Source organism: Salvia splendens, chromosome 15, assembly GCF_004379255.2.
Source record: "Salvia splendens isolate huo1 chromosome 15, SspV2, whole genome shotgun sequence".
NCBI classification, from domain to species: Eukaryota; Viridiplantae; Streptophyta; class Magnoliopsida; order Lamiales; family Lamiaceae; genus Salvia; species Salvia splendens.
The window spans coordinates 1,818,344-1,961,595 of NC_056046.1; the positions used below are offsets into that span (position 1 = coordinate 1,818,344).

A 143,252-nucleotide genomic window follows, 5' to 3' on the forward strand; every position below is an offset into this window, starting at 1 on the left:
GCTAGATCCCTATAATATCTAACTAAATAATAATAATATAGGTTCGTATCAACTCCCCCACGGTTAAAATCCACCTTGTCCTCAAGGTGGGAACCACGAAGCAAAAAGGAGAGTTGAAAGCAGAAGCTTCGGCGAGGCAACTCCTCCTGGATCAAACACACACCGAACAGATGAGTCTTCACTTCCATAAAAAATCAACAAAGGAGACCCAACTTTGTCGGAAAAATTCCTTGCCAAATCGAAAAGCTTGTCCACGCCTCCCAGAATGCCCAAGCATGGCATGTCATTACTCGGAGGGATCAACCTTGCATCTTTGTCGAGCGATGTTGATCGATGATTCATACTTGGAACATCACCGACATTCAAATCCACATTGACACAAGCAATTACGGGCAATTCGGTGTAAGCACCATCTCCTTTCTTGCCCCAACAATTTCCAACAACATTTTGGGATGACACTTGAACAACATTGAGTGAGGCGATTATCTTCTCCAATTCACCAATAGAACCATCCTCCTCTTTATCTTCTAGCAATGCCTCCTCATTTTCACCAATCTTCTCATCAGATACCCCAACGAGCACTTGCGGTGGCTCATTGTCGTTCTTGACAATCCCTTTGTTCCTGAGGAACTCTCCAGGGGACTCGTTGTTTGGAACATCAAGAGGAGCGTTGGTAATGTCATTGGGAACATCATCACCGAATACTATCGTGGGAGTATTATCAGTTTTCTCTTCGGCTAAATTCTCATCTTGAATGTTCTCCTCAAACTCATCCCCATCATCCGCATAACAGAGAATGCGTTGTTTACACACATGTCTCATCACCCATTTCTCGGGACAGTGCCAGCAGAGACCCAACCTGGACCGTTCTGACTTCTCCGCCTGGGAGACCCGTATTAGAGGCAGGCGAGGCTGCTCCGGAGTTTGACTGGTCACACGTGCGGGCTGACTGTACAGGTCTCGCGTTGGCTTTTCGGTGGAGTAGCGGGGCTGGTGGGAGGCGGGCTGGACTTGCGCTCTCACCTCCTCCCGAGGGCGAGGTCGGTCCCAGCACGTCTCCGAGCGTCGGGGCCGGTCAACGGTCGGGTAGCCGCGGTCCTGCTGTTGCGCCGGTGGGTCCCAACAGGTAGGTCGGCGCTTGGGCGGTGATGGCGAGTACATATCTAGCTCGTAGGATGAAGAATGTTGATATGCAGTGGTCCGACGGGTCCATGGTGGGTCCCAGCAAGTGGGCTGTCGGGTGTGGCAAGGGTGAAACGGCTGCACGAGTTGAGGGAAATTGTATTTACGATGGCAATAGCTGGCGTAGTCTTATGACATGTCGACGGACTGAATCGTGGTTGTGGTAGAAATGGTGGTGATTTATTTGGGGATATGGATGAACGCAGACGGAGGATGCTGAGCTCTGGATGAAAGCACCAGTTGTTAAGGACCTAAATCCCTAACGTTCGGTAGAACGGAGAACAAGATAAATTCGGCGTCCGTGAGGGTCGGCGGAGGAAGAATCTGGGTGGCTGTGCGCGGGTTCCAACCCGTCGGGCAGCGACTGCAGATCAGATATACGGCCCGGCTGTGCGCGGTGAGATTCCGTCGGGCAGCAGGTGGCGTAGGGATTAAGGATTCAACGTAATATGCAAGGGACTTGGTCAAAATAATATATTCATTGAATGATTAAAAAAGATAATAGTCTATCCTATTTATAATACTACCGACTTAATGAACAAGAAAACAAAGATATAGAAAGAGATATGCTAGATCCCTATAATATCTAAACTAAATAATAATAATATAGGTTCGTATCAGCTCACCACATGTACGACTCAGAATCTGCAAATATTACTAATACATATTGTATAAAAAAAAGAAAGAGGAGAGGGGACCAACTCAAAAAAAAAAACAGACTCCTATCACAAAAGTTAAATAACTTTAAAATAAATAAATATCAATAATCTGAATCAATCTAAATAATTTCAAAATTAATTGTTTATGTATTTTACTGATAATATTGTAAACTAAAAGTTATTTTTAGTTCAAATCAAATAGTTTAGGATTCACTCTAACAACTGACCTATTTATTACACTCTATCCGTCTCACTCTAAGTAAAACATTTCTTATTCGGCACGAGATTTTATATCATATTTTTAATCATGTAACATAATATTCTGGTCGTTATCTTGTCGTGTCAAACTAATTTGTGTAGTAGCTTACTAATAGTTTTCGACATAACATAGTAATCCGCGCGAACACTTTACACAAGAAATAAATGAATTCAGACCCGATCTGCGCAATTTATCATCCCTAATTGAACCTGATCCGTGCAATTTATCATCCCTAATTGAACGTTCGATACGTATAGAGTTAAAGTGTTATCAGACCACTAAAAAGTAAAAACAAGTGGTAAACTTTTGTAAATATTGTGTATAAATAATTGCAAATACAAAGGGTTATATCCTAAAATAAAAACATTATTCTTAATTAGTAGAGGAATAATAATAATAATAATAATAATAATAATAATAATAATAATAATAATACTCCCTACGGATCACTATTTTCTAGGCGGCTTAATTTAGGTTAAATATCTTCTTTAAATTAGATGTGGGATTGCTTTATAATTTTTAATTAAAAACATACTATTAAATTACTTCTAAACAATAATATATGTATGATAGCAGTAAAAAAGAAAAAAAATGGGGGTACAACCGTATCCCTAGTTCTACATTCCGTCCGCTAGTGGTAGAATGTGAGGTCCACCACCAAAAATAGTAAAAGTAAAAAGGGACAAATTTTTAGGGACGAATGAGAAATGAAATAAGTGATAAATTTTTAGGAACGGAAGAAGTAATATTTATATTGTTATTTTATATCCCCAAAAAGTTAATCCTTTTATGTTTTCGGTAAGTTTTTATGTCCAGTCAGAAAAGAGAGTATTTTCAACAATGTTTCAGACTTTCAGGTACATCTTTTATGAACCAGTAAACAAAAGTAAAATAGAATAATCGGTTACATACTGTATTTTTCAAAAAATAGTTAATACACAATCTTATTAGTTTGTGTGGAAACTGAAAGATTATAATTTATTTGGGAATTGGGATGATAAGGAAGTAGTATTAATTAATAATTATAAATAGTAAGGAGATTTTGCTTCCTCTTTTTTATTTTATTAGTGGGGAGCAGAGTCATCAACCTTATTTAGGTAACGACAGAATTTAATATATAAATATATGTTGGGATCTTATCTTTTCATTTGTCCTTATTAGGTAGATTAGGTGTCTTGAATTGGATTGATGAGTTGATTAGGTAGAAGTTCTAATAATTCAAAGAAAACAATTAAATATCTTTGGGATTAAAAAATACCACGTGATTTTGCAAAACACAATGTACGAAAATAAATGAATGTAGTATTTGGTTGCAGCATCATAAATTTGTATATAAATAGAGATGATCATTTGAAGAAAGAAACATCTAAAGTTGAAAGATTGAAGAATACACCACAATTGTTTCTTCTTTTTAGTTTTGGTGATATTCTCTCCTCGTCTTTTATTTTCATTTATTTTATTTAGTATCCATTTTGTTATTGTTTATTTTATCTTGCTTGTTAACTTCTTCATATTTGCTTTAATGCTGGTTTACTCTCTATATCAGCTGTATACATACATATATGGCTGGCTTGACATAGAAATATTACTAATATAGTAATTAATTTTTATACTTTAAAAAATGAAAACAAGGCTAATTTTTATAGGCATGCAAAAATGGTAAAAATCACTATTTCATTGTATTTCATTGTACATTGATGTTAAGTCTAATAAAATTGTTGCGTTAATTTCCTAGTTAGAGAAACATGGCAACTACTGCGCTTCCCAAGTTTGTTGTGCTGAACGTCCCAAAAGCTGCTACAAACACTTATGTATACCGCAAGGACGATGGCTCCGTCGTTGCTGGAGACGACGACATGTTCAGCCCGCTCGTCAAGATTGAAATCGAGCTAGCAGAAGTCGACAGCAAACACGTTCACCTCCGATTTTCTTACAGCAACAAATATTGGCAAAAAAGCACAGACGATAACTCCATTGTCGCCGTGTCAAACAAACCTGACGAGGACATAACGAAGCCGTCATGCACGCTCTTCGAGTCAAGCCTACAATCTGGTGTGCTCTACTTCACCCACGCCCAGACCGGGTGGCGCGTGATGATGAACAACTCCACTAGCGCTTTCTATGTTGACCAAAACAGTGTTGGTGCGCCTCTAGGGTTTGTGGATTGGGACACATTGGTCAAACTGCCTGAGCGCGTCGCTTTCAAAGGAAACAACGGGAAATACCTCAAAGCGTATTACGATGACCACAACTACCTCCAGTTTGCATCTGACGATCCGAACGACGACTTATCGAGCCACCAGGTGTCGCTGATGAGCGACGGCCACGTCCGGATAAAGTCCGATCATTGGGGCTTGTTCTGGCGGCGGAGCCCTAATTGGATTTGGGCGGATTCCGAAGACATCACGGCCAACAACAAAGACACTCTCTTCTGGCCAATCAAAATCGAAGGAAATACGATCGCCCTCAGAAACGCTGGCAACAACAACTTCTGCAAGCGCCTCACCCTCGACGGGATGGACAATTGCCTTAATGCGGCGGTGTCCAGCTTGACGAACGAGACAAGATTGCAAGTGCAGGAGCTAGTGATGGAGAGGAAGATCTACAACGTGAGGTATCGGATGGAGGACGCCAGGATATTCGGGGAGACGCCATACCTGGCCGGCACCACCACCGCCACCAACTACGAAGACGAGGAAGGCTCAGTCTCCGTTGAGATCACGTATATAAATGAGACATCTTATTCTTTCAGCCGCAGCGTGTCTATAACTGTGGGGGTCACTAGCTCAATCACGGCAGGTGTCCCCGGCATTGGGGAGGAAAGCATTGAGATCATGAGTCAGATCAGTACAACGCTCGAGTGGAACAACACAACAACTAATTCTGTAGAGATCAAGGCAACGGGGTCGGTTCCTGTGCCGGCGAGGAGTGTAGCTGTGGTTCATTATGTGGGGACGAAGGGCACGTGCGATGTTCCCTTCTCCTACACTCAGCAGGATAGGAGTTCGACTGATGGCAAAATCACAGAGACTGATCAGATTGATGGTGTTTACACCGGCGTCAATGCTTACAACTTCAGCTTCATCGTTGAAAAATCTGAGCCTCTATCTAAGTAAGACTAGACACCTGTGTGTTTGTTGTCTTCATCTTGGTTTTGATTTCTTTATTCTACCTGTGCTAGTTTATTGTTGTGTGTGAAACTAGGAGAGGGTCCAAGTTGGTTTTATGTGTGTCATAGTGGATTTAGGTAGGGGGGACAACGACGACCTTCTTCACTTTCTTCACTGTGTCTGATCCCTTGTGTTCCGTTTCCCGGATCAGCCACTGATGTGTGTGATCAAGTGTGATGATAATAAGTGATGTATTGATTGCGTGGGGCCAATAGGTCGAGTACGGGCTATGAGCCTTTCAATAAAGAAATCTTTTATTTGTGTGTTTTCATAGAATCTTCACACTGATTGAGAAAATATCACTGCCAGAAATGGAATTCAAGGCTGTGAGTTAAGGTAAGGGGACGATGAGGATATATATATACTCTATCAAAAGGCCAAATCAGCAATCACTAATAAGCACAATAACCACGATGAACTATGTTTATGCTCTATGTTTTCAGTGTGATTAAGAGTCCATTCTCTTCATTAGCAGCTGCTCTAAATGATCATAATGCTCAGCAAAATAAATAAGAAACATGCATTTTTCAGTCATATTCGGACCATATCCACATTTGAACAAGCTATAACACATCTCTAATGGCTTACCAGATCAAAAATCTCAGACGCAGCTGTTGTAGTGAGCTCTCTGGACATGTAGTAGAATCAGACTTAGTTTAACTCCAACAGACAAACACATTCAATGTGAGGAGTGTGTGGAAACATGTCCACTGATTGAATGCTTTTCAGTTTATAGCATCTTTCTATATTCTTCTCCGGCTGCATCAACAGTTAATGTGATTTAGAATTTATGGATGAGCTCTCCAATCGTGACCTCACAAACTCTTCATACAAAAATAATGGTACTGCTACTTACCACGCCATGGCAGAGGTAATCAAGGTCACGAGCACATGTGGCAGGATTGCACGATACATAGACAATCCGGTCTGCCTTTAAGTTGAGCAAAAATTTGATCAGCTTCATGTGCATGCCGGGTCGGTTAGGATCTGCATCATTGGAAATACATGAGTTATCAGAATGGTGCTATATCAAAGACGTTAGTTATTGATCCTATAGACTCAAAGAAAATGCAAGATCCAGTAAACAGTAACTAGCACTAGTTTGGTCAAGGATAACAGGAGTTATTGAATTGAGCAAAGATAATAACCTGTGATGACAAGATCAGGTTTTGGAAAATATTCACCAAAATTCTCCCCATTTTTGTTAAGATCCCCTTGAACAAATGTGGCGTTACTTATTCCATTCAGATCAGCATTACGACATGCATCTTTTATGGCTTGATCAACTATCTCAAACCCATAAACATGTTTTGCCCTGTGAAGAGATACAACAATCAAGGACAAACAGCATTAGCTATATATATAAACTCTCATCCAAATAATGAAGCAGGCTGAAAAAGATTACTTTTTGGCTAGTGTTAGACCAATGGTTCCTGTCCCACAGAAGAGATCTAAAACAATTTCCCATCCATCTCCTTTCAGAAAAGAGCAGTCCTCTATCAATTTATACAGAATCTCAGCCTGCAAGGTACAACTATTCACAGATTGCAACAATTTTTAACATGAATAGGAAATAATCTTTAAGAAAATCAATCTAGTCTGGAGATTGTTAAATCAATGGCATGCAACAGATAGAAGCACAAAACAAATAAAAAAAACCAATGAAGTTGTTCTGATCATTCTGTTGCATACCTGGTGCGTATTTGTCTGGAAGAAAGAGTTGGCAGAAATCTGAAAGTTTAAACCTCTAAGGCTCTCTGAAATTGTTGGTTTGCCAAAGAGTGTATACTCCTGCTCTCACATGGATTTGTTTCCCACAGAAGTATTTACATTATTAATGATGCTTACCTACAAAATGAAGTTTACACCATACTAACATCAAAACTTATGTCTGTCAAATGATAATCGATAGGCCTACACTGTTTCAAAGTGATACTACATACAAAATCAATTTGGGCGTAATCCTCCTTTATCAAATTACTGGAAACTTCACAAGGACTATAACCCGTGTGTGGCAAAGAAATTAACTTAATGAAAAAAGTAGTAGACAGGGAGCTTGAAAAAAGAAATCTTTCTCACACATTTAGTCATGCTATGATAATTTGATATGTTTGTGCTCAAAAGAAAATATTTTCCAGAGTACAAGTGTATAAAACAAATCAAAAGTGAACTATCATCATTTTGACGAGCATTAGATCCTCTGCAGCTCACTGAAAATTTGAGCAAAACATATATTTAACCACTCACCACATCAGGGAAGGGGGAAATTTTATCTACAAGGGGCTTCAGCAGTTCTGGTTGGTACGAGGAAGTCACAAAATTAACCATAAGTTCAGGCTGACAAGTTTCGACATTCCTGCATCAGTGTAGTCAGATGGTTATTCAAATGCCAATGGCCATTTCTAGATAGATGGAAACTGAACAAAAAGATCCTAGTGGTATCTGATACCAGTATATACCCAGGAATCCAACATCTTATTTTTTAAAGTTAGATCCAAAGTTAGGATCCATTGGCCTTCCGTTTATTTTAAGGAGAGAAGGTTATTGAAATTGTTCAGAATTCTATGTAAAAGAGAAGTGCAAGCTCCATATTTATGGGGTTCAACTAAATAAAAAACGTTAGCAAATAATTACTTAGCAACTCCATTACCAGCCAGTTCTGAGCATAAAATGCTTCAGAAATCCACGATGGGAGTGCCCATCATAAGGAGAAAGACCGAATTCTGGGTTTCTCCAAATCTCTTGAATAAATGCAAGGACCTATATATCAGAAATAATTTTTAAAGAGAATAATAGATCTTCCATTTTCTACCACATCCCATATTTTGACACCAACAAAAGAAGTTCTTAAACAGGGAAAACCAAGAAAATGTTAAGAAGACAGCAGACGTTCTCATTCTTGTTACATGGCTAAACAAAAAATCATTAGTAACCTAAGTTTGTCCCAGAAAAGTATGTGATGATAGATTATATTCCTATGCTTGTCGACAGAGGAATATGATACCATTAAATAACCCACTTAGCATGTCTATATCTAATCATTGGGTCAGCAGACATGCACACCTTGTCTCAGATTCATAGAAACATGTGAATAAATCCAGCAACATTCACACGATGCCAAAAAATGATAGGTTTTATTAATGTGAAATGGTAAGCTATGAAACATGAACCAACCTTGTTTGCTGGATCACTTTGCAACAAGCAGCAATCCCAAAGCATATTTGTCAGGCTATTCAACTTCTAGTGGTAACATCTCTGCCGGCACCCACCTTTTGGTCCCAAAGGAGAATTCCATCTACATAGCCACATAAATGTTCAGACTGGTAAATTTCTCTCATTTCTCCCTATTTCAGCCCCCATTAGTTTTGTAGATCTCATTCCTGTAGATTAGTATTGCATGATTATCTAACATGACTAATTCATGTTCTGATTGCATTACATGGAAAACATACATAGCAACTAACAAGTACTCTTTCGATGAACCTCCTTCCTAACAATGGAAAATATAAGGTGCATAAAAGTATACCAGGAGTATCTGTTCACACTGACCTTGTTCCGATAGTGGAACTGGATATCACAAGGAACAATAGGCTTCATGATGTCATCAACATCAAGGTCTTTATTCGAAAACTTTCCAACATGCACAACCAGTTCGCGCACCTGCTGCTCCTTCGCCCTAACCTGAGCTTCATATAACAAGTTCTGTGTTTTACAACCTCCACAATGTGATGCATACTCACATGGCGCTTCTACCATATCCCAATGCGGCCTATTTGTCTCCAATTTCTTCACCTGCCAGTTCAATAATCAACTCAAAATTCAGCCATTCCATCTTCTAATAATCCAGCAGATGTAAATTAGCAATCATAAATATAAGCAACTCAACCTAAATCCACAGTAATTGGGTTTATCAATAAAATTATTAAAATTAGTCACATAAGCAACACACCTCGGCGTAATTGTCCTTCTTCCGCGTCCCGCGTCCGATGAATTTCTCCCCAGGCAGCACGCGGTCGCACATGACGACGAAACCGGTTCCGTCGACCATGCACAAGCCATTGCCTTTGTAAGCTAAGCTCTCACACACGAGCTCCAGAATCTGGCCTTGCTTCGGGTAATACGCCGCCGTATCCTTCTCCGCGCTTCTGCTCATTGGAGGTTCAGGCGTTTCGGCCGTGGAATTGAGTTCTTCAGCGTGGTCGACTCGTGAAGATGCCGCGATTCCCGATATCGGCCGAGCTGTTCGACGGAGGTGCCGCAGCCACGGGCGAGGATGGAGCAGGTGAACGCCGCCGGAGGGAACCGCCGCCGCCATGGTTAAGATAAATTCAGTGGTCGACGGGGAAGTGAAACCGGCGGCAAATAACTGAACGACATGAATGATTATTATAGCGGGCCGACCGTGATTGGGCCTACAATTAACTGGATGCCCAATATATTCATGGGCCTTAGCCTTGCTAGTGGGTAGGCCTACGGGACACGGGCTAACCCGAATTTGTACAAAATTAGATCGAAATCTGCTCTAGAAAGACGGACCCCACTCCATCCGCACATCGACATTTACTTTCTTCCCTTTTTTAAGTAAAGTTATGTATTTACCAAAAATAGACTATTTATAATTAATACGGATTTCAATATATAATTGGTAAAGTAAAAAATAATGTATAAAAAAGGTAATTTAAATTATGTACTAGATAGTGTGATCCATAAATGATAAAATAAAAAAGAATAAAAAAAGATTACCATAAATAGATGCAGACTATTTCTATAGAACGGATAAAAAAAATATGGCATATTTTATAGGATGGATATTTCTAGTGTTTTAAAAATCGGACCGGACCGGCCGATCGAATCGGTCCGGCCGCGAACAGGAAAGTGTTTCATCTTGGTTGGGATAAACTGAAAAGGAAATTGCATTATCTTAATTGGGACGGAGGGAGTAGAATATATAAGGGCGAATGTTTATAAATTATCATTGTATAAAATAACTGCCACAAATAGTATATATGGGATTATATCCTAAAACAGAAACATCACTCATAATAGATGAGAACAAGAGAGTGAAGAAATTTGAATCTTTGAAAGTGAATTTGTTTTGAATGTCCTTGATTTGGTTGAGTTGTGGGAATGGCCTGAATTTGTTTTGAATGATTCAATATTTATTAAGTCAATGTCTAATATTATTGCTCGCCATAGATATGGCCTAAAAAAATTTAGATATAATCTTATCCTTTGAGCTAAAAAATGTTCATTTGATAAAACCAAAGAGCCAATTCAAAAGTCAAATGATTGACTTAGCACATGGCCCATGTCGTAGATTTTATATAAAATAAATAGTAATTAAATTATCTTATTTTATTTAGGACATAGGAGTATAAATTTTTATTTAGATGCTCTACCCCGTCAAATTGTGTTTTAAAACAGACTCCAATCACAGAAGTTAAATAACTTTAAAATAAATAAATATCAATAATCTGAATCAATCTTAATAATTTCAAAATTAATAGTTTATGTATTTTACTGATAATATTGTAAACTAAAAGTTATTTTTAGTTCAATCAAATAGTTTAGGATTCTCTCTAATAACTGACCTATTTATTACACTCCCTTCGTCTCACTCTAAGTAAAATATTTCTTATTCGTCACGAGATTTTATATCATATTTTTAATCATGTAACATAATATTCTGATCTTTATCGTGTCGTGTCAAATTAATTTGTGTAGTAGCTTACTAACATTAACGGTAGGGCTAACGGTTTTCGACATAACATGATAATCCGCGCGAACACTTTACACAAGAAATTAATGAATTTAGACCCGATAACAACTCAATGATTTCGGGTTGGTTAGGGTTAACCTTATTGAGTATAACTACTCAATCCGCACAATTTGTCATCCCTAATTGAACGTTCGATAAGTATAGAGTTAAAGTGTTATCAAACCACTAAAAAGTACAAACAAGTGGTAAACTTTTGTAAATATTGTGTATAAATAATTGCAAATACAAAGGGTTATATCCTAAAATAAAAACATTATTCTTAATTAGTAGCGGAATAATAATAATAATAATACTTCTGTCCCACTCAAAATTAATATCCACCTTTCCTTATTAGTTTGTCTCACTGTTAAGGACGTTTCCCTTAACAAGCACCGGCGGCGAGTTTCGCTCGGCGGTGGAGATAAATTTCCGGCGGCCAATAGGCTCGGCGGACGATTGCAGAGTTTCTGTGCGCGGGAGTCGCTCCCGTCGGGCAGATAACTCGGCGATTGATAGAATACTCCGGCGTCCAATTAGGATCGGCGGAGGGAATCCAAAATTAGGATTGGAAAACACACGTTATATTTGGGAGAGAAAATATTTCATTAATTGATTGAATGAATAAAAAAGATAACAGTCTATCCTATTTATAATGCTACTGACTTAATGAACAAGAAAACAAAGATATAGAAAAAGATATGCTAAATCCCTATAATATCTAAACTAATAGAGGTTCGTATCAACTCCCCCACGGTTAAAATCCACCTTGTCCTCAAGGTGGGAACCACGAAGCAAAAAGGAGAGTTGAAAGCAGAAGCTTCGGCGAGGCAACTCCTCCTGGATCAAACACACACCGAACAGTTGAACGTCTCCCTTCTTCACTTCCATAAAAAATCAACAAAGGAGACCCAACTTTGGCGGAAAAATTCCTTGCCAAATCGAAAAGCTTGTCCACGCCTCCCAGAATGCCCAAGCATGGCATGTCATTACTCGGAGGGATCAACCTTGCATCTTTGTCGAGCGATGTTGATCGATGATTCATACTTGGAACATCACCGACATTCAAATCCACATTGACACAAGCAATTACGGGCAATTCGGTGTAAGCACCATCTCCTTTCTTGCCCAAACAATTTCCAATAACATTTTGGGATGACACTTGAACAACATTGAGTGAGGAGATTATCTTCTCCACTTCACCAATAGAACCATCCTCCTCTTTATCTTCTAGCAATGTCTCCTCCTTTTCACCAATCTTCTCATCATATACCCCAATGAGCACTTGCGGTGGCTCATTGTCGTTCTTGATAATCCATTTGTTTTTGACGAACTCTCCAAGGGACTCGTTGTTTGGAACATCAAGAGGAGCGCCATCATTGTGAACATCGGTAATGTCATTGGGAACATCATCACCGAATACTATCGTGGGAGTATTATCAGTTTTCTCTTCGGCTAAATTCTCATCTTGAATGTTCTCCTCAAACTCCTCCCCATCATCCGCATAACAGAGAATGCGTTGTTTACACACATGTCCCATCACCCATTTCTCGGGACAGTGCCAGCAGAGACCCAACCTGGACCTTTCTGACTTCTCCGCCTGGGAGACCCGTATTAGAGGCAGGCGTGGCTGCTCCGGAGTTTGACTGGTCACACGTGCGGTCTGACTGTACAGGTCTTGCATTGGCTTTTCGGTGGAGTAGCGGGGCTGGTGGGAGGCGGGCTGGACTCGCGCTCTCACCTCCTCCCGAGGGCGAGGTCGGTCCCAGCACGTCTCCGAGCGTCGGGGCCGGTCAACGGTCCGGTAGCCGCGGTCCTGCTGTTGCGCCGGTGGGTCCCAACAGGTAGGTCGGCGCTTGGGCGGTGATGGCGAGTACATATCTAGCTCGTAGGATGAAGAATGTTGATATGCAGTGGTCCGACGGATCCATGGTGGGTCCCAGCAAGTGGGCTGTCGGGTGTGGCAAGGGTGAAACGGCTGCACGAGTTGAGGGAAATTGTATTTACGATGGCAATAGCTGGCGTAGTCGTATGACATGTCGACGGACTGAATCGTGGTTGTGGTAGAAATGGTGGTGATTTATTTGGGGATATGGATGAACGCAGACGGAGGATGCTGAGCTCTGGATGAAAGCACCAGTTGTTAAGGACGTTTCCCTTAACAAGCACCGGCGGCGAGTTTCGCTCGGCGGTGGAGATAAATTTCCGGTGGCCAACAGGCTCGGCGGACGATGGCGGAGTTTCTGTGCGCGGGAGTCGCTCCCGTCGGGCAGATAACTCGGCGATTGATAGAATACTCCGGCGTCCAATTAGGATCGGCGGAGGGAATTCAAAATTAGGATTGGAAAACACACGTTATCTTTGGGAGAGAAAATATTTCATTAATTGATTGAATGAATAAAAAAGATAACAGTCTATCCTATTTATAATGCTACTGACTTAATGAACAAGAAAACAAAGATATAGAAAAAGATATGCTAAATCCCTATAATATCTAAACTAATAGAGGTTCGTATCACTCACTCAAAATGTTCACTTTCTATATTTATTTCGTAATAAATCTCTCTCTCCTTTTTTCTTTCTATTTTTGCCACCTAACAACTCATCCTAAAATCCCGTGCCACTCAAGAATGTGAACGTCTTGATTGGGACGGAGGGAGTAACAGTTCCTCCGTCCACGATAAATAGTCTTATTTGTGAATAACACGAGTTTTAATGATATTGGTAAAGTAAGAGAGATCGGGAGAAAAAGTGAGTAAAGTATGAGAGTGTGGAGAAAAAGTAAAAGAAAGAAAGAAAGAGAAAAAGTAGAAAAGAATTGAGAGCACATTTTTTTTTTAAATGAAATTATTTTTCGTGGACAGTAATAAATTGGTTGAGTTGTGGGAATTCCGTGAATTTGTTTTCAATGATTCAGTGTTTATTAAGTAAATGTCTTATATAATTGCTCGCTATAAACATGGCTTTTAAAAAAGTTAGATGGAATATTAACCTTTAAGATATATGCCAACTAATTTAAAGTTTATTTTATGGGACATAAAACCTACAAAGCAAACACGTTATATATACTAAAATAATGTTGGTGGGGCATTATATGAAACATAAAACCTACAAAGCAAACACGTTATATATACTAAAATAATGTTGGTGGGGCATTATATGAATTTGTTTTGAATGATTCAGTGTTTATTATTTGAATGTCTTATATAATTGCTCGCTATAAACATGGCTTTTAAAAAATTTAGATGGAATATTATCCTTTAAGATAGATGCCAACTAATTTAAAGTTTATTTTATGACACATAAAACCTACAAAGCAAACACGTTATATATACTAAAATAATGTTGGTGGGGTATGAAATATATACATATAGTACTACTATTCTTGTATAGTTAATAGTGTTTAATGGGTAAATTTTACTATAATTTATAATGAGGACAGTCAATGAAGATAATTACACAGTATATTTTTGACGGACGAAAGTAGTAAATTTTTTCAAATATAGATATCAAAAGGTGTAAATCTTAAAGTTCAGGGACCAGGAGTATTTATCATTTATGTACTCCCTCTAGTCCTCGTGAGAAGTCCCATTTTGCTATTATCATCCGATCCCCCTTATAAGTGCTTTAATTTTTAGCAATGGACTTCACGGTTCCATTAACTCACTTCATTTTATTTTATTATAAAATTAATATATGAAAGTAGCTAGCTAGTACTCATATTAATTCCAAGGTCTTTTTCTACCACTTTCATTTAGAAAGTAGTAAAACAATTTTTTAAAACTTAGCGTTGTTCTGATGGGTACCAGAGGGAGTGGTTCTTTCAATTTTAAAAATTATACTCCGAGACAAAATCTTATCCGATCATATTAAATTATACTAAATGCACGTATGTAATCTTCAATCCGTTGAGTAATGTCTACGTACTATACCCTAGCCCCTAAGCTTATTAAACCCTTAGGGGAAACAAGAAACGTGTGTCAAACATCATAACATGGTACATCTTATTCGTATGCATTGCAGTTCACATATTGTGCATTATATAGTTAATAACATCCATTACTCGTGACAATTTGGTGAATTATTCGTATCGTTTTATAATTTGTTATTAATGCGTACGTACTATACCCTAGCCCCTAAGCTTATTAAACCCTTAGGGGAAACAAGAAACGTGTGTCAAACATCATAACACAGCACATCTTGTTCGTATGCATTGCAGTTCACAAATTGTGCATTATATAGTCAATTATATCCATTACTCGTTACCATGTGAAGATTACATACGTGTCTACGTACTATACCCTAGCCCCTAAGCTTATTAAACCCTTAGGGGAAACAAGAAACGTGTGTCAAACATCATAACATGGTACATCTTATTCGTATGCATTGCAGTTCACATATTGTGCATTATATAGTCAATTATATGCATTACTCGTGACCATGTGGTGCATTATTCGCAGATACCAAAATGTGGCAGTTACTTTTTCGTCAAATGTCAATAATAACCCTGTAATGCATACAACCACCTTCTATAATGCAACACGGAACCAGTTTTATAGAATCAATCTGATCCGTTGATGCCTTAGATCTAACGCGTAATATTAAGAAGGAAAAAGGATCTAAGATGTGAAAAGAAGAATAACGCTCCCCAATATGTTTAGGGAAAAGTTGGTGATTTTTAAGAGCAGCTTGGTGGTAAATTTGGGGGAAAATTTGGTTGAAGGTGCAGGTGAACATGTCATTCACGTCGTTTTCACAGTACGTGCTGCTGAAGCCTGAGTTATCTACAAGCAGCTTTTTCGCGTTCAAGGATGTGGTGGGTAGAGTGAGTGGTTCAGTGGCGCTTGAGTCGGAGATTGGTGCGTTCAACCTGATGGCAAAGATGGAGCTTGATCCTTCTAAGACAAATAGCAAATACTTCCACATACGATTTAGTCACAACAACAAATACTGGTGTCGTAACAACGCAGGGGATGGGTTTATCGTTGCTGTGTCGACAACGGCAGAAGAGGACATAACAAAAGAGTCATGCACCCTGTTCGAGGCCAGCAGTAGTAGCGGTGAAGGGGTGTTCAATCTGGTTCACGTCCCCTCTGGATTCTTCGTGGAGGTCGGAAGCGAACCTGATGGCCGTGCAGTGGTGGTGAAGGGAGCCACCGCTGCTAATAGGCTGACCTTTGTGAATTGGCAAACGATCCCTCGAATTCATGTCGGATGACCCAAACAGTGACAGCTCAGGTTATGAGATCCAGCCATTGCCCTCCGGGCATATCCGCATAAAGTCGGATTATTATAAAAAGTTCTGGAAGCGAGGCAATGACAGTCATCAGACCGTATACGCCGTCTCCAGCGACCAGGACACCGCCAACAAAGACACTCTCTTCTGGCCCATCAAAATGGATGAGAAGACAATCGCGCTGCGCTGCGAGGCCAACAACAAGTACTGCAGTCGCAACAGGTACACTACCTGAAACAAAAAACCAATTGGTGACTTATATATATATATATATGTTTTGATCTATGCAAAACTATATTTAAATACAGAAACACAGAACAAAATCATATGCAGGACATTTTTAGTTTATTTTTAGGTCATTCTAACAAATCATGACCTAAAATGATCTTAACATGACATCAAATTCGAATTTTATAGTATGAACTAAAACTGCTTAATAATGACTCTTCGTGCTTTTGGTTAATTATTGACCATTAGATCACTTAATCCTAAGGCCAAGATTTGGGGCTGTATTTCTTGATTTAGATGCATTCTTGTTTGGATCATCTCCCTATATATTTATATTTTTATTTTAATAGTTCAGCTCATAGTTTGAAGTTTGTACAATATTTAGAGTTTGCATTTTGATTACATCCCTATATATATATATATATTGGGTCCTGTTAGGTTGAGATTTTTTAGCTTAATTGAGAATTGAGATGCATTTTCAGCCACTCATTTTGAAATGTCAACTGCAAGTAGATTATGTCAACTAAGGGGTATTATCGTCATTTCATTTCAATAGCCAAAATATCAAATGTCAACAACTCGTATTAAAATGTCAACAACTAAAAAAAATGTAATTTTTTTTTATTTTTTTAATTTTTTTTTTAAAATTTTTTAAATTTTTTAAAATTTTTTTAATTATTTTTAATTTTCGCGCGATGTCAACTAGTGAGACATTATGTCAACTACGATGTGTAGCCTGCACATCAAATGTCAATAGCCCTGCACATCAAATGTCAATAGCCTGCACATCAAATGTCAACAGCTTATAGTTGACATTATATATGTGTAGTTGACATGAATTGTATATGTAGTTGACATTATATATGTGTAGTTGACATGAATTGTATATGTAGTTGACATTATATGTGTGTAGTTGACATGAATTGTATATGTAGTTGACAAAAAAAAATAAAAAAAAAATGAAAAAATAAAAAAATAAAAAAAAATAAAAAAAATAAAAAATCGGAAAAAAAATTAATTTTTTTAAAAAAAATAAAAAAATATTTATTAAATAAAATGTATGATGAAATTACAAATCTGCCCTTTCATAATTAATTAATGTAAAAATATTTTCCATGTGGCAAATTCTAGACCACTCATTTAATAAAAATGAGTGGCTTATAATGCATCTCAATTCTCAATTAGGCTAAAAAATCTCAATTGATCACAACCCTATATATATTTATATTTTAACAGGTTCTACTACGACTACCTGCACGCGGCCGCAGACACTATAGTCAACGAGGCGAGGTTCGAGGTGAAGGAACGGGTGTCGTCAAGAAAAATCTACGACGTCAAGTATCAGCTGGATGAGGCAAGGATATACAACAAGGAGCCATTCATAGCCGGGTCAGCCATGCTTACGAACAAATCGAATGACAAGGCAACCTTGACGAGCGCCATAACGTACGAAGAACAATCGACGTCTACTTTTACGAGTACTTGGAGTTTGACGGGAGGAGTGAAGGTCTCCTTCGAAGGTAACCTCTGCGAAGCTGTCAAAGGAAAAGTTGAAGTATCTGTGGAAGTGAAGAAGGAGTGGTCGTGGTCGGAAGAGACAGAGACGAAAAAATCGAGTACGGTTAATGCTTCAGCTGATGTGCCTGCTAACACCTCCATCAAAATTAGCTACATTGGAACTAAGGGAAGCTACAGTGTGCCCTTCTCTTACTCGCAGGAAGACGTTGATTCCGCCACCGGTGAACACACTGTAACACAACACTATGATGGTATTTACTACGGCTCCAATTATTACAACATGGACTTTGAGGTCGCCAAACCCATACCTCTCTAGCTTGGCATGCGTGGCGTCCAAACAATTTCCATATTCCGATTTCCAGTTTGTGTGCTTTCCCTTTCTTATCATCTCCAATAATTTCCAATTTCCAATTTGTGTGCTTTGCCTTTCTTATCATCTCCAAGATACATGTATCTGATGATGATACAGAGATATGAATATAATTATGGTGGAAACGTCAACCTTTTGGTTTTTCATCTTCTATTCAAATTATTTTGTTCACAGTCAGTCACCTATATTAGGAGTCCAAATTATAGAACCATTTCATAGGCATCTAATGGAATACGAGCTAATTGGAACATTAACAGTAACAAATTTCAACGACTTGAAATTTGTAGAGAGAAAGTAAAGTAACTAAGAGAATAATGTAGATACGACTCTCTTCTATATTATTCTCTCTCTCACCTTACTTTCTCTCCACTTTAACTATATATTATCATCTTCACAGAACAACGGCCAAAAAGAAATCAATCACTTGAGCTGGGACGGAGGAAGTACTGCACTGCTAACTAGTATGTGACATGCCTAAATCTCAAGAATTTGATATGATTCGTTTTCATTCTTGGAATAAGTTGACTATAGATCAAAGAATATTTTTATTTGATCAATATGGTTGGTATAAGTATTGGATAATTAGCAAATTGTATCACTGATTTTGGGAAGATAATATTATTGTTGATGATTTTCAAGCGGTATTTATTTTGACCACCGACATTGTACCATTAATTATGAACAAGAAAAAACTAATGCTTGTTGATGGTAGCAAACTGTCAAATCCAAGATAGCAGTTTTAATTTATAATGTAAGCCAGATAATTGAATTTAAAACAGAAAACAATATATAGACCTTTTAATAGAGATTAGGGATTTAAAATCGTTGGTTTTCATTTTAAATAATGAGTTGACAAATAAGCAGAGCTGAAATTGCCATGGCAGCCCATTTTGGTGAGCTGTATTGATAGGGTGCATGTAGGAAACCCATATGAAGATTTCTCAATGCCTGCCTATCTAGCCACTTTGTGTGTGAGAACAAGAGATGTGTGTGTATGAGTGAGAGACTGGCCATGCCTAACTTTGTGTGCTTGCAATGACTAATCCAGGAAACGAAACTCCTGTGTAATTGAACACAGTGAAGAAGAACAGGAGTGAAAACCAATCTTGATATGTGTGTGAGAGAGAGTCCACCTTTGTGTGCATGTGTATATGCAATGACAGATCCAGTAAACAAAACTTGTGGGATCGAATATAATAAAAAAGATCATTGCTAACATAATAAGGTAGGTGTAGAACGACAACTAGCACTGGTAAGAATGGCGGATGAAAAACATAAGTGGACTCCAACTTGTGACATCTTCAAATTAAAGATGAATTTAATGAAATTTTCTGTTTCTCGTTGATCGATCATGGGTCGATAGTGGGATCGATCAACCCCTTACATTGTATCACCCAACGTGGGTGGTGATATAATGATGATAAATTAAACAAATGAAGGAGAAAAAATAGTATGAGCAAGTTGGAAGTTTTATTATCTAGTGTCTTATCAATAATAGCAAAACACATTTTGTATTGCCTGCCAAAATCCTCTGAAAATTTCTGTTGGGATTTACGCACACAAGGCTTTCACACACTCAATAAGATCACACACACACTCACTGTTGTATGAGATCACACAATGCAGAAAACACACACACTCACACTTTGAGTATTGAAGATGATAATCTTGGAGAGAAAACTGGAAAACTCTTTATTGATTAAACTCTACTCTAAACTACATACACGGTGAGCTATTTAAAGCTCCATAATCACGTAGCAACTGCTACTAACTAACTACAAGAAGAATCAAGAAAGCAAGAAGAATAACCGCTACATCTCAGCTAACTAACTGCTGCTCCAACGGCTAGTTCGGCTAGGTTGCTTCTACCTTCTCGGTTCAAGACCGAACTCCTTCTTCGGCTCAATACCGAACTCCTTCTCGGCTTACAACCGAACTCTTCCTTCTCGGCTCATTCCAGCTCAACGCCGAGCTTCCTTACCGAGCTTCCATACCGAGCTTCCATACCGAGCTTCTTTACCGCTGAGCTTACCGACTTCTGCCTTCTTCTTCTTCTCGGCTAGTTCCAGGCTAGTTCCAGCTCGGTAAGCCGAGCTTACCGAACTCCTTTCTAGCCGAGCTTCTTCCAACTGAAATGAGCACTCCATTATTACAATTCTCCACCTGAGGGCTCATCTCAGTTCTTGCACAAACATTGATCCATTTCTTGCAATGATCAAACTTGTCTCTACCTAGAGACTTTGTTAGCATGTCAGCCGGATTGTGCAAGGTGTTAATCTTAATCACCTTCACTCTCCCCTTTTCATCTGTATTCAGCTTGGATTTGTCCACCAAAATCCATGTTTTGTTCTTGAGTAAAGACTCTATTTCCTCATTCATGGCTTCAATCCATCTTTCTCTATCTTTACTCTGCATAGCTTCTTTATATGTGAGTGGATCTGCACCATCAATACCTTCAGCTGCACACAGAGCATAATACACAACATCAGAGAACTTTGTTGGTGGCCTTGTTTCTCTTCTAACTCTGTCCCTTGCAAGCTGATAGTCCCTGATAGAGTCTGATATAGACTCACCAGCCTGGTTGCCCTGAGTTGGAGCCTCTTCTTTATCTGAATCAGACTCACTCCCCGAGTCAATGACTCCACCTGCTCCTAGGCCAACCCCCACAGGCTCCACCTTGAAGAAATCACCCTCATCTTCATTGGAGTCCGGCTTATCTTTTAGGAATGGCATCTGATCCTCCAAGAACACCACATCCCTACTCACCAAGACCTTCTGCTTACCGGGCTCAATACACCAGAGCCTATACCCCTTAACACCTCTCTGATACCCCAGCAAGATACATTTCAGAGCCCTAGCTTCAAGCTTACTTTGCCTAGCATGAGCATAGGCTGCACACCCAAACACCTTGTATTTTGAGTAGTCACTGTGAGCTCCATACCACATGTAATCAGGAGTTTCAGATTTCAGGGCAGTAGATGGGCATTTATTGATGAGATAGGCTGCTGTATACACAGCCTCACCCCAGAATCTGCTGCTCAAACCAGACTCAAGAAGTAGGCACCTCACCCTCTCTAGGATTGTCCTATTCATCCTCTCCACAACACCATTTTGCTGAGGATTACCAGGAACAGTCCGGTGCCTCTTCATACCCTTCTCTTTACAAAACAGATCAAACTCAGCAGACAAGAACTCTAGGCCATTGTCTGTCCTTAAGCATTTAACACTTCTACCCTTCTCTAGCTCAACCTCCTTACACCATATCTTGAACTTTGTGAGTGTTTCAGATTTTTCTTTAAGAATATATACCCACAACTTCCTTGTATAGTCATCAATGATAGCTAGATAATACTTTCCTCCACCAATTGAACACACCGGTGAAGGCCCCCAAAGATCACTATGTATGTAGTCTAAAGGGGCTGTAGAAGAGTGAATACCTGTAGGATAGGGTGCCTTCTTAGCCTTTCCAAGTATACATTGCTCACAGGGGTCCATCTTGTTGAAATCTCCAGAGATCAGACCCTTCTTGATGAGTTCTTTCAAGCTTCCTTCGGCTGGGTGGCCCAATCTCTTGTGCCATAGCATTATGGAATCATCTGACACTGCATTGCTTTCTCCATCAACAGCCCTAGCCTTCAGATAATAGAGAATATGCTCTCTGTCAGCCTCCATCATCACTGCATCTCCAGATTTCACAAACAATTTTCCTTGACTCATCAATATGGTGAACCCTTTCTGTTCCAGCATTCCCAATGAGATGAGGTTCCTCTTTACTTCTGGAATATACCTCACCCCAGTTAGGATCTTTATAGAGCCATCTTGTAGGCTTAGCTTTACCTTCCCTATTCCTTTGATCTGACAAATGTGGTTATTACCAAGAACAACCGTACCCGATGCTTCTTGAAGATCATGAAACCAGCTTCTATTGGGGCACATATGGAAGCTGCACCCCGAATCCATAATCCACCTATGACTGACCCCACTATCATTGATATTCATGAGTTGAGCCGGGGGATCAGCGCTCTCCACACAATCAGATTGATTGTGTCCCTCTGAGGCCATCTTTCTCTTCCATGCATGACAATCTTTCTTCAAATGTCCAGGTTTCTTGCACCAATAGCAAGCTCTGGTTTCCTTCTGAGCATCTGAACTTGAGGGTTTAGGGCCCTCAAACTTCTTCTTGAAGTTCTGCTTCTTGAACTTCTTCACATTCAAGGCCTCTGCAGCTTGAACATTGGAGCTTGCAGAGCCTCTGTTGGCTGTCTTCTGGAGTTCTTTGGCCATCAAGGCTGAATAGACTTCTGCATAGGTGATAGGTTTATCTCTTCCATAGATAATTGCATCACTTAGCTGGTCATACGAGCTAGGTAAGGCATTCAATGTGAGAATGGCCTTATCCTCATCTGAGATCTTGACATCAACAGATCCCAGGTCATCAATGATCTTGTTGAACTCCTCTAGCTGCTCAATGATGGACCTATCTCCAGAAAAACTATAGGCATACAGCCTCCTCTTGAGATACAGCCGGTTAGCCAAGGATTTGGCCAAGTAAACTTCATCTAACTTGTCCAAGATCTCCACCGCAGTCTTGGCTTCTTGAACTTCCCTCAAGACCTTATCTCCAAGGCACAGAATCACTGCAGAATGTGCCTTGAGCTGCATCTCCTCCATCTTTGCCTGAGCTTTTTCATCAAGCACTGGAGCCTTTCCTTTCTCATCTGGTTTTGCAAGAACTGCCGCCAAGCCTTGTTGAATTAAAACCGCCTTCATCTTCATCTTCCACAGGCCATAATCATTCTTGCCTGTGAACTTCTCTGCATCAAGCCTTGCTGCCATCTCTGAAACCGTTTGATCCTCTGCAAATCAGCTTCAATATCCCTTTCCCACAGACGGCGCCACTTGTTGGGATTTACGCACACAAGGCTTTCACACACTCAATAAGATCACACACACACTCACTGTTGTATGAGATCACACAATGCAGAAAACACACACACTCACACTTTGAGTATTGAAGATGATAATCTTGGAGAGAAAACTGGAAAACTCTTTATTGATTAAACTCTACTCTAAACTACATACACGGTGAGCTATTTAAAGCTCCATAATCACGTAGCAACTGCTACTAACTAACTACAAGAAGAATCAAGAAAGCAAGAAGAATAACCGCTACATCTCAGCTAACTAACTGCTGCTCCAACGGCTAGTTCGGCTAGGTTGCTTCTACCTTCTCGGTTCAAGACCGAACTCCTTCTTCGGCTCAATACCGAACTCCTTCTCGGCTTACAACCGAACTCTTCCTTCTCGGCTCATTCCAGCTCAACGCCGAGCTTCCTTACCGAGCTTCCATACCGAGCTTCTATACCGAGCTTCTTTACCGCTGAGCTTACCGACTTCTGCCTTCTTCTTCTTCTCGGCTAGTTCCAGGCTAGTTCCAGCTCGGTAAGCCGAGCTTACCGAACTCCTTTCTAGCCGAGCTTCTTCCAACTGAAATGAGTACTCCATTATTACAATTTCGAATCATTCCCACTACTCACCTCCTTCCTTCTACTATGTTCTATCTAAAAGGTCGATCATTTTCCATTTCCATATGATAAAAAAATATTACTAATTGCATCGTTAAACGGTCAAAAAATAGAACGGATGAATTCCAAGGACAGAAATCGTGAAAGGTAAAAACTTTATCACTGTTGTACTGCAGAAATAGCTATGATTAAACTATGATTAGTGGAAATCTTTGAAGTTTAAATTTAATCTTGTAAATTACAACCTTTACAGAGCGCATGCTAAAACAGAAGCAGCCAAAAGGAGGATTAATATTAGAGCTTTCCCCACTTCATATAAATATTTCATTATAAAATTTCAACCTATGGAGTACTACTTCTTTACTCTCTGAAATCTCATGCTCTTCACAAAGCCTTATCTTTTGAAAAACCATTTGCATCTTCTGTCAACTGTCAAAAATAAAATAATACTCCCTCCGTCCCCCAAAATTCGTCACCATTTGACCCGGTACGGGTTTTAATAAATGTAATAGAAAGTGAGTTGAAAAAGTTGGTGGCATGTGGGTCCTACTTTTATATATTAGTTTTATAATAAAATGTGAGTGTGAATGAGTTAGTGGAATGTAGGGTCCACTACAAAAAATGGTAAAAGAAAAAGTGAAAGGTGACACATTTTTAGGGATGGACGAATCTTCAAAAAAGTGGATGGATCAGGGACGGACGAATCTTCAACATGATTAATAGTGACAAAGAAGAATCAAATGGATAATATTGATTGGGGCAATGAGCTTCAACAAAGCTTGATAATGTCAAGCACAAGTAACCCTCTCTGCTTCAACAACAACAACAACAACAATCCAGCTACTGGCGACGACGGTTGGGGTTTCGCCTCGTTCGAGTCCCTCGACCGCCTTCTGTCTGCATCAACCAGCCTCACCGACGCCACCGCCACATCAGCCGAGCAAGACGACGGGATCTCCCTCTGGAATTCCGCGAAATTGACTAAAACATCTCCTTCAATTTCGCGAAATTCCGAAGAAATCTCTGAAGATCACCGCGGATCTTCAGCTAACGACAACAAGAGGAAGAGAGAGGCGCCGATTCCTGGATTAGTCATTACAAGCACACAAAGTTAGGCATGACCAGTCTCTCACTCATACACACACATCTCTTGTTCTCACACACAACGTGCCTAGATAGGCAGGCATTGAGAAATCTTCAGATGGGTTTCCTACATGCACCCTATCAATACAGCTCACCAAAATGGGCTGCCATTGCAACTTCAGCTCTGCTTATTTGTCAACTCATTATTTAAAATGAATACCAACAATTTTAAATCCCTGATCCTTATTAAAAGGTCTATATATTGTTTTCTGTTTTAAATTCAATTATCTGGCTTACATTATAAATTAAAACTGCTATCTTGGATTTGACAGTTTGCTCCCATCAACTAGCATTAGTTTTTTCTTATTCATAATTAATGGTACAATGTCGGTGGTCAAAATAAATACCGCTTGAAAATCTTAAGTGATTGATTTCTTTTTGGCTGTTGTTATGCAAAGATGATAATATATAGTTAAAGTGGAGAGAAAGTAAGGTAAGAGAGAGAATAGTATAGAAGAGAGTTGTATCTACATTATTAGTAATAACTAATAAGGAGTAGTTTATGAATTTATAGTTTATAATGTTTTTAGTCTTTAGATACGAAAAATAATAGTACTAGATAAGTGTTGAGTTGTTGCCGTCGCTTAGAATCCGGTTGTTCCTCTAGAACCGGAGCGGAATCGGCCCGAATAAAGGAAGACTATTCCGACTCCACTCCGGGTTCATAATCGGTATGTTTTGCCGGTTTAAGCTAACAATCACCAAAACGGTCGATTCCATGGCTAGCTCAACAAGAAACCATCCAATTATACTTGTCGGAACAATTGTTGAAGAGGTAATTGTCGGATTAGATTGTGAGTTTAATCCCACATTAATAGCAACATATTTTTCAACTAAACTCACAAATGAAGTTGTCCAAATTTGGATGCATGTATTGAGAATTTTGTCACATTCAATGTCGTCGGCTACCACCGTCCAAAATCCGGTTGTGGGACTAATGTCTCATCCCTAACGAAACGTCCCTCTCCCAACATTTTTCTAGAATTACCACCCCCACTACTAATCCCAAGAACTCCAACCTGGATGGCTATGATCTCGATTCAGCGTTCATACACAAGCTTATACATTTTTTTAAATCCGAGTCAAGTCAAAGTGGAACATATATTCGGGGGAGTGTTTTATTCTACAATAGTTTTGAGTTAACTAAAATATACTAGTAGTAATTAATTATTGTGGATAATGTAATAAAATTAAATTTGTGTTATTAGCATGTAATCTTGAATGTAGATTGATGGTCACATCCTGGATGGGGGTGTGGGTTGGTTGTTGGGGACCAAATTTCGAATTTATGAAACACTGGACAATTGAAATTTATTTAGTGCATATCATGCCATATTTAGATATACTAGTATATAATTCATTATGTGAATGAGACACATTCCCTATCTACGGACTTCTTTATCTTATTGTATTTATTGCTGTTTTATTTTTATTTTTTTTAATAGAATAATTTAATCAAGTGCATGTCTTGATTTTGTGTCGACCGTCGAGTAATATAATTTGGAAATAAACAATCACCCAACATTTATTATACGAATGGATGGGGGCCATAAAATCAAAATGATAAATTTGGAGAGGACCCTTTCTTTCATGATAGAAATTCGAATTTACTAGCAACGTCATGGTCGTCACTATGGAATCATCTCATAGTTCCAATTTTTCTTGTTAAATTGGTAACTAATGAATAACATATAGTATATTATATTTATAACAAAATAACAATGAAAATTATATGAATCAATATAAAATAATATTATCCAAAAAGACATTCCCATTTCCCATAAACAAATCCACTTAAAAATAAATTTTGCATACATCACAGTCTAATTTATAATTAAAAATAAATTTTGCATACATCACAGTCTAAATATACAATATAAATATTTATTTTTTGAGATCATTAGTTGAACTACTCATCGAGCTCCAATATTATATTGGCGCAATTTGTATTTCTAACTCTTGTCTCCCACTCAGAAAAAAATAAAGTAGGATTATAATGTTTAATCAAACGCATAAAATGCCACTAAAACTCATTGTGATTATTAATAAGACATTTAAGTTAAAAAATTAAATAAAATGTCTTATTCATAATTAATAAACCAAAACATTTTATTTCTTTGTAGAACATGCACCCATGCCCCTCCGCGTTGATTTTATCAACCACTTAAATATTTTGAATTAAATAAAAAGTCGTCGAGCTGTCCAAAGATTCATACATACAATATTACGATAATAGAAAAAACTTTTTCATAAAAATTATTTAAAATGTACTATAAAATAATTTTCAGTGTCCTTGAAATGCATATTTCATGCTTTTCTTTTTAGTTTGTTCCACAAAGTATATCACATTTTTTTATAAAATTTTATTTCTCTTATATTAATATAAGTGTCATCATCCAAGTGTGTCATGTATAGAGAGAGTGAAGTAGTATTAATGGATTATATGGTCCACATCATTAGGAGTAGTATTTAATTGTCTGAAACTTTTCATATTTTGAAACTAGCCTAATTTTGATGAATGGTCCAAAATGGTAAAACTGATCTATTTTTTTGATCGACAGATGTATAAAATCGAGTAAATTTAGGAAATGTCATCACAATCATAAAATTAATTGACTTTCATACTAGATCAATTTAATGTCGGCCAATTGGTCTTTATGTACATTATTTAGATCTTAGTTATTATTTGAAAAAAACATTATTAAATAAATAAAATTACATGAAAAATAAACTCTCTAAATAAATAAGGAGAATTAGAAATGCGTTACAATTTCATAAATTTGGGCAGATCTGGATCTAATTTTGGACGAATTCGGGTTAGCCCGTGTAGCGTGTACCGTAGACCTACCCACTAGCAAGGCATATGCCCATTCATACATCGGGCCGGAAAGTTAAATGGAGGCCCAATCATGGTTGGCCCACTATATTAATCATTCATATCGTTCAGTTATTTGCAGCAGGTGCGTCAACTGGTTGTACACGTTGGAAAGTTTTCGAACAAAGACCTTGAAGAAAAAGTTACTACCTCTTCCCACTTGATTGTCACATTTATTGTGAGCACATGTTTTAAAAAATGTAAAGAAAAGTGGATTGAATAAGTTAGTAAATTATGAGTCTCACTTATATATATATTAGTTTTATAATAAAATGTGAATAGAATTGAGAGGTGGAATGTGAGATCTATTTACCATTTTATGGTAAAAGTAAAATGTGATTCTTACTGTGGGACGGAGGTATGATTGTTTAATGGCTTAATTTGTTCATGAATCACTTAATTGAATTTTAAGGTATGGAAATTAACAGTTTCTCTTTCCTAACTAAAAACATGGAGTACTGAAAGATTAAAAATTACAAGGAAATTTGTGATGGCAATAAAGGAAAGACAAGACTGAATTTATATGAAAAAGCTAATCTTATGCGGTTCGATAATATGACTCGGGAAAGAACCGATGAAGAAAACCCGAGAAGGATAGATGGGAGGTGTTGTAGGTCAGGTTGAGGGTGGTGGATCAAGAGGTTTAGTAGAGTCGATGACAAAGTCAAAGTTGTAACAACTGACGCCGGTGTAAATACCATCTTCATAACCAGTTTCAGAGAATGTGCCGTCAGTGGAGCTCTGCTCCGACTGAGTGTAGGAGTAAGGTATATCGCACTTCCCCATCGAAGCCACGTAGTGAACCGTAGCGATAGTCCTCGGATCCACTTCTACTGAACCCGTAGCAGTAACCGTTGTAGTAATAGTCTTGGCGGTGTCCCACTCGAGCGTCTCTGTCGCTTCAAAGCTAACTTCGATAGATTCGTCGACGATAAAAGGAATGCCGGCCTTGATGGTGGCTTTGACCCCCGCCGTCAAAGATGTGCTGCGGCTGAAGGTATAACTCTTGCTGTCTTGGTACGTTAACTGCACGCCAATTCCACCCTTTAGATTTGAGTGGTTGGTTGCTGTGGTGGAGCCGGCCAAGTAAGGAATGACGTCATAGATCCTCGCGTCCTCCATCCGATACTTGACCTGGGAAATAGTCCTGTTCGTCACGAGCTCCTCTACTGTCATCCTTGCTTCGTTCACGATGGTGTCAACCGCCGCGTTCAGGCACCGATTCTTGCCCTTGTAGTCGTGGCTTTTGCAGAACCTGTTGTTGGCATTGCAGCGAAGTGCGATGGTGTCCCCGTCGACTCTCACAGGCCAGAACAGAGTGTTGGATTCGCTTCCAGGGTCCTGGTTTGACGCATATATCCAGTCATACCCGTACTGCCAATACCTAATCATGATGATGACGCACCTCAATTGATACTACTGTAACTGAATTGTAAATGATTAACTAAAAAAAACTCGCCGTTTTTTTATATACATGTTGAAATAATCAGATTTAATCCGGAGAGAGCCGTTGGGCTGGAGGAAGACCCGGTGGCCGGCAACCACGCTGTTGCGATCCTCGGCAGCGAACTGCAAGTAATGATGGTGTTCCGCCCAGATGCCCTTGAGGTAGCTCTGGTTGAAGCCTTTGAAAGCGACGTGGCTAGGAAGTTTAACCAGCGTGCTCCAATTCACAAATTCTAGAAGGCCCTCATCGTCCTGGGCATTTGGTGCCACGTGGAGAGGGATGGGGTCTGGACTGCCAGCAGCGTCTGCGTCTCCGACCACCCGGTGCCCGGTCTGGACGTGGCGGAGGAAGAAGACCTTCTTGGAGATGTGTTTATCAGTGGATATTTGCTCAAACAAAGTAGAGGAAGGGTCGGTGAGGTGTTCCACCGGCTTGATGGATTCAGCCACAATCAAGTTGTTGTCTGGATTTCTCTGCCAGTATCTGTTGGAGCTGCTGAAGCGAAGGTGAACATAACGCTCGTTGATTGAGGATGGTTCCACTTCGATCTTCGCTCGCTCGCTGAACTTGCTCTGTGTTCCCATAACTACCGACTTGCTCACTTCATCGCGCACTGCACACCGCCCGCCGCTGAAGTGAGTAAATGTGATCACGATGAACCTTGTTAGCTTCTCCGACATCTTACTCCAACCTAATGTAGTACAGTATCACATTTCACAGACAGATTAAATCCACTATTATTCTAGTAATAAACTCATAAACTAAAGGACAGGATTCATGTTTACCGCGCGCTTTCTTCTTTCCACCTTACTTATGTTGTGATGAATCATGATCTCCTTCCCTCTATTCTATTTATAGATACATTTAAGTGTACGTGTGGTTAATATTCTACTGTAATTGTATCACAAACAAATCAACTTACCACCAGGGTATAATTATTTTTTACCTATAGTCTATAGAGGGACAATCCAAAACAAATACGTTCGCCACATGTTTTAAAAAATATACAGAAAAAGTAGGTGGAACAAATAACATAATATGAGACACATTTTTATATAAAATTTATACTAATAAAATATGTGTGAAATGAAGTAGTGGAATGTGAGATATATTTATCATGTCTAGTAAAAGTGAACCAAACTCCTAATCGGCCGACGTTCTAAAGTGGCAAATCAAGACTACTAATAATGGACGGATTTAATACTCTCCCGTCCTATAAAAATATGTACACTTTCTATTTTCGTCCGTCCCACAAAAATATATGCATTCCATTTTTGAAAAGTTATATCAATTTAATAATATAGGTCTCACTATCTATTAATACTACTTTAACTACCAATCATCTCTCTTCATTTATCATATCATTCTCAATCTCTCTTACTTTATCAATTTTGTTTTAATTCTCGTACCATACCTATTGCCCATATTTTTATGAGATAGAGGAAGTATGATTTAACTACAACAGAAGAGTCAAAGTATAAATGTCACTCAATGCTATCCAAGCCATTTAAGACATTTCTTTTGGACGTGAAATTTAAGTGAAGAGACTAAAGTAGAAAAAAAGTAGAAAAATGAAAGAGAAAATAAAAATATATATAAGTGGAATACAATTAGTATGAGCAAGTTGGAAGTTTTATTATCTAGTGTCTTATCAATAATAGCAAAACACATTTTGTATTGCCTGCCAAAATCCTCTGAAAATTTCTGTTGGGATTTACGCACACAAGGCTTTCACACACTCAATAAGATCACACACACACTCACTGTTGTATGAGATCACACAATGCAGAAAACACACACACTCACACTTTGAGTATTGAAGATGATAATCTTGGAGAGAAAACTGGAAAACTCTTTATTGATTAAACTCTACTCTAAACTACATACACGGTGAGCTATTTAAAGCTCCATAATCACGTAGCAACTGCTACTAACTAACTACAAGAAGAATCAAGAAAGCAAGAAGAATAACCGCTACATCTCAGCTAACTAACTGCTGCTCCAACGGCTAGTTCGGCTAGGTTGCTTCTACCTTCTCGGTTCAAGACCGAACTCCTTCTTCGGCTCAATACCGAACTCCTTCTCGGCTTACAACCGAACTCTTCCTTCTCGGCTCATTCCAGCTCAACGCCGAGCTTCCTTACCGAGCTTCCATACCGAGCTTCCATACCGAGCTTCTTTACCGCTGAGCTTACCGACTTCTGCCTTCTTCTTCTTCTCGGCTAGTTCCAGGCTAGTTCCAGCTCGGTAAGCCGAGCTTACCGAACTCCTTTCTAGCCGAGCTTCTTCCAACTGAAATGAGCACTCCATTATTACAATTTCGAATCATTCCCACTACTCACCTCCTTCCTTCTACTATGTTCTATCTAAAAGGTCGATCATTTTCCATTTCCATATGATAAAAAAAATATTACTAATTGCATCGTTAAACGGTCAAAAAATAGAACGGATGAATTCCAAGGACAGAAATCGTGAAAGGTAAAAACTTTATCACTGTTGTACTGCAGAAATAGCTATGATTAAACTATGATTAGTGGAAATCTTTGAAGTTTAAATTTAATCTTGTAAATTACAACCTTTACAGAGCGCATGCTAAAACAGAAGCAGCCAAAAGGAGGATTAATATTAGAGCTTTCCCCACTTCATATAAATATTTCATTATAAAATTTCAACCTTTGGAGTACTACTTCTTTACTCTCTGAAATCTCATGCTTTTCACAGAGCTTTATCTTTTGAAAAACCATTTGCAATTGCATCAATAATATAAACTATTAATCCAAGTACTGCTCATTTTCCAGTGTTGTACTATAGGAGTATTAAAATATACATGAATCCTCCTGTATAGTACTAGTATTATTCTTTCTATATAATCTTGTATTCCAAATCAGCACAATTCATAACTAATTCTTGACTCTGCTCCTCTTTAAGGTATGCATCTAAGAATTTATCTTTTTCCTTTTTTGTTTCTTTATTTTACATCATATACTTGTCCAAATTTTGTTACCTCAAAATTTTTTTTTTAATGCTTTATAGTGACAGAAAAGAATCAAATGGATAATATTGATTGGGGCAATGAGCTTCAACAAAGCTTGATAATGTCAAGCACAAATAACCCTCTCTGCTTCAACAACAACAACAATCCAGCTACTGGCGACGGTTGGGATTTCGCCTCGTTCGAGTCCCTCGACCGCCTTCTGTCCGCAACTCCGCATCAACCAGCCTCACCGACGCCACCGCCACATCAGCCGAGCAAGACGGCGGGATCTCCTCCGGAATTTCGCGAAATTGACGAAAACATCCCAATTTGGCGAAATTCCGAAGAAATCACTGAAGATCACCGCGGATCTTCAGCTAACGACAACAAGAGGAAGAGAGAGGCGCCGGTCGAATCAACGAATCTCGATTTCCGGTCGAAATTTTCCGATCACGGCGGCGGTTTCCGGCAAAAACCCAAAAAGGCGAGATTAGAAAATCCGGTTTCGTCATCGTCGAACATCAGTTTCCAGTCATCGGCCGACGAGGCGGACGCGGAGGCGATCGCGCAGATGAAGGAGCTAATCTACCGCGCGGCGGCGCTCAGGCCGGTGAGCTTCGGCGAGGAGGCGGCGGAGAGGCCGAGGAGGAGGAACGTGCGGGTTTCGAGCGATCCGCAGACGGTGGCGGCGAGGCAGAGGAGAGAGAGGATCAGCGAGAGAATCAGGGTTTTGCAGAAGCTGGTCCCCGGCGGCGGGAAAATGGACACGGCGTCGATGCTGGATGAAGCGGCGAATTATCTCAAATTCCTCAGATCGCAGGTCAGAGCTCTCGAAGCGTTGGGGAAGAAGAGTTTGATTGATCCGACGCTCTATAATTTTCCCGCGAATTTTGCATTTTCGCCGTTGCTAAGCTACCAGTTTGCCATACAGCAGCAGCCCCGGTTCTCGCTGTTTTAGCGTTTTAACGAAAATGTCTCATCCTATGGTTAATTGTAAAAAGTTTTAAATTTTGAATTAAAAATGTGCTGACAAAAAAATTCGAACGAGTAAAAAGGGCAAAATTTCATCTAGAATTTTTTCGCAGGACATTTTATTTCCGAAATGAAACCGTATGGTAGTACTTTTTTGTGGAGTAATTAATTGCCCTTATTTTCTGTCTTTGGTTTGACATGTACCGAACCCGCATTTGGTGGAATTCGACTAATCATATTCGATCGAATTTACAGATTAATGCTAATCATATTCGATCTTTTCTGTCTTTGGTTTGACATGTACCGAACCCGCATTTGGTGGAATTCGACTAATCATATTCGATCGAATTCACAGATTAATGCTAATCATATTCGATCGAATTTACGGATTAAGGTCAAAAGTTTTTTAGCAGATGGCGGGATTTGAACCCGTGACCTCAAGGTCGCCGCCCAACTGTCCTACAACTCCATGGTTATAATTAGGGCTGGCAAATTGTGCGGATTGGGTCGTTATCGGGTCAACCTGATAACGACCCAACCCAATAAGGCCTAACCCGAACTCGACCTGTTAAGGAAACTGTAAATCCGAACACGAACCCGACCTGCTACCTTCAAATCCGAACACGACCCACACCCGACACGAACCCGTTATCGACACGATATAATATGGGTTGACACGACACGATAACGACCCGAACCCGATATTAAACGATTAAAACATGATATTACACGATTAAACCTTATTTTTCAACCTAATTTACACGATTAAAATTTGTTTTATACTATTTAAACCTAACTTACAAGAAATTAAAAATTAAATCAATATACATATTTTTTAAATAATAATAAAAATAATATTATTATTTCTTAATGGGTTATCTGTATCCGACCCGCACCCAACCCGAAATTATCGAATTCTTAATGGGTCAACCTGATAAGGACACGGACCCAATAAGACTTGACCCAAACCCAATAATTTCGTCCAGATTCGTATCGGATTATCGTGTCTTGTCAAAAATTGCCAGCCCTAGTTATAATTACCTTATTGGTTGAGATATTTTCGATAAAATGCTAAAATGATTGAGTCCAAATGAAATACTCCTATTGGCCTTTCTTTTTTTATTGGTTCCCTAATTTAAGTTTCTTGAGCTAGGTATGAGTGTAGTTGACATGATAAAATAGGATTATTGTCCCTTTTATGACTTGGTAATTATACTCTATCATCATTAGATAATGATGTTTTATGATTGCGAAATTGTGCTTTAACATGCTAAAAGGTTGAAGGATCATAATTATGAAGCCATCATTAACATTGCCTTTTTTCATTGCTTTAAGTTGTTACTTGTATAAATCATCTTTTAATGATGAGTATAATCATGACACCCACAATGCAAGACCACTATAAGTGGCACTCCAAATATAAAATCAACAAGGGAAAGTGGACTTCAGATCACCTTTTCCATCTATAATGATTTTTTACAAGTGTTATATATAAATATAATGTTTAACTTTGATCGTTGTTGGAGCTTATTTTTACATTATATAAACTGAATAGTAACTTATTTTTCCAAATATTTTAAAAATTTATAAGCTCCTAAACAACTTATATTGATGACGTTTTGTACTTATACTCCTACTACTTAAGTGCCACTTTATCTTGGGAGAGATCTAGTTTGTTTGTATTAAAATATTTAAGGTATTAATTAATTTAAGTAATTAACCACAGTGGCAAACATTCTCTTAATGTAGAGTAGTGCGTGTCTCCTTGATTCAATCCAAAGCGTGACCCTTGAAACTCACCATTCTCAGAACAAAAACATTAATGCTACGCACATGTTTTATGCTTCTTTTTTGGCAATTTTTGAAGTGGTTTTTTTGAACTCATCATCCCAACTTGCACGTGCATACACCTTCTGTTACTCACTGTTCAATTTTTTTGTGGCCACTAGATTATTCACCATGGATTAAACAAATTTAATTTGTCTGAGAAATATGTATGTGAGTTTGTTTGGTTTCAGGGGAAAATGTGCTCTTTTGATTTAGGGAAGACAATTATTAATTTGCCATGTACATTTGTTACAAATGGCGCATGCAAAAGAAACAATAACAGAAGCAAAAACGACACTAAGGTTTAACGCAGTAAATTCCAAATTATACAAATACCACAATTTAGTAGTAATTTATTAAATTACTTCTTATTTAGTTATGAATTACATAAAATCTCTCTGAAAGGCACATCTCTAAAGCCACCTTAACTAGGACTTGATCAGACTTTTATTGGGCCCATTCTTCAGAACTTTCTTTAAAAGCCCAATACATGAATCATCTATTACTTACCAAAATAGAAATTCTAATTACTATTACTCAATGCAACTCTGTAATGGATTATGGTGTCTTTGCACTCATACAACACAAAGAAATACAAGATGCAAACGAATATGATCAAATGCCACATAATTTTCATATAGGTTCATACTGATTTAGAGGGAACAAAACTCCTCGATACACACAATGATGTTGCAAGATCCTAGTTTCGCAATTCGAGCAAGATTCATACAACAGCAAGTCCATATTCATACATACAAATTGCCATATTCATATATATTCACATAATACAACACAAACAGCAATGAGTTAGGAGGTAGCACCTTCTAAGATGAACTGCTAGATGAAATGATGAAGAAGAGGGCATTGATGAAGATGGGCTAGCAGTTTATGGTGAATGAAATAGTATCCAAAATGCAGTCTTTTTCACAAAATTTCTGCAATCGTCGATTTCCATCATGTATGCTTGAAGTTTATTTACATTTCTAACTTGCATGGTACAAACAAAAAATTGGTGTATTCTTAAAGAGGGAAGCAGCTTTGCATATAGAGTTTCCCCTTGAAAGATCGGCCGGTTAGTCTTTGGTCGAACGTATTAATCCTGCCGTAGAATAGGTGACAAGATATAGTCAATCTGGTAACATACAATAACAATCAACAGAGACATGTTAAGACAGAAGCTCAGACATCTCAAAAACTGCTAATTTAAGAGAGCACATGATGAACTTAGAAATCTTGAAACAATAGTACTAAAACAACTTCAAGAAGACTTGAAAACAACAGTTTTGATGAAACATATACATTCAGAAAAATGATTTCTTGGCCTAAATGAAGGGTATAACTTGACACAAAAATCTGTTTATGTTCTATTCTAGCACAAAACATGTGAGTTAAAACAACCATCAAGAACACAACAATAAAAACAAAAAAACAAAGTGTATTCCCAATAAAACTTTACCTAACAAACCTCACAAGATTTACACCACTTTGCCTTTACACCCCCTTACCTCTTTTAAGCCTATTTTCCTCCCTCACTCAATCTTCCACGCATACAGAAAGAAGCACGTCTCCGCGGCCTTTGAGTAGCTCCTCGCAGAGGAGTACTTGCTAGGGCCGCTGCAGTCACTCCCATCGCACTGAGTGTCGTCATCACCCTCACTGTCCCCCTCGCCCCCGGCCTTAAAGATGAAGAGGCCGTGTCCCGTCCCAGGCGAGCAGAACAGCCATGCGTGCACGTCCCAGAAGACCTGCACAGGCTGATTATTCACTACCACAGTCTGGTTGCCCCTGAATTTCCACTGCAAGTTCCTAATGTGTATCAACACAATCCCATTTATACTAATCCACATCTCTGGATCCTTATCCCCCGCCGTCGAGCTCTCCACCACCACGTCGTGCTCCCTTCCCTGATCGAACCTCACCCTAGTGGAGAACGACTTCTTGCCAAACACATGCTCCTCTTTGTAATACATCAGAGCCTCGAGCATTGCAGCTCGAGCTTTCGTTATCTTATACGCCTTCTTCTCCATGTCACCGAGCAACAGCACAACCTCCTCATCGAAAACCAATGCCACGTAGAAGTCTTTACTCGGCTCGGGGCCAGAGAATGTGGCTGATCGGAAATCCCAGTAGAGCTCGAGCTGATTCCCATCAACCATGAAAGTTTTGTTGCCTTTTCTCGACCAAAAATGCCAAGGTTTAAGCTCGAGCTTGCACGAGCAAACTTGATCACGCTCAACGCTTTCCACAGAGATCCACAACGAGTTCAACATGATGTTCCTGCTCCACACCACAGTCGCATTGCGCCAGTAGCCGGCAATGTGCGTCTGATACACGCAGCTCACCGTGCACTGCGTGATTTTCTGATCACTTGATCTCGCCGGAGATTGATTCGCAGAGGATATCGAATAGATGCTAGACATATTTTATTCTCTTTTTCTTCGTGTGATGAATAAGATTAAGAGATTCTTTCTCTCTGGGGCAATTCTTCAAACAGGTGGCGAATATTTTTGGATTAGGGGAAACTGATTTGGGGTGGATTGGATGGAAGCGTATTGGTTGGTCTGTTGGAATCCACAGAGTTGAATTCCAACAGGTTGATACCTATTAGGAAATTTTCATGGAAATTTCACCTGGGGATTATCTTAACTATATTTCCTCTTCTGTTCTCTCTCTCTTTTTTTCTTTTCTGGAGAAAGGAAAAAAACAAGAGGAAATATGTGGAAGAAAAACAGTTTTGTGAGAGAAGAGTCTCTTCAAAAGGAAGGGACCTAAATCCAAAGACTTCCTCGCCTCTACGTTGTTTCTAATTGATTATTATTATATAATTAAATAAAAAATTTAATTGAAATGTTATGATATTAATTGGATTTGGAAAATTCAAAATGATACTAATAGAGGATTTTTATTAAAGAAAAATCAACCAAAAATATGTGACTTCTCGCCCCTAAAATTTGAGCTTCTGCTCTGCAGGATACACACAACCATGGCGACGACGCCGATGATTCCACCGCCGGCAGATGGAATCATGGCTGCGCCGCCGCCGCCGGGAACAGACATGACTAGCATTTGCTTTCGCGATCAGCTATGGCTCAACACATATCCGCTCGACCGAAACCTAGTTTTCGATTACTTCGCCCTCTCCCCCTTCTACGACTATTCGTGCAATAATGAGCAGCTTCGGATCCGCGCAATTCACCCCCTCGACATCTCTCACCTCTCGTAAGTTTCAATTTCTATTCAGTATCAGATAGTTCGGTTGCTATTGTTTAAAATTGAAAATTTGAAACAGTGTTTTGGTAAGCATTAATTCAATCCAGGTTAGAAGAGATGGCTATGATTATAGTACATTTTTTGGTATAAGGTGTTTATTGTGTAATTGTTAAGGCCTTGGTTCCTCAACGACGATCGGCGGCAGTGAGCTCGGCGATCACGGTGAACTTCCGGCGTCCTAAACAGGATCGGCGGAGATTCTAGCTTTTCGCTGTGCGCGGAATTCCTCCGTCGGGCAGTGATGAACTAGGGTTTTAAGAGAACTTCGAATTTGTGGGCAAAATAATGAGAATTTTATTGATAATTAAATTAATGAACATAGCCCTATTTATAGACTAAGGACTCTAGGGTTGGTTCGACTCCTAATCCTAACGCATCTCGGGAAAGAACCAACAAAGAAAACCCGAAATAAATAATTAACAAAAATAAACTAATAACCAAAAATAAGAAATAAATAGAAGGAAATAAATACTCCTACTCTACTTTGGAACGTAATCTCCGAACAGGTCGGGCGGCCGTCGGTTTCGTCTCGCCTTGGTCGTTGCGATTGATGGCTGCTCGACCCTCTCCTTAATCGGCGGTGTCTCCTCCGTTTCTTCGGCCTCGCTTGCGGCGGCTTCGACCGGCTGATGCGGTCCTTGTACGGGGATCGTATCAACTCCCCCCTCCATAGCAACCTCCTTGTCCTCAAGGAGCACATTCGGAAATTTGTGCCGTACTACTTCAAGTGGTTCCCACGTTGGTGAATCGGTCCCATCGGACCAACGAACCAAAACATGCTCCAAGGGTCGATCATTATGCCACAATACGCGCCTGTCCAATACCCGGACCGGATAAACCACCGGCCTGTCGCCAAAAAACTCCGAAGGCAGCTCCATTGTCGGGCCGGACTCGCCACCTTCTATGAACTCGCGAAGGAGGCTGACATGAAAGACGTTGTGAATCCTACTCCCTTCTGGCAAGCGCAACCGATACGCGACTGGTCCAATACGCTCCAATACCTCGAACGGTCCATAGTAGCGACGTGCTATCTTAGCGGACTGCGGACGAGCCACCGAGTGCTGCCGATACGGCTGTAGCTTCAAGAGGACCAAGTCGCCTACCTTAAACTCCAAATGACGTCGATGTTTGTTAGCGGCCTCGCGCATACGTTGTTGTGCGCGCTCCAAATTCTGTCGTAATTCCACCAATAACTCCCCCCGTTGGCGTATTAATTCAGCAGCGTCCGGCGGCGTTGACCGGGACGGCGCCGCAAAGATTAAGCTCGGCGGGTCCCTGCCGTAGAGGGCCTTATATGGAGACATGCCCAAGCCTGCATGATGGAAACAATTTAAAGCCAGCTCCGCCCATGGGAGAAAATTCGACCATTTGGACGGGCGATCGGCAGTGAAAGCCCGCAGATACTGTTCCAATCCTCTGTTACGGACCTCCGTCTGGCCGTCCGACTGCGGGTGGTACGCTGTTGAAAAATTCAATTTCGTGCCACTAAGTCGCATCAAATCCTTCCAACACTGGTTTAAGAATACCGAGTCCCTATCAGAGACCAACGTCTTCGGAAAACCATGATGGCGAACAACCGAATTAATAAACACATGGGCCACCTTCAGCGCATCGAATTTCGTTGGTAATGGTGCAAAATGCGCGTACTTAGACAACCGGTCCACGGCCACCATGATTACAGTGTAGCCCCGGGATTGAGGCAAACCCGTAATAAAGTCCATGGAAACGTCCTCCCATACCTGTGTCGGAATCGGTAGTGGCTGTAACAACCCCGCAGGCTTCTGTGTCGAATACTTCGTTGTCTGGCACACAATGCAAGTTTCCACGAACCGTTTTACCTCGTGTTTCATTTTGGGCCAGTAAAAATCCGCAGCCACGCGACGCAGCGTGCGCTCGAACCCGGGGTGGCCCGCCGACTGCGAGCTATGATACTCGGTCAATATAGGCGTCCGGGCCGATGATCGAGAGCCCACGAATATACGACGGTTGTAGTAGACCAGGCCGTTCATCAAAGTCAAGTGTGGCGGGGCGCGCCCTTCTTTTATGTCGGCCGTGATTTCCCTCAATTCCGGGGATGAACTGGTCTCCCGTCGGAGCAATTCCAGTAGCTGCGGGATAGGGTGCGATGCTGCCGCGAGCAGCGCGCCACACTGTTCCGCGTCCGGGCCATCATCGGCGTCTGATCTCGCGGAATCCTGTGGGTCGGACTGATCCGTCTCCTCGCGGCGTGACAATGCGTCAGCTGCTCGGTTCGTGCTCCCCTTCTTATACTCGATAATGAACTTATAGCCCATGAGTTTTCGCACATAAAGCTGCTGATCTGGCGTCTGTACTATCTGCTGGAGCAGTTCCTTTAGACTCTTCTGATCGCTCCTAATAATGAACTCTCTCCCAAGTAGGTATTGACGCCATTTCTGAACTGCCTCTACTATGGCGTACAACTCCTTATGATATGTAGAAGCAATGCGGCGGCGAGGACCCAATTTTCTACTGAAAAAGGCAATGGGATGATTATCTTGGAGTAAAACCGCGCCAACACCCGTATCAGAGGCGTCCGTCTCTACGCAGAAAGTCTTTTCGAAATCGGGCAAACGAAGCACAGGTGCAGATGTCATGGCGGCCTTTAAATCCAAGAAACTAGAATCTGCCTCCGGAGTCCACACAAAAGCATCCTTCTTTAATAAATCTGTCAAAGGAGACGCGATCACGGCGTACCCCGCTATGAAGCGACGGTAGTACCCGGTCAGGCCCAAAAACCCGCGTAATTGCTTCACGTTCTTCGGCGTAGGCCAAGCCGTCATAGCACTGATCTTACTAGGGTCGGCTTTAAGTGATCCGTCGCCAATCAAGTGACCCAAATACTCGACGGTGGAGCTACAGAAAGAACACTTTGATAACTTGACAAAGAAGCTGTGATCTTGCAAAACCTTCAACACGGCGGACAAGTGTTCACCATGGACCTCCAACGAGGGGCTGTAAACTAGTATATCGTCAAAAAACACAATGACGAACTTTCTTAACATGGGCTGAAAAATTGAATTCATTGCCGCCTGGAAAGTAGAAGGTGCATTCGTCAACCCAAAAGGCATCACTAAGAATTCGAAGTGGCCGTCGTGGGTTCGAAAAGCGGTCTTAAAAACGTCCTCCTCATGCATTCTGATCTGATGGTAACCCGATCTCAAATCCAGTTTAGTGAACACACGAGCCTTACCCAGTTCGTCGAATAGCTCATCCGCTGTGGGGATAGGAAAATGGTCTGGCACCGTAGCGTTGTTCAGCGCACGATAGTCGATGCAGAAACGGAAGGTGCCGTCTTTCTTGCGAATAAGGAGTACTGGCGACGAGAACGGACTGTTGCTTCTCTGAATAATCCCCTGGTCAAGCATGTCTTTAACCTGTCTTTCTATTTCGTTTTTCTGGAAGTACGGGTATCTGTAAGGACGTACGTTCACCGGCCGTGTCCCCGGCAGCAAGTGCACATGATGATCAAAGGGTCGAAATGGCGGCATCCCCACTGGAGTGCCGAAAACGCCCCGAAACCCTTCCAACACTGATAACACCCCCGGCGGCAGACCTGCGGGAAACTCGTCGCTGCCTTCTGGTACCGATTCAGGTAGATCGGGCTGTAGCAGCATTATCTCGAAGCATTCCACATCGTTACCCGACGATGAAAGCGAGGACAAAAATTGGGGACTAGCGCGGCGAGGAGGCGGCAACATCCCTTTCAACACAACCGTCTTATCCCCGTGTTTGAATTCCAGTGTCTTACCCGCGAAATCAGCCGCCACCTTTCCTAGGGATTCGAGCCAATCCATCCCTAGGATAACGTCTGGCCCGTGCACCGGCAAGATGTGCAGATCTACGAAGAAGGTGGAACCCTGCATTTCCAGCGCCGTCTGTCTAGACACATGAGAACATAGAAGCGCCTCACCATTACCCACAATTACCCGGAAAGGTCGAATCGGGGATAGGGGAAGGTGCAAGTGTTTTGCGATATCCGGGTGGAGGAAATCGCGATCGCTCCCTGTATCAATCAACACACTCACATCGCGACCCTGAATCGCCCCTACTACGCGCAATGGTCGAGACCGACGACCTTCATGTAAGGCATGTATAAACGCCACCTCCCTCGGCTCCAATTCCTCCACCGTCTCTCTCTCGGAGGACTCCACTTCCAACACATCCTCTTCGTCTGCATAGCATAGGAGGCGTTGCTTGCAAACGTGTCCCGCCACCCATTTTTCGGGGCAGTGCCAACACAAACCCAGACGTGAACGTTCTGCCCGTTCAGCTTGTGACACCCGAATCATTGGATGGCGTGCCTGCTCTTTCGGGCGTTGTTGCTGTCCTGGGGCGGGATTCGTCCCGGCCATAATTCCCGACGGTGGCTGCGACCCCACCGGACCTGCTGAGGCTCGATTATCGCGGCCAGTCCACTGTCAGCGCTGGAAGGTGGGCGTGGATTGCGGATTTACGCGTTCCGAGTGCGTATCCGCAATCTCTAAGGATAGCGCCATAGCTGCTGCCAATGAAGTCGGACGGTGCAACGTCAGACGTTCTTGCATCTCTGGTTTTAGGCCTGCCACAAACAGGGTAAAGAGTTTCGCCTCCGGGACCCCCTGGACCCTATTCAAGTACCTCTCGAAAGTGTCATGGTACTCGAGAACCGTGCCTGTCTGAGTTAGCTTAGCAATCAAACCGAAATAATCCTTGAAGCTCTGCCTGTCGAAACGGTGTCGAACATCCTCCAGAAATTCTGGCCATGTAACAAACTCATTATTCGCGCAATAGTTAAACACCCATTCAGACGCCGGCGGATCGAACAACATGACCGCATAGTGAAGGCGTTGTGCATCAGGCATCATAACGTGATTGAAGTAATACTGGACCCTGGCAATCCAATTCGTAGCCTCGCTTCCATCAAACCGGGGGGGTTTCATCGAGACCTGGTGTCGGTCAAACCCCGTGGTGGTTGGGAAATAACGTTGGGGGGGGTCCCAACACGTGCGACCATACCGATTCGCTGGCTGGTCCCATTCGGAGCCACCGTGGTTCCTTTCGGCGCGACGGTCCCGCTCTTCCGGCGCTACATCGCGGACCCTGTAGCTAGGGTTTCTAGCACGAAAACCTTGTTCTCCCGATTTCCCTCGTCTGAAATCGGCATACTCTTCCTCGTTGGGATCGTTGAACCCTAGGGCTGGTTCGGTTCCACGAGACCCTACCGGATTCAATCTTTCTAAGCGACGATCTGTCGCATCCTTCCATTGACCAAATTTTTCCATCTTGTCTAGTATACGATCAAGTTTCTCGTTCACGGGGTCATCACGATGGGATTCCCCGGTTGGGCGACCCTCCAAGTCGTCCTCGTCGACATCCTGGCGTTGGAAGACCTCGTTACGTCTGATATTAAAATTTGGCCGACGGGAAGCATCATTATGGGATGTATCTGGGCGGTTGGCGCCCCAAGCAGATTTACCGTAATTGTTGAAACGACTCATGAGATCACGGATGAAAGCACCAGATGTTAAGGCCTTGGTTCCTCAACGACGATCGGCGGCAGTGAGCTCGGCGATCACGGTGAACTTCCGGCGTCCTAAACAGGATCGGCGGAGATTCTAGCTTTTCGCTGTGCGCGGAATTCCTCCGTCGGGCAGCGATGAACTAGGGTTTTAAGAGAACTTCGAATTTGTGGGCAAAATAATGAGAATTTTATTGATAATTGAATTAATGAACATAGCCCTATTTATAGACTAAGGACCCTAGGGTTAGTTCGACTCCTAATCCTAACGCATCTCGGGAAAGAACCAACAAAGAAAACCCGAAATAAATAATTAACAAAAATAAACTAATAACCAAAAATAAGAAATAAATAGAAGGAAATAAATACTCCTACTCTACTTTGGAACGTAATCTCCGAACAGGTCGGGCGGCCGTCGGTTTCGTCTCGCCTTGGTCGTTGCGATTGATGGCTGCTCGACCCTCTCCTTAATCGGCGGTGTCTCCTCCGTTTCTTCGGCCTCGCTTGCGGCGGCTTCGACCGGCTGATGCGGTCCTTGTACGGGGATCGTATCAGTAATGTCCTTTGATCTGCTTGAAATTGAGCTTAATTTAAAAATATTTGGAGTTTGTGAGATGAAGTTTGCGAAGATTGAGGTGAAGTTTGATGTAACGAATTTAGTAATTTTCTGCATCAAGGAAGATGACAGGAACAGAGTTTATGTTGAGTGAAGTGTTGGAGCCTCATTTATTTGTTTTTAAAAAACAAAAGAGGGATGGACCTGAGAAAGTGACGCCTATGCTGACTTACTACGTCTTGGATGGATCGGTATACCAGGCGCCTCAGCTCTGCAACGTGTTCTCTTCTCGAGTTGTTAGTATTCCTCTACCTCTTATGATTTTCCATGCTTTAAATAGTGATATGTATGTATGTCGTTCTTTCAGAATCAGAATGTTTATCCCGTTGTTGAATGATTTGGTAGTGGCCTTTGTTGCAAGCGCCGTATCATATCTTAGTCTTGTTACTCCTTTTCATTTTGATTCTTTTGGATGCAATGATTTATCTTTTTCAGTCTCTGAATTATGTCTTTCTATCGTGGGATTTCATGTTTTTAGGTAATAGGAAGAGAGTGGATGTCCAATTATATTGATCCTAACCCCTCTAGAACGATTCAGTGTCCATGTTCGTTGCTCCACCATGCTATTGATTTTCGGATCAGATGTAGCTCTGTGCATAAACTTGAGATGATATGTAATAGCTTGTGTATGTTAGGCTTTAGGTATTGCTTGTCTAATGCAGAGGTATTTTCTGCCAGGGACGTGCGCTGTACCATGTATCGAAGGCATTCAATACTGCAGCATCGAAGTTAGAGAAAATTGGATACGGTATCTACTGATTTCAGTGCTTATAACAGAGAATTCTGTAATAACAGTATCTTCAAACCAATCCATTTTGTTCTTCCTTGCATGATGCGAAAAAAGCACCCTAAGCATAACACGTCCTCCATTTCCTCCACCAGAGATGATTGAAAGGCAGGAGAACTGATAGTTGGTAGAGAAAAGAGAGGACATTTACTAATAATATAGTAACCTGTAGATCCTTCATATTTGAAAGCTCATGCTTCCATAAATTGAGGAAGCTCGTGAATGGAGTTGTGCGTTTCAGAGTGTTGCATTCATTTGTCTTTTCTCTGAAACAGTTGATGATACTCCGTTCGTCTTAATAAAGATGTCTGCTTTTCATTTTTAGTTTGTCTACTTTCTATTTGGAAATAAATTTGCTTCTCCTCTATTTATTAAAATATTCAATTACATTTTTATCTCAATATTAGTATTATACAATTTCACGTAAAATATGTGTAATTCAAGAAAGTGGTCAATTTAAAAATGAGAATTGAGGGAGTAATTATTTTATATAATAAAATTGGATTTTCTTTTAGTAGTTTTAAATTTAATTGTCGTACTGTTTAATTTATTTTCATACCATATAATAGGCTATCCTTGTAGCAGTGAGCTTTACTACCATTTTCAATCATTTATATCTAACTCAAATTTATTTTTGAGTATATGTCACAAGGAAAAAATAATTTTACTCCAATCATTTATATCAAATTCAAAATTTATATTATTTTGAGTTTTTGTCTCATAAAATTTTTGCAGTAACATCATATTGATGTTGTTTAAAAAAAATATCAAAAATAGATTTGAAAAAAATATCAAAAATAGATTTGAATTTAATATATAAATTGAGAAGATTTTTACATTAAGATTTATTTTTGGGATATGGTTGGAGAGTTATCACAATTTTTCACTCACGTGAATTTAGTTTGGAGTGATTGCATTGTGATGAATTATGAATATACTAACACTTGTATAACACTGGAGATCACACATTTCGTTAAATTCCACGTGGCAGCTCAACTAAAGAGTTTGTGGTGCATAACTGTTTTGAGCGATGACGTGGCAATACCAACCATAGTTGCTAGACGGTGACCGACAAAGTAAAACTATATTTTTATTGGGTATAAATATTAAGAAAGTGTTATTAAGTGAATTAAATAAATACTCCAGATAATAAAAATGAAAGTGGATTAGAATAATAGAGAAAATAAAAAATGTTTTTTCCAAAAAAAAATGATTTAAATTACTTACTTTGAAACGTACCAAGTGTGAGAAGTGTTTATTGAATAAAGAAAGCGAGTGAAAATTGAACACCTTAAAATTATCAAATGCATTGGGTGCTACAAAAAATATCTCATTTCATATCTCTTTCTCCAAAATTGAAAATAATACTCCGTATTAGTATTCTTTTCAGCACTAAAAGTAGACACTAAAAATGGATTATCAAGTTAATGATTGCCATTTATTAGTTTTATTGCTCCTATTATACACTGTAACGGTCCAGAAATAAAGATAGAAGTTAGGTATTTATGCCCCTCTTCCGAAGTAAAAATATCTAGTAATGGTACGTGTACCTTAACAATATAAAATTGCTAATTAAATTGCCAAATGGTACATTATACTACCTACCTTTGCATATACGGTAATTTACTAATCCTAAAATCTAAACTCTAAATAAAATAACAAAGCTTACATAATGATGTTTGATGACAATGTAACATCAATATATATACAAATATAAAATTAATTACAATCTAGCATTCAATCTCGCGACATACTCAATGATTATATAATTTTTTTTGTTATTGTTTAAATTCTGAATTCTTAATGATCTGCTATTATATATGTTCCTTATTTTTTAATTTGAGTGTTTTATATCCCACAATTTTTTAAAGATGGTCAAATCTACATATACGTAAATAGGATTCGGATTTCCGTCAATAAATGGCCTTATCTTTAGGGTGTCCACAATAGGGGAGCCCCGACGGCCATCGACTCTGCGGCGGCGGCGGCGCGGGTCCCTATAGAGGAGGACACATGGGCCGCGGCGATCGGGGGTGGACAGCCCTCATCCAACTTCTCGGCGTGGACGGGGCACCGGCGGCAAGAAAACCTTTTTTTCTTTTTTTTTTCTTTTTTCAGTTTTTTTATGATAAAATATTATGATTTGTGATAATATAATGTGATTTATGATAAAAAATAATGTGATTTATGTCAATAATTGAAAAAATAATGTGATTTGTGACTGTGGTTTGTCCACTATTTGGATGAACAAATTTTTGTGGTTGCAGATAAAAAAAAGTGGCTCGTCAACCAGAAGGTCCAAAGACTTATTTCTACACTGATTTTTAGGTGGAAATTATTATATACGAGAATGAGACAAAAGTGATTATTACGGAGTACAATATAGGGAAAAATCCGAAACAAAATTTCCAACTCGTGAATGTTCACCGTCCAAATTATGACATGAGTTTGAACCACATAAGTCTTTAATTTGTCCGATTAATTATTTAATTGGACAAATTGCTGGAAAGACTAAATTTTTGTCTGATCCGTTCCACGACTTAAATAGGTTGAAAAAGAAATTACTGTATACCTTATAGAGAAAAGATAATTTTTATTTATAATTACAACTTCTACATTTCGACAAAAGTGACCCTACTATAAATAAAATGGTCATAATTCACACATATACACAAGTACATAAATGTTTAGCCAAATTTTGTCTTGTGCGAGATCGTCTCATGGTAAGATTGAAACTACAAATATAATTAAATATATATTCTTAACATATAGGCAGGCTATATTCCACATCTTGATCAATTTTGCATAATTTATTTCCAAACTTAGAATTCCTTCACATTTTTTCTTGACCATCTCTATTGATTTGCGTCATAAATCAGATCGATTGACTTGGGTCCAATCATACAAGTAACACTTCATTCTCTTTAATTAAGAGACTTTAACATTCATTAAAAAATACTAATGCGACAGGACTTATGTTTTATTATCATCACTTTATAAGGTACATTATTATATTTGGTAGTAAAGAGTGACGAAACTAGAATTCTACACGGATGAAACAAACATTAAAAATTAGATGGGATATGATCGAAGCCAAATATTTTAGGTCACAAAACCATGAATAACCCGATTCTCATATCTACAAGAAAGAACAAGAGTTGCATTATGAATTATGATTATAAGATTGCCATATAATTAACAAATTAAAAAGATCAAGATAAAATTGATACAGTCATTAATTTAAGATTGAGATAACATTGATAAATTTTGACAGTTGTAATAGGATTCCTAATCACTAAAAAAGGAGAATACATGTAGCTGATAATCCTAATTAGGTCAAAATAGGAGGCCTGGTTTAATTATCCTCATATGTCTGTGTAATAATTTTTTGAATAGTTTTTTTTTTGAGACAATAAAATTTTGAATAGTTAAGTTAGGAATTTTGTATGAACTCGCTACGGATCAGGTAAAAATAGTATTTATATTTATAAATATATAAATTCAATAAAATACTAATAAATATCACTATATATGAATTTCAATAAGTATATAATTTTCCTTTATATATTTTGTGTTGTAAATTTAACGTTAGAGGATAAGCTTATCCAACATACCTATTTTGATTACTTCGAAATTTTATGCCAGCGGCAATTTTGTATTTAAAAAAAGATCAACGCAATTAGTATATAGAGATTGAAATAATCTCACATGCAATATTTCTTTGGAGGGTCTCACACGCATTTTGATCAAAATTATGATAATCAACTAATTTTACTATGTACCACTACTAAGTATTTCGTTAAAGATAAAAATTTAATTAACAATCTGGCAAAAATTTATTACCATTAGTCCACAAACATTTGACACATACGCACATTTTCAAAAATAGTTATTGCCTGTGATTTACAGAGGATATTTTTATTCCCCCAAATTAATCGATTTACATTCTTTTTAAAATATCCTAATTCATATCAATTAGTAGTATTTTATACTCCATTTCAGTAAAAATTAACATTTTAAATCCCCTTTCTTTATTCTATTTTCATATATATACACACTAAATACCACTTTCTTAAATCTCATAACTAAAAAAGAGATATCACAATTAATTTGAGACCAAGAATATAAAATAAAATACGAAATAATTTTCTAGAAATAAAAATAATCTAATACTACCACATAACAAAATTATGATATACAGTAGTACTTTTTACATTAATAAAATGAAATTACTAATGACAAAAGACTCAATTAACACTTATATCCATCCCATTAGTTCACCACAAAAATAAGTAAGAATTTAAATATGAAAAACCGTAAAAAATACTAAAAATATGCTAATTACAGGTTTTATCCGAAATTTTGAAACGTCTAACTCCTGGCTGGCATCCACGTCACTGGGGCCCACCCTATCAGAAGGAATTCCGACGCGAGTCTGACTCAGCGTGGGTCCCACGCGCCTGTCATTAATATCTTCACGACAGCTGGTGGTTTTGAGTCATGAATATCTACTCTCTCCTTTTCTCCTAACCATCCACAATAACCAATAACCGCCCAGCGACCGCCCAGCCGAGCGCCGGCGCTGGGCGGTTCGCTGGGCGGTCTATTGCAGCCGCCCAGCCGCTGACTGGAGAGAGAAACCGCGCAGCGCTGGGCTGTGGCGTGGCGCTGGGCGGTCGGCTGGGCGGTCCTTTCGGCGCTATTGCAGCTCCCGGATCGCCCAGCGCACCGCCCAGCGCGAAAATTAATTTTTTTTTTTCCGAAACACTATATATACGCGCTTTGCTCGTCATTTTCATTCGCACCATTTTCATACGGAGACGAGGAGTGAATTGTCACTCTTTTTATTAATGTATTTTTTTTTTAAATTAATGTACTTTTTTTAAATTATTGTACTTTTTTAAATTTTAATAGTATTATTAAACTTTTCACGTATATGTCTCGTAAATTAAATTTCGTATATTGTGTGATTGTTAATTATGTCATTTTATATAATTGTTATTAGTGATATGGCTATTGATGTGGCTGAGCTATTTATGATGTGGCTAGGCTATGGCTGGGCTATTTATGATGTGGCAGGAGGATTTTTAGTGCTGATGATGTGGCAGTGGCTGGGCTATGGCTGGGCTATTGCTGGGCTATTCCTATTGTGGATGGCCTAAGTAAAAAAAACACGATATTACTCGCATTATTAATTATTAATATTAAATAAATATTAGTATAATGAAGGATAAAGTATATAAGAGTTGGAGAATTTCAGTGAAGGACTCCATTCCTCCGAATTCTCAGGGAAGGACTTTCCGGCAATTATAAATACTGCTCTTTTTCTTCCTCAAAAATGCCACCAACAATTTCTTTTTACTTTTCTTTCCTTCTTCTTCTTCTTCTTCGATTCTTCATATTTTCTGTGATTTCAGATGACTATCCTCATTCCTCACCACCCTCACTTTGGTAATTTTTCTTATTTTTTTTCCAGATTATTGATTTTTTACTTCAGATCTGCTATTTTCCCCTTTAGATGTAGTCTTCACCCTTTTTCTTTAGTTTATATGTTTATTTAGTTCTTAATTTAAAGAATTTATTATAGATTTAATTTAATCTCAGTCCAATAAATTTTATTCTTGTGTATTTAATTTTTTGTGGCTGGAAAACAGGGTTTGAAGTGGAGGAAAAGGGGCATAGTGAAAATGATTTGATTTACAATGAAGGATTTGTGATGCCACATGCCAATTCCTTTGGCCATAATTTTAGGTGTTTTTTCTCTCCCATAATTCGTTTAATTTTAGTTGGATGAACTCAATTAACACTGCTTGATTAAGTGTTTATTAATCATCATTAAATTCTGGGTAATTTGTAATTATTGATTCATGACATGATAGCACCACCGACAAAATTCTGGACCTCAATTTTATGTTTGGATTTTGGACATATGACAAATTCGAACTATTATAACTGGACCAGGAATAATCATGAGCCTTTCTCAGGACTAAATTCAATCAATTTACACACACATATTTATATACTACTACTTAATTAATTGTTTATTTGTAATAATAATAATAATAATCTGTGTAGGATTTTAATTCACTCAATTTTATTTGCATAATTTAATGAATTAATTATTGTGTGTTTTATTTGAAACAGGGATTATGATGCTGAAAGTGAGAGGCAGGAAGGAGTGGAGAATTTCTATAGAACCAATCACATTAACCAGACTTATGACTTTGTAATTTCTCACTCACATTAATTTAAATTTTTTAACAGGAGAATTAATATTGTTATTAATTTTATTTAATATTTGGGTACAGGTGAAGAGAATGAGAGAAGAATATGGGAAATTGGACAAGGTGGAAATGAGCATATGGGAATGTTGTGAACTCCTAAACAATGTTGTTGATGAGAGTGATCCTGATTTGGATGAGCCTCAAATTGAGCACTTGTTGCAAACTGCTGAAGCCATCCGAAAAGACTATCCCGATCAAGACTGGCTACACTTGACCGGCCTAATTCACGGTATAAATTATTTCATCCGGATATTTAGTCACATGTATTGTCAATCTAATCTAACACAACTCGCCTCGTGTAGATCTTGGAAAAGTTCTTCTTCACCCTAGCTTCGGGGAGCTACCTCAATGGGCGGTCGTGGGAGATACATTCCCCGTTGGATGTGCTTTCGACGAATCCATTGTTCATCACAAGGTCTTTAGCTAAAATTTGAACTATTTAGGCCTTGAAACATTATAGAGATTTTGAATCTTAATTACTTTTGTTGTTTAATTTTGTGTAGCATTTTAAGGAAAATCCAGATTACAATAACCCTACATACAACACCAAGTTCGGAGCATACGAGGAGGGTTGTGGGCTCGACAAAGTACTTATGTCATGGGGGCACGACGACTACATGTATTTGGTACACGCCATACTTATGTTACAGTTTCGTGTTACATCTTTTTATATCATATGTTTATCGGCATTAATTCGACATATAATTTTTTTCCTTTTTATTCAAAGGTGGCTAAGGAAAACAAATCAAGTCTGCCATCTGCCGGCCTTTTCATAATCCGATACCATTCATTCTACGGTACATATATAAATAATTTAAACAAAATATTCATCGAATCTCAGTGGTGGGGCCCACGATCTGATTCTTGTGTTGCCTCAGCTTTGCACAGATCCGGGGCCTACAAGCACTTGATGAATGAGGAAGATGAAGAAAATCTCAAGTGGCTTCAAATATTCAAGTAAAGAATTGCCTAAATTAGTGATCAAGAATTCATTTTTCCCCCAATTTTGGCTTACCTGTTTTGGTGGTTTGTGATTTTGTTGAATTGCAGCAAGTATGATTTGTACAGCAAGAGTAAGGTGAGGATCAATGTGGAGGAAGTGAAGCCTTACTACCTCTCTCTCATTGAAAAGGTGAATTTTTGTGGCCATGCATTTGGATTTTATTTAATTTTGGTTGTATGTGACTTAACTTATTTTGTTTTGTATTGTTTCTAATCATGTGATGCTCTCTCTCTATCATACAGTATTTCCCAGCAAAATTGAGGTGGTGAAGTGAAGAAGTGTTGGAATCTTGTGAGAAGAGAGTGATGGGATTAGATTGTAGAGTTTTTAAGGGGTATTAATGAATTTTTTTTAATAAATGTATTGTGTTGGTTTCAATCACAGAGTAATATGTTGGTCTGTTGTTTGAGTTAAACTAAAAAAATAGTGATTTTGGATGCCAATAATTTAAAGATATGCTATAAAAAGAGCCGTTTCAAATTGATCATAGTAGTTTCTTTTGTCTTACTATATAATTTGAAATTGAAAATCAGTAAGGAAATAAGAGGCCCAATATTAAATCCAATGTAATCAGTAAAAACCCATAGCCCAATTAAGCCCACCCAAATTTTCACCCACGTTGTCTTAGCATTATTTAATTCATTTATATACTTTAGTTAATTTTATTTTAATACTATATTAAATTTTTTATTAATATTATTAAATTTATACAGATTACATAAAAATAAGTTTTAAATTATTATTTAATTAATTAATTTAAAATATAGAAAAAATATAAATTGTCTTTTATTTTTGAGTTATTTTTAAAATTAATTGCATCGATAATAACTTTGAGTTATTATAGTAATCTACACATGTTGATAATGCAAATTAGGATTAATGAATTCTAATTGAATTTAACTAGAACATGATGAACAATCCATCGTACGTGATGCATACAAATATATTGCATCGTGATAAATGGGTCAATTCCACACCCTAGTGGAGTGAAGACTGAAGACTACGTTTTAATTGGAGTCAATTTAATACACTTGAGATTAAAGAAATAGTAGCTCTTGAAATGAAAATCCATCAAATTAATTATTAAGATCATACCAATGGAGTTTTCATGAAATTTAAAAATGAAATATTAAATCATGAAGTTTCAATTTTTCTCAACTATCCCATTAATAAGTATTTTTTTTGCTTTTCTTCTCCCGTCTTTTACTAATTAAATAAATTTTTGCATCATCAAAGAAGTTGTTTTGTACATGGATGAGACAATTGTAAGAAGGTTGAAATTTCTTCAATTGAGCAGAATTTGATTAAACCTTGCTCTTAATAACTATACATCTAGGAGTATTAAAATCATTGCAATGTCTATATTCTAATTTACTAAAATTCAAAGCTTCTACAGTAATTAATTCTTGGATTTAATTTTATTTTTAGAAAAAAAAATGTGCATCGACTTAAGTCTACTTAATTTGTTCAAAGAAGTTGTTCTTGTCTACAGTCTACACATACCTATTTTTCAACAAAAAAGTTCTTCCTAGTTAAGTGTTTAACACGTCGTCAACGTTAATTAATTCATGAGACTTTGGAAATTAGGACCGAAATATCATCAGCAAATTCGTAGAAACCATGAAAATAATAAAGTAAATCACATTCATAGCATTTACACACCACTATATAATAAGTAGGCTCATTTTCAGCAAAAACTCGTCACTAAAAAATAGACTTACATATTCGAAATCAAAGCATATAGCAGCATGAAGAAGAGTAATTTGATCATGGCATCATTTCTCATCATCTTCTTCATCATCCTCGCCACGGCTGTTGTGCCATCCGAGGCGGCTCGAGCCACTAACAAGACAAGTAACATTCTTACCAAAATCATATCAAAATTTGTCTATACTTTTGTTTCATCACACTAAAATTTTCTGCGTGGTACTGATGTGTGCAGGGTTTCAGTTTAGGGACGGGACGTGTGGGCCTTGTTCGTGTTGCAAGGCCGACACGCCGCCTTGCTGCATCTGTGCCTGCCCATATCTGCCGTGATGCGACTAACGGAAGCGCCACTACCAAAAAATTGACATGTATTTACTGTTTGATGTATGTTGGTATATACAGTTGAAATGAATAAAGTATATATCAAATCATAGAAAACTTTACTAAATTGGAAGTAGTTTCTTATGAAGTTCACTCAAAATTTAATGTTAATGTTAATACTCTTAATTTATGCTTGTATCAAATGAGTTACTCAATTATGAAAAAGAGAAACGATTGAACTACTTTGGAACGACTCAAAAAGAAATGCAAGTCAACTACAAATTAGCAACCAGTTGGAAACCAAATTGAATGGATAGTTAAGATATGATTTTGCAACACAAATGAAGGAAAAAGGTTTAGTCATTCCACTTTATTACTTGAGTCACTATGACCATTCCTCCTCAAATGTCTACCTGTCATGGAAGATTTGAAGTTTATTTAATTTTCCTCAATCAAAATGCAACGTAGTGGTAAAATCTTCTACCAAACTCGGATATCTGGCTCAATCCTGATACAACAACATACTACATTTGTATGTGCCTAAACACAAGTTTTTAAATACATAATCCAACATGAACAAGCGATCAACAATGCATGCCAATGCCCACGTCCTTATTGATAAACCAAATCCTTGAGTTTAAATGGGAGAGATATCTTGTGACGATATCTTCGGATTTGGTGGGATGCGGTTCTCGGGCTGTTGACGTCTCTTGCTTGGCTGGGCTCTGCTCGACATCCGGGCTGCTGTTGGGACTCTGCGGCCAAGGGCGTGCAATGATCCACCTCGATCACTTCAAGCGTTGGTATTTCTCCAACACCACAAGGGATACCCTCGAGCTTCGAGCAATGCCTTATGATTAGGCATTGCTCGAGGCTCGGGAAATACACACCCTCAGCCATCCAACACCTGAGATCAAGCCTCTCCATGAGCAAGAATTTCAGCATAGGGAAGTCCCCTTCCACAGCCTCCCACTCCTCACCCACAACACTCGAATACTCCAATTTGAGCACCTCAAGATTCACCAAAGAACCTATCATTCCCCTCATTTCTTCCCAAGAAATCCCACACCCCCCAAGAGTCAGCTTCTTGATCCTTAGGGGCACACCGAACCTAGCACCCTCGACACACGCTCCATTCGCGAAGATGGCACGAAGAACAGATTCAACGTCTCGAGTTTATCCAGATGGATGAGGTTACCAAGCTCATATAACGTTCCAAGGTAGATGTCACACTTGGGAGATGGCACGAGATTTTAAGAGATGTTATTTTGTGTGTTAAGTGATGAGAGAAAATATAATTTTATAATTGATGTGAGAGAGAACTTTTTCTAAAAAAAGAAATGTGATATCTTTTGTAGGACAAACTAAAAAGGAAAGTGTGACATCTACCTTGGGACGGAGAGAGTATTATTTTATCTAGAAAACCGAATACCACCTAGTAGTATTGGTGGCCGTGTAAGAATATTTATATTCTTATATGACCTATGTGTCTATCGGTTTAATTATAAGGATCAAGTTCATATTAAATGTTATAGATTCTAATATAATAGATGATACCTTGATGGATCGGTTTCGATTAAAGAATTAGAATCGGGTGTATTGATAACCCTCCGCTCTTACCTCTGAAATAAGTATATTATGATATTATATATCATAATTATATATAAGTATATATGAATGGTTCATTAATATATATATATATATATATATATGTATGAAAGATCTTATTATATGTATATATATAATAAAGTAATGATTGTACATATATACTATATGTGTGACGTGAATTCAAATTATATGGTGCAAATAAAGTTGGTTAAGTGGCAGTTAATTAGGATTATGGAAGTGGTTAATTTCTTTAGTAACTTCCATAATTGAAAAGGTGTGTCTATTCATTTGTTTAGCAAATTAAAGAGACACGTCCTTTTGAGGAATGCCGTGGTGATGTCTATATACACACACGATTTTCAATATTTCATGATATATGAAAAACACATGCATGATGGTAAAATACATGCACTAAAGTTTGTTTTGCATACATATAGAAAAGGAATACACGAATACGCAAAAATAGTTGTATTGCGTATTCACATATATATTTTCGGTCTTGATTCTTTATCCATCAAAAGAATCATTAAAGGCTTGAGGTCAAAGAGGGGATAACATCAATTAGAGATTTCAGTCGAAAGACAGAATAAACATCAAATGGTGGATTCAACCTCTACATCAAATGAAGAAATTATGGATGGAGGTTGGTGATTTTATCTCCACTTTATAGTATAAATGTTATGGTTGAATTAATTCAAATCTAGAATTAGATTTCATTATCGAAATCATTAAAGCATAGAAATATGGCTTACAGTTGGTATCAGAGCCAATCTAGATTTGGTTAATTCACCATTTATGTGATTTCAAAATCGAAATTTGAATGGCCTTGGATTTTTCGATTTTGGTTAATATGCTTCCGCTTGTGTGTTGGGTAATTGTTTTATGAAATGTTAAAAACAATATAAGGATATTCTACCCATTAAAGATTTTAATATTTAAATAATATATAACTTGTTTATCACCAAAGTGGTCTTGTTATATTGCATTTATTTATTAAAAATGATAAATGATGATTAATTGATCATGATTATAGGGATGCTATAAATGACATAAGAGTTTGATTGATCAATTATTTTATTATCTATATGCTAGGAGATCACCCAAAGGTGGATCATTGTATATAGTTAATAAATACGAAGTGGATTAATCATTTATTCATGTGTCATTTAGTATGTACACCCAAAGGCAACATGCTTATTTGATATATGTTTAGTTTGATTAATTGTTAAAGTATATATTTAGCATCGCTGAAAGTACATGTGCTTAAGTATTACCCAAAGGTTACTTGAATGCATGTTATTTAAAGTTTTATTACTGTTTATGAATCTGTGTTAAAGATCTCAAGCACGTATAGATAAGCATGTATAAATGTTGCAGCTTTATAAAATATGTATGCATATGCTAACTCTGTCATTAAATTAATGGGCAAAATTATGGAGAATGGTCTGAATAGATCCGGCTAACGCTGGGTGTAAAGATATTGGACCATGTCATACTAACGGAAGAGTAATCCTCAACCATTATAGATATCACTCTGTAAATAAAAATCTCAATGTGAGACTTGAGAGTGATCAAACAGGTTGACCCTTATGAGAATGATGATGGCAGAAAATTTAAAGTCATCTTTGCCCATGACAGAAATGCAAGGGAATTCATTAAGAAAATTAAAGAGTATTTTCAATCGGGTTTGGCTGATAAGTCAATTGTAGGAAGCATAATGCATGAGCTGACTACAAAGAAGTTTGACTGGTCTCAGCAAATTACGATCATGTGACAAACATGTTTTGCTTGGCAGTAAAGTTAAAGACCTTGAGAATGGAGGTTCTTGAGCAAATCTCAGCCCAAATTTATCATGAACTCCCTACATGTTGAATTTAGCCAGTTCCAGGTGAATTATTACACCATTAAAGATAAATGGGACGTTTAAAGAATCAAAGGCTATGTTAGTTTAAAAGGAAGGGAGATTAAAGAAGATAAATTATAAAATTACGAATCTCATAGTTCTTGGAGGTGTTGGCACCAGTAAAGAAAACCAAGTAAGAAAGAAAGGAAAAAAAAAAAAAAAGAGGAAGGATTAACCTTTTCTGAAGGGTACGGAAAAGTAAATCCATAAGGAAAAGAAGTATTTCATTTGCAAGTAAATAGAACACTTCTTGAAAGTTTTTTTCGGAAAAGGAAGGCTTGTTCGATAAGAAAATTAAACATAACGGTTTTGTTTACTTTGATTTATATCATATCGAAAAGCCTAGTGATACTTGGTGGTTAAGTTTTGGTGCTATATTTCATATGTCTCATATTAAACATCGATTCAGTTCAATCCAATTTATAAAAGGAGTTGAACAATATTTGTTCATGGAAAACATGGCGAAAGCATTGAATAGAGGCATTGAGACTTACAGATTGATCTTAGACATCGAATGTCATTTAGATCTTAAAGATTATCTCTATGAGCCTGAATATGCTATAACTCTTGTTTTCGTAAGTAGATTGGATAACTTAAGTTTTAATAACAAGATTGGATATGGTGTATCTACATCGTACCGAAATGATTACTATGATGGTAATGGTACATTATTTGATTCACTTAATAGATACAATCTTGATGCAAAGTTTTCTGAATCCTTATTTAATATGCGTTAAATGTTTTTTCGTCAAGTAAAAGTTTGGCGTTCTTGTGGCTAAAGATTAGGTTCTATTTCCAAATAAAGGATTATGAGGTTGGTACAGTATGAAAGTTTTCCTCAAAATTGGAATTTAGCATCCTAAGATATGTGTATAGATTGCATTAAAGGGAAGCAAACTAAACACATTATAAGGAAATCAGCCACGTGAAGCACTCAGCTTATTATGTTAATACATACTATAAATGTGGTTTTTTGATACTCCTTCTTGGGTTGGTAAGAAATACTTCTATCATCTTTATTGACGATTACTCATATTATAGAATAAATGTCTACTGCATGAAAGATCCAAGTCAGTGAATATCCTAAAGGTATTCGTTGACAAGATGGATGACAGTTAGATGGAAAAGTTAAAGTTGTGAGATCGGATAAAGTTGTAGAGTTTATGTATTTGTAAAGTTACTCGAAGTAGAGGCATTTGTGCATGATATACAATGCCTAATACTCTAAAACGGAAAGGTGGAATCGTACTTTAAGAAAAATGGTTAGATTTATGTTAAGTTGTTGTATTTTACCCTGTTTATTGTGGATTTATGCTTTAAAGACTACTTATATGCTTAATCATGTTCCTAGTAAGACAGTTCCTAAAACTAATTTTGAACTGTGGATGGAAAGGGAACTTAGCTTAAGACATATTCGTATTTGAGGTTGTCGAGCATAAGTAATGTTATATATGATCCACATGAAAAGATTCTTGGTTCAAGGATTGTCAGCAAATTATTTATTGGCTATCCAGAAAATCGAAGGGGTACACATTTATTATTCTAACCATAGTACGAGAATGCGGGAAATGCTAGGTTCATTGAAAATGTTGAAAACTAGTGGGAGTGGTGAAACCAGAAAGGTGGATATTCAAAAGTCCATAACAAGTTTCATCCACAAGTTATTGCGCCTAAGGTTGTTGTTTTTATTGTATCACAGTCAATAGCCACAATAGAACAACATGATGATGTGTAAAACCCACTAACCAAAAATGAAGTAAATGAACTTGTCACGATTCAAGAAGAGAATAGTGATCCACAATAAATATTGAGGCGATTAGTAAGGAAAATATATCGTTTCAAATGATTATGGTTTACACTATTAAAAGTGAATGTGACATAAGGCGTGGTAAATATTCACTCATTCTAACAAGCCATGAAAAGTGACAATTCTTAAAGAATTAATTTGGCTAGGTAAGCTCATCATGATCTCGAGCTTAATCAAAATGGATGAGAAAATCACCTTTATGAATGGAGGAAATTATAGAGAAAATAGATACGAACCAACCTGAAGGATTCTTGATCACTTGAAAAGGAAAATTAGTGTGTAAGCTGAGTAAGTCAATATACGGACTAAAAATAAGCTTCCTGCAAATGGTATTTGAAAGTTTAATTATACCATTGCGTCATATGATTTGTAGAGACCATTATTGATCGATGTATCTATGTAAAAATCAGTGGGAGCAAGTTTATAAGTAAGTCTTTTATGTTGATAATATTTTGCTTGTTGCAAGTGACATGGGTATGTTACATGATCTTAACAAATAATATCTCTCTATAAGGATTGCTCCAATTCAGAAGGGAGACAAGTTCGGTAATATGAAATGTCTTAAAAGTGAATTGGAGCATAAGGATTTTGAAATGAAGATATGAGTGAGACATCTTATGTGATCGAAATAGAAATATTTTAAGTTAGATCGCAAGGATTGTTGAATTTGTCTCATAAATGATATATCAATAAAATTTGGAGAGATATAGAATGAAAAATTGCTCTATAAAGAAAACTCAAATTCAGAAAGGAGACAATGTCTTAAAATAGAATTGGAGCGTAAAGAAATGGAAAGAATTCCATATGCATCAGTGGTTGGGAGTTTGAACTATGTTCAAACATGTAGGCGACCGAATATTACATTATTGTTGGTATGTTGGGTCGATATCAAAGTAATCCCGAAAGGATCACTGGAAAGCTGCAATGAAAGTCCTCAGGTACTTGCAAGGCACCAAAGAGAACATGCTTATGAAAAGGGGATCCGATGACATAAAAGTCATTGGATATTCAGATTCAGACTGTGCCGAATGCGTCAATGGTAGAAAATTGATGTTTGGCTATTTGTTCCTTTAAGTCGTGGGAGCAATATTATGGAAAAGTGGAAAATAGTTTGTCATTGCTATTTCCACTATGAAAGTTGAATTTTGACATGCTTTGAGGTCAAGGTTCGTGAAAAGTTATTGCGAAATTTAATCTTGGGACTTGGGATTGTTAACATTATAGCCAAGCTGCTGAGAATGTATGGGATAATTTCGCAAATATCTTCTTCACAAAGGAAGATAAGTACATGAAAGGTGATTAACATATAAAGTTGAAGTACTTGTCTGTAAAGGAAGAAGTACAGAAACATAAAGTGTCTGTTGAGCATATAAGGACAAATATAATTAGAGCGGATCCGTTAAATAAAGGATTATCACCCAAATGTTTATTGGCCATGAAAAACATATGGGTATTATAGAGAAAGCCTTGCTACGTGAATTATATTGTGCTCATAAGGTGTAAGACACTTGGAATTCAATTAAAGTTGTGTTTCTGTTTATTAAATATGTTATCATTATAGTATGTATACATTATGGTTTTGGATAACATATGATACATTGAGAATAAAGGATCATCTCAATGAAAGGACAATATAAAGTTAGAATTAGTTTGTGATACATGGAAGGGATCATGTCGCTTAATGATGTGTGACCGCCATGATTCGACTGATTCTAATTTTATCACGGTATTTAAAGTATATGTTGAACTTGATATAAAAGTGCGCATTATGGTTATTAAACTGTCAAGACGACACAAAGGTCAAGTGGGAGAATGTAAGAATATTTATATTCTTATATGACCTATGTGTCTATCGGTTTAATTATAAGGATCAAGTTCATATTAAATGTTATAGATTCTAATATAATAGATGATACCTTGATGGATCGGTTTCGATTAAAGAATTAGAATCGGGTGTATTGATAACCCTCCGCTCTTACCTCTGAAATAAGTATATTATGATATTATATATCATAATTATATATAAGTATATATGAATGGTTCATTAATATATATATATATATATGTACGAAAGATCTTATTATATGTATATATATAATAAAGTAATGATTGTACATATATACTATATGTGTGACGTGAATTCAAATTATATGGTGCAAATAAAGTTGGTTAAGTGGCAGTTAATTAGGATTATGGAAGTGGTTAATTCCTTTAGTAACTTCCATAATTGAAAAGGTGTGTCTATTCATTTGTTTAGCAAATTAAAGAGACACGTCCTTTTGAGGAATGCCGTGGTGATGTCTATATATACACACACGATTTTCAATATTTCATTATATATGAAAAACACATGCATGATGGTAAAATACATGCACTAAAGTTTGTTTTGCATACATATAGAAAAGGAATACACGAATACGCAAAAATAGTTGTATTGCGTATTCACATATATATTTTCGGTCTTGATTCTTTATCCATCAAAAGAATCATTAAAGGCTTGAGGTCAAAGAGGGGATAACATCAATTAGAGATTTCAGTCGAAAGACAGAATAAACATCAAATGGTGGATTCAACCTCTACATCAAATGAAGAAAGCATGGATGGAGGTTGGTGATTTTATCTCCACTTTATAGTATAAATGTTATGGTTGAATTAATTCAAATCTAGAATTAGATTTCATTATCGAAATCATTAAAGCATAGAAATATGGCTTACAGGCCGCACTACTAATGTAGTACAATATGAAATTGTTTCACAATCTGGCCATTATACTGTTATTAGTACGGTTTATCATTTAGGCAAATTGTCCAAAAAGTATCAGTTTGACTAAATTATAGCCAATCCCGTAACTTTTAAAATGGTCAATTATATCATAATTTTATTATTATTTTTAATTGTGTCCCATATATGGCGAAAAATTACAACATGATACGTTTCAGTAGCCAAATATTTTTTGCATACATCCTTAAAATTCTAGCCAATCTCATAACGTGGTGCTTATGTGTGTAAAAATTAAAAACATGTTGTAAAAATTAAAAACATAACTGCCTGGGGGTACTTTTTTTTGAGTGAATAGTTCTGAAGAATCTACCTCCAATAGTAATTTTTCTTCTTATAATAAAAGATACAAATTTTCTCTAGAATAGCGATCACGTAGGATAGATTACGAAATTCAATTATGGCTGCTAAGATTAATATTTGATGGTGGTTGGGTTAGTCACTGATTAGGAGAATATTATTAAGTCGTGCACTTATCTCTTGCAATAACAATTAGTAAGTCCTAACTTCGACCACTAGCTGCATGTAGTAGGTGCGATCGAAAGCTTAGTCTCATTAACAAAATAGTAAAAACTAAGAAATTGCAATTAAAGACCAAGACTCTTGATGTTTGGATTTTTTTCGTTTTCCCAGAGTTACGTACGTTAATGAAAATATAAATAGAAATTAAAATTTGTAGTGGTTGGGTCTAGAGTGAGACTATACCTTAAATTATTAATCCATAATGGCATATAAAGGGTAAATTTGTCCGTTTATTTGGCGGGATTTGACGTTTAAACAACGAAAAATAATAGTAAAAATAGACTCAAACGGTAGTAGTTCCATTCAAAGATATTATAATCTTCTAGAGCTCCTAAATAGTCAGTGCTTTTCCTAAATAAATAGCCAGTGCATTTCCTCATAAATTATCGATATGTTGAATAAAGCAGGGACCAGTAGAGGGAAGGCGAGCCGAATGGTGGCTGGGACTAAAACGGGGTCCAAAACAGGATACTCGAACCGGGTGAGGACTGTGACTGAATCGGTGATCCGTACAAGGCCTTCGAGGTGGATAGCCCGCGGATATAGGTAATGTAATTGATTGACATGCATTAATTTTCTATTTATTCTTGTTATACTACTTCTTTTTAATTATTGCTACCGTTAAAATCTCTTAAATCGTGTCCTATATTGACTTGGTGGTGATCATATCTTATCTATATAAGTATAGTCAAAGTGTTGGTGCATGCAGAATCTCATACCGCAGAACCTCGATCACTGTGGAGAAATCGAGGAGTGGTTTGTGTAGGATTTTGACGGAAGTTCGCAGCTATTGCTACTCCGCCTTCAACAGAGCCGGCTATCGTTCCTCGGTCCGCCCTCGACGGGGCTAAAAACAATACGAATTCGAAGAACAACAAAGACAACTAATCTTGTTGGCTATTTTCGGAATATGATCCTTCTATGTGCTTTCGATGAATCCCTGTTAATTAATCGAGAGGAGTTTGTATGTACTATGAGTGAATCAATCTATTTTCCAATTTCGTAGCATTACTTAAATTGCAAGTTGTTGGTGTTCATTTGAATTGAGAGGAAACTCGATATCATTGCATTATTTGAAAATTTTGTAAAAAGAAGGATAAGAGAATAGATTAGATGAAATTGAAAGTATTTATTACTATTTTATAAATAATAGAAGTGATCAATTTTTCTTCCTTGAAGTCCAGTTAAATTAATCCACGTTGAAATATTTAATTAATCAACGCAAGCTAGAAAGATATCCAAAACTCCACATTCAAGTTTCAACTAATATTCAACTAATTAAACGTAACTGCTTATTTTCGTGGACATCATTGGAAAATTTATTACTAATTACAATTATTATAGCAATAATTTCTTCAACTATGCATATAAATACACCCTTCTAGCCTCCCAAAGAAGCAGGCATATATTACAGTTTTTAATTATACAGTAATTTTAAACTAATTTTCTATGGCACATAATATTTTGAAGTCATTCGTGGTGATTATCTTCCTCTCCGTCGTCGTTTTATCTCCCATCTTGCCAACTAGTGATGCAGCTCGATTTACAGCTGGTAAATATCTCAATTCGACAATTTTTTGTTTCTTTACAGCAAATAATCGATTTTGTCTAATTATCACATTAGCATTTTACTAAAAAAATGTCTTAACCTTAATTAATTACATGAATCGCAAAACGTTTCAATTTTTGATTGAAAATTATCTGAAAAAAAAATTCCACGGAACATTTTAAGTTAAATAGATATTTTTTTTGCAATTATCTTAAAGTCGTGACACTTTTGCTCAGCTACTGACAAAATCGAACATTTACTCATCCAAATTTCAACACTGAACTAGATAACTAAACTGCATGTTCTCGTGGACATCTTGAGAATTTTTTGTTGAAATGTGAATGACGTGACAAAATCAATTATTTATCTTTATTTATATGCATAGTGATATTTATTTATTAGTATTTTTATACTATTTAATTTGCATAACACAGAGTTGCTTTCGATGCCCATCGTATGCCCACTTTGTTTATGTTATCCTCTTAATTAAAAATAAAATACAAGCTTGATATCGATAAATATTCACAATACAAATGACTTAATACACATGTTACTCGTCCGTTATCCGCTGCCGACTAATTATGTATTGCGAGGACGACGATGATCTTTTTCACTATGTCTAATTCCACAAGTTTTGTTTCTTAGATCCATAAAAAATGTTTTATAAGCTGTACTTATTTATTTTATAGCAAAAAAAACAATAGTATCTTAGAAAATGCTAAACTCAAATTTAGCAGCAATACTCAATTTCGTTAATTTGACTCATATTTGATCTACCTAAACAATTATTACAACACAAATTAACCAATATTTTCGCACAAATTGCAACTCAATTCATAAAATGCTTTCGAGAGAATTAGTCTTTTTTTCAACACTTCACAATATATCTATAAATTATGCCAAGTTGAATTGCAGTAATCCAACTAACCAATTAATTCCAAGCACCAAAAATTCAACGCGTAGTTTGACTTCCTCACAATCGGACAACACCGCATGTTCTTTTTGACTTTTATTGATCAACCAAACATTATTTTCTCAATAGATTCCTAAACCCTCTATCAAAGTCAAATCACTTGTGATTTAGTTTTTCATCTAATTTTGTCATGGCAATAAGCAACCCTCTGAAATCCGTGAAGGTGGCACTTCTCCTCTTCGTCTTTGTCTTCATCTTAACACCGATTTTCCCAGCCGCCGACGCAGCTCGATTTACTGGTACAAATTTGATCATCTTCTCTCCAAAGCCTAGAAATAGAAATGAAAAACATCGAATTGATTATTTTTTTCTTAATTTTATTTTATTTATGTATATTAATATTGCAGAGGTGCTTGCGAAGATTCCTAGGTGTCCGGCTTGTTTATGCTGTGAGCCTCCACCGCCGGGAATGTGCTGCCGTTGTTGTGCTTCTTCTTCACCCTCTGGGGTTAAGACTAACAATGGCTTTCCATGATAAGCTCTAAAGTAGTGGGGGATTTTCGATTTTGGACGTGATAAATAATTACAACAATTTGGAGCTTCGAAATCTGAGCATCAGCATCTAAAGATTACGAAAAATCTTCTTGTTTATGTATGTTATGTTCTGCTTCTTCTTTCAATCTTCGCGGTTAAGACTAATAATGTATTATCTCCTAAACTTCTTTTTAATGAGTTTATTTGATTAGTCTGGTACGCGTGTTTATGATTTTTACTAAATTTCAGTTATCAATCAAAATGGATACATATTCCATAAATGCATTGGTGGTGGTTTTTGGTTGAGACGTGGTGTTCGATTTCGTAGACAAGATAATAATGATATGCATACATAAATCAAGTTGTGTCGTTTTTAAGATTAAATAGTTAGATTATTTCTAAGATTAAATTAGTATTGGATTTTATATTATTGTGTTTAAGATTAAATATAGTAGTATTAAATTTATATCGTTTGATTAGTTAGGTAGTTAGATTATTTCTAAGATTAAATTAGTATTGGAATTTATATTAGTAATGTTTAGTTGGTTAGATTATTACATATAATGGGGAGAAAATATCAATCATTGGTTAATTAAATACAGACAAAAATTAAATCGCACTAAACTGAGAGGTGCCCACCTTTAGTTAATTACAAACGACAGAGTACTTAAATCCACCGACGAAAGTTAGGCATAATTCCATAACTAATTTAATTAGCTAATGCCTTAATGGTGATAGCGCCATTTGTTTGAAGCTCTTTACTTACACTAAAAAGTAAAAATATCTCTAATTATACATTAAATCTCAATTTTTTAAAAGTTTTTCAATTTTACTGCAAACCCAAACTCATTTTTCCATTTTTTATATGAAACAATACCTTTAATGATCTAAGGTATTAAAAAATGTACATAAATAGTACTTCTTTTGTCCCAACTAAGTTGAGTCAAAACTTTTAGACACGAAGATCAAGAAATTATGTTGAGGATTAAAAGAGAGGAATAAGTAAGAAAGATAAAGAGAGAGCCAAGTAAGTGATGGAATAAAGTAAGAGTGATTGGTGTAAGTTAAAGGAATACGACTCAACTTAGTTGGGGCGGAGGGAGTACTATTTTTAGGGTTAATGATCAAATATATATTACTATTGATTTTATCATAAATTTTGAAATTTCTCAATTTTATTTGTTTAATAGTTACATCAATTTAAATTACCTTAGTTTTTCAATTTACGCATTATATCTCACTCTTTTTAACTCGTAAATTTAATCAATTCATTTTTAGATAATCAATTCCAAACATTAAAACTAAAAATAAAATATTTGGAGTGATATTTTGCAGTATATACTTATAACTTAATTTTGAAAAAAGAATGATACTAATACCGAAACACCCGTGTCACAATTTTGTTAAAATTGAATTCCAATAATAAAAAATTGATGCAAGTTTAAAAGATTTAATCAGAATTGACAAGTTAAAAATAATGAAATACTAGTATGAATTAGAGATGTCAATGATAAATTTGCACTAGACATAGTCATGATAGATTGAACAAGTAATCCATTATTTTTTGTATCTGAAAAATATCTTGCATTCATCTGGATGGGCAAAAACCGGAAACAAACAACACATATAGAGAGAGAAAACTTTATCCGAATCTATTCAATTACTATTTCCTTTTCTTCTTCGACCTATTGAATGTAAGAAAATTTAATGTATCGTTGACATTTTTTTGCATTGATTATGTCACCATCTGAATTTTTCTGCTCCTATTTTTTATCAAGTTTGGTGATAAAAACAAGGTGACCGATTACAATTAAGAATAAATTGAATCAAACGAATGATTAGAGAACGGTGGTAATGCGTCCAAAAATAAATTAATGAACGTAACGGTGTTGTCACATTTTGTAAAACATAAAAAATAAATACACGTAAATAAATATAGCGTTAGAGATTTATTTGTACTATATGACTAAATTATATTCTAATATCATGGAATATATCGATCTTGTAATATATCAATGAATATTTAGTGTTAGAAATTTATTATATATTAAATAATAAATTTTTGTGGTACTTAATTATTGCCACCAAAAGTGGTTAGACAAGGCCATAATATGAAAAAGATTGATTTAAATACATAGATAATTAAATAAGGGAATGACAAGTCACAAGTGCCATTTGATTAAGACTTCCTCTGTTTTGATAACACGCATATTAATTTATTTCTTTTTTTAAGGATGTAAAAAATGTTTATCTGAAATGTAGTAATTATTAAGTTTGATAATTTAATAACCTTTATTTCTTGCGTCAACGATTTTTAGTGATAATGGATACAACAATTTATTTCATAGGATTTTGCACATTATATTTGGAAGCCGATATTATAAACAAGTTGAGTAATTATGTTCGATTTCCAATTATTTTTATTTCCATTTTAAATATACTATATAAATTTGAGGAAAATTGAAAACATAAGGGTTGGAAGATCAATTAAATTTGACATTTAGAATTGTTGTTGACACCACGATGCGGCACCTCTTCGACCCAACCTTTTTAAGATTAGAATTCATTTATGTTTTTTATCTATCATATATCGTCAGGGATGACCGTCTCAACCTTCTTACATTAGCTACCTTTTCACTTTGTCCAACCCAACAAATTTTATTCCATGAATATGTCATTTTGTATTGTTAACTACATCTTAATATTCAATAGGTAGTTACTAAATATAGCTTGTACTTGGTGTGAAGTCCTTATACAAAAACTCTAATTGCCTACTCAGAACTCAATTAACTAATACCTCCTAGGTCAAATCAAATAAGAACCTATCCCATTAACATATCTTCTAATTTATAGCCCACACTCATCTCAATAGTTCTTTTCACTAATAAATTACCTGCAAATAAGATTAAGTCAATAGAATTAAAATCCCTAATTAACTCAACCCTCTTCTACAATTATTCCAAATCACACAAACACTTACAAGGCTAAACTACAATCATTTATACAAAAACTACTGTCGTTTTTTTAACTAAGTGTCCTATTTAATTTTTTTCTTGTTCCCAAGTAGGTGTTTTATTTCAAATGGAGAGCATAACTATGGCATTCTTCTCATCTTATCATTATTTAATATTATTAAAATTTGATACTTAGCTAGCTATATATGTGTATTTATTATGATAATTTCTAAGATTACAAAAAAAATTCTTAATATGCATAATTTGGCAATTTGGGGAAATTAATAAAAATGGATGGAGTAGTTCATCTCCCCACCTTTAGTACACATGGACTAATTAGGTTTTTAAAGTAGTGAACCAAATCACATTACTATTTAAAGGCACGTGATTATCATTTTAAATAAGTACTGTATCTGTATGTCTTTTAAAATTTAAATTTAAAAATTTAAAAACCATACATAGGTAATATTAGTAACTTAGTTGTATCATTGTACATAAGTACAAGCACCTACTACCAAAACAAATCATAACAATTTTTTGTTTCAATATCTTGAGTACTGATAGATACAACCTCACCCAAAACAAACTATGCCCGGCCCATGGACCACCACATTACAAATGCAATGCTCTAACCTCTGCGAACCTCGGTAAACGAGCTTTTATCGAACCGAGGCCCGAACAACAATTCATCCATATCTCTAACTCCATCACATGACCACATCACCACATTGATATTTGGCAATACTAGACTTTTGCACCATGTCTTGCATCACATGCCAAATTTTCACCCATCAAACAAATTCATCAACCCATAACTCAATACACTTGTTTGGCAGAAAATAAATTACAAGAAGAGTAAAGACAGACACACAGTTGTCCAAAAAACCCAATCACATGCAAAACATTATTACAACACATAACTAATGCATTTTCTGTCCCAACCACTTCTCTGCTAAGATATTTCAGCTTGATAACTATCACCAAAAAAAATAAAGAAACTCAATTTATTTAATTTTGTCTAATTAAGATACATCCCTACTCACAAGGTGGAAGAAATGGTGATATATTTATTGCGTTGCATCATCGCCTTCAATGCTGCAGAACTACCTTTTGAGCCACTCATTAATGGCGATCACAGCTCAAGCACATATAAATTCCATCTTCTTCGATGCTAATGAAAGACTACATTTGAAAGAAGAGGGAAAAAATGGAAGCTTTTTTAGCTTACACATTAGTTGTAGCTGCATTGTGCAGCTATGCAAACTCTCAGTTAGTTCCGGCTATCGTGACGTTTGGAGATTCCACGGTTGATGTCGGAAACAACGACTACCTTCAAACCGTGTTTAAGGCCAACCACCCTCCCTACGGCCAGGATTTCTCCAACCAGGAACCTACTGGAAGATTCTGCAACGGAAAATTGGCTACTGATATTACTGGTATAACGAATACTACCCGAATATTGAATCTATCCGTTATGTTACGGTTCCAAAATATAACGAATACTACCCGAATATTGAATCTATCCGTTATGTTAAGGTTCCAAAAATTTTTGGAACCGTAACAAGCAGCGGTTAACCATCGATTTTAGCCAAAAACTAGGGATTGAGGAAAAATGTGGAAAACTGTGAAAATTACGAAAAAAGAAAGAAAAAAAACCGGCGATTTTGAACCGGAACCTCTGTCATATCATTTTTTTCTGGGTCAGTTATGGCTCCAATTCTTTTAAAACTCGAACCGGCGGTTCTTGAACTGACGACATCTCTAATCGTGTCTACTTACTTGCTCACAGCCGACATCTCTAATCGTGTCTACTTACTTGCTCACAGCTGAGACTTTGGGATTCACGACCTACGCGCCGGCGTATCTCAGCCCTCAGGCGTCGGGGAAGAATCTTCTCGTCGGAGCCAACTTCGCCTCTGCTGGCTCCGGATACGACGACAGCACGGCTGCACTAAGCGTAAAAATCGAATCTTTACTTGCTAAAAGCATTCCTGCTTGCTAATACGGGTAAATATTCGACTCTGTCCTATCGTTGCAGCACGTGATTCCGTTGTCGCAGCAGCTGCAGTATTTCAAGGAGTACCAAACCAAGCTAGCAAGCGTAGCCGGGAGTGAAAACGCGTCATCGATCATCAAAGAGACGCTATACCTCATCGGCGCTGGCAACAGCGACTTCCTGCAAAACTACTACATCAACCCTTTCCTCAACAAACACTACACCGTCGATGAGTACTCGTCCTACCTCATCAGCATCTTCTCCAACTTCGTCAAGGTGAATTCATCGTTTCAGTGATTCACCGTGTTCAATAGCTTCAATGGATAGAGTTTCACATTTACGCGATGTTCTGGGACAGAGCTTGTACGGACTTGGAGCAAGAAGAATCGGAGCTACTTCACTCGCACCAACAGGCTGCCTTCCTCTGGCAAGAACCATATTCGGGCAGCATGAACGCGGATGTGTCTCGAGCTTCAACACCGATGCTCAGCAGTTCAACAAGAAGATCAATGCAGCTGCTTCTCAGCTCCAGAATCAGCTCCCCGGGTTGAAGATCGTCATCTTTGATATCTTCAAGCCCATCTACGACCTTGTCGCCAATCCGAAGAAATATGGTATATTTCTCACATAACTACTGTGGGGTTTACAGACCAAATGAGTTCTCTTCTTCTGTGTTTTTTGTTTAGGCTTCGTGGAGGCGACCAAAGGCTGTTGTGGGACGGGGACTGTGGAGACGACGTTTGTTCTGTGCAATCAGAAGTCGGGGACATGCAGCAATGCGACCGAGTATGTGTTTTGGGACAGTGTTCATCCCTCTCAAGCTGCAAACCAAGTTCTTGCCGATAGTCTCATCATCTCCGGAATCTCTCTCATTGGTTGATAGTACCATACTGTCTGTCTTCTTACAATAGTACAAGATTTTACAGCTTCATTGCAAAGTCTGTAAGCTACTCAATCATCAAATATTGTACTGAAACTGGACACGTATATCGAAAATCGAAGACTATGTTAATAGCTCTGTTTTACTCTGTTTTGTTCTGTTTCAAACCTTAGCAGTTTGCATCACAGTAAAGAAGCATCAGATCATGTATCACTAAAGCAATTTGATGTTCTAAGATATCAACAGGTATACATTGTAAAGCATCAAACCTTTTTTGGCACAGCGTCTCAGTGTGCATTTGTGGCCATCGTGGTCGAGACCTTCAGGCTGGCAGATCCCGGTTTCTGAATGATACGGACAAGGCAGTTAATAGCCATAGATTATTGAATATCAGCAAAATTCCTCGGAGACGAAATGGATACGAGCATCAGGAAAATAATTCCAAGTTCTTGCAAGATGGAACCATGAACATAAATTAGGGAAATTCACATATACCACAAATGCATCTTCAATACCTATATATTGATTTTCAAACACATTTCACATTTTACAAACTATTAGTGAATCACTCAACTACAAGTAAGACCTTAACCTTTCTCTCCAATGTAATATATGAGGTTGGAATAAAAAGAAGAAAAAAAAAGTGATTAAAAGGAACCAAAAGTGACTGATCTTCGTCGAGGTCTAGGACGAGAATCCTTCAATGCCTTGGCATATTTCACCAGTTCAGTTTTTGCAGCACTTTGAGCTTCCTGACCAGGCTGAGAGGCAGAAGACGGGGAGTCATCGTATCCAGCTATTGTGTCGAAGCTTCTGAATATACTCAGAGAACTATCTTCACTCATTCTTCGAGAGCTTTCTGCTGTGGCACTCTTCTGACCTTGCGAATAGGATCTCTGCAGGTCGAAAGATTGTCTGGACGAAGCACCGGATGAGGTTGTTGCTGTCTTAGTGAAACCATCACCGTCTGTTCTACTCAGAGCGTCGTCCACAGATGCAGCTCTCTGCCTAAGTGAGGCCGGTGTTGTCTGAACACGATGGTCGTTGTCTTTTCCTCGGAGCAGCTTCAACAGCTTGGTGAAGACTCTCTTTTTGTTCCGGTGACTTGCTTTGCTGTCGTGCAAGTTGTCGATGGGGAGATCATCGGGGTCACCAGAGTCTGTGAGATACGAGTTCTGGGATATGGACCAGTCATCGTGATAAAATTCCTCAATGTCCGGATCCTTGCATCCAGTGCCTTCCCTATTTGCATATGCAAGGATGAGTTTCTTCGCCTTTTCTTCCGACTTGGGGCTTAGCGTCTTGCTGAGATCCCTAGCTATGGTTTCATCCGGGCCGGGCTGATAATTTCTCAGCTCATAGCGGAGACAGGCATTGATCCATCGGAGGTAGACGAGCTCCTCAACATCTGTGCACCGGTCAGCTTGGAGCTGGTCGATTTCCTTCCTGAAATCTTCGTTTCGTCGTCTTAGAATCTGACTCTCTTCTTTAAGTGCTTGAACCTGGTTGAAAGATGAAACATCCCAAGAAATCCATTTAGAAATTTCATAATCTAGTGATAAAATGATAATAAATCAAATCAGAATACTGTAAACAAAAATTTACCTCTTTATCATCTAAAGTAGATTTAGCAAGTATTTGTAGGCTCTCTATTTTCTGAGCCAACTCCAAATTTTCGAGCTTCAAGCTCTGATTATACCTCTTCGTCTCCTCTAACTCCTCTTCCAAACGATGGTTCCTTTCCCGCGACTGTGTTTCCGAATCTTCTTCAACGGCCTTCGAGTCCTCGTCCTGCAGCTTCATTACTCTTTCTTGAAGCCTCAAGATCTGCTCCTTGTTCTGTTCAGCTTCGAACCTAAGCTTCTTCCTCAGCAGTGTTATCTTGGCTTGCGCAGATTCAAGCTCTGCAACGACCTTTTCATAATCAGCCACTTTAGCCTGCAATTTCTTGTTATCCGACTGCAAGGACTCGAACTTAATGTTATAGAGCTTAGCCTCCATGTTGTGCACTCTAAGCCGGTTTTGAAGCTCCAAGACTGCACTTTCCTGTTCTTTAAGGCCATAGTACTCGAGCAGCTGATTCTCGAGGATCTTCTCCCTTTCTTCGAGAATTTGAACCTTACTCCTTAGGCTAACGAGCTCTCTCTCATCTTCCTCAATTAGTTCGACGTTGGGTTCTAAAGACAGTCCACTCTTCCTCCGGGAAGCATCATCCGTTTCCATGTCATATTCTTTTACGAGCTGATCCAGCTCGTGGAAGAGAAACCCATCTCTGTCTCCAACGCTCCTACCCTCGCTGGAGGAGAGGTCACTCATAGAATTCCGAGAAGAGACTCTTGGGATTTTTAACTTCTAAAAGGAAAATTTGTACTTAAATTAGAAAGCAGTTACTCCATATCCCAATCAACTATACAAGGGAATGACATGATATTGCAATTAATTACTCCACACAATATTACATAACACATCAAAGAAGTTGGACACTTCATTACCACAACCAAAGAGCCAAATCAAAACATACAAATATAGCTAATACAGCAATTACAACAAGCAATTAGAAAACGAGATTCAACTCACATCAATGAGAATACTAGCTGACTAATTCACACATCACAAAATTACAATCCAAACCATATTGAAACTAATAAATACACAATTAATTGCAACAACATAAAAAGATTGAGCATACCTTCAAAGGAGGGTGATCAGCCCCAACATCTGAATCAGCCTTACCTATATATGACATATATAAATCAAACAAAATTCAGTCCTCCCCTACAAAATAAATTCAAGAATTATTAACTGAACACAAGAAAGATTTATAACCTGGAGAAGGGGGTGAAGACTTTGGTTTTGGTTTAGGAAGCATAATTCTTTTGCTTCTGAGAAAAGTAAAGACAAACCCACCAAGGGAAAAGGCCAAAGCAACACCAAATTTGAAAAGCACAGGGCTTATGGGACCATCCCTTTTACCTTTCACAGCCATTTTCAGACAACAAAAATTCAAACTTAGTATGTTTCAGACACACACAAGAACAGACAACAAATACACAAAGAAGATCACGCCCAGCATAACCTAAACCCCTCTTCTTCTTCATCTTCCATCTGAAACATTAAAAAACAAAACTTTATCAAAAACCCATTTGAAAAAAAGCAGAGAATCTCAACCCAAAAACACCCTTCTTCTTCAATTAAAGAATTCCCTAAAAAGATGCGAAAAAGGAGAACTTACTGATTGACCAAGAAATCTGCTTCTGCATCGGATGCTTGAGCAGTTTTTGAATGGAATTGAGCTGCGCTATTTTGAAATGAATTTGCTTTTTCAGTTTTCTGAAATGGGATTATTCGTTTGGTGATTTGGCGTTCATTTAATTGCAGCTGCAGCAATAAAGTTGAAGAAACAGTTGCGTGGGAGCAAGCTTAAATTTTAAATATTCTGCTTTAGGTGTCTTTTATAATTATTATTTTTATTTGTGCAGACTTTCTGTTTTATTTAAGAAGACATTGCCATCAAATATTTGTCTTATGTCGCATTTAAGCAACAAATCATAAAGTTTCAAAAATGTCCCACGCAACTTGAAAAATTGAAACTTGATGGGAAGAGGAAATTATCAGTTAATTTAATTAAACGTTTTGAATCAATAACTAATTAATTGTGTTGATAATCTTTTATGGAGTATTATAATTAATTGCCTACAAAATTATTAAACATTTTGAATCAATAACTGATTAATCGTGGTGATAATCTTTTAGTATATATTATAATTAATTGCCTATCAATTTATGAAAATAGTTATTTCTGATCCACATTTCAAAATTCAAATAAACAATAACGTCGTTTCAAATATTTATAATTGTCTCATCTTATCCGATTTTGAAAAATCAAGGTGAGTTCATACAGGGACGGATCCATATGAGCATCACAAGGGGCAATTGCCCCAGCTGAAAAAAATTATTTATACTATTTTGATTAGTAATTTTTAAATTTTTTGAAATATCCTCTATGTATGCCCCTTCTATAATTCTTAAAATATCTTTATATGTATTTTTGCCTCATCTATATAGAATTCCTGACTTCGTCCCTGAGTTCATAGATGGAAGAAAAAGTGTGCATGAGGCAATGCGAAGTAGCAACATGGACGGGGAGAAGTGTAGGTTAGAAAGAGATGATTTTATGATTTTATGTGTGAGATTTGGTCAAGTAATACAGAGATTAATGTCCGAAACTAAATATCTTAGGTTTGGATTCTCCGTGATATGACATTTAAATTTAAATTTATTGGGCCATAAAAAAGAGAGAAGATTTTTTGTTCTTTTTCTTTTTGTTTCTTAGGTTTAAAACGATGTTGTTTAATTATCCATATCGTCATATTAATGCATATATGTGTAATTATTAGTAATATCACCAAATTTTTAAACGTGTATACTGACTCAACCTTGCATTTGCCTAAAAAATATTGTTAGATAACCTTCGTGATTTGTCACTAAAATCACTCTCTGAGATCTCATTATTCTAGCCTTTCTAGCCATAATAGATCTCATTCTTCTAGCCTTTTTAGCCATTTCCATAATTCAATGATTATTCATAGCAATTACCTTACCGACATATAAAATTCGACGCAATGCAAGAAAAGTTAACCAACTTATTATTAGTATATAACTAATACTAGTTTAATAAGTGGAGTATTAGTTTATAACTAATATTTTTTGTAATAAATACTTATTAATTAGTTGTGGCAGGATCCGATCAATAAATATGCATAAGAAATAGAGAAGTATAAGTGGCCACGTGCATTAAGCAAAACCAACAAGATTACACCAATTTTAACCATAAAAATACAATGGTCCAATCTCAATTAATTGCACCATAGTAATGGAGGGTGAGGTTAGTTCACATGTTTGACAACCTAAAATCTTATTTCCAGAAGCTGCCATGAAATTCAAAACAATTTGAATAGGGGAGAATACAGAAAAATTGGGTAGAATCTATGTTAAATATCATTTGAAAAATACTTTTAAGTGACTTATCTCAGAGCAAGATCATTTATACAACAAAATTTGATAAATTTGAAAATTATACAAAAAAATTTTAAAAAAAGTTTGGTCGGGATAGAGACCCAAAAAGTACTTTTGTAGTAGTACATTTGTTTTCGTATAACCCTAAAATTATAAGTATTTAAGATTAATAAGGCCCAAATCTTATTTTGGCAGAATTCTTGGTAAGCCCACTCAATTTTTTTAATGGGTGCAGTTTTTTAACATGTTATATTCAAATTGGAAAGCCCATTCTAAACTCAAAATTTTTTGTAGTCATTTGTTGGTTGATATATAAAATAGAGTTAATAATGTCTTATGGGGTATTTCAAATTTTTAATACTCCATAATTTTAAAAACATTTCCATATTTGGATTTTTCTATAAATTTCAACTTTCAGCGTTTTTATAAAAATTGATTATGTCCTCGATATTTAGCATATTTTAGAAAACATCTCCATCTTAGAGCATCCGGGGCGCCCTATTGCGCGCCACGTCAGCAGTTTTATCCTCCTACCCTCCCACCTGCAATGGGGCGCCCTAAGACGCTCCCTATGCATTTTATTTCATTTGAATATTTAAATAACAAAAAATTGGGAAAAAACTTCATTTCATATATAATTTGAATAGTTAACTACTCGACTCCGATGAGCTAGAACTAGTGGTGTCATCGTCGTGGTTCATTTTGGTATGTGAGATAGGTAGAAATGTGAGAGAGGAGCGAAACGAGAGAGGCGAGATGTTCGTATGAACAAGTGAATGAGAAACGAGGTTTAATTAGGAAAAAAACAAAAAAAAAACATGTGGCATCGTCCGCGACCATCGTCCGCCGATCCCGCAATGGGGCGTCCGATGACGCGGACGATGGCCTATCGTCCGCGCCCATCGTCCGTCGAGCCCACAATGGCGCGGACGATGCATCGGGCATGGGCGTAGGACGCAGACGATGACGGGCACCCACAATGGGGCGGACGATGGCTCCGCGGACGATGGCACGCATCGGGCGTGCCATCGTGCGTCCCACTGTGGATGCTCTTAATGTATTTGAGAAAGTTTTCTCGATTTCAAAGCCAAAAAAAATGAAAATTAGGTGTACAAAATATTAATCTCTTGTTTTTTGCTATTATTATACATGCATAAATAAAACTCCTATATAACAAGATATTTTCTGGAATAGGCTGAAAGTTATAAACATTTGATGGAAAGACTAAAGTTTTTTTATTAATTTTCTACTAGTAATTGGGTATAAAACTGTTGAAGTTTCGAATTTTCGCGGGCAATAATTAATCTAAGAAAAAACCCCTTTATAAACCCTAATCCCTAAATTGAACTCCACTGACTGCTGAAATTTCCTCTTTAATTTTCGAAATGATTACACTCCGATCGCTCCATCTCCACCGAACCCTCCGATTTATCTCAATCCGAAACCCTAATCCCATCATCACCTGCTGCATATCCCCAAATTACCCTCAATCCCCAAAAAAATACCACTCCACTCCCCAACGTCACTTTTCCTCCACCACCGCCGCCGCCGATGAGCCCACCACCTACGGCTGGTCCGCCCTTCACAGTCCGCCTCCACCTCCCGCCGGCTCAACTCCTCAGCAAACCCCCGCCGTTCAGACTGTCTACGATCCCGCCACCGGCAGCCTCGTCACCAAACGAGAGCGATTCGGCGCTAAGGAGCCCGAATCCGGTGGCGCGAAGGCTGAAATTAAACCGATTGCGGAAGTCGGAAGCAGAGTCTACGGGGATGTGACTGGAAGCAGTAGTGTTAGGAGCAGCGGCATTAAGAAGAAGAAGAGCCGGAGTGTTCATGTGTGCTCGAGCTGCGGGTACTCGGATGGGCAGTGGTGGGGCACGTGCAAGCAGTGCGGGGAAGTCGGCACGATGAAGCGGTTCACCACCGGGAGTGCGGGCCAGAAGGTCACCGGTGTGCGGGTGTCGGATAATGCCGTAAGGTCATGGGTTCCAAGGGAGGCCGCGCCTGTGAAGCTGACTGATGTTTATGACCGGGTTGATAATTCGAATTGGCGAATTCCTCTGTGAGTTACAATGAGATGAATAGTTGTTGTGTATAATTGTTCAATTGTAGCAAATGTACATTGTTTATTTAGTCCGTAGTGTTTTTTTTTAGTTGTGTGCTTTTTTCTTCTAAGCAGGCATGGTGAATTTGGGGATGAAGTAGAGAGGGTGCTTGGTGGTGGTTTAGTCCCAGGTTTTCGATTCTCTGTTCACTCACGTTTTTATTCACAGTGAATTACGAAGCGATATTTTCATTAATGTAGTAGCTCTTCTAGCCAACCCTTAGTTGAAAAAGTTAACAACTTCAATCCAGCGAATTGTTACCAAATTGGTTAAACTTGGATAAAACAAGACTGACTGATTTGATCAGTAAAAGATGTGATCTTGTATTATATAATGTTGACTTGTAAAAATTAGATATTTAGCATGGAAAAAGTTGGGTGTTTGTATACCACTCGGGTCATCATCTCAATTTTGGATGATTTTTCACATGCTGTGTATTTTCTTTACTTGTGATTTAGTAGCATTTTTGCATGTTGTGGTTTTTACTTTTTTTTTCATACAGGTTCTCTAGTATTAGTAGGTGGAGATCCTGGTGTCGGTAAAAGCACATTATTGTTACAGGTATAAATGGTGTTTGTTGGTGGTGTTCCTTGTTCCCTCTGATAACACAACACCACTTTTAAGGAATCTTGTTAGCTAATAATACTGAAATAGAATTTTGATCTCATTTTATTTTTACAATGAAGGTTGCTGCGTTGATAGCAGAACAGATTGGACGAGTTATATATGTATCTGGGGAAGAGGTGTGCCTTCAGATTGTTTCCTTCATGGGCCTTGAATTTTGCTTTGTTACAGAGATTTGGGATATGCTCGCTAGACAATTTCGGGATGTGAAACAGTGATTATTAACACTAACTCCTTTTGGTTGCAGAGTGTTGAGCAAATTGGGAACAGAGCTGACCGTCTTTCTATTGAGACTGAAGCACTTTTTTTGCACTCAAGTACTGATGTCGAAGTAAATCTATTTTTCTTGCTTCATTGACCCATGCTTGTAATAACTATGACTGGTGATGTTGCATATTATTTTGTGTTAAGTTGTTCAAATAACCAATAATAATACCCGCAGTATTATCATATCATTATATACTTCAAATATCATTAGTTCATTATGCCTTATTGTCCATTTTGTGCTGCATTCTTCAACAGGATATTCTAGAACAGGCTCAGCGTCTTTCTCCAAAGGCTTTAGTTATTGATTCTATTCAGACAGTCTACTTAAATGGAGTGACAGGAAGTTCTGGAGGCGATGTGCAGGTCCACATACTTATTAATGGATTGGCATCTTGCTCGCTAATCAGCAGAACTTAATGTTCACATACTATTATTTTGTAATATTGAGTTTGACATATGACAGGTTAAAGAGTGCACTGCAGCCTTACAAAGGTTTGCTAAGAAGACAAACATCCCCGTGCTTTTGGTAGATTCAATGCTATAATACTTTTTGAACCTTACTGCTTAAACATTTTAATTTTGTTATGATAGACACTTCTAGGGATTGTAATGTTGTTATTTTTTATTCTTAATGTAGATTGGTCATGTGACCAAAACCGGAGATATAGCTGGACCTCGTGTGCTGGAGCACATCGTGGATGTAGTTTTATATTTGGAAGTTGGTACCTTGACAACTCTTCCTTATCCTCTTAGTAGTCTAATTAAATTTGGTTGGTCTATAGTGTATTGTGTATTAAAACAGTTCTTTGGAGGACAAATGTATTGAAATATTCATTATATAATCATACTGCTAATGGATGTTTCCAGGGGGAGAAGTGTTCATCACATCGGCTACTTCGATCAGTGAAGAATCGGTTTGGCTCCACCGAAGAGGTATTCCATGATATATGTCACAAATCATCGTTTGACAAATACTAGTGACTATCTAACAGTTTTTAACAACATAATGGTGATTTTATTTCAGCTTGGAGTTTTCAAAATGTCACAGTCAGGCCTTCAAGGAATTATGAATCCCAGCGAGATGTTTTTAGCTGATCCGCACTCTGATTCAGACTACCTAGCTGGGCTGGCTGTAGCGGTAATTATGGATGGGTCTCGAGCATTTCTCATTGAAGTTCAGGCAATGTTTCTTTTCAATCTTATACGTTGCACAGTTAATCTGGATTTCTATCTAGATTTGATAGGTTTATGTATAACTGACTGAACTGGACTGTGAAAATATACAAAACTTGCCAATACAGACTATTCATACTCCTTAAATGTGGTTATATTCCTATAGGCACTTTGTGTAGCCGGCAGCTCTTCAGTTGTGCGGCATGTCAATGGTGTTCAAGGTAGCAGGGCTGACATGATTATTTCCGTGAGTGTTGCGGTCTATTAAGCTTTCTGAATTGAACTCTACCTTGTGCTCGATCTGTTTCAAGAAATTGACTTAAATTTCTAAGTGGACAGTAGAATTTCTTTAGAGTAGCATGTGAATGGTCTCAACATGTACTCTTTGTGCAGGTTATTATCAAGCAAGCTGGACTTAAGCTACAAGAGAATGTAATGATCTTTACACTAATTCCAGCTTTAAATTGTGATTGTTCGTATTTCTGCACCCGAAGTAGTTTTTCTTTAGTCTTTACCCCTTCTGATAAATTGAATTGGTGTTTAATATTTGCTCACACGTCAGTCTCAAATAACTGTTTCTAACATCCTTTTTTCTTGGTAGGGCATCTTTCTTAACGTCGTCAGTGGAGTTAGCCTGACGGAGACCGCTGGTGATCTAGCAATAGCAGCCGCAATTTGCAGCAGGCATGGTTTTTAGTAACAATCTGACTTTAGTTGTTCTCTGATGAACTAGTTTGGTTTCATCTTCTTGTATTTTGATGTTTAATCACTACCGTTATCTTTCTTCAGCTTCTTAGAATCCCCCATACCACGCGGCATAGCATTCATTGCAGAAGTTGGTCTCGGCGGTGAACTTCGTATGGTATGTCAAATTTATTCGTCTCGTTTCAAAATATGGCCATTTCATTGTCGGTTGAATTATTCATTTGTTAGTAATAGATGCCCTTCATCGTTTCGTCCAATTTGTTAGTTTTAAGTATGCTAAATGTGGTGACATTGTGCGGTGACAACCATAGGTAGCGCAATTGGAGAAACGAGTAAGCACGGTGGCGAAGCTGGGATATACGAAGTGTATCGTCCCGAAGCTTGCAGCAAATTCGCTGTCGGAGATGCAGGGAGGGCAGGAGGCGATGGAGATTGTGGGATGTAATAATCTGAAGGAGATGATTAACTCTGTTTTCACTAGTAACTGATGAAGGAAATTATCTTGGTCTGTAAATTTTGTGTGAATATATATTACAGACATTCACCGTGTATTTTCTAGAATTTTTTTATTTTGGATGATTGATAACAATTGAAGGCATGCCTGGTTGTATCGTCAACTCATTTTTGAATGATAGTGATGAAGTGTAAATGAGAGTAATAAACTTTAAAAGAAGTTAATTAATTTAAACATATAAATCAGGAGCGTATCATTTTCAAACTTCGAAAGAAGCAAACAGAATACTTAAATTAAAATAACTACTACAACCTTTAATGACGCTGACGCATACCAAATCTTTTCAAATAAAAAAGAAATACTCTCTCATATTTTATCATTTCTGTTCCATAATAAGACTCATATTTTATTTTTTTACTATAAATGATATTCAGGTCCCATATTTCACTAATTCATTCCATTCACATTTTATTATAAAACCGATTATAAAACCGATATATGTAAGTAGGATTCACATTCCACTAACTTATTTAACTTATTTCTTTTTACATTTTTTAAAATTCATATCATAACTAAATTGGACTTTTATTGTAGAAGGGAGGGATTAGGGTTTAGGGATTACGGTTAATGAAATTACTAAGTTCCACATGAATTTCTGTTAATGAAATTATTGTAGAATGGAGGGATTACTGTTACTGAAATTACTAAGTTCCACATGAATTTCGTGGTAGTCTGCAACATCATATCATCAGTATATAATTTTTTATTTCACTGAGTTTATAAGGATATGATTTTATATTTTTGCTCATTATGTCATTTTGCAAGAACCAAAAGATACAGGGCACCACTTACAACTATCACGTGTGAAAGGTTCCTTTCATTACCGGCATCAATAATGCATACTACTAATACATTTGGGATTAAATGTTACGCTTCAACTCGACAGAGCTAGATTTAAAATTTATAGAAAATAAAAGAAATTAATGGAATGTAGATCCCCCTAGTGCTATTTTTCTTATTACTACCTCTTTCCTCCGCCACAAACAAATTCTCATCAGGTGTGTTTTCAGACAAACCCCATCCTTGTTCCGATATAATTGGACATCCGTTGTGAATGCTCTCATGCAATTAACTCGAGAGTTGGGACTTCTTGAGGTTCAATTTGCAATTCTAAATTAAATACTCTCTTCGTCTCATTCAAGATGATCACCTTTCCTTTTTTGTTTGTCCTAATTAAGATGATCATTTTCCAATTTTAGAAATAACTTCATCTCTCCTCTATTCTCATTAAAATATTCAACTACTTTTTTTCTCTCTACTTTATTCCATCTAACAACACTTCCTAAAATCTCGTGTCACTCAAGAATATGGTCATCTTGAGTGGGACAGAGAGAGTAACTAAATCCCGTGTCACTCAAGAATATGATCATCTTGAGTGGGACAGAGAGAGTAACTATTACTAATTGACAAATGGAGAAATTATTGAAATAACTATAAAAGTTAAACTAAAAGGTTGTAGATTTAATTTAAAAAAAATAAAGGTTGCTTACTGTAGCAAAAATGGTGGACCAAGTTCCTTCGTAAGTGGACACACACAAATATTATGAATCAATATTTATATAAATAAATAATAGTATCAAATCAAACTTCAACACTATAAAAATGTACTACTACTAATTACTAAAACAAGCATCATTCACTCAATTTGAAACACAAACTCAAAAAAGAAAATGGAACTCATCATAGGGTTTGTATACATTGCAATTGCATTAACCTTACTATCAACATCTAATGCAGCCGAGCCAGCCCAAATCCGGCTGCTCCGGCCGCGCTTCGGCAGCGGAGGGCGCCGCGTGGAGGGCTTGGACTGCCTGAGCTGGCGGCTGGCGGTGGAGACAAACAACCTCCGGAGCTGGAAGGTGGTGCCTCAGTCGTGCGAGGACTACGTCGGCAACTACATGCTCGGCCGCCAGTACCGCCGCGACATCGAGGTCGTGGCGGAAGCCGCCGTTGAATACGCAAAGAGCATCCAAGTCGCCGGCGACGGCAAAGATCTTTGGGTGTTTGATATTGATGAAACATCCCTTTCTAATCTTCCTTACTATGCTCGATCCGACGTCCAATTTGGGTAACTTTTTTATTTCAGATTTTATATAATTTCATTTCTTGAAAAATCAAGACGTTGTTGAAGCAAAAGATCATGATAAGATTTTTAGATCTCAACAAAAGGGAGGTTTTAAATATTTCATGTGAAAATAATGATATGATATTACTTGTTATAGTACACCTCGTCCTCCATTCATAACTCCGTTTTGACTCGGAGTAGGATTTATGAAATTGTTTGACTTTGTAAAAAAAAATGGAAAAATGAATTAGTAGAATGTGTACTCCAAATTATTGTTTGTTGTTCACCCAAATAATTTGTATAGACGGTGTAAAAAAGGGATAATTGATATTCTCTCCGATCCATAGTAGTGAGGGCGTTTTTTAGCACGAATTTAAGAAAAATTGTGGTTAAGTAAATGAAGAATAAAGGAAAATGGGATATGACTCCACTGCTACGGAACATAAGAAAATAGCAAAATAATTCTACTGCTATGGAAATGGAACGGGGAGAGTAGTATTTAATTTTTTGTTGGCTGGTTAATCCCGTAATTTTTGAGAATATAAAGTTATACTAGCTTTTAATGTTTCGCAATTATTCCACGATGGTAAAAATTTAAAAGTGATGTGTTAAAATCAAATATGATGTGGCAACAAAATCACGTTGTTTAGAATAAATTGACATCGTTAATTATCTTCAGTTTTAGTTCAAAATGATGTGGTTTTATTGCTACATCAGTATTTGATTTAGCACTAACCATTCTTAATTTATTTGGATGAAGGGCAATAGAATACAACGAAACAGGGTTTAATCAGTGGGTGGCGGAAGGTACAGCACCGGCGATTCCGGCGATCCTCCGGCTCTACAAGACGGTGCTATCTCTAGGGTTTAAGACTGCCTTCATTTCAGGAACACTTGATGCATACACAGACATAAAGATACTCAATTTAAACCAAGCTGGTTATTACAACTGGGAAAAGCTCATTCTCAAGTAAGACATGATTACATAACATAATTATTATTTGGTTATGTTATTTAATTATGATTATTCTTTAATTAAGAGTGGTATTAATACAGGGGAGAAAATGACCATGGATCATCTGTGGATTACAAATCCCAGAGAAGAACAGAGTTGGTGAATGAAGGTTATAGAATTGTGGGAAATATTGGGGATCAATGGAGTGATTTGATTGGTACTAATGTTGGAAATAGGACATTCAAAGTGCCTGATCCAATGTATTACATAGGATGACCATGTAATGAATATACCATCTTTACTTGATTTTGTCAAATAAATGTAACCAATTTGGAGTTTAATCATCATTTTGAAATAAATTGAACTTTCCATTATGGTTAACTGGAGCCTCATGTTGAGTTGATTGGCCTCATAAGATGGAATCAGCCTGTGATAGATCCCAATGGTTCTGGTTTTGAGCCAAATTAACTTAGCAACTCTGGTTTCGGTTCATAAACTGGTGGTTTTTTCGTGTTTTTTTTTCTTTCAAGTTTTCATGATTTTTGACTAAATCGTTGATTCACGCGCGGTTTGAATATTTTGCAACCAGAATCAGACCACCTAGTTTACTGTTCCGGTTATAATTAGGTCGAAAAATGGTGGTCAAGACATCCAAACTGGCGGCCAAAGATATAGCTTTAATGCTAGCTGTTACTAAAGATTTTGTTACTATATTATACTAAGCAATACTGTTGCTTAGTATAATTTGGGTCTCGTATTTTTATGGGCTTTGATTTCAACTAACTAAAATTATTATTAACGGGCCTACTAGCTTGTTTTCAAAAGATTATGGGCTGATTAAGATATGCTTCATTTGATATTGAGATTTTATAATTTTAATAAAATTTAATTTGAATCTCTATTATAGCTAGTTTAATTTAAATAGTACTACTAAATGTTTGTGAAATACTCCTCCGTTCCACAGTAGTAGAGTCATTTGATTTTGAGCACTCATTTTGAAAAAATAATTATAAATAGTTAAAGTGGAGAAAAAGTAAAGTAAGAAAGACAATACTATAGATAAGACTCTCCTCTATATTATTCTCTCTCTTACTTTACTCTTTTTCCAATTTAACTATTTATTACTCCCTCCGTCCCGCACTACTCGCACTTATTTCCTTTTTGGGCGTCCCAAGTTACTTGCACTCTTTCCATTTTTAGTAAAAATTTTCACCTACAGCCGTAATTTTTGACTTTCCTATACACTCATTCCTTAATCTCCGTGCCGAAAAGAAAAGGGGCGAGTAGCCCGGGACGGAGGGAGTATCATTTTTTGAAAATGGGTGAAGAAAATGAAATGATCCTACTACTATGGAACGGAGGGAGTAATACTTTATACTTTTGGGACACATGTAGTAACACTGTAGTCATTTAACATAAGTGACAATTTTGGTGCAACGATTAGTTTTAAATAACACTCCACTATTATTCTAAAAAAACAATCACTTTTATTCATTAAAATTGTCAATTTTATTCATTATTCAGTTACATTTAGCGGGTGGTGGCTCGGATTAGGATCCGCGATTATAGTAAGGGCGGAACGCATAAAAACTTTTGTCTTGAATTGATTTTTAACTAGATAGATAGGGTCAAAAGCTTTACTATTCTATTGTTATGGGTTAGGTATATAGAGGATAATAGGTAATGAATCTAATTGACATTTTGAAAATTTTGTACATGATGAATAGGGAAAATAAATGCTTAACAACTTAATGGATATGCTATGGGCACTGGTATGGGTATTGGGTACATTACATATATGTAGTTAACCACAATATTTGAATATCCATATGGCCACCTTACCCCATGCCTTACTTGCAAATATGAAAATATAACTGTATATAATGGAGAATTAAAAATATTGTTATTAAATTAAAAAATAAATCTATATATAAATTAAAGTATACATATGTTTGGACCAATTATTTTAATAACATTCTTTTCATCTTTTGTTTCTCTAGATCTATAGTTTTAATTGTAACAACTTATGCATTAATATTTCGTTGTTAGTTAAAGTAGGAATAAAGAATTGGGAAATCTTCATTAATTTGCCACCTATATTTAGTAGTAACTCAATGCATGTCAACTTTCTTATTTTGAAGTTTACTAATCTTTAATTAGTAGGAAGATATATATATTAATTAATGCGAAAAAGGAAAAGGAAATGCAAATTTTAATTAGGCACGGCTAGCTAGAACTCTTATTACAGGGTTAGTTACGGTACTTCAACTATTAATGAGTTTTCTTATGCCTCGTAGCCTCACTAGCTAGATTTTACTTTTGATTATATTTTATTATTTGTTATATGCATATTTTACAGGCATAATGATAGTATAAAAGACAAATTCTTATATTTCCCGCAATTTTAAAAATTAGTTAGAAAAACTATGAATCTTAACATCTGTGACACTTATCTATCAAATCAATAGTATATTCGATCATTGCAATAATATTAATAAATATTCTTTCGATAATCACTAAAATACCCCCAGCCTATACCTGAGGGACTATATAAAGCACCTCCCAATATGGAAAGTTTCAAAATCAAACATGAAGTCCATTAAAATCATAGCCTTTCTTTTGCTCATAGTTGCTGGCACAGCTTCGGCCCAAAATAGGAACAACACCAAATGCCCATTTCAATTCTTGTACCACTTTGGCGACGCAATATCCGATACCGGAAACTCCGTTAGGGTTCTCCCTCTCCTCCCACCCACACGTAGCCCTTACGGAGTCACTTTTCCCGGAAGCCCCACCGGGCGTTGGTCCAACGGACGTGTCGATGTTGACTACGTGGGTACGTTGAAGTGTTTAATTTCCAACATGCTCCCTCTGCCACTAATACTATCAATAGTTCTATACTAAATTACACAAGTTTTAATATAATTTGTAAAATATGAAAGAAAAAGTGATTTGAATATTGTTGTTTCGCAGCTGATGCTGTTGGTCTGCCCAACATTGTACCATACTTGTCGATGTATGATTCTAGAAGCTACGATGGAGTCATATTTTCAGTAGCAGGAAGCACGGCTCTTAATACATCGTTTTTTGAATCAGGGGGCATTTCTACTCCACCATATGATATTCCTCTTGACACTCAATTAAATTGGTTTAGATCATATCTCCAATCAAATTGCGCTAATCAAACAGGTTAATTTTCTCATATTTATAGTACTACTATGTTTCATATTAGTTATGGTGTTTTTAACATTTAATTAACAAGATTTTATTTTGTTATAATCATTGTGATTGGTTACATCCGCTTTCATTAATATACACTAAGTCGTGACATAGTATTATTTTTAACATATCAATCTCCTTTCTACCACATGACTCAACAGAATTGGAAAACACAACCAAACTTGTGTTATTCAATTTTTTCTCTTCTATACAGCCTTCAAATTTATCCAAATTTCACTTAATTCGTTATGCAAACGTCCTATCAATGATCTGAATCACCTAAAAAATATATTCTTGAATATACTCTTAGAAAACATAGCTCCTAAGTCCTACCAATCTTTTTTCTTCTCTGTCCACCCCTCCCCACAACTTCCTCCACTCACAACATATTTTTTAATCATTCGAACAATATCTTTAAGGTGACTGTGACATCCTTTCTCCACTCACAATACACGGTGTATTTAGGGTTTGTTATACTATAATGTTTTTTTGTATAAATTCATATCGAAAACATATATGATATCTCCTAATAAGTTAACATATGTGACATATGTAGAGTGTGCAAAGAGGCAACCCTCAAATTCAGCTGTATTATTTGAATTCTCCGAACTAAACGACATCGGCTACGCGTTGGTCCAAGGCAAATCCATCCAAGAAGTAACAAACTACGTCCCACTTTTAGTTGAGGCCCAAATCAACGCTGCAAGAGTAATTAATCTACACTTCTTATTAACTCCCAATTTAATTACATTTAAAATTCTTAATACTATCATTTTAATGATAATTTAGTATGCAGGAGGTGATCAAATTGGGTGCGACGCGGGTAGTATACACCACAGCCGCCCCTCTAGGCTGCTATCCCTACATTCTAACGGCGTTAACTACCAATGACACGTCAGCCTACGACGGACTAGGATGTTTGAGGGCGGTGAACAGCATCGCCGTCAAGTTCAACGCTAATCTCACGGCATCTTTCCTCGCTCTGAAAGTAGAATTTCCAAGTGTCAATATTTTGCCTGCCGATTACTACGCAACTCTGAGAGTGCCAATCAATTTCAAAACCCCAATTCTAGGTAAGTCCTAGTATGTGTTTTGAATTGATCATAGTTCGAATTTCGGATTTTCAGCATTTTCCAAAAAAAAAAGATATCTAACTCGAGTTTTTAGTTTAAAAACCCTAACTTTGAATTAAGTTCAATTTACAACCAAAATTAATCACAGCATCTGACAACAGAATGATGAATCACCTCGCTAGCTATATCCTTAGCATCCAAATGACCAATTATTGACTAGGTGATTCATCATTTTGTTATTTGACATTGTATAAGTCGCATTTCACTTTTACTGTAGATGATATGTAAATAGTAAATAGACTCATATTGCACTAATTTCTTCAGTTCACATTTCTTAAAACTCGTGCTGAAAATAGCAAGACTCCTATTACTAGACGAAGGGAGTACATGGCAACTCCAGTAGTCCAATATCTAATTATCTACTACTATATATACTAACATTTCGAATTCGCGTTACGTGTGTATTGATGATGTGAAACAGGTTCAAGGCTTAGAAACCCCGCGTTGAGATCTTGTTGCGGAGTCGGGGGAAGTTATAACTATGATAACAACAGGTTGTGTGGGAGCCCTAATGTGACCGCTTGCTCAAACCCTAATAACTCCATATATTGGGATGGTTTGCACTTTACACAACAAGTGTATCGTAGTGTAATAGGCATACAAGTTTTACCGGCGCTGTTGCTGCTCGGATGCAGACCAATATAACTATATAAATGTATGCTTCAAAATTACTGCAGATTGTAGAAAAATTGTAATACTATAATAAGGTGTTATAATACCAATTAAAGAAATAAATTACCATTTTCATATTTTGACCCCTTTTAAGTTTTAACTAACTCTTCATTCTGAGTTGTTGTGTGATTTAAGTTAGGCACAACGTTGATTTTAAGCGTAATAATCTTAAGTAAAGAACTGGAATTAAGAAGACTCAGTGGTATATGCAAAAGTAATTAGGCCTTCAGGCATTTTATCAAGCAGTTGGAGTGCGTTAGCTAAACTTTTGAAAACTAAATTTTTTTAATATAGAAGATAATAGGTAGTGAGTCTAATTGACACTGGAATGATTATAAATGATGGATAGTGAAATTACATAGTTTACTTTATTCATTTTGCAATTCGAGAGTAGACGAATCCTATATGCAGTAACTCGGTGTTAACAATCGACTGGCATTCCTAATTAGGAATAGCATTAATTTTTAATTTTAATTATGTATAACTTTGATTGTGAAGTTTACTACTCTTAAATTAATTAGCAATATGATAAAACGTAATCACATTATTAAACCATTAAATTAATCCCATCGATCGGTTCTGTCCAACTTTTTTGTTGAGATAGTTTAGTTACGTTGAAGGATGTATGCATACACACATATATATTTTTTATGACATATATAAGTTAGAAAATACTTTTATGTCTTAATAAAGATGATTTACTTCTCTTTTTAATATTTCAATAAAAATGATTTGTTTCTAAAAGTAAAGTTACTATATTCAATTAATTTACTTACTTCTACAGAATAGCAGTACTAGAACTACATAAGATTTCATATTGTCTAAATAAGTCATTTTACATAGAAAATATATTACTCTATTTGTTTATAATTATTCCAGCTTAGTTAATCAATTATAGTCACTATCATCTTATTTATCCTGCTTCAACTAACTATTTTTCCTCACTCCATTTTTATGTACTACTATATATAATGCCTATATAAACCTCCTCTCCCAATATAAAAGTTTCCAAATCAAATATGATGTCCTACAAAATCATAGTAGTATTTCTTCTGTTCATGGTTGCTGGTACAGCTTCAGCCAAAAATAGTAAATGCCCATTTCATATATTGTACCGCTTTGGCGACGGAATATCCGATAACGGGAATTCCGTTAGGGTTCCGCCATTTGGGCCTATTCTCCCACCCACACGTGACCCTTACGGCGTCACTTTCCCCGGCTATCCTACTGGCCGTTGGTCTGACGGCCGTCTCGAGATCGACTACGTGGGTATGATGAAATGTTTCTAAAATCTAACATAATTGATCACATTTTGTAAATAATAGCTAACTATACGAATTTTAATATAAAATTGATAAAACTTTGCAGCTAAAGCTGTTGGCCTGCCCAACATTGTACCATACTTGTCGATTGATGCTTCTAGAAGCTACGATGGAGTCGTATTTTCAGTAGCAGGAAGCACATCTCTTAATGCTTCATTTCTTGAATCAAGAGGAATTGGTGTCCCACCTTTTCATATTCCTCTTGACACTCAATTGACTTGGTTTAGAACATTTCTCCAATTAAATTGCACTAGTCAAACAGGTTAAATCTCTCAGATTTATATATTTTTCATATTGTTTTTTCTAATTATCCACAATTATTAATTAAAGTGTTCTAACATTTAATTTACAATATTTTATTATGTTACAATCATTATTGTTGGTTATCAAAGTTTGAAAAGTATTGATACATCCACAAAAATTACTCAACTACTCCTATCATTTATATACACTTTCTAATTAATATTATTTTTATTTCCGTTCGTCCCTAATCAGAGTGTGCAAAGAGGCATCCCTCGAAGTCTTCTATAATTATCGAATTCGCTGAGCTAAACGACATCGGCTATGCATTAGTCCAAGGTGAATCCATCCAAGAAGTAACAAACTACATCCCACTCATAGTCGAGGCCCAAATCAACGCTGCAAGAGTAATTAATCAACACTTCTTGATTCCCAATTTAATTACAATTAACATCTTAATTAATATCATTTTAATTATTATTTTATATGCAGGAGGTGATCAAATTGGGTGCGACGCGGGTAGTATACACCACAGCTGCCCCTCTAGGCTGCTATCCCTACATTCTAACGGCGTTAACTACCAATGACACGTCAGCCTACGACGGACTAGGATGTTTGAAGGCTGTTAATAACGTCGCCGTTAAGTTTAACAAGAATCTCCTTTTATCTTTACTTGCTCTACAAGCGGAATTCCCCAATGTTCAAATATTACCGACGGATTACTACGAAACTGTGATAGCACAAATCAAACTCAAAATGCCACTAGGTAAGTCCAGTACTTTCCTGAAAAAAAAAATGACTTAACTACAGTAGAATTAAAGGAAATATAAATTCAATTGCCCGATCAATATTAACTATAGTGTCGTTTTGAATTCGTGTTACGTGTGGTTTGATGATGTAAAATTAACAGGTGCGGGGCGTAGAAATCCTGCGTTGAGGGCTTGTTGCGGAGTTAGGGGAAGAAGATATAAGTTTGATATCAAGAGGTTGTGTGGAAGCCCTAATGTGACTTCTTGCCCAAACCCTAAAAACTCCATTTATTGGGATGGTTTTCACTTTACACAACAAGTGTATCGTAATGTTGTAGCCATACAAATTGTGCCGGCGCTGTTGCTGCTCGGATGCACACTAATATAACTATATAAATGTATGCTTTAAAATTACTGCAGATTGTAGAAAAATTGTAATACTATAATAAGGTGTTATTATGCCAATTAAAGAAATAACTCTCTTAACTAACTCTTCATTGTGAGTTGTTTTAGGGTGAAGTATGTGTGATTTAAATACTCCCTCCGTCTCCAAAGAGTATGAACAATGAGTTCAGCACGAGTTTTAGTAAATAGGGGAGAGAGAGAGAGAGAGGTAGGTAGTGGAAATAATGTTAGTATAATGGTATAAGTTGTTAATGGTAATTGTATAAGTTGTAAATAAAATGATGTGTAGGGGCAATGTGTTGTTTGAATTTTTCAAAATTAGAAAGTTCACACTCTTTGGGGATGTACGAAAAAAAAATTAGTTAATACTCTTTGGGGACGGAGGGAGAAGTAATTTTATATATATATATATATAGATGTATTCATTTCCTTTTTAAGGTCAACCAACCAAATTATATCAAAAAGTTAGGTCAACGTTGATTTTTAAGGTTAATAATCTTAAGTAGTGGTATAAAGAACTGGAAATAGAAGTTGACTCAGTGGTATATGCAAGTAATTAGGCACGGCTATATATAGATATAACAATTAAAATACATATCGTTACATTTAGAAAAAAATCGCAAACTTTATATCATGTAAGTTAATTTAGTCCAAGTGATTCATAACTAATAAGATTATTGCAGTACAAATGTTCTCACATGTCTATATGTTTTAATACCATTGAAATGCTAAGAAGGATACACGTCATAAGCTTTAATAGTTCTATTAGTAAGAGTTAGGTATATAGAAGATAATAGGTAATGAGTCAAATTAACATTGAAAAAATTAGAAATGATGGATAGTGAAATTACATATTATTTCATTTGCAATTCGAGAGTAGACGAATTCTATATGCAGTAACTCGATGTTAACTAGCGATTGGCATTCCTAATAAGATAATACACGTTCAGCACATAATTTTATGAGTTGTTGATTAATATATTTAATTGAAGAGAGAAAATGTAAAAATGTGGATGTAGGTATTATATGGAGAGAAAAAGAGAGTTGAATATTTTAGTTGGAGAGAGAAAAATTAGTTGAGTATAATAATTGGAGAGAGCAAGAGTTTCCAAATATAAAAGTGTATCATTTTATTTAGGACAAAATAAAAGGAAAGTGTGTTGAGTATAATAATTGGGATGGATGGAATATAACTTTGATTTTGAAGTTTATTAGTCTCTAATTAATAAGAGAAAACGTAATCACATTATTAACCATTAAAATTATTTCGTCGGTTCTGTCGAACTTTATTATTGAGATAGTTTAGTTACGTTGAAGTATGTATGCACAGAAATACGTAATTAAGTTTATTTATTTTGTGAAAAAAATATATTTTAGACTTTTATAAGTAAAAAATAATTTTTTCTAAGTCTTAATAAAGATGAATTACTTCTCTTTTTTATTTAGGTAAATAAAAATGATTTGTTTCTAAAAATAAAAATACTATATTCAATTTAGTTACTACTACAAAATAGTAGTACTCCCACTTGCTACTATTGTCTAAAAAAATGGCATTTTCATAGAAAATATAGTATATTACTCTAGGCTACTGATAAAATGCAAACTCTATATATTATACAAACTTCAAACTTTTCAACAAAGTGTCAACACAACATCAACACAATGTCAACACAGTGTAAAATTTCAAGATTTTGATGTCAACTCAATATCAACACAATGTCAACCGTTGACACTATGTTGATATTCTCTGTTGTTATTTTATCATCTGTTGACATTTTTTTACGATCCAGATCATAGTTTGGAGTTTGTACAATATTTAGAGTTTGGATTTTATCACGTCATTTTTACTCTATTTGTTAATTACTTATATAAGTAATTATTTAAAATGACTCTATTTGTTAATTACTTATATAAGTAATTATTTATTAATTAACTATTCTTCCTCTCATTCCATTTTTACCAACTTTACATCGAAATATGTATCACATATCATCAAAATTATAAGTAATGGAAGTGGACAATATATAGGAATATAACATCTAACTAGCGTAGTATTCTTCATAATTACTTTTGGTATCCCAAAAATACCCCCAAATCCATAGCATAATGCCTACAAAATAGGATATGCCCATTTGAAATCATGTACCGCTTTGGCGACGGAATATCCGATATAGGAAACGCCGTTAGGGTTCCACCGGTCGGGCCTCTTTTCCCACCCACACGTGACCCTTACGGCGTCACTTTCCCAGGCTTTCCTACTGGCCGTTGGTCTGATGGCCACCTCGAGGTCGACTACGTGGGTATGATGAAATGTTTAATTTCCTAGAGTAATTGATCACATTTTGCAATTAATAGTTAATAACACGAATTTTAATGTAAAATTTATAAAATTTACAGGTGAAGCTGTTGGCCTGCCCAACATCGTACCATACTTGTCAATCAATGCTTCTAGAAGCTACGACGGAGTCATATTTGCAGTAGCGAGAAGCACGTCTCTTAATGCCTCATTTTTTTCAATCAAGGGGAATTGTTGTCCCACCTTATAATACTCCTCTTGACACTCAATTAACTTGGTTTAGAACATTTCTTCAATCACATTGCACTAGTCAAACAGGTAATTAAATCTCTCAGACTTATATACTGTTTCATAGTATCAAAATTAATCAATTTTCATTTAGGGATTGTTGTTTTTAATATTTTTATAAAAATTTATATTGAATTTAATCGGATATAATGTGTTGGTATCTCCTAATCAGAGTGTGCAAAGAGGCAGATCTCAAACGCTTCTATAGTAATCGAATTCGGCGAATTAAACGACGTCGGCTACGCATTAGTCCAAGACAAATCCATCCAAGAAGAAACAAACTACGTCCCTCTCATAGTCGAGGCCCAAATCAACGCTGCAAGAGTAATTAATTAACACTCTCTAATTCCCAATTTAGTTATAATTGTATCATTTTAATTACTATAATTTAATATGCAGGAGGTGCTCAAAATGGGTGCGACGCTAGTACGATACACCTCAGCCGCCCCTCTAGGCTGCTATCCGTACATTCTAACGGCTTAACCACTGACGACACGTCAGCCTACGACGGTCAAGGGTGTTTGAAGGCTGTCAATAACGTCGCCGTTAAGTTTAACAAGAAACTCCTTTTTATCATTGTAGCAAAAAAGACGATTTCGTCGCTTTGGCGGCCCCACCCTCCGGCCCGACAAGAAACTCCTTTTTATCATTACTTGCTCTAAAAGCGGAATTCCCCAATGTCAGAATATTCCCGACGGATTACTATGTAACTATGACAGCACAAATCAAACTCAAAACCCCACTAGGCAAGTCCAGTACTTTCTTAAATCTCGTGCCTCGGAAAAAATGAATGCAAAGAATTATAAATTCAATTTCATCAACTACTTCATAACATGCGTACCATCACCATGCATGATATGAAATCCATAATTATTGTCCCTCTCTCCTCGTGTTTCTGTTTTCTAGCAAGTAGCAACTCTCCTTAAATTTAAATAATTATTAGTAACTTTTAAAAACAATTATAAATTTACAAATGATCAACTCAACGCAATTAACTAATAGTTGAAAACATCTACCGAATTATAATTTTCTTACTTGAAGAAAAAAAAAATCACGCATAGTTAGATTCTTGATGTCAAATTTTCGACCTTGATCTCTCTATTATATATATATAAAAAATGTGACGTTCCTACCGCATTTACTTTTATCAATGACACTGATATTTAACTTACCCTACAGATTTACTGACTGTAAAGTAATAGTAGTAAAATCAAATGCTATTGTGGAGATAAGTCTCTTCATATTTTCATAATCATATAGGATTTCATCATCCATCAAGATTTAATGTTTCATTTTACGGCATAACCCTATAGCTAATTTGCTTTATTTAAAAAAAATTAAAAAAAGCGAACTTCGGAAGAAAATTTGATTTAATTTGAATTTCTTGTTTAAAGCACTTCAATTAGTGTCATTCTTTCATATTGTTTGATTGACTAATTTGGTAATTCTTTACAAGATAGAGAGCAATTGAAAAAGGGCTCAATTATTTAAACCCCCTTCCTCAATCATATGATCATATATCCATAAAAATCCCAACATCTCTCAACTCTCCAAATTCCAAAATGAGACTCTCTCTCCTTGTTTTCCTTGCAACCCTACTCTCAACTTCCCATGCAGCCTTCAACGCCGACAACCCCATCCGGCAGCTACGCCGCCCCTCCTCCGGCCTCACCGAGTTCGGTGACTTCAACTACAAAATCAATTGCCCGAGTTTCCGAGTTGGGGTAGAGGCCAACAACCTCCGCGACTGGGACACTATCCCTAGCTATTGCAAGAACTACATCAAAACCTACCTCACGAAGAACCAGTGGAGCCTCGACGTTGAGGCCCTCGCTAACGAGGCCTTTGAGTACGCCGCGACCTTCGAACAGGATGCCTACCTCAATTACTGTTGGGTGTTTGATGTCGAAGAAACCCTCCTTAGCAACCTCAACTACCTTGCTAGCTCCGATATCCTTGATTAATTGTCCACTTTTGCCATTTGTGTCCGTCCTCATTAATTTTCCACTTTCGCTTTTACCATAAATGGTAAGTAGGCCACATGTTCCACTAACTTATTTCACTCACATTTTATTATAAAACTAATAAATAAAAGTGGACCTATATTCCACTAACTTTTTAACCTACTTTCCTTTACATTTCTTAAAACTCGTATCGGAGTCAAAGTGGACAATTATTAATGGGGGACCGGGGAGTATATAATATTACTTCAAGGTTTAAATCGAAATATTTTAGTTAGTGCTCAATCTTGAAATCGATATGTTATGGGAGACTTAGATATGTTCACTCGCAAATTTCTTTGTCAAAAAAAACTCCACGTCAACGGCTCATGAATGTATTTACGTAGTTGGGCTTTTAGATGTTTTCCCAAGATAGGATATTATGCCCAAAACACAGTCACTCACTAAAGCAATGGGCCCACTCTTTCTCCTGATATAATCATGGGCTACTGATAAAGGCCCAATTATTGATTGACTTATGTTCGTTCAGTTCACATTGTTTTTTATACACAAACGTCAAACTCAAATTATATTGAATTAGTATAAAATATTTCATCTGTCTCAACCTAAATCAAACGTTTTTCCTTTTTGGTATGTTCCAACCTAGGTGAGATGTTTTCTCTTTTGAGAATAATTAACTCACTCATCTCTCATACTTTATCCTCTTATATCTATTTTTTTTTCTCTCAAGTACTTTATTCTCTTTTTTACTCTATTATCTTTCTTACTTTATTCTCTCTCTTGTTTTACTATTAATAATTTAATTTACTAAACACCAATACCTAAATTCATGTCCCAAAATAGAAACGTCTCAGTTAGGTCGGGAGGAAGTGAGTACTAAGTAGGAGTATATGATTAGTCCCACCATGTGTTAGGTTGGGCTTTTAGGTGTCGCCAAGATAAAATATTTGGCCCAAACTACAGCCCATATTTCTTATCGAAGGCAGAAGGGTGTTTTGGGTATTTAACTATACAAAAAACGCACAAAGCCCTAATCTCATAATCCAATACGCCGATTTCTGCAGTATAAAACCCACGCATTTCAGCTTCAGATCTCAACTTCATCTCTTCCAACTTTCTGCTATTTTCTGCTTTCAATTACTAATTGTTTTCTTCTTATTATTACTGGATTGTGGATGAATTAAAAATTCTGAAAATGTAACCTAAAGCAGAGATAGTGTGTATCGACGTTGTGCGAATTTAATTCAAAGTGCACTTTGATCGAAAGTGTTCTCTGCAAAATTGGAATCACAAGGGAAAGATGGGCAGTTGTGATTCATACTTTTCAATTGATTTTTCAACAATCATCTTCCCTACACTCTCTTCAAATTTCATATTTCTATTTTTCTTCCATTTTTGTTGATTCATCCATAATTTTTAGGTCTTTATTAACTAAGAAATTTATTACTACTTATTGGTCGATTTTGCTGTGCTCATTTTTAATGGTATCAATTAAATCATTAGAAATGATTTTATCGGAAGAATTTTGCAGCATTATATCCTTTATAAATTGAGGCCCAACATTGTATAAAAATTCTTAAATAAATTTTGCATATATATAGAAATTTGGAGTTCCATACAAGCAAGTAACAGCCTTAATTTTTTGAAGCACAAGTTCTTGCTTGTTATATTTATGTTTCCCCTAAAATTGGCATTGCAAAATCTTGTTTTATACTACGTGTTTAATATTTAAATTTATTCAACTGATTTGTGTGGTTGCTTGCTATTTAAAAGTTAGGTCACTGATAATGATAAGTATGTTTCAATTTTATAAAATGTGTGGCCCTTTCAATTTGATGACTCGTATGGAATTGGAGATAGATTTTGACACATATATTGATTATAATCTTATCAAGAATCTCTCATTTGATTATGTTGTCTCTCCTTTTCTTTTTTGGCATATGGAAATTTGGATTCCTCACCAAATAAATTGTCCAATTAAAGAAATAAGACTAATCTGCCACTATATTATCCATAACTTCTGTGTTTGGTTGATGAATTGATTCTTTTACTTTTTGATTATTTTTTATGAAAAATATGATGAGATTTCAATTTAAAAAAAACTCAATGAATAGGAGATGTGAATACATTGAATACTCGACCTGCAATATAAAGTCTCATTTTATTATAGAGAGATAAAGATTCATAGCTAAGTTGTTATTTAGCTTTTTCTATTAGTAAATAAGTTTTATATTCAAACAAAATTATATATTGCTATAAAATTAATAAGATCAGAGTTAATCTCACAAAATAGACAGTGTATTGGAGAAAAATTACTCCATAAAACATTCAATGGTTTCCTATTTATTTTCAAATCTATAAAAATCAATTTATATTTTTTGCTATATAATCTATGTTTTTAAATCATCAAATATAAAACATAAACCCCATGATATATTTTTGTGAATAATGGAGAATAGTCCATCCTTATCTGACTAATTCAAAAATATGTCCCCAACTAGGAAACTGACATCTTGTTATTGATAAGTCTTAAAAAAATTAAGTCTGAAAAAATGCCAGCAATTTAATTGAAGATAAGGTTTTATATTGAAAATGATGGGGATCATGTTGAAGCACTTTTCCCCACCACTTTTTTTAAAAAAAAATTACACTCTTCTAATCCCCATTACATTGCAGATTATGGTCTGTGTCAAACAATCGTCTTCTAAATGATATGTATAATATTTTGGGTTTGCTAATAAAAAAGTCCAAACATCATATATCGCCTTAATTATTTAATTCATTGCTTATTTTAAATAATAAGATTGATCCCATTAAAACAAGTGTCATTATCTTAAGGTGTGACAATCATGTTTTAATGGTTTATGGACTAAACATATGGTATTTGTTCAACTTTTGAGTATTAGTGTGAAAGTATTTTTTGAGGAAAAAAGGTCGTGCAATGATAATAGTATATGTTATCTAATCAATTCGGATAAGGAAAGCATGAAAAGGTAGAATATTAAACAAATATACATCCCTATACATCTATGTATCTTAAATTGGCGTACTTTTTTTTTTGTTGTAATTAGAAATAAATCTGAACCGTTAGCTTATCTATGATTTACAATCGACCCTCAAATCATGGACCAGTCAACGTCTGATTTGGACCCAATTCTTATCATTTTCTCAGACCAAGTAAAATTTTAGTAGTAGTATTTTTTTTTCAAGAGCAATTTACAGTTAATATTTAATAATATATGTGGATATGGATGGATATGGACATATGTTTGCCATGTCATGTCGATTTGGAACCAATGGCAAGAAATGTTTCATGTGGTTATTGCTTAGCGTAGGTGGCCAATCCCATGTTTATCAAATCCATGTGCCACCCTATGGCCAACCTTCTCTCTCTACCTACTATTTTAAATCTTGATTTATTGCTACACACATTGCCAACAATTATAGTATGATATTTCTTCTCCAAAGTATTATGCCAATACTAAAGATTCAAATGTAATTCCTTCTCTATAACTTAATACTAGTATACAACAGTTGTTGTTTTATTAAGGATAAATTGTTAGAGACATAATGAACTTTGTCGAATTCTGATTTGTACTACAAAAGTCATGAATTTTAATATTATTCTTAATTTTCTCATGACAAAAAATTCAAATTTCCTATTGTAAAGGAGTATGTTGTTAATTTGGCGGGCAAGTGTATGGTTGAGTTATTTGCTAAGTATGTTGAGGAAAATGGTAAAATTTATGTGTGGTGATGAACTTGTCGAATTTTTCGAATGACACATTAGATACAATTTTGCGCATGCTAGACCGACCCGGTTAATACTATATGAATGATCCTTTATTACTTGTAATAAAAGATTTTGAGGTGCGGAAGATGAAGATATATGTACATGTGTTTTATTCATTTAACAATATATGTTGGGTGGGAATGAAGATAGTGACTAGGATGTGGATGCCCTCCTAGTACTACTGAACTTATCTATGTCCAAAGTAGGGCAAAATCCCAAAGTCAAGAATTCATTTTAAACCATACAAGAAGATAATGGCGAATCTAAAGATAAGGCATGAAAAAGTAAGGCATATAAACATTTCCCTAAAATCATCAAACTTGATGGCCCCTCTAATCTCACCTATAGTTTCCCCAATCCAACCTTCAACCCCCAATCTCAAATCTACACGTGTCCCTTTTTCAGCTGCGCCATTAGATGCTGTTCACGTGTCTTGTTTTTAGGGTAGGTAACATGGGATCTCTATGCACCCTAAGGTTATGAGAAAAAAACCAGCCTAATCCACTCATATTTATCCCATTTTACATGCCGATATATATGTTTCATTTGGTTGGTCCAAGAAATTCATGTTATTCATTTTATGAGAAGACTATAACTCCATCTATTTCATAAAAACAGTTGCTTGAATTTGTTCTTGTTTTGGTAAAGATGGAAGCAGGGAAAAACAGTCATAACATGCTTCAAGATTCATGGATTCAATATGAAGAAAGTGAATCATTATCAGCTACTTCATCTTCCTCCATAGGAGAAGACTCAGATGCTTCAAATGGCTCCTCCATAACCTCATCTGATACAGTGGATGATGCATCCTCTTCTTCGTCTTCATTGAACTCGAGCCGCAGTGGAGCTCTCTATGATCTTTCAGAGATCATGGACCAATTGCCTATCAAGTGAGTAAAGTTTTGGTTTTTTTTTGTGGGTGTGTCTAATATTTTATGTAGACTGAATTAAGAGTCTTTTGCAGAAGAGGGCTTTCCCAGTTTTATCAAGGGAAATCAGAGAGTTTCACATCAATTTCAAGGGTGGCAAGCATTGAAGATCTGGTGAAGAAATCAGCTACTCCTTTTAGGAGAAATTTGAAGGCTTCAAAGAGCTGTGGAACTGGTTTGCATAGCTACAAGCAGTATACTCTACCTAAGGCCACCATAGCAAAGAAATCTCCAAAGGGTGTTTCCCTCTCATCATTTCCCAGTAAGAGAGGGGGAGTTATCAACACCAAGCCCCCCCTTACCCCTCACTTGGAATGTTAAGCAATTTTGTGATCATTGTCTAATTTCTTTCATTGTTCATAGCCACAAATAGTACAGAAATGAGATACCTTTTTTTTATTTTCAGATAGTTGCTTTTTATCCCACTTTGTGTTTGTTTGGATAAAAAAAAGCAAGATAGTAGTATTAGATGCACTAATCAAGATAGTTATGAAATGATCAGAATGGAAGAAATGGTAGGAAATAGAAATAAAGCATATATAGTAGTAACTGATTTCATTTAAAGATTAAAAGGATTAGTTCCTAAAGAATACAGCTAGATATTGGAAGACAACATTAGATCACAAAAGAGGGTGCTGTTTTAGATTGCAGAAACAACTGAGGGTGCTGTTTTAGACAAGAACCTAGCTAACTGATGAAGATTCATTGGGACATAACTGCTGGTCGATTTCGGAGTCTGCTTGATCGTCTAACCCGAGTAGGAACAACCATGGCTTCTTTAATTTGGCCCCTCTGATAAATGCAAAATATGGAGTTAGCAAATAACAAATGGTAGATAACAAAAGGTTCAAAGATTGTAAGTATGGAAAGTATGAAATACCTCCTTCTTTGAGGTCTTTCTTTCAGTAGTAAAGCTTCCACTTGAAGTGGAACTGACAGATGGATGAAGCTCGACTGAAGATGGCTGAGACGGCGCAGGAACCACTTGAGGGCGTGAGCCACGCGTCCAAGACAATGTAGCAGCATTGTCTCGATTGTTTTCAGAGTATCTAGGCTGTCCAACGACAATTTCACCAATCAGCTCGACTGTTGGGGCGTGGATGTGGCTGGAGAGTTCTCTGGGGGCTTCTCTCATCGAGTGAAATGGCAGCGAAGCTCTAGGCAAGAACTCGACTTTCCTATCGATGGAAGGAAGCAGCACAGGGTTTGCATTTCCCTCAACTGCAAGGTTTTGCTTTGGTGCTTCTTTAGAAGATGTGCCTCTTTTTGATTGTTGCCTCGAATGATAAACGATGGCTAGTGATGTTGAAACTACGACTAGTAGTGCTGAAACGCCAGCAATAATGGTGCTCCATTGCGATTTCTCCATTCCAACTTCAGCATCATCATCATCTCCAATATCATCAGCTTCATCCATAGAACCACTCAACTCTTCTTGTACTGATCCTGTCTCATCTGTGTCTTTGGACTCCACTGGTGTCTCCTCGAAAATAGGTTCCAACGGATTGAAGCTATCATCTTCACTCTCAGCAGTTTCCGGGCTAACCAAATTCTCTGTTTCCTTAGACAAACTATCCTCATCCAAACCAGCATAAGAAGACACTACTTCCATATCCAACAAGATGCCACCATCTACGTTTTCATCGTTTTTTACATCTAACAAATGCTCAGATTCACCCACTCTAAACTCGAATCGAGCATCCCTCACTCCCTCAAATTGTGCATCTTCACCATCCACATTCTCATTTTCAAACATCTCCTTCTCATCCCACTCTGAATATTCAGTAATTTCTGCCTCGACGTTCTCATCGTTTTCATTGTCACCATAGTTTGCTTCCTCATCTTCTACCTCCTCAATTCTGTTATTCCACTCCAAATACTCAACAATCTGAGCCTCAGTTCTCTCATCAGATTCACGATAACTTCCCACCTCGACTCTCGCCTCCTCAACACTGCTACCACCTCCATCTCCCACTTCAAAGAAACTATTACCACTCAAATCCTTGCTGACAAATTCAACTGTTTCATTCTTGATCACAACACCACTTAAAGTTGTTGAATCTGTCGGTGAGTTCATCGGAAACATGTACGAGGTTAACAACAAACAAGCAATCAATGTAAACAGAAGCTTTAACAATCCTCTAACACACCCTCCCCTCTCCTCCATCTCTTCCTCCTCCTCCCCCTCATAACCATCAACAACACTGCCATTATCTTCATCAGATATTCCTCCATTTCTCCGATCCACATCACTCTCTTTCGGAGGGGAAAGAGAAGAGGCTACAATCTCCCCAATCCCCTCCTCTTTCACCTCACAACAATCAATGGCATCACCATCACCACTCCCTTTCGGAGGCGAAAGAGAAGAGTCTACAATCTCCTCATCACCACTAGCCTCCTCAGAATCAAGAGAGGTATTCAACTCCTTCTCTAATCTCGCGAATATCTCGCGACGCCTATTGGGATTGAAACGCAGGAAACGAGGCCGCGGAGAGAGGTAGTTCGTCAAAGGGTCATAAACCTTCACAGATGAATCGAAAACTCTCCTTTTTGGGGGACTCCTTTCCGAGTCAAGATTGGAGTTTTCGTGAGCTTGAGCAACAGAAGCCTTTGGAATTCCCTTAATCTCGGCAAGAATTTTCTTTCTTGTGACTCCAGACATGAAACTTTTACCATATGCAGGTTTGTTGTTTGCGAATTTTGGGGTCAGTTTTTCCCCTTTTGAATCGTTTTCATTATTCTCCACCGATCCTAACCAATTATCAAGAATCTTATTACTACTAATCACACAAATTAAAAAGACCCAAATTGCAGAATACTAGACAAAATACGAAGAGACATAAACAATCAAGAATATAGGAGATTCTGAAATATCAATGGAAACGGATCCCTTCTTTAAAAGAAGAAATAGAAATACACAATCAAGAATTGGGAATGTACCAGAAGACGGGAGACTGCGGTTCGAATTCGATTTCGAAGGAGAGATGCCTTTTTCAAAACCCTTCATTTCCTTTCCTGTATTTTCAGGGCTTGTGCTCTGGTTATTCAACGAAAAATGGAGGCAAAATTGGAGAAGATGGGAAAATGTTGAGTAAGAACGAACTGAGGTGACCGTTGAGAATATGGTTTTTTGAATTCATTTCTTTGTGACCGTTGGCAACTATGACGTGGCTAACGGCTTTTTTTGGGACAAATTAGCAAACTTCATAACTTCATTCCTACATTCTTACCCACCACAACTTCAAAAAAAAACATTGAAATTTAATTTTTCGTCCATGGTTTAAAAAGTCAGTCGCTCATAAAGATCGGATATGTGTAAAATTATTCACCGTCGAAATACAATATTATTCACGTCTTTCAATCAAATGACGTCATTTTCTTTGGTAACAGTAGATGCCATCTATTTAACTCCCCGACAATGATGCTAGGAATAATTTTTGGCTATCATATCCAATGCAATCAATTGATTCTAAAATTTGTGTGATAGACAACAATTCATGAGTTTTTGACAATTTTCTCAAAATCATAATTTATGATATATTTAAATAAAAGTACTGTTAGCACTATATACTACCTCCGGCCACATCAAAAATTTAGATTTGACTTGGCACATGTTTTAATAAATTAATTTGATAAAAAATAAATTTTGCTAATAAATTATATAGAAGTATTAATTTTATAATGTAATAAATTTAAAAAATGTTAGATTTGCTTATAAAAATTATAAAAGTAGACTAATATTTAATGATAAACATTTCAAATAGTAAAATTGGATATTTAATAGTAATAGAAAGAGTAAGGAGTATAATTTATTAAACAACAAGTGCTGGCATTGATATACTTTGGTTATTAATTGAGTATATAATATAAGTATGACTAATCAAAAATAGCACTCTGTCATGTTTTAATAAAAAAAATTTTGAATAGTTTTGTCTTTACATTAACAAAGGGAAAAATTATACTAATAGTAAGTTTTAAATATGAAAATGACGTAATTTGACATCTCCCCTTAAATAACCCAAGTTCTTAATAAAAATGGGTGGCCATTTGAATTAATCCAAAAATACAGTGATATTAATTCAAACACTAACAGCTAAATAATTATATCTAAAGCTCTTCTTCCCATAACCATGACACTGATATTAGGGATTGATCCATCGCTAATGCAATCGTCATAATGTTGCAAATTCAAGATTAGGAATTAATTAATCGCAATTAAAAACAGTACTATATCAAGAGATTCGAAGAATAACAATAAAAAAAACTGTAGCTTAAGATTAAAATATACTGTCTAGATATCTAAGGGGATATACTAAGTAGTATTTAACAAATCAATTAATTAACACTGATCGATGTAATTAATAACTTAATACTCTCCCATTTATTAGATTTTAAAAACTTTGAATTTTGAAATACTGTTTATTGATTTTGAATGTAACGGCTGCTTTTAGTTTTTTATTTTTATTTTAAAGTCAAACAGGGCAGTAATTGGTGAGTCGTAATAATAAATGGAATTTAAACAAATTCTCAGAGTGAAGTCCCCACATTGCCCTTCTTTGAAGGTGGAAAATCAATTCGAGAAGGTGGACATTTTTGGAATTATGTACTTATTAATTAAGAGACCAAGGAGATGGGTTTTTATCTATTTTAGTTCTTTTAATTTGTTTTAGATTTTAAATATTTAGAATTTAATTGGGGTACTTTACATGTGGGGTGCACTATTACGTGTTTACTGTTTAATGTCAAGATTAAATTATGCCATTAAAAACACCTTTAGGTTAAAACTATCATGGTTATTGGTTAAAATTTAAAAGCGACATTAATTAATAAACTGATTTTCATTGACCAATTTTGTATTTGTCATTTAGAATTGAGAAATTGGGTTACAAATATTGACGTATTCGGTTCGCAAACATCCTTAAATGGGCTGATAATGGGCTTTAAGAAGCTGAGAGTAGACCTTTGTTTTCGACTAAAGCCCATTCAACAAATTGAAATTGAAAATTAATATAAAAACAAATGTCATTCAATACCTCCAAAGGAAAAAGAGATAAAACAGTGCAACCAAATACTTAACAATTTTTTTAATTAAACATGACAGTGTGCTATTTTTTATTAGTCATATACTGAATTAATAACCAAATATATCAATGCCAACACTCGTTGTCTAAGTAAATTATACTTACTTTTTCTATTATTAAATATCCAATTTTACTATTTGAAATGTTTACAATTAAATATTAGTGTACTTTTATTGTTTTTGATAAGCAATGCTAACATTTTTAATTTAATACATTATAACATTAAAAATATATAATATATTAACAAATCTTTAATTTTTTTATTAAATTAATTTATTAAAACACGTGCCAAGTCAAATCTAAACTTTTGATGTTCTGAAAGTAGTATATAGTGCTGACACTATTTTTATTTAAATATATCACAAATTATAATTTTGAGAAAATTATCAAAAAATCATGAATATAGTCTATCACACAACTTTTAGAATCAACAATTGGTTATGATAGCTAAAAAATTACACGTGGTCTCGCTGTCGGTGAGTTAAACCGACGTCATCTACTATAATAAAGAAAATGATCGTCGTTTAATTGAAAGATATCAATAATACTGTATGAGTGACTACGAAATTTTTTCGGCGTTGATTATTGCAATTTGCAAGTATATCCAATCTTCATGAGTGACTGACTTTCTATACCATGGAGGAAAAACTAAAATTCAATGTTTTTTTTGGCAATTTATGAAGTTTGCTAATTTGTCCAAAAAAAAGCAGTTAGCCACGTCAGAGTTGCTAACGGTCACAAAGAAATGAATTCAAAAAATCATACCCACAACGGTCACATTAGTTCGTTCTTGCCTATCTTCTCCAATTTTGCCTCCATTTTTTGTTTTTCAATTTGTACGATTAGTAGTAATAAGATTCTTGATAATTTGTTAGGATCGGTGGAGAATAATGAGGACGATTCAAATGGGGAAAAACTGACTCCGACAAACAACAAAACTGCATATGGCAAGCATTTCATGCCTGGAGTCCCAAGAAAGAAAGTGCTTGCCGAGATTAAGGGAATTCCAAAGGCTTCTGTTACTGCTCAAGGTTTATGAAAACTCCAATCTTGACTCTGAAAAGAGTCCCCTGAAAAAGGGAGTTTTCGATTCATCTGTGAAGGTTTATGACCCTTTGACGAACTACCTCTCTCCGCGGCCTCGTTTCCTGCGTTTCAATCCCAATAGGCGTCGCGAGATATTCGAGAAATTAGAGAAGGAGTTGAATACCCCTCTTGATTCTGAGGAGGCTAGTGGTGATGAGATTGTAGACTCTTCTCTTTCTCCTCCGAAAGGGAGTGGTGACGGTAATGGCATTGATTGTTATGAGGTGAAAGAGGAAGGGATTGGAGAGATAGTAGACTCTTCTCGTTCCCCTCCGAAAGAGAATGATGTGGATCTGAGAAATGGAGGAACATCTGATGAAGATGATGGTAGTGTTGTTGATGGTTGTGAGGGGGAGGAGGAAGAAATGGAGGAGAAGGGAGGGTGTGTTAGAGGAATGTTAAAGCTTCTTTTTACATTGATTGCTTGTTTGTTGTTAACCTCGTACATGTTTCCGATGAACTCGCTGACAGATTCAACAACTTTGAGTGGTGTTGTGATCAAGAATGAAACGGTTGAATTTGTCAGCATGGATTTGAGTGGTAATGGTTTCTTTGCAGTGGGAGATGGAGGTGGTAGCAGTGTTGTGGAGGCGGGAGTCGAGGTGGGAGGTTACTGTGAATCTGATGAGAGCACTGAGGCTCAGATTGTTGAGTATTTGGAGTGGAATGAGAAATTCATTCTTGAGGAGAAAGAGAAGAGTCTACTATCTCTCCAATCCCTCCTCTTTCACCTCATAACAATCAATGCCATTACCGTCACCACTCCCTTTCGGAGGAGAAAGAGAAGAGTCTACAATCTCATCATCACCACTAGCCTCCTCAGAATCAAGAGGGGTATTCAACTCCTTCTCTAATTTCTCGAATATCTCGCGACGCCTATTGGGATTGAAACGCAGGAAACAAGGCCGCGGAGAGAGGTAGTTCATCAAAGGGTCATAAACCTTCACAGATGAATCGAAAACTCCCTTTTTCAGGGGACTCTTTCAGAGTCAAGATTGGAGTTTTCGTAGCTAGAGCAGCAACAGAAGCCTTTGGAATTCCCTTAATCTCGGCAAGAACTTTCTTTCTTGGGACTCCAGGCATGAAATGCTTGCCATATGCAGTTTTGTTGTTTGTCGGAGACAGTTTTTCCCCATTTGAATCGTTTTCATTATTCTCCACCGATCCTAACAAATTATCAAGAATCTTATTACTACTAATTGTACAAATTGAAAAACACCCAAATTACAAAATACAACACAAAAATACGACAGACATAACCAATCAAGAATTTAGGAGATTATGAAAAATCAAGAAAATGAAACTCTTCTTAAAAAGAAAAAATAGAAATTCACAATCAAGAACTAGGAATGTACCAGAAGACGGGAGAATGCGGTTCGATGGAGACATGCCTTTTTCAAAACCCTTCATTTTCTTTCCTATATTTTCAGTGCCTGTGCTCTGCTTAATCAACAAAAAATGGAGGCAAAATTGGAGAAGATAGGCAAGAACGAACTAATGTGACCGTTGTGGGTATGATTTTTTGAATTCATTTCTTTGTGACCGTTAGCAACTCTGACGTGGCTAACTGCTTTTTTTTGGACAAATTAGCAAACTTCATAAATTGCCAAAAAAAACATTGAATTTTAGTTTTTTGATAGGGTCCTCGAGCATCTAAATCACGTCAAAGATCCCATCCAAATCTCCCTCAATATCTTTTAATAGTATTTGATTTTGCATATCTTTTGTATCTTTTTTATTTATTTATCTTACTTGGTTAGCAAGATATGTTTAGGTTTAGAATTCTATAAATTATAGAATTCTATAATATTTTGATCCATTGAGAAATAAAGTATAAACTTATTCTCATTCCCGGTTCTGGCGGAAATCGCCCTTGTTCTTCGTAATCGTTCTTGTTCTTTGTAATCGTTCGAGTGCTCTATTGCTGATCGATAGGATACAATATCCTATCAATTGGTGCTTCCATTGTTTACTCTTCTCCCACCACAAACCATCTCATCCGAAGCTCTCTCATAATCTCCCAAAAAAATTGAAGTCACGTCACGTTTTTGTCTCAAAATCTCTCTCATAATAAAAAAAAACCCATTCACGGCACTGTGTCACTTTCAATATGAACACCCAATTCGCCAACCAGGACGAGAAGTTCTTGATGCACAGGCTTGAGCAGGAGTCCTTCGCGCGACGGCATGATGAGTTGAATAGTAGGCTCGAAGATATCTTGGCCAAACTTGCGGCTGCCGGCTTTAGGGCGACGAAAGAGCCTCTCGACCCTGCACCAGCGGCAACCATGAAACACGGATGGCAACTACCGCCATCGCTCACGCAGGCACCGCGCGGCGTATCACCCGCACCTTTGCAGCGCCTGACAGTCGATCCTCCTCGTTTCGACGGAGAGAATGCTGTCGAGTGGATTAAGAATATGCAGATTTATTACAACCACCGTTACACGCCTCTATCTGATCGTCTATACCTTACACAATACTTGTTCGATCACCCGGCGTCGGAATGGAGGGCATACTGGATGGATAATAATGCCGGAAAAGGCTGGGATGATTTTCTATTGGCAGTCAAGCAGCGTTTCGATCCCGACCTATATGAGGATTCTGCTAGGCACAATACGTCGTGCCAGAGCCGCGGCAATCAACCGTTGACCCATGCCACATCATCACCGATGCACCGGCACGCCACCTCCCAATCGACAATCTCAACGTCACTACTGTCCGAGATCAGCCAGCCATATCGTGAATTTCCAGCTGTTCGAGCCTCGGCTACACAAGCTGTTGAAGTCGCGAACTCGAAGCAGGTGATCATCCAGTCGATGGCCGAAGACATTGGGGCGAGCCCAATTCTTTCGCTCATCAATGTTCCCAGCAACGGCGTCGTTCTTAATGATGACGTTACTCTTGATTTTTCGAGAAACGTTGTCATTCCTCACCCGAAATCAGTGATGCAACTGTTCGTCCCTCCAGATAATCACATGGCGTCACGCCCACTGCCCGAGGATCAACCTATTCCCTCATCCAAGTTCGGTGATGTTATTGAAGCTAAAGTGGGAGCAACCTCTACACCATCCTATGGTGATTATTATATGGAGTCACATCTGCAGAAGCTAGCTTTGCTTTGTGTTGCTGATCGGGATTTGTTCAGATTTAAACAGACATTCCCCTCCGATGGTCCCTCGATCCCGCCGCACAATGTTGTGACATGTTTGGACAGAAGCTGTAGTATTCTCTTTGATTTTATGGGTTCCTATCATGGGGGTAGCAAATGGAGTTGTGCTACTCTTCGATTTGGTGGAGACAAAGGAGTTCGCATATTTGACCCTGGAGCTTTTGATGGGGTCAAATTCATCCAATTTAGGCACGAATATCAGCCACCACCGTCCAAACGTTCAAGAGTACTTCAATACCAAATGTCTTCTGCTATGTTCTGGATGTTGTTGTACTCTATGGGTGATGGACGTTTCCTCAAGTTTGGCTTGAGTACACAGGATTTCCATGGTTTTGCTTACCTTGGAGTTGTTGCATCCTATGGGCGTACTGGGAATGATGGTGATTTAGTTGCAAACATATCATTTGTTGAGATAAGAGTGTTTGACTTGGCTAAATTTGGTGAGAAATTTGCAGCTGTTGAGATGCTCAAGGCATGGAATAATAGGGCATATGCTGTGGTAGTTGTCTACGAGAATGGTGCTCAAGATTTTGACCATGGTGGTATCGACAATTATGAAGATAACGATGGATTTTTCAGGAAGTTGGAGTGGGCAGCTTTCACAAACTCCGGCATTGCTATGGCTAACCAAATCAAGCCACCCATGTTCATATTTCACGACCCACCTTGAGGGCAAGGTGATTTTCAACGGCGGGAGAGTTGATAGGGTCCTCGAGCATCTAAATCACGTCAAAGATCCCATCCAAATCTCCCTCAATATCTTTTAATAGTATTTGATTTTGCATATCTTTTGTATCTTTTTTATTTATTTATCTTACTTGGTTAGCAAGATATGTTTAGGTTTAGAATTCTATAAATTATAGAATTCTATAATATTTTGATCCATTGAGAAATAAAGTATAAACTTATTCTCATTCCCGGTTCTGGCGGAAATCGCCCTTGTTCTTCGTAATCGTTCTTGTTCTTTGTAATCGTTCGAGTGCTCTATTGCTGATCGATAGGATACAATATCCTATCATTTTTCCTCCATGGTATAGAAAGTCAGTCACTCATGAAGATTGGATATACTTGCAAATTGCAATAATCAACGCCGAAAAAATTTCGTAGTCACTCATACAGTATTATTGATATCTTTCAATTAAACGACGATCATTTTCTTTATTATAGTAGATGACGTCGGTTTAACTCACCGACAGCGAGACCACGTGTAATTTTTTAGCTATCATAACCAATTGTTGATTCTAAAAGTTGTGTGATAGACTATATTCATGATTTTTTGATAATTTTCTCAAAATTATAATTTGTGATATATTTAAATAAAAATAGTGTCAGCACTATATACTACTTTCAGAACATCAAAAGTTTAGATTTGACTTGGCACGTGTTTTAATAAATTAATTTAATAAAAAAATTAAAGATTTGTTAATATATTATATATTTTTAATGTTATAATGTATTAAATTAAAAATGTTAGCATTGCTTATCAAAAACAATAAAAGTACACTAATATTTAATTGTAAACATTTCAAATAGTAAAATTGGATATTTAATAATAGAAAAAGTAAGTATAATTTACTTAGACAACGAGTGTTGGCATTGATATATTTGGTTATTAATTCAGTATATGACTAATAAAAAATAGCACACTGTCATGTTTAATTAAAAAAATTGTTAAGTATTTGGTTGCACTGTTTTATCTCTTTTTCCTTTGGAGGTATTGAATGACATTTGTTTTTATATTCATTTTCAATTTCAATTTGTTGAATGGGCTTTAGTCGAAAACAAAGGTCTACTCTCAGCTTCTTAAAGCCCATTATCAGCCCATTTAAGGATGTTTGCGAACCGAATACGTCAATATTTGTAACCCAATTTCTCAATTCTAAATGACAAATACAAAATTGGTCAATGAAAATCAGTTTATTAATTAATGTCGCTTTTAAATTTTAACCAATAACCATGATAGTTTTAACCTAAAGGTGTTTTTAATGGCATAATTTAATCTTGACATTAAACAGTAAACACGTAATAGTGCACCCCACATGTAAAGTACCCCAATTAAATTCTAAATATTTAAAATCTAAAACAAATTAAAAGAACTAAAATAGATAAAAACCCATCTCCTTGGTCTCTTAATTAATAAGTACATAATTCCAAAAATGTCCACCTTCTCGAATTGATTTTCCACCTTCAAAGAAGGGCAATGTGGGGACTTCACTCTGAGAATTTGTTTAAATTCCATTTATTATTACGACTCACCAATTACTGCCCTGTTTGACTTTAAAATAAAAATAAAAAACTAAAAGCAGCCGTTACATTCAAAATCAATAAACAGTATTTCAAAATTCAAAGTTTTTAAAATCTAATAAATGGGAGAGTATTAAGTTATTAATTACATCAATTAGTGTTAATTAATTGATTTGTTAAATACTACTTAGTAGATCCCCCTAGATATCTAGACAGTATATTTTAATCTTAAGCTACAGTTTTTTTAATGTTATTCTTCGAGTCTCTTGATATAGTACTGTTTTTAATTGCGATTGATTAATTCCTAATCTTGAATTTGCAACATTATGACGATTGCATTAGCGATGGATCAATCCCTAATATCAGTGTCATGGTTATGGGAAGAAGAGCTTTAGATATAAATATTCAGCTGTTAGCTGTTAGTGTTTGAATTAAAATCACTGTATTTTTTGGATTAATTCAAATGGCGACCCATTTTATTAAGAACATGGGTTGTTTAAGGGGAGATGTCAAATTACGTCATTTTGATATTTAAAACTTACTATTAGTATAATTTTTCCCTTGTTAATGTAAAGACAAAACTATTTGTATATTTCAAGCTATTAGTGATTTCTGTCCAACTGATATGCTCGTATAACTATGTTATGGATCTAATACTATTTCATATGTTCCATTCTTATATAAGTATTTTTCTTTATGAGTTACTTTAAATGATATAGCATATTTTGTTTAAATATAAACAACACTATTTTTACTATATTCTCTCCCCCTTAATTTATAATATAACACAACATAAAATCTCCAACTGAATATAAATGTTGAACCTAGAGTGTGACAGATCAAAGTATATGATATTATTAGTGGATATTCGGCTTTTTAGATAAAATAATAATGAGATGTAATAAGGATTGAATTGTAAGATTATTTTAGTTGGAGAGGATGATTATGACTAATTATCACATGATTATTCATTTAAGATTAGTTATGAGATTCAATCTCATGAACAACATACAATACATATTTAATTTCAAGATTTAACCTTGCAAATCGAATATCCCTTATGGTATACTCCTTTCGTCTCATTCAAGATGTCTATCTTTCCTTTTTAGTATTCCACTTAAAATGTTTATAAATAACTAAATGCAATTATCATGCCCTAAAAGACGCAACTATACACTTCTATTAAATTTGATTTTTTTAGAAAATAAATTATTTTTGTCCCCTAAATCCTGACACCATTAGTTTGAATCACATAAACAATTTTTTTAAGTATAATTAAATTAATGGCGTATACAATAACTTCAGTATAGAATAGAATGTACACTTTTGCATAATGAGAAGTGATTTCTTGACCGATCTATATCGAATGGGGGTGGTTAGCCTAAAAATCGTTTATCCTGAGAACTAAATAGTACTCCCTCCGTCCCAGTTTTGGAGTCACATTTTGCCATAAAAGTCCGTCCCAGTTTTAGAGTCACATTTAGAATTTTCCATATTTGGACATAAAATTTTACCTCATTATTCAATAAAATTACACCCAAATGTGATTATCTACACAAAAATAAACCAAAAAATAAAACAAAAACTACATTTATTACACACTCCACCTCTCACTTCATTTATTACATACTCCACCAACTCACTTCATTTATTACACACTCCATCATCTCACTTCATTAATTACACACTCCATCTATTCCTTAAAATCCGTGCCATAACTAAATGGCACTCCAAATGTGGGACTGAGGGAGTATATATTTACACAATAAAGCCCAAAAATCGGCCCAAAAGCCCCATTTAAATAACGGCCTGGAATAGTGTGTTGCTGTTGTACACCAATCTATTCGGAAATTGGGCTTTATTGACGGCCCAAAGTGGAAAACTCTTGTCGGCATTTCCACAAACAGTTTAATGGCGTCTTAGAGAACACACATTCACAGAATGTTTCTGGGACATTTCTTCGAACTGATTGTACGCATAACAAAATTATGTTCCTTGAACATAAATCACAGATACATTTCAGTCAGTTAATAGGCAGAAGGAATATATATTTATTTGAAATTGATTAGGCTATTTTATTTATGAAAATTTTAATTTAAAATTGCATATATAACTCCCAAAATTAGCCCAAAACCCCATAAATCGCGGCCCGGATGAGTATGTTACTGCTGTACAACAATCTGTTGAAAATTGGGCTTTATCTATGGCCCAAATGGAAAACTCTTCTCGGCATTTCGACAAAATACTATTCACAAAATGCTTTTGGGACATTTCGTCGAACTGGTTATGCGCATAAGGAATTTCGTCGAACGCGTATGCGCACAAGAAAATTATGTTCCTTTAAAGAATAAATATAACAATATAATATGTGCAAATTACTAAAAGTTTAGGTTTTATAAAGTATTTATTGGAATTATTTTGATAATAAGAAGAAATATGAATTAATAAAATAAAAAATGGGAAAAATATTTTCTGTTGGGAGTTGAACTCTAGACCTCTTATATTTAAAAAATGCAAAAAAATGCAACAACCAAATCATTGGACGGATATGACATTTACATTTTATACGACATTTATTAAAAACAAATACATTTCTACATTCCACTGAGGAGGCAGATATGCTATTTTCGGCTTGATTCAAGGGAAAGTTTAGGCTATCGAACGGCCGGGAGGGGGCTACCGCCCCTCCTCTTGGCCCCCTAGATCCGAATAATTTCTTCTTGGCATTTTGCCGAAAACGTTGGGGACATAGCATGAACATTTGAAATTCAAAATGAAATTAAACTCGAGAATGGTTCATTTATCTTAGTCCACAAGCAATATTTTATATTTTCTATATATTTTGGTTCATTTACAAAAACCCGTCTCGTTTCATTTTTGGTAAATCTTTCTCTCATATATTGTGTTTTAAATGTCGTTCATGTGTGTTTTTATAGTTGATCCTGAAGTACTATTGATACCCAACACGCTCCAAAATAAATTTCGTGTCCACGAGAAATGTTTCACCAAATAACTATAGACGGAGGGAGGGAATATGCGAAATTTAATATGACATAAATAAGGCCCAAATTAAATCAGCCTAAAAGCCCAATAAAATGGTAGCCCAGAATAGTAGTATGTATCTGTTGTCCATAAAAAATTGTTTTTTATCGATGGCACATTAAGAAGGCCCAACTCTGCTACGGCCCATAACCCAGGCCCGCTACAGAAAATCCGACCCGTGGCATCTGGATAGGTTTTGATAATTGTGAAGAACGAACCTACGGTTGTGATGATCGAAATGCAAATTAATGAAATGACAACATGCAAGGAAGAACACAAGCGAATTACGTGGTTCGGCGTAAGCCTACATCCACGGGCAGAATCTGGTGTGTTTCTTTATTGATCACTCGAGAAATTACAAACATAAGAGCACTCAAAACTCTCAAGAATTTACAAGATGGAAAACCCTCAACTCGCCCGAAAACTTCTTGCTTCGAGAGCTAAAAACGCACAGCTGAAAGATAACACTTCCTCTCTTGAATTCTCTCTCTATCACTTTTGATTTCTGTTGTTGTTGGTTCTGGAATGAATCGCAACTCCCTTAAGAAGTATCGATCAAGAAAACCGCCGAACAGCTTCCTTTACCGAACAGCTTCCTTTGCCGAACAGCTTCCTTTTGCCGAACAGCTTCCTTTTGCCGAACAGCTTCCTTTGCCGAAAAACGGTTATAACCGTTTCCAACGGCTAGTTCCTGTTTTGGTTCCCAACGGCTATTTCCTGACTTGATTCTTCCACCAGCTCAATCCGATCTTGATGAGCTCAAACACTAACAAATCCTCCACCTTTGAGCAATCTAAGATCCATCACTACCAGTTCCACCTTCCTTCCCATACTTACAAATTTCGGACCACCCCAACCAAATCCAAGCAATGTCGGAACTTGGATCTTGGTAGGGCTTTAGTAAGTGCATCAGCCGCATTGTGCTCGGTGCTGACCTTCTCAATCTTCACCGCACCCTTCTCAACCTCATCTCGAATGAAATGCAGCCTCACGTCTATATGTTTGCTGCGTTCATGATATGTCTGATGTTTCGAGAGACAAATCGCGCTATTGCTGTCGCACTTGATCACAACATTCTCTTGCTTCACCCCAAAATCACCAACTATACCCCTAAGCCAGAAGCTTTCCTTTACTGCCTCAGCAAGAGCTATATACTCTGCCTCCGTCGTCGATAGAGCCACCACGGATTGGAGATTAGACTTCCAGCTCACCGCGGAGCCGAACAAGGTAAATATGTACTCAGATTGTGAGCGCCTATTATCAAGGTTAGCTGCATAATCTGAATCGCAAAACCCAATAATGCTATCCTTATCTCCTTCATTCTCTGATTTGAACATTATTCCCAGATCACTACTTCCTTTGAGATACTTGAGAATCCCTTTCAAAGCCAACCAGTGCTCTCTTCCCGGACAGGACATGTATCTGCTCACCACGCTTACCGCATGAGAAATATCAGGCCTTGTGCATATCATCATATACATCACACTCCCAACTATGTTGGAATAAGGTATCTGGCTCATCTCTCTTTCTTCTTGCTGATTTCTGGGACATTGTGATTTGGACAGCTTAGTCTGTTGTGATAGTGGAACTGAGGTTGCTCTACTCTTGTCAATCTGATATTTGTGCAGTACTTTCTGAATGTAGCCTTCTTGGGACAACCACAACACCCTCTTATCTGCATTTCTGAATATATCCATTCCCAAAATCTTGCTAGCACTCCCCAGATCCTTGATTTCAAATCCCTTTTTCAATAAGGCTTTCACCCTATCTAGCTCCTGTCTATCTGGTCCAGCAAGCAAGATGTCGTCTACATATAATAGCAAATACACAGCAGGTCCCTCAGACTTTGATTTGAAGTAGACACAACTATCATATCTGGAATTTATAAATCCCATACTCTGCATATGTTCATCAAACTTGATATGCCATTGTCTACTTGCTTGCTTCAAACCGTATAGACTTTTCTTTAGTAGACAAACCTTATCTTCACTCCCATGTATCACAAATCCCTCTGGCTGATTCATGTATATAGTTTCCTCAAGCTCTCCATGAAGAAAGGCTGTCTTCACATCAAGTTGGTCCAAAAACCAACTTCTTTGAGCAACTATAGCTAGCAAAATTCTGATTGAGGCATGCTTTACCACTGGAGAAAATACTTCATTATAGTCTATTCCCTTCTCTTGTGTGAACCCCCGAGCTACAAGCCTAGCCTTGAACCTAATCTTGTTCCCAACCTCCAACTTTTTCTTGTATATCCACTTACAACTCACTGGTTTTTGTGTGGAAGGTCTCTTCACAAGCACCCATGTCTTGTTCTTGATCAGGGACTGTATTTCATCTATCATAGCCTCCATCCACTGCTTGCTCTCCTTAGAACTCATAGCTTCCTTGAAGCTTGAAGGCTCTGCATACTCTATGTTTTCTGCAACACATAGTGCATATAGCAAGTATTCTTCTTCACTGTATCTTGTAGATGGTTTAGGGATTCTTCTGACCCTATCTCTGGCTAGAACATAGTCACCCAAATCCTGCTGCTCTTCTTCAGGGTTCAAGACATCAGCATCTGCTTCTTCTTGTTCACTATGATTTCCCATCTGCTGTTCAGGCTCAGCAATTCTATCTGCTCCAGAAACCTCCACCTGAACTGATTCCTCAGCCTCCTCAGGTTCTGGAACACCCATCTCCACCATCCTCTCAGGCTCTGGTTCTTTCTCAGAATGAGATGGCCTCTGGCTCTCTTGAGCCTTTTCCAGAAATGGCATCCTACTTTCTTCAAATTGCACATCTCTAGAGATAATAACTTTCTGATTTCCTGGCTCTATGCACCACAGTCTGTAGCCCTTCACTCCCTTTTGGTATCCAATCATCACACATCTCAAGGCCCTTGGCTCCAACTTACTTTGCCTGATGTGTGCATAAGCCATACAACCAAAAATCTTCATATTCGAATAATCCATGGCCTTTCCATACCATCTCTGATCAGGAGTGTCAAAAGCTATAGCTGAAGAAGGACTTCTATTGATGAGAACTGCTGCCATACTCACAGCCTCAGCCCAGAATCTCTTAGCCATTCCAGAGCCAAAGAGCATACATCTAACTCGCTCTAGGATGGTTCTATTCATGCGCTCAGCAACTCCATTCTGTTGGGGATTAGATGGAGATGTCCTATGCCTCTTCATACCTTTCTGCTTGCAGAAAGAATCAAACTCCCCACTCAGAAATTCCAGCCCATTATCAGTTCTTAAACACTTCAAAGAACACCCTTTCTCCACCTCCACTTCCCTACACCACTCCTTGAATTTCATGAATGTCTCTGACTTTTCCTTCAAGATAAACACCCATAATTTTCTAGAAAAATCATCAATAATGGATAGAAAGTATCTACCTCCACCCAATGAAGCTGGTGTAGCTGGGCCCCACAAGTCACTGTGGGCATAGTCTAGTGGTGACTTTGAGCTGTGAATTCCTCTTCCATAGGGCAGTTTCTTACTCTTTCCGAGCACACATTGCTCACACAAACCCAACTGCTCATTGGGATTTTCCAGCTTAATCAGCTTCTTCTTGGCCAATTCTTTAATTCCAGTTTCTCCCAAGTGTCCGAGTCTGAGATGCCACATTCTTAAGTCTAATACCTGCACCAGATTCACAGATCCAGTAACCACACTTGCCTTTAGATAGTATAGGCTTCTCTTTCTCTCAGCCATCATAACAACATCACCATTCTTGACGATGTTCATAATCCCATCAGATAATATGCAATTATATCCTGCTGCATCCAACACTCCAATAGAGATCAAATTCCTCTTAATCTCTGGAATAAACCTCACACCAGTGAGTAACCTGATGGAGCCATCATGAAGTCTAAGCCTGATGGACCCAACTCCTCTGATTCTGCATATCTGGTCATTTCCTAACAAAACTGATCCAGCTGCATTCTTGATTTCCTCAAAATGACTTCTAGTTGGACACATGTGGAAGCTACATCCAGAATCCATGATCCATGGAAGTTCTTCCATGTCCTCAGTCACACACAGAGCCTCCGGGACCACCAACTCTTCTGCAATATCAGCATTGTTCTTGCCATTCTCTTCCTCGGCCTGCTTCTTCTTCCAAACCCAACAATTCTTCTTTATGTGGCCTGGTTTCTTGCAGTGATGGCATGATCTGGTCTCTTTCCAGTCAGCTGTCTTGTTTTTCCATGGCTTCTTCTGTGACTTTCTTTTCACATTCTTCTTGTGATCAGCAACACTCAGACTCTCAGACACCATTTCAGTGGACTTTGGATTAGATTTCTGGATTTCCTTGAGCTTTAGAGCAGAGTACACCTCTTCATATCCAATCTTGGACTCTCTACCAAGAAGTATAGCATCCTTGAAATGCTCATAACTTGGTGGCAAGGAATTCAACAACATCAGAGCCTTGTCCTCATCTTTAATCTCTTCATCAATGTTCTCAAGATCATCGATGCATTTCCCAAATTCTTCGAGCTGTTCCAACACACCTTTTCCATCAGCAATCTTGAAAGTGAGAAGTTTCTGCTTCAGGTGCAGCCGATTTGCCAAGGATTTGGCCATGTATAATGACTCCAACTTGGACCAAACTCCAGCCGCTGTCTCCTCCTTTGAAACTTCTCTGAGGACTCTGTCATTGAGGTTGAGTATCAAGGTACTATATGCCTTGTACTCTCTGTCTTGAGCCTTTGCCTTCTCCTTTTCATCAGGCTCGGGCTTCTCCTCCTCATTACTGCCTCCACCATTTAGGGTTTCCCATAAACCCTGTTGCATCAAGATTGCTTTCATCTTCAGCCTCCATAGGCCAAAATCATTTCGGCCTGTGAACTTTTCAACATCAAACCTTGCTGCAGCCATTATTCAAACAGGTTGAGCGCCTTCTTGAGGAAAAAAAACAAAGAAAGAACTCCCAAAACTTTATGCCTTCTCGATCAATTCAGTGGACGAATTTCCCACAGACGGCGCCACGTTGTGAAGAACGAACCTACGGTTGTGATGATCGAAATGCAAATTAATGAAATGACAACATGCAAGGAAGAACACAAGCGAATTACGTGGTTCGGCGTAAGCCTACATCCACGGGCAGAATCTGGTGTGTTTCTTTATTGATCACTCGAGAAATTACAAACATAAGAGCACTCAAAACTCTCAAGAATTTACAAGATGGAAAACCCTCAACTCGCCCGAAAACTTCTTGCTTCGAGAGCTAAAAACGCACAGCTGAAAGATAACACTTCCTCTCTTGAATTCTCTCTCTATCACTTTTGATTTCTGTTGTTGTTGGTTCTGGAATGAATCGCAACTCCCTTAAGAAGTATCGATCAAGAAAACCGCCGAACAGCTTCCTTTACCGAACAGCTTCCTTTGCCGAACAGCTTCCTTTTGCCGAACAGCTTCCTTTTGCCGAACAGCTTCCTTTTGCCGAACAGCTTCCTTTGCCGAAAAACGGTTATAACCGTTTCCAACGGCTAGTTCCTGTTTTGGTTCCCAACGGCTATTTCCTGACTTGATTCTTCCACCAGCTCAATCCGATCTTGATGAGCTCAAACACTAACAATAATGTTGACGGTTTGTTACCGATGCCGCACCAACAACCAAGATGATAGCTCTTCCACACCTAATTGTTGACTCTTAAAATGTGTTTTTCTAGTCATAAAATTAATTAACATGATAGCTCTTCCACACCTAATCTGATACGAGACATATCTTATTATTAAGTTAGTATTGATTTACCATATTTGTTACTTATGATATTATTAGATTTTGTTAAGATATTATCGTATCCCACATATTATAAATATGGGTGGAACCTTTCATATTATTCAATCAAGAAATAAAAATTTTTACGTTAGTTTCTTCATCTTCAAACAACAAACCCTAGTTCTTGTCGTGTGCGATCGACGGGCAAGTGTTCCCGCCACCTCACGGAGGAATTCGTGCTAGGTTAAGGAGTTCATTCTTAACAAATGGTGCCTTCATTGAGAGGAGTTCATCCTTAACATAATCCAGCATATATAATTTTAACAACATGGTACATGAAAAAAAAAGATAGAATAGATGACATTATTGCTCATTTGTTAGGTTTTCACAATTGATTTTTTGGTACCAATTCAGTAAAATATGATTACGGTCTAATTATGCTCTAATTAATTAATTAGTTAATTAATGTTGATGGCTTAGTTACCGGTCGCTACTGTCCAATAAATTTCTTGTTCATTCTGCCAACCTCAAACATTATCTCTATTATAACTACTACCGTTTTAAAATTAATTTTGTTAAACCAAACATTATTCCTAAGAAAATCTCCCTAAAAAATAGCTCCAAACGAAACGTGCAGCCGTCGTCCGCCCCAGCGCCTCCCGTCATCACCGCTAGCAGTCGCAGGTAAGTCGTGCTCTCTGATACGACCCTACGTCGTATCCCCTTTCTCCGGCGTCCTAGCGAAGGATCGGCGGTAGCAAGAACCGGCTGTGCGCGGGAGTTCCTCTCCGTCGGGCAGCACGAGATCTTAGCAAAAGATAATTCTCAACACATTTGTAAAGATTGATTTTCATTCATTCATTCATTGATTGCATAAAATGATAACAATCTATCCTATATATAATACTAAACCCTAACTAACAAGAAAGATTTGGTGAATCAAAGATTACTAAATAATTGTTCCTAAGATATGGGATCGTATCAACTCCCCCACGGTTGAAATCCGCCTTGTCCTCAAGGTGGAAATTACGAAGCAACGACGATAGTCGGAAGCAAAAGCTTTGGTGAGGCGTCTCCTCCTGGATCGAACACACGCCAAATAGGCAAACGTCTCCTGACATAGTAATCCCCATCAAATTCCTGAACATTCGTGAAGACAACAGGATTTGACGGCATGTTTAGCCCGATGTTAAATGTCTTTGTGGCTAGCAAGCACTTCATAAATCCTCCATGTGGCAACTCCTTATTATCATCCGATTTCCCCTCCTCCAGAGATTTCACAATCTGCTTCCTCAGCTCCTTCTGCTCGTGCGAATAACTCTTCAACTTATTGTTCTCTCCATCATCCCCACTTCCATCCTCTTCATCACTATCCTCGTCATCGGATTCGAACAATTTCGCATCTTGCTCCCTCAAAATCGGGTCTTGATTTTTCACCTTAATCAACACCTCAAAAAAATTGGCGTCAGTCTTCTTACTCGGTTTCTTCAACTCCTCCTCCCCAGACGACGATTCCTCTGAATCCGAGGCCGACGAGTCGACTCTGCCCTGCTTCTTGAGAGCTTCGTACCTATGCAGTTCCTCTCGCTGCTTGTTTTTGGCAAATTCCTGGTTGATTTCAATTTTGGACAGGTCGTCGTCTGAAGAAATGCCGTCGCTGTCGAAAAGCTTCAAACGATCCATTTCTGGGGGATTTCGTGGTGGTACGTCCGACGAATAGGTGGGTTGCCTAATAGTCGAGGTCTTGTATTGCCTCGGCGGTACATATGAGGAATCCCTGTTGGTGAAGTGCGGCTGCCCATATATTGATGAGGACTCCACGTTGGTGAAGCGCGGCTGCCACGGCGGTACATATGAGGAGTCCGAATATTCTCGCGATGCACGGCGAGGCGGTGGTTCCCAACAAGGGGGCCTCTGTGACTGTGGTGGGTCGTACAACTGGCAACTCTGTCGTGGTCGATCACCGGGAGGATACCAACAGGTGGGGCGACGGGTTTGGACCGATCCCATGTGGTGATTACTATTCCAATTACATTTGCGACGATAATCCTCATACTCCCATTCATCGTCGTCATCGCAGGCAAGCGGCTGGCTGAACACGCGCGGGATTGCAAGTTCCAAATCCTCAAACCGTCGGTCCGTCTCCTCTCTCCAAGCATCTAATTTATCCATCCTATCCATCAATCGATCCAGTTTGTTGCCAATCGAATCATCGGGACGCATCTCGTCCATGGGTCTACTCTCGAATTCACTTTCGTCAAACTGCTGGCGTTGGTAATTGGTGGGATCGCGGCGGCAGCCAACAGGGTGTTGGCGACGGAAAGATCCGTTCGGGAAGGTATCCGGGCGAGAAGCACCCCAGCGCTCCCTTCCGTTGTTGTTAAATCGTTTCATGAGTTACACAGGATGAAAGCACCAGATGATACGACCCTACGTCGTATCCCCTTTCTCCGGCGTCCTAGCGAAGGATCGGCGGTAGCAAGAACCGGCTGTGCGCGGGAGTTCCTCTCCGTCGGGCAGCACGAGATCTTAGCAAAAGATAATTCTCAACACGTTTGTTGGGCAAAAGATTGATTTTCATTCATTCATTCATTGATTGCATAAAATGATAACAATCTATCCTATTTATAATACTAAACCCTAACTAACAAGAAAGATTTGGTGAATCAAAGATTACTAAATAATTGTTCCTAAGATATGGGATCGTATAACTCTCTCACCGCTCTCCTTTTCATCATCATTGGTATAAATTCCTTGCTATTATTAATTTTAATGTTTGGTATTAATTCATTGACATTGTTAACGCTGGTTCGGAAATCAACCATTGATGTTGATTTTGGGCCAATCCAAAATCGACAACTAGCCAGTCCATTAATAATACTCCCTCCGGCCTATAAAAATATGTCAGTTAGGGTTGGCACCAAGGTGTTGGATGAACCGTAACTGCAAATACCAACTATTTTGTCTAGTTATAGTTCCAGTCCTTAATTTTTGGTCCGTGAATCATAGGTTTAGCCAATTAATTAGATCTCTAAATTATAGCATAACTTAATACTTTAGTCCAAATCATATCGAGACAAAATCTCTGAACTACGGCCAACTAAAATAATCTTAATTGTGCAAACATTCTCAAGCATATTTTGTACTCCCAAAATTTATTTTATTTTATTTCTACTTTGATGTCTCATGTAGTATTTGATAAATATTCGTTTAAATTTTTCGATGGAAATGTTTATTTTTTAAGAACATCAATGTCTTGATAATAATCTAGACGTGTGTGTTCCTTGAAAAAACTGTTGGGAAAAGTGGTGATAATTATCGCATAGTATCAAAAATAAATTGATACTTGCACAACGGAGCAGGATAATTCTTTTCCCTCTTGCTGGATTAAATAATGGGACTGTAATAATGGAGTGCTCATTTCAGTTGGAAGAAGCTCGGCTAGAAAGGAGTTCGGTAAGCTCGGCTTACCGAGCTGGAACTAGCCTGGAACTAGCCGAGAAGAAGAAGAAGGCAGAAGTCGGTAAGCTCAGCGGTAAAGAAGCTCGGTATGGAAGCTCGGTATGGAAGCTCGGTAAGGAAGCTCGGCGTTGAGCTGGAATGAGCCGAGAAGGAAGAGTTCGGTTGTAAGCCGAGAAGGAGTTCGGTATTGAGCCGAAGAAGGAGTTCGGTCTTGAACCGAGAAGGTAGAAGCAACCTAGCCGAACTAGCCGTTGGAGCAGCAGTTAGTTAGCTGAGATGTAGCGGTTATTCTTCTTGCTTTCTTGATTCTTCTGGTAGTTAGTTAGTAGCAGTTGCTACGTGATTATGGAGCTTTAAATAGCTCACCGTGTATGTAGTTTAGAGTAGAGTTTAATCAATAAAGAGTTTTCCAGTTTTCTCTCCAAGATTATCATCTTCAATACTCAAAGTGTGAGTGTGTGTGTGTTTCCTGCATTGTGTGATCTCATACAACAGTGAGTGTGTGTGTGATCTTATTGAGTGTGTGAAAGCCTTGTGTGCGTAAATCCCAACAAGTGGCGCCGTCTGTGGGAAAGGGATATTGAAGCTGATTTGCAGAGGATCAAACGGTTTCAGAGATGGCAGCAAGGCTTGATGCAGAGAAGTTCACAGGCAAGAATGATTATGGCCTGTGGAAGATGAAGATGAAGGCGGTTTTAATTCAACAAGGCTTGGCGGCAGTTCTTGCAAAACCAGATGAGAAAGGAAAGGCTCCAGTGCTTGATGAAAAAGCTCAGGCAAAGATGGAGGAGATGCAGCTCAAGGCACATTCTGCAGTGATTCTGTGCCTTGGAGATAAGGTCTTGAGGGAAGTTCAAGAAGCCAAGACTGCGGTGGAGATCTTGGACAAGTTAGATGAAGTTTACTTGGCCAAATCCTTGGCTAACCGGCTGTATCTCAAGAAGAGGCTGTATGCCTATAGTTTTTCTGGAGATAGGTCCATCATTGAGCAGCTAGAGGAGTTCAACAAGATCATTGATGACCTGGGATCTGTTGATGTCAAGATCTCAGATGAGGATAAGGCCATTCTCACATTGAATGCCTTGCCTAGCTCGTATGACCAGCTAAGTGATGCAATTATCTATGGAAGAGATAAACCTATCACCTATGCAGAAGTCTATTCAGCCTTGATGGCCAAAGAACTCCAGAAGACAGCCAACAGAGGCTCTGCAAGCTCCAATGTTCAAGCTGCAGAGGCCTTGAATGTGAAGAAGTTCAAGAAGCAGAACTTCAAGAAGAAGTTTGAGGGCCCTAAACCCTCAAGTTCAGATGCTCAGAAGGAAACCAGAGCTTGCTATTGGTGCAAGAAACCTGGACATTTGAAGAAAGATTGTCATGCATGGAAGAGAAAGATGGCCTCAGAGGGACACAATCAATCTGATTGTGTGGAGAGTGCTGATCCCCCGGCTCAACTCATGAATATCAGTGATAGTGGGGTCAGTCATAGGTGGATTATGGACTCGGGGTGCAGCTTCCATATGTGCCCCAATAGAAGCTGGTTTCATGATCTTCAAGAAGCATCGGGTACGGTTGTTCTTGGTAATAACCACATTTGTCAGATCAAAGGAATAGGGAAGGTAAAGCTAAGCCTACAAGATGGCTCTATAAAGATCCTAACTGGGGTGAGGTATATTCCAGAAGTAAAGAGGAACCTCATCTCATTGGGAATGCTGGAACAGAAAGGGTTCACCATATTGATGAGTCAAGGAAAATTGTTTGTGAAATCTGGAGATGCAGTGATGATGGAGGCTGACAGAGAGCATATTCTCTATTATCTGAAGGCTAAGGCTGTTGATGGAGAAAGCAATGCAGTGTCAGATGATTCCATAATGCTATGGCACAAGAGATTGGGCCACCCAGCCGAAGGAAGCTTGAAAGAACTCATCAAGAAGGGTCTGATCTCTGGAGATTTCAACAAGATGGACCCCTGTGAGCAATGTATACTTGGAAAGGCTAAGAAGGCACCCTATCCTACAGGTATTCACTCTTCTACAGCCCCTTTAGACTACATACATAGTGATCTTTGGGGGCCTTCACCGGTGTGTTCAATTGGTGGAGGAAAGTATTATCTAGCTATCATTGATGACTATACAAGGAAGTTGTGGGTATATATTCTTAAAGAAAAATCTGAAACACTCACAAAGTTCAAGATATGGTGTAAGGAGGTTGAGCTAGAGAAGGGTAGAAGTGTTAAATGCTTAAGGACAGACAATGGCCTAGAGTTCTTGTCTGCTGAGTTTGATCTGTTTTGTAAAGAGAAGGGTATGAAGAGGCACCGGACTGTTCCTGGTAATCCTCAGCAAAATGGTGTTGTGGAGAGGATGAATAGGACAATCCTAGAGAGGGTGAGGTGCCTACTTCTTGGGTCTGGTTTGAGCAGCAGATTCTGGGGTGAGGCTGTGTATACAGCAGCCTATCTCATCAATAAATGCCCATCTATTGCCCTGAAATCTGAAACTCCTGATTACATGTGGTATGGAGCTCACAGTGACTACTCAAAATACAAGGTGTTTGGGTGTGCAGCCTATGCTCATGCTAGGCAAAGTAAGCTTGAAGCTAGGGCTCTGAAATGTATCTTGCTGGGGTATCAGAGAGGTGTTAAGGGGTATAGGCTCTGGTGTATTGAGCCCGGTAAGCAGAAGGTCTTGGTGAGTAGGGATGTGGTGTTCTTGGAGGATCAGATGCCATTCCTGAAAGATAAGCCGGACTCCAATGAAGATGAGGGTGATTTCTTCAAGGTGGAGCCTGTGGGGGTTGGCCTAGGAGCAGGTGGAGTCATTGACTCAGGGAGTGAGTCTGATTCAGATAAAGAAGAGGCTCCAACTCAGGGCAACCAGGCTAGTGAGTCTATATCAGACTCTATCAGGGACTATCAGCTTGCAAGGGACAGAGTTAGAAGAGAAACAAGGCCACCAACAAAGTTCTCTGATGTTGTGTATTATGCTCTGTGTGCAGCTGAAGGTATTGATGGTGCAGATCCACTCACATATAAAGAAGCTATGCAGAGTAAAGATAGAGAAAGATGGATTGAAGCCATGAATGAGGAAATAGAGTCTTTACTCAAGAACAAAACATGGATTTTGGTGGACAAATCCAAGCTGAATACAGATGGAAAGGAGAGGAAGCTGATCAGTTGCAAGTGGTTGTTTAAAAAGAAGGTAGAAACCACTGATAAAGACAGAATCAGGTTCAAGGCAAGGCTGGTGGCTAGAGGCTTTACACAGCAGGAGGGAATCGATTTCAATGAAGTGTTTGCACCTGTTGTGAAGCACACTTCGATTAGGATTCTATTGGCTGTGGTGAATCAGCTTGACTGGGAGCTACAACAGCTTGATGTGAAGACAGCCTTCCTCAATGGAGATCTAGAGGAAACTATCTTCATGGAACAGCCAGAGGGCTATGTGAAGATTGGAGAAGAAGGCAAGGTGTGCCTGTTACAGAAAAGTCTTTATGGACTTAAGCAAAGTCCTAGACAGTGGAATAAGAAGTTTGATGCACAGATGAAGAAGATTGGCTTCTCCTAGTCAGAATATGATGATTGCATCTACATCAAGAAGGCAGACAAGACTCCCATTGCCTACCTATTACTCTATGTGGATGATATGCTACTTGCAGGGCCTTCTATGACAGAAATTCAGAAAGTTAAACAAGATCTGAAGTCAAGCTTTGAAATGAAGGATCTAGGAGAGTCAAGGAAGATCCTAGGCATACATATTCAGAGAGATAGAGGCTGCAAGAAGCTGTGGATGCTGCAAACTAACTATATTGAGAAAGTTTTGCAGAGATTCAAAATGGAAAATGCAAAAGCTGCATCAACTCCTCTGTCCCAGAGTTTTAAGCTATCAAAGGAACAAGCCCCTAAAACTAAGCAAGAGGCTGATGAGATGGAGGCTATCCCTTATGCTAGTGTGGTTGGAAGTGTTATGTACACTATGATTTGTACAAGACCAGATTTGGCTCATGCTATCTCAGTGACTAGCAGATACATGGCAGACCCGGGGAAGGAGCATTGGAATGCTCTTAAGTGGATATTGAGGTACATGAAGTCAACTAAGGACTGGGGGATTGTGTTCAATGGCTGGGAAGGTGAATCTGAGGAGGTTGTGCAGGGCTATTGTGATGCAGACTATGCTGCAAACCTGGACAACAGAAAGTCCCAAACAGGTTATCTTTTCACCATGTTTGGAACTGTAATCAGCTGGAAGTCAGGGTTGCAAAGTGTTGTTGCTCTCTCAACAACAGAATCAGAGTATATAGCTCTCACTGCAGCTGTACAGGAGAGTTTTTGGATTCAGGGAGTGATTTCTGACTTTGGTTTTGACCAAAAGACAATGGTGATTCATTGTGACAGCAGCTCAGCTATGTGCTTGGCTAAACATCCGGGTTTTCATGAAAGGAGCAAGCACATAGACATAAAGTTGCATTTCATTAGAGATGAGATTGAAAAGGGGAGAGTGAAGGTGATTAAGATTAACACCTTGCACAATCCGGCTGACATGCTAACAAAGTCTCTAGGTAGAGACAAGTTTGATCATTGCAAGAAATGGATCAATGTTTGTGCAAGAACTGAGATGAGCCCTCAGGTGGAGAATTGTAATAATGGAGTGCTCATTTCAGTTGGAAGAAGCTCGGCTAGAAAGGAGTTCGGTAAGCTCGGCTTACCGAGCTGGAACTAGCCTGGAACTAGCCGAGAAGAAGAAGAAGGCAGAAGTCGGTAAGCTCAGCGGTAAAGAAGCTCGGTATGGAAGCTCGGTATGGAAGCTCGGTAAGGAAGCTCGGCGTTGAGCTGGAATGAGCCGAGAAGGAAGAGTTCGGTTGTAAGCCGAGAAGGAGTTCGGTATTGAGCCGAAGAAGGAGTTCGGTCTTGAACCGAGAAGGTAGAAGCAACCTAGCCGAACTAGCCGTTGGAGCAGCAGTTAGTTAGCTGAGATGTAGCGGTTATTCTTCTTGCTTTCTTGATTCTTCTGGTAGTTAGTTAGTAGCAGTTGCTACGTGATTATGGAGCTTTAAATAGCTCACCGTGTATGTAGTTTAGAGTAGAGTTTAATCAATAAAGAGTTTTCCAGTTTTCTCTCCAAGATTATCATCTTCAATACTCAAAGTGTGAGTGTGTGTGTGTTTCCTGCATTGTGTGATCTCATACAACAGTGAGTGTGTGTGTGATCTTATTGAGTGTGTGAAAGCCTTGTGTGCGTAAATCCCAACAGGGACCAAACCAAGAAAACAAATTTGGTGCAGAATAAAAGTGAGACGAGAAAAAACCACGAGACTGAAGTCTAAATCTTCCACTATGTATATAGTAGGCTTACAAATTCTCCCTACACCCTATAAGGGAAATACAAATCTCAGGTTTAATAACTTGGAATACACATGAAAGGAGTGAGCTACAATTTTAAGGGAGATAGGAATTTTTCCTCACTTTTTCTTCTCTCAAAATGCACTCACCGAAACTCGCTCTTGCTCTCTCTCACAAGCTGCTATCATTCTCAGCTCTTGCACTCTCTTCTTCAGCAGAAATGAGCTCTATTTATAGAGCAATTGAGCAGCATTTTTCCACTCCTATAGCCACCCTCTATGACCGCAATATTTGAAGAAGGATACCATGGGTGGGTGGACTTATGTAGTGTGAATACTGCTATATCCATCTTGTTGCATTTATTGCAACAATCTTCACCAATCTTTTATGGTCAAAGATGGTCGCTTCCACATGGGGTGGCAATACTCAACAAAAACTAACAATCAGAAATAAATTTTTTTAAGTCTTTATCCAATATGAGATAGCAAAGTAGAAAATTAATTAAAAAATAGACTTATAAAAGTCACAATTTACCACATCAATGATCCGTTATTAAGACATTACATCATATAATGCTTGAAGCTCTCAAAATTTAGATTTTTTATTACTTAGTTATGTTCATAGTATGTACATTTTAGTAATTTTAAGAGAAAGTCACGCAAGCACTTATATTGAAAAACCACAAAGGGCGAAGTACCACGCGCATACTTCATGCTCTTGAGTTATAACTCAATCATCAAAAATGATGATTTTTGGTTTGAAAATTGTGAAAAAAAATTGAAACATAGATTGGTAGAAATTGGGAACATTTTGATTTTATGAGAAAAAGCTCTAGTGCTACGATTCAATTAAAAGTTAGTTCAAATGTTGTTGGAAGTCCACTCTACGATTCAATTAAAAGTTAGTTCAAATGTTGTTGGAAGTCCACTCTGGGAGAGTGATACAGACCAAACGGGAGAACTCATCCCAAAAGAATAGCCTGTTAGGAGAGAGAGCTCATTTAGTCTATATACCCCACATCAGTTGTTCTCACAACCGATGTGGAAATTGAGTCCGTAACATTAGACCCTCCTTTAATGGCCAACGTCCTCGTTGGTCACGGCCACGTTAGTCACGGCTGGTTCTTTGCCAGGCCACCACTCCGTGGGCAACCACTCCGAGTTCTTTTTGGTCACGACCACGTTGGTCACGGGGATTCTTTGCCGGCCACCACTCCGTGGGTCACCACTCCGAGCGGCCCCAAACGTACTCGTTGGTCACAGCGAGTTCGTTGCCCGGCCACCACTCCGAGCCGCTTGGGCTCTCAATGAAAGCACCAATTGATACAGACCAGATGGGAGAACTCATCCCAAAAGACTAGCATGTTAGGAGAGAGCGCTCATTTAGCCTATATACCCCACATCAGTTGTTCTCACAGCCGATGTGGAAATTGAGTCTGTAACATTTGATACAGACTAAACAGGAGAACTCATCCCAAAAGACTAGCATGTTAGGAGAGAGACTCCATTTAGTCTATATACCCCACAGCAGTTGTTCTTACAACCGATGTGGGAATTGAGTCCGTAACATTCGACCCTCCTTTAAGGGCCAACGTCCTCGTTGGTCACGGCCACGTTGGTCACGGCTGGTTCTTTGCCAGACCACCACTCCGTGGGCCACCACTCCTAGTTCTCGTTGGTCACGGCCACGTTGGTCACAACAGATTCTTTGCCCGGCCACCACTCCGTGGGTCACCACTCCGAGCGGCCCCAAACGTACTCGTTGGTCACGGTGAGTGTCTTGGGCTCTCAATGAAAGCACCAATTGATACAGACCAAACGGGAGAACTCATCCTAAAAGACTAGCCTGTTAGAAGAGAGCTCATTTAGTCTATATACCCCACATCAGTTGTTCTCACAACCGATGTGGGAATTGAGTCCGTAACATGGACATATATAAGAAAAGTGATGACATGGGAAGACGGGAGGACTTCGGAAGACTCTGATAGAAGAGTGGATGGCGCAAGGCTATCTAGGCTCGGATAGTGGAAATGGTGCAGCGGAACTCAAAGGGCGAGAGAACTTGAGAAATTTAGCAATGCGTTGTTTGTTTCAAGACATTGAGAAAAGTGAGTCGGGGGAGCAGATAGAATGGTGTAAACTGCATGATATAGTACATGATTTTGCTCTGTCTCTTAGGAAGAATGATGACAAGGAGAGAAGTTGTCAAGTTTGTGATTCTTCATTGGTTTCTCATGTCCAAGTATATCGGAGCCTACTGTGGGACTAATGTGGTGATAAAAGAGACGGAATTTTTCAAGTTTGTGATTGCATGAAAAGTCTTAGGGTGTTAAGAATTGTGAGTAGCCGTTCGTTGGGATTCACTTGAGATGGTTGGACATTAGGTTGATTACATTATCAAAGGATGACCTCGAAATCATATGCAGGCTTTATTTCTTGCAATCTCTTCTCTTATTATGGTGCGAGCTGACAGAGATACCACAACAAATTTGGAGTTTGAATCAGTTAAGACGACTCGACTTAAGTTGGAATAGAGAATTAAAGGAGTTATCAGAGAGCATGGGCAGTTTGGTTGAATTGCGAACTCTTTCCTTAGAAAGCTGCTCTCTAAAAGTGATTTGCAGAGGAATTGGGAATTTGGTGCAGTTAAGACAACTTGACTTAAGTAGGAATAGAGAATTAAAGGAGTTACCAGAGAGCATGGGCAGTTTGGTTGAACTGCAAACCTTGAAGATTGAAAGAACTGATATCAACTATCTGCCTCAAGCATTAGGTGAGTTGAGTAATCTCCACACACTGGAACTGTGTCCATTCAAAGTAGGAAGTCAATACAACAAGTTGGGATTACTGAAAAAGTTATACCGTCGTCTTATTGTATCTCTACATTTGAAAATCTACTTGAGTAGTATGAGTGAAAAGGTGGACTTGGTTGAGGATGCTCGACAAGCACAATTAAAAACACTCCTTCAAGAACTCGAAACACTTGAAATATCTTTCGAGAGTGAGATGAATGAAATGGAGCAGTCATCAATCTGGATGGAGGTGGTAGGAGGTCTTGTGCCCCATTACAAGTTGAAAGAATTGGCAATCTATGGATATGAGGGCTCCAGGCTTCCTCATTGGATGTCATCACCCCTCAACTTTATAAAACAGATCCGTTTGGGTATTTTGAGTGAGGTGTCATCATCTGCTCCAAATGGGAGGAGTGGGAGGACATAACGGAGGAAGAAGAAGAATCTGCGGCCGTCTCCATCATGCCATGTCTCACTGGGTTGAATATCAAATCATGTGAGAGTTTGGAGGAAGAAGAAGAAGAAGAATCTGCGGCCATCTCCATCATGCCATGTCTCACTGAGTTGACTATCCATTGGTGTGGGAGTTTGAAGAAGCTACCGCATCGCCTGCTGCGTAAGGTCTCCTCGTCTTTGCTGTTGTTGGATACCAGATATTCATCAGAGCTAGTAAAAACATACGGAGAGGACAAGGAAGGTTCAGCTTGGAGATCCATATCCCAACATAATCCCCAACTTAATATTCGCCTATAGGTCTAATGCAGATATTTTTTTGTCTTTTTATTTGTTTACCTTTTTTGAGATTGAATTTGGGATTCTAATATGTATTTTTCTTCTTTTGTCGTAAATTTTTATTTGACGGATACTCTTTTTCCTTCATGGCCATGGAGGTGTTAATGAGGTCCGGCCTTTGAGTGATCATTATGTGGTCTCCAAGGTTTATTTAGGTTTGTTTTTAGTGACCTAATCATTTGGCTTTTTTAATTGTGTAAATAATATACTCCTATTTAGTAAAGCTTATTGGCGACTCAAAACTTTATACCTTCTCTCTCAATCTCTGAATACATGGAGTGAAACTCGATTGCTTAAATATAGATATTAAATGATCCATTTCTGCTTCGTGTTGAAAAAGAAAGAAGAATGAAGAAAATAGGTAAATGGAAGAAAAGAAACTAATCATATAGAAGAAACGCACTTCAAAGAAATTAACTAACAACTTCACTAAACGCTGAAAGTTGAGTTAGCGATACACTAACATCTATTTAATCAAAGCATAGCATCACATTTAATATTATATTTAGTGTGTGTGCACTCAACAATTTGTCAATAAACAAGTAACTAAAAATTGGATGGTTCAAATTTAAAATATAAAATCATTCTTGATTGTAAAATTTACTTATAATTTAATCGAAATAGATCTATGTTCCATTTTAATTTATAAATTACTACACATATATTAATAATCATAAAATATTTTGAAAACTTTCCTTTTTTTTAAATGTGCTCTATTTTTCATGGACAACCAAAAATGACAAATATGCTCTATTTTTCGTGGACGGAGGGTGTACATGCAAATGTGCTTTATTTTTCGTGGACAATCAAAAATGGCAAATGTGCTCTATTTAACCGGATTAGCTAGTTCGCAGTCTGAAATAAGATTACTTATGGTTTGAGTCGAAAATTTGTAAGTCAATCAAATTTTATTTCGGTTAGTCCGTAATTTGAGTAAAGTTAACTTAAAATTTAATGGGTTAACTCGATTGATTCTTTATGTATGTATATTTTATTATTAGGATTTAGGAACCATTTATTAAAATGTTTGGAAATCAGTCTCTTACTATAAAATTTAACATTATATATACATAATTAAAAAAGGATTGGAACTCGCCTAAAATCTTAATATAAAACAACACATATAAGGCCAAAAATCAAGCCCAAAAGCCCCATTAAAATAACGGCCCGGAATAGTGTGTTGCTGTTGTACACCAATCTGTTCAAAAATTGGGCTTTATCAACGGCCCAAAGGGGAAAACTCTTGTCGGCATTTCGACAAACATTGTATGGCCTTATTAAACAATACTCATTCACAAAATGCTTCTGGGACATTTCGTCGAACTGATTGTACGCATAACAAAATTATGTTCCTTGAATATGAATCACAGATGCATTTCAGTCGGTTAATGGGCAGAAGGGATATAAATTTATTTGAAATAATTTCTTCTTGGCATTTTGCCGAAAACGTTGGGGATATAGCATGAACATATAAAATTCAAGGTGAACTACTGATTTGATCGAGTGTTGGAGCCGAGCTGCAGCTCAAAGAAGAGATCAAGAAATGAAGCTCGGTTTTGAGCTAGCTCGGCTAGAAAGGAGTTCGGCCAGAAAGGAGTTCGGCTAGAAAGGAGTTCGGTGAAAGGAGTTCGGTAAGCTCGGCTTACCGAGCTGGAACTAGCCTGGAACTAGCCGAGAAGAAGAAGGCAGAAGAAGGAAGCTCGGCTTTGAGCTGGAACTAGCCGAGAAGGAAGAGTTCGGTTTTGAGCCGAGTAGCGGTTATAACTAACTTTGGGAAATAGAGTTAGTTGGACTTTATTTCTTGATTGCATCTTGTATAAATAGCTCGATAGAGCTCAGTAGTGAAGTAGCAGAATTACACCATATACACACACACCCAGAGAGATTAATTCTCAAGATAGCGAGCGGTTGTGAGCGGTAGAGTGTGAGTGTGAGTTCATTGTAATTGTAAAGAGTTCATCAATAAGATTCCGGTCATCTTCTCCGTGGACGTAGGTGGTTTATCACCGAACCACGTTATATCGTTTGCGTGCTTTATTTTCTCGATTACGTGTGTGAGATCAGCGGCAACGCAACCCAACAGGTGGCGCCGTCTGTGGGAATTTTCCCAAAGGAGTTCTTGATTGCTTTCTGGGATAGTTAGGGTCCAAGAATTCCGGTACTTGAGCTGATCTTGGCGATTGCCCACCGTCTGTTTGAGAAATGTCTACAGCTAAGTTTGAGGTGGAGAAGTTCACCGGGAAAAATGACTTTGGGCTGTGGAGGTTGAAGATAAAGGCCATCTTGATGCAGCAGGGCCTATGGAATATCTTGAAGAATGAAGTCGATGCCGAGAAAGAAGCGGAGGTCGATGAAAAAGAGAAAGGGAAGCTTCAGGATATGCAGTATAGAGCCTACATCACCCTAATCTTGAATTTGTCAGATAGGGTTCTGAGGGAAGTCTCCAAAGAGGAGACAGCTGCGGGAGTATGGACAAAACTTGAGTCATTGTACATGACCAAGTCCATTACAAATCGTTTACACCTGAAGCAGAAGCTCCTTGCATTCAGATTCTCAGATGCGAGAGGAATTACAGAGCAACTTGAAGAATTTGGTAAGTGTGTAGATGATTTGGAAAATATCGATGAAATGATCAAGGATGAAGATAAAGCCTTGATGCTGCTGAATTCGCTTCCTAAGAGTTTTGAACACTTCAAGGATGCGGTGTTACTTGGAAGAGAGTCCAAGGTTACATATGAAGAAATTCATTCTGCTCTGAAAATGAAGGAATCGCATAAGAATGATTATTCCACTTCTACTAGACAAAATGATCCAGTGGCTGAGAGTCTTTTCTTGAAGAAGGGTCAGAACAAGAAAGTTTTCAACAAGAAGAAACAAAACAAAGATAAGGCTGAGGGAGAGAGGGAGACTAGAAGCTGCTACTATTGCAGAAAGCCGGGTCACTTGAAGAAGGCATGTTTTGCTTGGAAAAGGAAGCAAGAACAAGCGATCAATGCAGGTTCAAATACTGCAGATCTTGCTCAGGAAGTGGAGGCCAATGAGGCCTTGAATATACTCTCAGGGGCAAGAATTGAAGAATCTTGGATCATGGACTCGGGTTGCTCCTTTCATATATGCTCCCACAGATCCTGGTTTCAAAAGTTGATAGCACACACAGGATCAGTAATGTTGGGGAATGATCAGACATGTGATGTTAGAGGGATTGGAGAAATCAAGCTGAAGGTGAGTGATGGTAGTGTAAAAACTCTCACAGAAGTGAGGTTCATACCTCAGATCAAGAGAAACTTGATTTCTTTAGGGCTGCTGGAGTCCAAGGGCTACAAGTTTGAGTCCAGTAACGGAGTACTCAGGGTGACAAAGGGTCCCAGAATAGTCATGGAGGCCAAAAGAAAGAATAGCCTGTATTACTTGGTGGGTGAAACCGTGATCAATGCAGCAAATGTTACTCAGTCAGAGAGCCTGGATCTGTGGCATGCTAGACTTGGGCATGTGGGGGAAAAAGGCATCAAGGAGCTTGCTAGGCTGGGTGCAATGAGGCTGGGGACATCAGAGAGGCTCAACAAATGTGAGTCTTGTATTCTTGGAAAGGCAAAAAGGCTACCATTCTCTGGTGGAAAGCACACTACAACAGCTCCCTTTGTATATGCTCACAGTGACTTATGGGGGCCTTCTCCAGCAGAATCCATAGGTGGAGGTAAGTATTTCATATCTATTATAGATGACTATTCAAGAAAGGTATGGGTTTACATCCTCAAAGAGAAGTCTCAAGCATTTGAGAGGTTTAGAGAATGGCATACTAGATATGAAAATGAGAAAGGGTCAGTGCTGAAGTACTTAAGAACTGATAATGGGATGGAGTTCTTATCTACTGAGTTTGATAGCTTCTGTAAAATGAAAGGGATAAGAAGGCATAGGACCGTGCCAAGGAACCCTCAACAGAACGGGCTGGCAGAGAGGATGAACAGGACGTTGCTAGAAAGAGTGAGATGCATGTTGTTCTACTCTGGAATGCCAAAGAAATTTTGGGCAGAGGCTGTTTCTACTGCAGCTGATCTGATTAACAAATGCCCCTCTTCATCAATTTCTAATGAGACTCCTGATCAGAGATGGTATGGAACTTTGGGAGACTACTCAGGCTTGAAGATTTTTGGGTGTGCGGCTTATGCACATATCAAGCAGAATAAGTTGGAACCAAGAGCAAGAAAATGTGTGATGTTGGGATACCAAGATGGAGTGAAGGGGTATAGGTTATGGAATATGGATGAAGGGGGTCAGAATATCATTGTGAGTAGAGATGTAGTGTTCAATGAAGGAGAAATGCCATTCAAGATAACTAAAGCACCCCCTGGTGGTGACAGTAGCTCTAGCATTCAAGAGTTTGAGTTTGATGAGAAATCTGCTTGGTCTGATGCTGATGAGGGTGTTGAAATCTCTGAACACCAAGAAGAAGGTGGAGCTTCCAGTTCTCAGTCAGATGAAAACACAAGAGGTGGAGATCCATCAAATCAAGGAAACAGAAGAAATCCAAGAAGGAATGCAGGCTTGCCCAGCAGGTTTTCAGATTATGATATGAGCTTCTTTGCTCTTTGTATAGCAGAGGTGCTCATGTTCTCAGAGCCTTCAACCTATGAAGAAGCCATAAAATGCAAAGAAAGTCAGAAGTGGATCAGAGCCATGGAAGAAGAAATAGAGTCCTTGTTGAGAAATGGGACTTGGATTCTGGTGAATGACCCAGGGACTCAGAAACTCATAAGTTGCAAGTGGCTATTTAAGAAGAAGGTTGAAGTTGGGGAAGTTGAAAGCATACGTTTTAAGGCAAGGTTGGTAGCTAGAGGATTCACACAAGTAGAAGGTATTGACTACACTGAGGTGTTCTCTCCAGTGGTAAAACACACCTCCATTCGGATCTTATTGGCCTTGACAGCTCATTTTGATTGGGAGCTGCATCAACTCGATGTAAAAACAGCTTTTTTACATGGGGATCTGGAGGAGACGATCTATATGATGCAGCCTAAGGGTTTTGAAAGGCCTGGAGAAGAAAAGAAGGTTTGCTTACTTAAGAAAAGCCTATACGGGCTCAAGCAGAGCAGTAGGCAGTGGAACAAGAAGTTCCATGAGCAAATGGAGCTGATGGAGTTTGAGAGATCCAGCTTTGATAGCTGTGTATATGTCAAGAGAAGTGGAGAGTTGATAATAGCCTACCTGTTACTGTATGTAGATGACATTCTACTAGTTGGATCAAGCTTGAGTGAATTGCAGATTGTAAAAGATGAGCTTAAACAAAAGTTTGAGATGAAGGATCTTGGGGAGGCAAAACGAATCCTAGGCATGGACATTGTCAGAAATAGGAAGAAGAAAGAACTGAGGCTTGTGCAAGCTGAGTACATCAAGAAAGTGATAAGGAAATATCAGGTGACAAATGCAAAGGCAGTCTCTACTCCATTAGCAGGCCATTTTAAGTTGAGCAAAGAACAGGCGCCTAAAACCGATGAAATCAGAAGGGAAATGAGTGCGATACCATATGCGAATATAGTGGGAAGCATAATGTACTTGATGATATGTACAAGGCCGGATGTGGCTCATGCTATAAGCGTGGCTAGCAGGTACATGGCTGATCCGGGTAGAGAACACTGGATGGCTCTGAAATGGATCTTGAAATATTTGGGAGGATCTGTTATGATTGGTTTGAGATTTGGTGGAAAAGCATGGTCTGAGAAAGATGAGATTCTTGTAGGCTACTGTGATTCTGATTATGCGGCCAACTTGGATAATAGGAAGTCCCAAAGCGGCTACATATTCACTTTGTTTGGTACAGCCATTAGTTGGAAGTCGAATCTACAACCGGTGGTCGCATTGTCCACAACTGAGGCAGAATATATTGCACTAACAGAGGCCGCAAAGGAGGGAAAATGGCTACAAGGAATCTTACAAGATCTGGGGATAGAGCTGGGAGCAGTAATGATTAATTGTGACAGCAATTCAGCCATATGCTTAGCCAAGCACCAAATGTTCCATGAGAGATCTAAACATATCGATGTAAGGAGGCACTTCATCAGAGACGAAATTCAGAGTGGGAAGATCAATGTGGTGAAGGTTCCCACTGAAGAAAATGCCTCAGACATGTTAACCAAGTCACTACCAACTTTGAAGTTCAAGCATTGCTTGAAGTTGGTGGAAATTGTGGAATGTTGAAGTATGGAACAGGATTGAGAAGGGAATCTAGATATTGATGGAGTTTTGCAAGGACAAGGTGGAGATTTGTGAAAGTGTGTCCGTGCAAACTACTGATTTGATCGAGTGTTGGAGCCGAGCTGCAGCTCAAAGAAGAGATCAAGAAATGAAGCTCGGTTTTGAGCTAGCTCGGCTAGAAAGGAGTTCGGCCAGAAAGGAGTTCGGCTAGAAAGGAGTTCGGTGAAAGGAGTTCGGTAAGCTCGGCTTACCGAGCTGGAACTAGCCTGGAACTAGCCGAGAAGAAGAAGGCAGAAGAAGGAAGCTCGGCTTTGAGCTGGAACTAGCCGAGAAGGAAGAGTTCGGTTTTGAGCCGAGTAGCGGTTATAACTAACTTTGGGAAATAGAGTTAGTTGGACTTTATTTCTTGATTGCATCTTGTATAAATAGCTCGATAGAGCTCAGTAGTGAAGTAGCAGAATTACACCATATACACACACACCCAGAGAGATTAATTCTCAAGATAGCGAGCGGTTGTGAGCGGTAGAGTGTGAGTGTGAGTTCATTGTAATTGTAAAGAGTTCATCAATAAGATTCCGGTCATCTTCTCCGTGGACGTAGGTGGTTTATCACCGAACCACGTTATATCGTTTGCGTGCTTTATTTTCTCGATTACGTGTGTGAGATCAGCGGCAACGCAACCCAACAGTTGGACTTGTTTATGATCGATTGGACAACAATTGGCCCAATTTTTTTCGATCGGTTGGACCACTGGCCCAAATTTTCAGCCCAGTTATACTGTTAGGTCAATCATTTTTTTCGGTTTCAGTCCAGATATACTGCTGAGTCAGTTAAATATGACCCATGAGGTGAATCTTGGAGGAATATGACCCATGAGGTGAATCTTGGAGGGGTTGGACTTGTTTATGATCGATTGGACAACAATTGGCCCAATTTTTTTTTGATCGGTTGGACCACTGGCCCAAATTTTCAGCCCAGTTATACTGTTAGGTCAATCATTTTTTTCGGTTTCAGTCCAGATATACTGCTGAGTCAGTTAAATATGACCCACAGTCGGCGACCAGCTCTGATACCAGAGATAGAAATCCATGGGTTCCATCCTAAACCAATTGGTGATAGGAGGAGAGGCCCATGAGACTTATATAGTGAATTAAGCTCTTTGTGTACACCGATGTGGGATATTTTCTATTCATTTTATGTTTGATTTGCCAACAGATATATATACGTCGGTAACTTTGATGTTTTTTTAGTGACACCATTTATGATTAATGAGATTCACATATATAAATAATATTGAAAATTTATTTGATCAAACAAAGTTTAAATGTGGCTTCTTTTTGGACATAATCTCAGAACTGTGCTATCTTAGGAAGCCCAATCAATATTATTTATATATGTGAATTTTATTTAAGGAGAGATAGCAAAAACAGCTCAAATTTATGCCCTGTTATTGAGCCCACACAATTTCAATAGCAATAAACCACGAAACCTCATTGAAAATCAGTAAGGCATGCCATCAATTTTGGCCTTGATCGAAACTAAAATAATTTTTGGTATGATAGATTGGAATGAGGGTAAAATAGAATATATATATATATATATATATATATGAATGAATATGTGCCTTTAAGTTTTTATAATTAAACATTAGGCTTTTTTATAAAGCTACAGTATGCATTTTATAATCCAAAATTGAACAAATAATGCCATAAATCAGCCCAAAGGTGGCCTAATTCATGACCCATTCATCTATTTCAGAAAATAGGCTAATCTATGGCCCAACAAGCTGGCCCAACTCGACTACAGCCCAATCTGCGAACCCAGGCC

The 143,252-nt window shown here is 37.7% G+C and overlaps 13 protein-coding genes, 3 long non-coding RNA genes, 1 other non-coding gene and 1 pseudogene across 20 annotated transcripts; 13 read left to right on the top strand and 5 right to left on the bottom strand.

Moving 5' to 3' along the window:
• The first annotated feature begins 3,381 nt into the window (after nt 1-3,381).
• Nucleotides 3,382-5,539, top strand: LOC121766401. The gene is made up of 2 exons (XM_042162692.1): nt 3,382-3,520; nt 3,836-5,539. Exon 2 carries the CDS (start codon nt 3,846-3,848, stop codon nt 5,214-5,216), a length of 1,371 nt encoding a protein of 456 aa, XP_042018626.1. The 5' UTR covers nt 3,382-3,520; nt 3,836-3,845; the 3' UTR covers nt 5,217-5,539.
• Nucleotides 5,432-9,617, bottom strand: LOC121766402 (annotated as a pseudogene).
• A 6,804-nt stretch (nt 9,618-16,421) lies between these two features.
• LOC121768611 lies at nt 16,422-18,323 on the top strand. The gene is made up of 2 exons (XM_042165140.1): nt 16,422-16,483; nt 17,726-18,323. Exons 1-2 carry the CDS (start codon nt 16,422-16,424, stop codon nt 18,321-18,323), a joined length of 660 nt encoding a protein of 219 aa, XP_042021074.1.
• A 10,137-nt stretch (nt 18,324-28,460) lies between these two features.
• LOC121769333 lies at nt 28,461-30,219 on the bottom strand. The gene is made up of 3 exons (XM_042166110.1): nt 30,153-30,219; nt 29,395-30,058; nt 28,461-29,304 (listed from the first exon to the last, which is right to left on the bottom strand). The coding sequence occupies exons 2-3, from the start codon at nt 30,045-30,047 to the stop codon at nt 28,536-28,538; spliced, it is 1,422 nt and encodes a 473-aa protein (XP_042022044.1). The 5' UTR covers nt 30,048-30,058; nt 30,153-30,219; the 3' UTR covers nt 28,461-28,535.
• Nucleotides 30,220-32,060: 1,841 nt separating this feature from the next.
• Nucleotides 32,061-33,407, top strand: LOC121769334 (transcription factor bHLH87-like). Its single transcript, XM_042166111.1, has 2 exons — nt 32,061-32,295; nt 32,401-33,407. Exon 2 carries the CDS (start codon nt 32,418-32,420, stop codon nt 33,297-33,299), a length of 882 nt encoding a protein of 293 aa, XP_042022045.1. The 5' UTR covers nt 32,061-32,295; nt 32,401-32,417; the 3' UTR covers nt 33,300-33,407.
• Nucleotides 33,408-36,060: 2,653 nt separating this feature from the next.
• LOC121766548 lies at nt 36,061-37,956 on the bottom strand. 3 transcript variants are annotated; one of them, XR_006043028.1, is made up of 2 exons: nt 36,597-37,560; nt 36,061-36,239 (listed from the first exon to the last, which is right to left on the bottom strand). XR_006043028.1 is itself a non-coding variant. In XM_042162807.1 (2 exons), the coding sequence occupies exon 1, from the start codon at nt 37,558-37,560 to the stop codon at nt 36,670-36,672; it is 891 nt and encodes a 296-aa protein (XP_042018741.1). In that variant the 5' UTR covers nt 37,561-37,956; the 3' UTR covers nt 36,061-36,239; nt 36,646-36,669. The 3 variants fall into 3 exon arrangements, 2 of the variants coding, with proteins under 2 accessions (XP_042018741.1, XP_042018742.1); XM_042162807.1 differs by having other exon boundaries at nt 36,646-37,956; XM_042162808.1 differs by having other exon boundaries at nt 36,061-36,272; nt 36,646-37,560.
• A 143-nt stretch (nt 37,957-38,099) lies between these two features.
• LOC121766550 (inositol oxygenase 1-like) lies at nt 38,100-53,110 on the top strand. Its single transcript, XM_042162809.1, has 12 exons — nt 38,100-38,359; nt 44,606-44,780; nt 45,223-45,292; nt 50,986-51,082; nt 51,476-51,557; nt 51,640-51,844; nt 51,918-52,030; nt 52,119-52,241; nt 52,343-52,412; nt 52,494-52,572; nt 52,666-52,747; nt 52,861-53,110. The coding sequence occupies exons 1-12, from the start codon at nt 38,124-38,126 to the stop codon at nt 52,885-52,887; spliced, it is 1,359 nt and encodes a 452-aa protein (XP_042018743.1). The 5' UTR covers nt 38,100-38,123; the 3' UTR covers nt 52,888-53,110.
• A 1,204-nt stretch (nt 53,111-54,314) lies between these two features.
• LOC121768046 lies at nt 54,315-54,773 on the top strand. The gene is made up of 2 exons (XR_006043270.1): nt 54,315-54,472; nt 54,561-54,773. It is a non-coding gene; the product is annotated as an uncharacterized LOC121768046 (long non-coding RNA).
• An 8,858-nt stretch (nt 54,774-63,631) lies between these two features.
• On the top strand, nt 63,632-64,281 carry LOC121767932. The gene is made up of 2 exons (XR_006043243.1): nt 63,632-63,810; nt 63,974-64,281. It is a non-coding gene; the product is annotated as an uncharacterized LOC121767932 (long non-coding RNA).
• Nucleotides 64,282-65,758: 1,477 nt separating this feature from the next.
• On the top strand, nt 65,759-66,479 carry LOC121767866. The gene is made up of 2 exons (XR_006043220.1): nt 65,759-66,025; nt 66,134-66,479. It is a non-coding gene; the product is annotated as an uncharacterized LOC121767866 (long non-coding RNA).
• Nucleotides 66,480-70,334: 3,855 nt separating this feature from the next.
• LOC121768399 (GDSL esterase/lipase APG-like) lies at nt 70,335-72,235 on the top strand. The gene is made up of 5 exons (XM_042164898.1): nt 70,335-70,650; nt 71,041-71,171; nt 71,253-71,486; nt 71,569-71,824; nt 71,897-72,235. Exons 1-5 carry the CDS (start codon nt 70,422-70,424, stop codon nt 72,088-72,090), a joined length of 1,044 nt encoding a protein of 347 aa, XP_042020832.1. The 5' UTR covers nt 70,335-70,421; the 3' UTR covers nt 72,091-72,235.
• Nucleotides 72,236-72,582: 347 nt separating this feature from the next.
• LOC121768398 (protein CHUP1, chloroplastic-like) lies at nt 72,583-75,524 on the bottom strand. Of its 2 annotated transcripts, none has more exons than XM_042164897.1 (5): nt 75,323-75,524; nt 74,917-75,195; nt 74,780-74,823; nt 73,696-74,439; nt 72,583-73,592 (listed from the first exon to the last, which is right to left on the bottom strand). In XM_042164897.1, exons 2-5 carry the CDS (start codon nt 75,074-75,076, stop codon nt 72,738-72,740), a joined length of 1,803 nt encoding a protein of 600 aa, XP_042020831.1. In that variant the 5' UTR covers nt 75,077-75,195; nt 75,323-75,524; the 3' UTR covers nt 72,583-72,737. The 2 variants fall into 2 exon arrangements, with proteins under 2 accessions (XP_042020831.1, XP_042020830.1); XM_042164896.1 differs by having other exon boundaries at nt 73,696-74,442.
• Nucleotides 75,525-78,421: 2,897 nt separating this feature from the next.
• LOC121769087 (DNA repair protein RadA-like) lies at nt 78,422-82,687 on the top strand. Its single transcript, XM_042165770.1, has 15 exons — nt 78,422-79,168; nt 79,286-79,341; nt 79,714-79,772; nt 79,898-79,954; nt 80,083-80,166; nt 80,358-80,465; nt 80,566-80,628; nt 80,740-80,820; nt 80,970-81,035; nt 81,127-81,282; nt 81,442-81,522; nt 81,669-81,707; nt 81,877-81,959; nt 82,065-82,137; nt 82,292-82,687. Exons 1-15 carry the CDS (start codon nt 78,492-78,494, stop codon nt 82,466-82,468), a joined length of 1,860 nt encoding a protein of 619 aa, XP_042021704.1. The 5' UTR covers nt 78,422-78,491; the 3' UTR covers nt 82,469-82,687.
• Nucleotides 82,688-84,104: 1,417 nt separating this feature from the next.
• Nucleotides 84,105-85,895, top strand: LOC121767501 (acid phosphatase 1-like). Its single transcript, XM_042163783.1, has 3 exons — nt 84,105-84,562; nt 85,320-85,529; nt 85,616-85,895. Exons 1-3 carry the CDS (start codon nt 84,165-84,167, stop codon nt 85,788-85,790), a joined length of 783 nt encoding a protein of 260 aa, XP_042019717.1. The 5' UTR covers nt 84,105-84,164; the 3' UTR covers nt 85,791-85,895.
• Nucleotides 85,896-88,103: 2,208 nt separating this feature from the next.
• LOC121768612 lies at nt 88,104-97,802 on the top strand. Its single transcript, XM_042165141.1, has 9 exons — nt 88,104-88,350; nt 88,488-88,703; nt 89,290-89,441; nt 89,530-89,806; nt 91,613-91,807; nt 91,907-92,122; nt 92,356-92,507; nt 92,593-92,866; nt 97,456-97,802. The coding sequence occupies exons 1-9, from the start codon at nt 88,104-88,106 to the stop codon at nt 97,800-97,802; spliced, it is 2,076 nt and encodes a 691-aa protein (XP_042021075.1).
• A 1,201-nt stretch (nt 97,803-99,003) lies between these two features.
• On the top strand, nt 99,004-99,159 carry LOC121769596. Its single transcript, XR_006043625.1, has one exon. It is a non-coding gene; the product is annotated as a small nucleolar RNA snoR135 (small nucleolar RNA).
• A 2,967-nt stretch (nt 99,160-102,126) lies between these two features.
• Nucleotides 102,127-102,926, top strand: LOC121767789 (suppressor protein SRP40-like). The gene is made up of 2 exons (XM_042164116.1): nt 102,127-102,482; nt 102,557-102,926. Exons 1-2 carry the CDS (start codon nt 102,241-102,243, stop codon nt 102,840-102,842), a joined length of 528 nt encoding a protein of 175 aa, XP_042020050.1. The 5' UTR covers nt 102,127-102,240; the 3' UTR covers nt 102,843-102,926.
• A 133-nt stretch (nt 102,927-103,059) lies between these two features.
• On the bottom strand, nt 103,060-105,689 carry LOC121767788. The gene is made up of 3 exons (XM_042164115.1): nt 105,462-105,689; nt 103,402-105,272; nt 103,060-103,313 (listed from the first exon to the last, which is right to left on the bottom strand). The coding sequence occupies exons 1-3, from the start codon at nt 105,526-105,528 to the stop codon at nt 103,224-103,226; spliced, it is 2,028 nt and encodes a 675-aa protein (XP_042020049.1). The 5' UTR covers nt 105,529-105,689; the 3' UTR covers nt 103,060-103,223.
• Nucleotides 105,690-143,252: the final 37,563 nt, after the last annotated feature.

Excerpts from the sequence above, each read along its gene's own strand:
- LOC121766550 (XM_042162809.1), top strand. The coding sequence starts at position 38,124 with ATGGCGACGACGCCGATGATTCCACCGCCGGCAGATGGAATCATGGCT. Across the intron at positions 51,845-51,917 it reads CTTGACCGGCCTAATTCACG|ATCTTGGAAAAGTTCTTCTT; the intron begins GTATAAATTATT and ends CGCCTCGTGTAG. Across the intron at positions 52,748-52,860 it reads ACCTCTCTCTCATTGAAAAG|TATTTCCCAGCAAAATTGAG; the intron begins GTGAATTTTTGT and ends TCTATCATACAG.
- LOC121766401 (XM_042162692.1), top strand. The coding sequence starts at position 3,846 with ATGGCAACTACTGCGCTTCCCAAGTTTGTTGTGCTGAACGTCCCAAAA.
- LOC121766548 (XM_042162807.1), bottom strand. The coding sequence starts at position 37,560 with ATGTCTAGCATCTATTCGATATCCTCTGCGAATCAATCTCCGGCGAGA.
- LOC121768399 (XM_042164898.1), top strand. The coding sequence starts at position 70,422 with ATGGAAGCTTTTTTAGCTTACACATTAGTTGTAGCTGCATTGTGCAGC. Across the intron at positions 71,172-71,252 it reads ACAGCACGGCTGCACTAAGC|CACGTGATTCCGTTGTCGCA; the intron begins GTAAAAATCGAA and ends CTATCGTTGCAG. Across the intron at positions 71,825-71,896 it reads CGCCAATCCGAAGAAATATG|GCTTCGTGGAGGCGACCAAA; the intron begins GTATATTTCTCA and ends TTTTTTGTTTAG.
- LOC121768398 (XM_042164896.1), bottom strand. The coding sequence starts at position 75,076 with ATGGCTGTGAAAGGTAAAAGGGATGGTCCCATAAGCCCTGTGCTTTTC. Across the intron at positions 74,443-74,779 it reads CTGATCACCCTCCTTTGAAG|AAGTTAAAAATCCCAAGAGT; the intron begins GTATGCTCAATC and ends TTTTCCTTTTAG. Across the intron at positions 73,593-73,695 it reads CTACTTTAGATGATAAAGAG|GTTCAAGCACTTAAAGAAGA; the intron begins GTAAATTTTTGT and ends TCTTTCAACCAG.
- LOC121768612 (XM_042165141.1), top strand. The coding sequence starts at position 88,104 with ATGAAGTCCATTAAAATCATAGCCTTTCTTTTGCTCATAGTTGCTGGC. Across the intron at positions 91,808-91,906 it reads TCTCGAGATCGACTACGTGG|CTAAAGCTGTTGGCCTGCCC; the intron begins GTATGATGAAAT and ends AAAACTTTGCAG. Across the intron at positions 92,123-92,355 it reads AAATTGCACTAGTCAAACAG|AGTGTGCAAAGAGGCATCCC; the intron begins GTTAAATCTCTC and ends GTCCCTAATCAG.
- LOC121768611 (XM_042165140.1), top strand. The coding sequence starts at position 16,422 with ATGGATGAGAAGACAATCGCGCTGCGCTGCGAGGCCAACAACAAGTAC. Across the intron at positions 16,484-17,725 it reads AAGTACTGCAGTCGCAACAG|GTTCTACTACGACTACCTGC; the intron begins GTACACTACCTG and ends ATATTTTAACAG.
- LOC121769333 (XM_042166110.1), bottom strand. The coding sequence starts at position 30,047 with ATGTCGGAGAAGCTAACAAGGTTCATCGTGATCACATTTACTCACTTC. Across the intron at positions 29,305-29,394 it reads AAATCTGATTATTTCAACAT|GTATTGGCAGTACGGGTATG; the intron begins GTATATAAAAAA and ends CATCATGATTAG.
- LOC121767501 (XM_042163783.1), top strand. The coding sequence starts at position 84,165 with ATGGAACTCATCATAGGGTTTGTATACATTGCAATTGCATTAACCTTA. Across the intron at positions 84,563-85,319 it reads CGATCCGACGTCCAATTTGG|GGCAATAGAATACAACGAAA; the intron begins GTAACTTTTTTA and ends ATTTGGATGAAG. Across the intron at positions 85,530-85,615 it reads TGGGAAAAGCTCATTCTCAA|GGGAGAAAATGACCATGGAT; the intron begins GTAAGACATGAT and ends GTATTAATACAG.
- LOC121769087 (XM_042165770.1), top strand. The coding sequence starts at position 78,492 with ATGATTACACTCCGATCGCTCCATCTCCACCGAACCCTCCGATTTATC. Across the intron at positions 79,169-79,285 it reads TCGAATTGGCGAATTCCTCT|GCATGGTGAATTTGGGGATG; the intron begins GTGAGTTACAAT and ends TCTTCTAAGCAG. Across the intron at positions 79,955-80,082 it reads TATATGTATCTGGGGAAGAG|AGTGTTGAGCAAATTGGGAA; the intron begins GTGTGCCTTCAG and ends TTTTGGTTGCAG.
- LOC121769334 (XM_042166111.1), top strand. The coding sequence starts at position 32,418 with ATGGATAATATTGATTGGGGCAATGAGCTTCAACAAAGCTTGATAATG.
- LOC121767788 (XM_042164115.1), bottom strand. The coding sequence starts at position 105,528 with ATGAAGGGTTTTGAAAAAGGCATCTCTCCTTCGAAATCGAATTCGAAC. Across the intron at positions 105,273-105,461 it reads CCGCAGTCTCCCGTCTTCTG|GATCGGTGGAGAATAATGAA; the intron begins GTACATTCCCAA and ends ATAATTGGTTAG. Across the intron at positions 103,314-103,401 it reads GAAAGACCTCAAAGAAGGAG|AGGGGCCAAATTAAAGAAGC; the intron begins GTATTTCATACT and ends TGCATTTATCAG.
- LOC121767789 (XM_042164116.1), top strand. The coding sequence starts at position 102,241 with ATGGAAGCAGGGAAAAACAGTCATAACATGCTTCAAGATTCATGGATT. Across the intron at positions 102,483-102,556 it reads ATGGACCAATTGCCTATCAA|AAGAGGGCTTTCCCAGTTTT; the intron begins GTGAGTAAAGTT and ends AGTCTTTTGCAG.